The sequence below is a fragment of the Hippopotamus amphibius genome, chromosome 9, assembly GCF_030028045.1.
Source record: "Hippopotamus amphibius kiboko isolate mHipAmp2 chromosome 9, mHipAmp2.hap2, whole genome shotgun sequence".
NCBI classification, from domain to species: domain Eukaryota; kingdom Metazoa; phylum Chordata; class Mammalia; order Artiodactyla; family Hippopotamidae; genus Hippopotamus; species Hippopotamus amphibius.
In genome coordinates, this window is record NC_080194.1 from 37,115,134 (window position 1) to 37,250,203 (window position 135,070).

A 135,070-nucleotide genomic window follows, 5' to 3' on the forward strand; every position below is an offset into this window, starting at 1 on the left:
AATAACTTATCTCCATTTCATTAGGTCTTTTTTTTCTGAGGTTTTGTCTTGTTCTTCACTTGGAACATTTTCCTCTGTTTCTTCATTTTTCTTAACTCTGTATGGGCTTTTATACATTACATAAAACAGCCACCTCTCTCAGTCTTGCAGGAATGGCCTTGTATAGGAGATAAAACTTATTGTTCAATGCTGCCCTAGATCCTGGTTGTCTCTGAAACCCGTGTGATTGTCCAAGCAACCTATTTTATTGTTAGTGGCTCCCAGTAGTTGAAGGTATGCCAAGAGCCATCAGTGTCTCAAAGGGGAGGATCCCTATTAGCACCTAGATTCAGGTTAATTGGAAATCAGACCTGTAGGCAGCAACTTTTAAAGTATTCAAATACACCTCTTTCAGGAGAAGACTGGGAGATAAGCATTTCTACCTGCTCCCTCTGTATTGAGTTTTGGGGTGATAACCAGTTTAGCAGTGTTTTTGTTCAACTATCCCGTTGAACCCACAAATACAAGTCTCACTGGCCACCAGAGCCAGGCTATCAAGGGATGTATCTTCTGGGTGGCAGTCACCAATGTCAGTGTACCAGATGTGTATACATGTTCTTCTCTCAGAGACACTGATGGCCTGGGGGAGGGGCAGAGGGAGAAGGCAAAGATGACACCTGCTAGCTTCCCCAGTCTCTGGAGAGGATTATAGTTAGCCCTTCAACGTGTGTTTAATTAGAAGACTGTCCCCTAAGCCACAGCTATGAAAATGAGTTTATTGTTCTCTTTTCCAGAAGGACAGGGGTGCATTTCAGTCTGCTGTCTCTGTGCTGTGCCCTGGGGGCAGTAACCAGTTAAGAAAGGTTTCTCCATTTTTTTTACAGTCCTATGGGGCCCATGAACATAAGAGTTAGGGGCCACCAGAGCCAGCAACTCCAGGGGCATTCCCTGGGTGGCAGCAACAGCAACTGGGGCACCAGACATGCGCACAGACTCCTTTCCAGGAGAAACTAGCGATCTGGAGTGTGGTGGATGGAGAGTGTGAAGATGGTACCTGCCCTCCAAGGCCTCTGAAGAGGATCACTGTTGGCCCTTAAAAGTGTATTTAATTAGAAGCCTGCCCTTCAGGTCAGAGCTTTAACAGGCCTCTTTCACAGAAAGACGGAGTACCTTAGTCTGTTGACGCTCTGCTGTGCCCTGGGGTGTAGCTGGGTAAGAACTGTTTCTCATTTGTTATGGTCCTATGGGACCCATGAACCTAAGCCCCATGGCCACCAGGTAGTCCCGGGGCATCCCCTAGGCATCAGTCACAAAAACCAGAGCACTAGACGTGCACTCCTTTCTGGGCAGTACTGATGATCTGGAGTGCAGCAGAGGGAGAGCTCAAAGATAGTGCCTACCCTCTGAGGCCTCTGCAGAGGATTACAGTGGACCTTTACATGTGTGTTTAATAAGAAGCCTGCCCCTCAGGCTGCACCTGTGAATATAAGCTAACAATCCTCTTACAGGAAGACTGGGCAGTCCTTCTTAGTCTGTTGCCTTTCTGCTGTGCCTTGGGATGTAGCCAGTTAAGAACTCTTTCTCTGTTTATTACAGTCCTATGGGACCTTAGAGCAGAAGCCTTGCTGGCAACAAGAACCAGGTGACTAAGAGGTGTCCCCTGGGTGACACCCACAAAAATTGGTGTACCAGACAAGTACACAGGCTCCTTCTCCAAAGATACCTGTGAGCTGAAGTGAGGCAGAGGGAGAGGTCAAAAATGTTGCCTGCTGACCTCTGTCTTTGGAGAGTATTTCAGTAGATCCCTAGATATGTGTTAAATTAGATGCTTGCCCCACAAGCTGCTGCTTTAAGGTAAACAAATAGGCTTACTTCACAGAGAGTCTGGGTACTTTTCTGTCGCTGCCTTTGTGCTGGGCCCTGGGGCCCTGGGGTGGGTGAATCTGCATGAGCAGCCTTTTGTGAACTATTTCTCAGATGACTATAGCCTTGTGGATCTCATGACATAAACCCTGCTGGCTTTTGAAACTAGATGTTTTGGGGACTTGTCTCTCAGGTGCAGGTCTTAAAATTGGGGTTCAGGTATAGAGTTTAAACCCTTTGCTCCTCAGGGAGAAACTTGAGTTTGTTTCCTCCCAATTGTGGTCACAGTGCTGGGGTGGGGTCTATGGCAAGGTTGTATCTCAGCCTCTCCAAGTTTGTTTTTTCTTTCTTTTTTTCCACATGATCTCAATGTGCAGGGATCACTCATCTCATTTTTGGGATTCTTTCAGAGGAAATTGTTCCATATGTAGCTGGAGATTCAGTCATCTGTGGAAGGAGGTGAGTTTAGGATCCTCCCATGTTGCCACCTTGAACAAGAGCCCCCATGCTTCTCTTCCTTTAAATTCAGCTGGGGTATCACTCATGGTCATCTATCGAATAGCTGCATCTGCATTATTTTTTCCCTGAGCCATTTTGTCCAAATGAAAGGATCTTTCAGAGTATTTGCTATAGAAGTGTCAACTGAAAAGAAAATGCGTGACTTAAAATTTGAGAATTATGTTTTGCTCTGTACCTTACTGAGGACTATAGCCCAGGAGACAGCTTCACAGATAGCTCTGAGGAACTGCTGCAAAGAGGTAAGGGAGGAGCCAGGAAATATAGGAGGTTTTGTTGGGAAACAAACAAACAAACAAACCACCATGTAGTCCAAGATCAAAAGATTACTGCTAGAAATAGAGACACAAATGCAGAGAACAAACATATGGACACCAAGTGAACACCAAGTCGGGAAAGGGGGGGTGGGGTGGTTAGGGTGGGTTGAATTGAGAGATTGGGATTGCCATATATACATTACTAATAAGAAAAAAAATATCAAATTGTACACTTTAAATATATGCAGTTTATTGTATGTCAATTGTACCTCATTTAAAGTTCTTTAAAGAAAAGATCACTGCTAATCAAAAAAAAAAAAAAACCATTTCAAGTTAATGATTTTAGTGCGTTTCTATGTAAGGGAAGATGCAAGAGTCTGGGCTCATTGAAATCATTCCTTTGACATGCATCTTAACTATCTAAGGCCAGTATCTTCTTTTTCTCCATCCTGAATTCTCCTCACTAGCAGGGGTGGCTGCAGTGGCTGATGGCTTGATGGCAGGTAACATCTTTTGTTTACTGAAATGGCAGGCAACATTTTTTTGTCCATAGAAGTATCCCACATCTAGCTGTAAGTCAGGATAGTATAGATAGGATACGTTGTGATATACTTCATCCACTGAATCTCAGTGACTTCATCAACCTTAATTTATGTTTTACTTATGCTACATTTTCATTGTGGGTTTACTGCAATGTTGCTCCGTGTTTTCTTCACAGGAGGACCTAGGCAAATGGAATGTTCTCTTGTCTCATGGCTGAGGAAGAATACAGAGGTGGTAAACCACAAAATAACTGTTAAAAGTTTCAACTCTGAAAGGACACACACTTCTTGATCACATTCATGGACCAAAGGAAGCCACATGGCCAAAATATAGCAGGAAGAAATGTAAAATTCTTGCACAGGGGAGAGGTACAGCAAGTTGCGTGATCAAGTTGGACCCTAGCAGTGCAGGAATATATAAATGCTCTACAGAGAAAAGAACTGTAAATGTTAATGTAATATGTCCCACACTCTGTATTGTCTTCTGGAAAGTTAGAATTTCTTAATTTTAATGGGTATTTTTAAACAAATGTCCTGTTATTTAATATTCAGACAATACAGCCTATGTAGCTAAAATGACAGAAAAGTACATTCATGTGTAACAGATTATTGAGTTTGTTTCACTTTCCTTTGTTGATGTTACTGAAATTCATTAGTATGGTTTTACTGAAAGGTAGAAAATATTGTTAGAGTAATGAAGTATTTGTGCTACATCCGGTTGAAACTGGTAACTCTGACATCTTTCCCGTTTTTTTTTTTTTAACATTCCATCTATTTTCTCTAAAAATATATTTGATAAGCCAATATTTTCTTCCTTTTCTCCTGTAAACATTTCTTTTTTTTCAAATACTGATACTTTTCTAAAGTTTATTTCTAACATCTGGAGATTAATTTAATCTCAGTATTTTATTTTTGAAGCTATAACACTTTAAAATAACACATATGTGGCAAGTTACAAATTGTAACAGAAGTTGATTTTTATACTGACACAATTTCACAAAAATAAGTACTTACTTTCAGGTAATTAGGGAATCATTTTGTAGTATCTTTATGTCTACAAAATTTACCCTGTGGATTATTGATGGTAAATGAGTGGTGATAAATGAATGCCTATCATGATAAAAATACTTGTAGGTCAAAATTGGGAACTCAGCAATTCCATTCTTAAACAAAAGGAAAAAAATATGAACTATACCATGAAATGTTAAATTTGGCTAGTCAAATACTGCTAACAGAGATTTTGATTTTTTTATTTTAGTGTACTCACCTATCTCTACATAGGTCAGAAAAGAAGCACATTATATTCAAATGCTTTACATCTTACTGAATTTTTGTCTAGATATTACAACAATTGTTGAGAGAGGATTGATGGAAGCTCCTACTATGATTGTAGACTTGCCTATTTATCCTTTAAATTCTGTAGTTTTGGTTTCATGTATTTTGAAGTTCTGATATTAGAGGCATCCAAACTTAGAGTTCTTATGTCAATGTGATTAATGGATCTCTTTAGCATTAGAAAATTACTTTCTTTTTTTCTTTGGTATTACTTATTTTTCTGAAAATTCTTGATACAGTCTATTAACTCAACTGCTTTAATATTTTTTACAATTAGTATTTGCTTTTCATACCACTTTTCCATTCTTTTATTTTAGCTTACTTGTGTTTATATTTAGAAAGCATCTCTTGTTGACAGCCTATATTTGAGTCATGCTTTTTAATCCAGAGTGACAATTTCTGTCTCTTAGTAGGAATATTTAGTCTACTTCTATTAAATATTTGGTCTAAATATTGGGAATATTTAATTCCCAATTTTACTCTGCAAGTATTTTTATCATGATAAGCATCATCATGTAATACTATTGATTTATCGTCAGTAACTCACAAAGTAAATTTTGTAGACATAAAAATCACTATATAGTGATTCCCCAATCACATTCAACTGATTGCTTATTACTGTGAAAATTTATCAATATAAAAATTAACTACTGCTAAAATAGACTAAACTTACAATTAATTGTGATATGGTTGGGTGTGTGTCTGCCATCTTTTCCTTCCTTCTTTTGGATTGAGTATTTTTTCCTCTCTCGGTATTTCAACTTTGCCTATAAATTATTTGTTTCTTCATGTGTTTGATCTAGGGTTTACCATATGCATCCTTAACATGTAGCATTCTATCCTGAAGAAATATAACTGTTCAAGTATAATGCAACATTTTATAAAAGTGAACTTCATTTACCTCTCTTTCTTTTGTACTATTGCTGTCATACATTTTACTCATACATTTTCTATAAATTTTACAACACATCGTTATCATTTTGCAATAAAATTGTCTACTTTTACTGATTCTGTCCACTAAACACAACTAAAAACCCTGAATACTCTGTAATCTGGAGTAAAGAAGGCTAACTAGCTGGGAACATAGTGGACCAAGGAATGAAAAGGCAGTGGCTTCCCTGGATTTGTTTTTGGTTTCATATCCTAGGCCTGATATTGGAGAAGCCAGAAATCTGGACATCGAACAGTTACAAACAAAAAAGCCCCAACAAAAATATGCTCTCTCTGTAGCCAAATGACCAAGAAAGGGGGAAACCTAGCAAGACAGAAATGTCTTGGATAATAACCACTCTGCATCACCTAAACACAATAGGAAAAACTGTGGTCCTATTTCTACCCAGCGTAGTAAAGGCAGGGGAGCCTAGATTTCCATCCTCACCAGGCTGGGAAGGAGCCAGGAATTTCATCCCCACTGCCACCAGATGACAGTGGAGAGCCTTGACTTCCACACCCACTGAGCAGTAATAAGGTGCCCGTCTCTTTAATGCTAACGTTGTGTCATAAGATGCCTAGTGGAGAATCAGGACTGAGAAATCAGAATCAACAACAAAAAAAAAGCCTAGAACTAAAAGTAGACTCAGAAATATCACAGGATACAAAATAAACGTACATAAAAATCAAGTGTATTTCTTTGCAGTTGCAATAGACACTGAAATTAATAACACAGTATCTAAAAATGTTTAGGTGATATAAATCTAAAAACACAGCTAAAAGACTTGCGTGTTAAAAAATACACAATGCTGGGCGTGTTAAAAAATACACAATGCTGGTCTTCCTAGGTGGCTCAGTGGTTGAGAATCCATCTGCCAATGCAGGGGAAACAGGTTTGATCCCTGCTCCAGGAAGATCCCACATGCCGCAGAGCAACTAAGCCTGTGCACCACAACTGCTGAGCCTGTGCTTTAGAGCCCGTGAGCCACAACTACTGAGCCCATGTGCTGCAACTACTGAAGCCCATGCGCCTAGAGCCCGTGCTCCGCAACAAGATAAGCCACGGCAATGAGGAGCCCGCGCACCACAACGAAGAGTAGCCCCCGCTCACCGCAACTAAAAAGAAAGCCCGTGCACAGCAAAAAAAGACCAAACACAGCCAATAAAATAAATAAGTAAATAGATAATACACCATGCTGATGAAGGAAATGAATGAAGATCTAAATAAAAGGAGAAACGTACTGTGTTCGTGGAGTGGAATGTTAAATTAGTAATGATGTTAATTCTTCCCAAATTGATATACAAGTTTAATGCAGTTTATCTCAAAATCAGAGCAAGATTTTTTTGTCACATGAAAACTTCTACATAAATGTTTACAGCAGCTTTATTCATAATAGTATAAACTGGCAACAACTCAGATGCCCTTCAACTGGTGCATGTTTAAAGAAACCGAAGTACACCCAGCATGTAGCACTACTCAGCAATTCAAAAAAAATGAACTATTGATACACACAACAACCTGAATAAATCTCCAGAGAATTATGCTAAGGAAAAAAGCCCATTTCCAATGATTATATAATGTATGAATCCATTTATATAACATTTCTGAAATGACAAATTATAGAAATGGAAAACAGATGGTAGTTACCAGGGCTTAAGTTTGGAAAGGATATGGGCAGGAGAGAAATGGGTCTGCCTGTAAAAGGGCAACATAGGACTCTTGTGATGAAGATATTCTGTATCCTGCCTGTTGCCATGTGAAAACCATGTTTGTGATACTGGACTATAATTTTATAACATGTTACCATGTGGGAAACTGGGCAAAGGTTACATGGAATCTTTCTGTAGTATTTTTTATAACTATTTAATAGTTTTTAGTTTGATACATTTATTTTTCTTAAGTATAATCATATATGCAAATAATATTTTGCATCTACCTTTTAAATATTTATTATTCCTTTTTTTCATGTTGTATCTTAATGACAAAAATTGCCAAAGCAACATGAAATAATGGGAATAAAGAATATTTTTGCCATCTTCCGTTTTAATAAGAACATATCTAGTGGGACTTCCCTGGTGGTGCAGTGGTTAAGAATCCACCTGCCAATGCAGGGGACACAGGTTTGAGCCCTGGTCTGGGAAGATCCCACATGCCGCAGAGCAACTAAGCCGGTCCACCACAACTACTGAGCCTGTGCTCTAGAGCCCACTAGCCACAACTACTGAGCCAGTGTGTCATAACTACTGAAGCCTAGAGCCCGTGCTCCACAACAAGATAAGCCACTGCAATAAGAAGCCCATGCATTGCAACGAAGAGTAGCCCCTGCTCGCTGCAACTAGAAGAGGCCCCTGCACAGCAATGAAGACCGAACGCAGCCAAAAATAAATAAAATTTTAAAAATGTATATATATATATGAACCTTGGTGAGCTGAGCCATAAGGGAGCAAGATGCAAAAAATGCAAAAAAAAAAAAATCTAGTATTTTTTCACTTGGTACGTGCATTTGGTTATAAATAGGTATAGATTCCATAAGCCCTTAGCTGCAATTCAAAAATCCAAGCAGCTTTGGAAATTGAGCATTTTTTCCTAAGTTTTGGGTCTTAACACATTGGATGAAAGAGTCTGTTATGATCTTTATTTATTCTACATTGTATAGTCATATATTTTGCTGTAGAGATATTGATGCATCTGATTGTAGAACTCTCTGGAGGTGATAGGAAACATATGGTATAGGCAGCATATCACCTTTCTCAAACCTGAAAACATTTGTGTCCCATTTGTTTTGGATAAAGAAATTTACACCTGTATTTTTTTTTTATCTTAAGTATGTATCCCCTTTATCTACATGAGTGTTTCTCAAATGGATTTAATAGTCTATATATTGAATGAGTATGGCTTGTTTTATTTAGCCCACTGATGTAGTCTGTTCCAAAGGCAAACTGACATCAACCTCTAAATGTAAATGAGGTTTGCAAACGTTCCTCATTTAAACAATACTACCATATCAACCAAATCAGTGCTAATTCAAACAGCTGCTGGCTTGGATAGTTTTTCAACTAACAGCATAATATGGCAATAATATTTATGAACATACATATTTTCTTTTATTCAAAATAGTGTTTATGGGACTTCCCTGGTGGTCTAGCAGTTAAGACTTGGCGCTTCCAATGCAGGGGGCCTAGGTTTGATCCCTGGTCAGGGAACTAGATCCCACATGCCATAACTAAAGGTCCTGCATGTGGCAACAAAGATCCTGCATGCTGCAACTAAGACCAGACACAGCCAAATGAATAAAAATAAAAACAACAACAACAAAACCCAAAATAGGGTTTATTGCAATGTCTATGGCATATGGCTTTACTCAAAATTAGTTTTTTATTTTATTTGTAGATATTCTTTTATGTTCTGCTTCTCCTCACTGCTACATCATTTTCTTATGGTTACTTCCTCTTGACTTTCTCAGTATTTTTTCTGTTCCTGGAGAACTGAGTTTTGTTCTCATCATGGGATCAGTGAGGCTTACAGACAGCACGCTAATCCAGACAGTGATAACTGCTCAATCATACTTATTTTGTTCTGATTATTCAAACTTTGGGAACTGCTCCCTCCCAATTACTTATAAGAATCTCTTAAACTCAAAATGTCAAAGATCCTTCTCTTAATCTCCAGTGTTCCCACTAATAATTCCTCTCCAGTTTCAACAGACTCAGATTCAACAAATATTTCCTGAACACTAGCTAACATTTTTTGAGAAAAACTGTGTTCCAGGTGCTGGTCTAAGAAACTTCCACACATATATTTATTTAATCTTCATAATTCTGTGAGATGGATATTAGAATTATTCCCTTTTTACAGAGAAGAAAACAGAGGCACAGAAACATTAATTTTTCCAAGTTGCATAGTTGAACACAAGCAGTGTGATGGTGGAGCCCACCTTATTAACCTCTATTTACACTGCTTACTAGGGACTGAGATTGTGCCAAACCTTTTCACAAACTGTTTTATTTAATCCTCAAAACACCTGTAATATTTGTTATCATTTTATGGAAAATAAACTGATATATAACAAAATCCTTGATTAAACAGAATGTCAATTAGAAACATGGAACTAAACCCCAGAAACTTTCAATTCAGTGCTCCTTCTATGACATCATGGAATTAAGGGATATTGCCCATATGGGTTCAGGAGATAAAGGAGGAAACTCTACAGCATTATTGAGACCCTATCATGTTCTAAGCACTGTCTATATATCATCACATTTATTCCTCTCAACAACTTCATGAGGTATATTGTTCCCATTTTACAGGTTACAAATCTAAGGCTCAAAAAACTTAAGTAAATTGCCCAAGATTACATAATTGACCTAGGATATAAGCCCAGATTGGCCTGGCCTAAAGCCAAAGGCTTTCTTTTGAGCAGGAATGTGGCAGGATAGGAAGAATTGGAGAACTGGAGACTTCAAAGGAAGGAGAAGGCAAGGAGAGAAGCTACGAGGTTGTAGGGGATTGTGACACCCTCCGCTTCAGGTAAATTTTCTGATAAACTTCTTTTTGTTTTGTTTTGTTTTGTTTTTTTTATTATTTTTTTTGGGGGGGGTGATAAACTTCTATTTTCTATTTCCCAAACATACCTTTTCCTATCTTTTGCCCCAGTCTTTTTTTTTTTTTTTTCTTCCTCTTGTATCTCTACTGGTCTCTTGGGTTCTGGTTTTAGACTCATCCCAAAACATTAGAAGGAGGAGCGTAATATGGGGATTATAGGAGGGAGGTGCAAGATAAAAGAAACTTTCCTGGTGTGGCAGTGTTCTCTGCTCATGGGAGGAAGAGAAGGTGGAGTCTCTGCAGCATCTTTCTTTGTCCTGATGCTTCAACTTTCCTTCATATACACTCTCTAAGTCTTTTCGTCACCAGCTGGGCATCTTGGGAGGACTTTGAATCAAAAGCATCTGAATAAAGTAAGTGGATTCTGTTATCTGCTTCATTCCTCTTCAATGGTCAAGTCTCCCATGTTTTCTTTCTGTCCAACACATCCATCTTCCTAGTTCCCTCCACACCTAGTAAAACCCAAACGCTTATCAACAGTTCTCACATCCGGTCCATTCTGATACTTAGACCAATAGGATTTCTTTACCTTTTCCACTCATGCTTGTTTTTATGTTTACTCATACTCTGCATAGCCTCCCTACAGCTTTTATGACCTCCCATTCCGAATTCTTTCCTTTCTGTATTATACTTATCTTCACCTAATCTTCTCTCATTAGATCTCTTGTCTATATAGCACATTTGTTTTACCCAAATATCATCATTTTATCAACAGAAGGTCCAGTCTCTCTGCCCTTACTCTAACTCCCTTACATTTTATCTTGTCCCTGTGGATCTGCTGATTCTATCCTGTCCCTGTGGATCTGCTGATTCTTCTATATTTAATGTCTGTTTTCCTTACATATTATTCCAATTCTATCAAATTTTCTGGTACTTCATTTAAGTTTTCTACTCTTGGTCATTTCCACCCAACTCCTTTTTACATTTTGCTTTCTTTATATTTGATTCCTATCATTTGCAATTCCTCTTTTCTGCCCATATCATTCCTTTCTCCTTTTTCCCCTCCATCCATACATCCACACAACCATAATAATACCTTTACTATTAAGTTATTAAAGCAGACCCTGAAATAAGAACTATTGTCAAAAGAAGAGACAGAAATACCAGTAAATAATCTATATCTGTAGAAATATGGGTAGTTTTGGAAGGTGATAACCAAGAAATTGAAATGTGAAAGGTAAATAAATAATTCCTAGGAGCAATTTTGACAGAAAGAAGAGTGTGTGCAAATCATAGAGTTAGAGAATATCACAAAGTTCTACTTTTTCGCTCTTCCTTGAAGGAGGAAATTGTATCCCCAGCTGAACCCCAAAGTTCCTCCTTTCCGGGTGTAAATACAGGATGTATCTTACAGTCCTCCCTCCATGTTACCTGAATAGTTTTAGAAGCGCTGAGGTCCTGACTTTCTGATTCCATCTCTTACCATCTGTGTGAACTGGAACAAGTCATTTAACCTCTCTAGGCTTCAGTTCCCTTAGATGTTAATAACAGTACTTACTCTAGGGTTCTTCTGAAGATTAGGTGGATTAATATCTACAAATTTTTCAGAATAGTGCCTGTACTAATAACACACAGTAAATGCTCAGTTGAGTTATACGTTATTGTCAGTCCTTCATTATGTAACTTATTTCCTTAAAATAGAGCCATGATCCAGCTCATAGACAAACTCTCACTTCAGGATAGCCCAGACTCTTGATATTTTTGTTTTGATCTATGTTTTTCAGGAACCAACTGGTGCTTATCAATACATGCTTCTCCAAGGGCCAGAAAACACTCCTATCCTATCCCAGTACAAAGTAGTTTATTTTTGTCCACTTTTATCTTAGCTCATTTACCGATTACAGAAGAGAACAATGGCCTCAGCTCGGCGATGAATTACATGCACTACACACATCGCAGTCTACCAATATAAACCCAGCAAGAGGAAGGCTGAGTTCTTGCTGCTGCCTCTTGAAGACACGCTATTCTCCACTGAAGAGCAGTGGGTATGACTAACCCCATGGAGAGGAAGAACCAGAGTGGGAGAGTGAGTGAGTTTGTGTTGCTGGGCTTTCCAGCTCCTGCGCCACTGCGGGCACTATTATTTGCCCTTTCTCTGCTGGCCTATGTGTTGGTGCTGACTGAGAACATACTCATCATTATGGCAATCAAGAACCACCCCAGCCTCCACAAACCCATGTACTTCTTTCTGGCTAACATGTCCTTCCTGGAGATTTGGTATGTTACTGTCACTATTCCCAAGATGCTAGCTGGCTTCGTTGGCTCCAAACGAGGCCATGGACAGCTAATCTCCTTCGAGGGCTGCATGATGCAGCTCTACTTCTTCCTGGGCCTGGGCTGCACTGAGTGTGTCCTCCTCGCAGTTATGGCCTATGATCGCTATGTGGCCATCTGTCATCCTCTCCACTATCCTGTCATTGTCAGTGGCCGGCTGTGTGTGCAGCTAGTGGCTGGCTCCTGGGCTGGAGGTTTTGGCATCTCCATGGTCAAAGTTTTTCTCATTTCTCGCCTCTCTTACTGTGGCCCCAATATCATCAACCACTTTTTCTGTGATGTCTCCCCATTGCTCAACCTTTCATGCACTGACATGTCCACAGCAGAGCTTACAGACTTTGTCCTGGCCATTTTTATCCTGTTGGGGCCCCTCTCTGTCACTGGTGCCTCCTACATGGCCATCACCAGTGCTGTGATGCGCATTCCTTCAGCTGCTGGGCGTCATAAAGCCTTTTCTACCTGTGCCTCTCACCTCACTGTTGTGGTCATCTTCTACGCAGCCAGTATCTTTATCTATGCCCGCCCAAAGGCTCTCTCAGCTTTTGACACCAACAAGCTGGTGTCTGTACTCTACACTGTCATTGTACCACTGCTCAACCCCATCATTTACTGCTTGCGCAACCAAGAGGTAAAAAGAGCCTTACACAGTACTTTGCACCTGTACCAGGGCCATGATGATAAGCCTGGGAAAGCTAGCAGAGTCGGGTAGAAGGGAGGTGTTAAATCTTAGATAATGCTCTTCAACTTAGGATCTATGTCTTCTATGAAGTCCAGAGGCGCTCTTAGAGCCTAAATTAGGAACTAGAGTTTCAAAGGTACCACCAAAGAACTAGTTCAGGAGGAGGAAGAGGGGTGGATTACAAGCAAAAAATTGGATTTCTGCAAGACAAGGTCTTAACATAGAGGCTAGAAGTTGATGCCATGTTGTCTGCTCTATTGTAACATACGTAGAGCAGGTTCATGAATCTTGCCTTCTGGTGGGGTGGAAAGGCAAGACGATGAGCGCAAGACCTGGCTGAGCTCAAAGAGTTAAAGCAAAAAGAATGCAGAATTAGCATCTCTCTAAATGGCTCTTCTGGGTTTGTTACTGAGTTTTCGTTTTGAGGCAGAAGGTGTAGAAAAGGGCAGCAGAAGGAGGAAGTCATTCAAGAAAGCATAGGCTTCATTATGGAAAAGCATCAGGAGACTTCTGGCTGAGATCTCTTCTAGCCAGAGGACACCAATTGTAGCCTATGAGGTAGTGGGGCCCCAAGTGATCATCTAGTGTGAATTACAAGGCAAGGAGATAGGAAACTGAATTTTTGTGTTGACAACATATCACCTTCTGGACTACAGGGGTTTAGAGCTTCATTTCCTGGTTTACTGAGGTCAGTGCCCACAGTGAACTAGTGGCTGAATGCAGTTGTTTGTTTAATCTTCAGTCTCTCTCATTAGACTGTTAAGCTCCATGGAATCAGGGATCACATTTGTTTGTTCATCATTTTATTACCAAGGTCCAGAATAATATCTAGCACATGGTAGCTGTAAAGAAATGTAATAAAGGAATATAATTTGGGGCCATGTAGGCAAGGCATGTGTGTGTCACACCTGTAAGTAGGATTGGAAGGTTCAGGAAGTAAACCCCTCATACTTTGCTAGGGTTTGAGGAGGTATGAAAAGGCTCAGACTTGCTGGAAGAAAATTTGGCAATATGTATCACAGATGCTAAAAACATTGAAAACATTCTGATTAAGAAATATTTGTGTAGACAGACATTTGTATTTACTATAAGAAAAATATGGAAATATGCTAAAATTCCTCAGAGGACTGGTTAAATAATTTGTAGTTTATACATTAAATGGAATACCATGCAGACATGAAAATACCATGATCTAAATAGAGCTAATGACAGAAAAATATTCCTAATATAATAAATGAAAATATTAGGTTATGTAATAGTACCAAATACTATGCTGTACAAAATAGTATCAGTCTTACTTATTTGTTCATTCATTTAAATAAGACTAGAAGGAATTTTAATGAAATGTTAGCAGAAACTATGCAATGAACCCTTGCTCTTATACATTGCATTCTGTGGCAAAGGTATTATTACCAGCATATTTATTCAAATAAACATTTCTAAGCCAATAAAATATGCAACTTTATTCATCTCGACAGAGAGATGGTTAGAGGGTATGTCAGTATGATTTTTGGAAATTTAACTCTCTGCAATCACCCAAGGCACAGAACGACAGGCTACATGAAGCTTCTCTCTGCAGATGTGGGAGCCTTCTTTTGTTGCAGTTTATCTTCCTAGAGTTTTCTACAGCTTAATAAAGCATATGAAAAGCTATAATCTGCATAAAATATAGAATCACTGTGTTGTACACCTGAAGCATATAATATAAAAAATCAACTCTATTTCAATTTTAAAAAGTATATGAAAGTCTACCAGCAAGTTTATCAGGCATTATTAGCTAGTCCTACTTATTAAAATTTTCAATATAATATTCACATTTATTTGTGCCAAAACAGTTGCATAAACTTATAAGTGTTTTGCTATTATAATTTATAAATGACGGGATATACAGTTAATCAAAAATCTATCTTCCATCTTCCTCCACAGAATAAGTTTCTGAAAGGGGGCAGTGGTCTGGGATGGGAATGTCCTCCTCTGGGCACCAATAGTGTAGGTATTTTATGATCTTCCTTTTCAGTTAACTGCAGTTAGCAGGAAGTAAACATGTGATGTTGACTTCCTTTATTGTGCTTTTCTTTATTTTCCAAGCTTTTTCCAATAAAATGCATTATTTTTTTGAGTTTAAAAAACACCCCTAACTCTGACTTCAAAATTTGAAACCAGATGCTTCACATATAGGAAAAGTGATTAGCACAGTCTGCTGCACTTATTTATCTTTCAACAACAAAAATGAGAGGATGTTTGAGTCAGTGTGAACTCTGGTGGGATTGACACTTCTCTTGACTTGGACTGCATGTTCATAGTCATACTATCCTCATGGCTGATATTGAACTTGATATTCCAAACCTAAGATTTTCAAATGAATTATTAATTATCAGATTAAGTATTCCTCATCATCCATTGATACCATTATTTTGTCCATAAACCTAGATAGAGGACTTTTTTTATTGCTATTACGTTTGATCCTGTTTCTTTCAAATCATCTTTATAACGTGCCAATCTTTCAAAATATTGCATAAATAATGTGACTCTTTTGTAATTCCTTTTTGCCAGGGTAATGTCTGGGGGAAGTCTCCAGTCTCCTTCATCATTACAGGAAATAGGAGTACTGGATCCAGACAGGGTCTTTCAAATAGGAGAGAAACCCAGAGTGGCCAGAGGCAACTAACATCTACAGACAGAGCAAGTGAGGATCAATGTAGACAGCTTCTGTGCTCAAAAATATCTCCTGGTTCCCATCAATCTTGAGTAAACTCCAAGTTTCTTAGTCTGCCCTTCAAGTTTCTTCACAGTATAATCTCAGTTTCCCTTTTGGTTTTTATTATACTTTTTTGCCCATTACAACCTTGTGCAAATGACTTTTAGACTGTGATTAACATTTTTTTCCTTGAATTTAATATTCAATATCTTTTACTATTTCCTAAAATTTCATATTGCACAGAGTCAGAAAACATCCAAAAACCTTTCTGGAAAAAAGCATTTAAAAAAGGAATGTTCTTCTGTAGTACTAAAAGCCCTATTCTGCCTCATTAAAAACCTCTTACAGTTGTGAAATACAAGTAAAGACTAAGAAACTGTCAAATCTAGGGCACTAAGGGACAAGATACCTAAATGGAATGTTGTATCTTAGATTGGATTCTGGAATGTAAAAAGGATATGGAAAACCTGGTAAGACCTGAATAAAACCTGGAGTTTAGTTAACAAAAAATGTGCAAGTCTTGCCTTTTTAGTTTTGAAAGTGTACACATTAATGTCAGGTAATAATATTAGGAAAAACAAACTGGAGGAGGAAAATATGAGAACTCTCTTTAAAACTTTTCTGTAAATCCAATATTATTCCAAAATAAAAAGTTTATTTTAAAAAGAAAAATATTGTTGGTCTTTTTACACTAAGTAATTTAATAGAATTCAATTGATTTCAGTGACTTCATATTCACTTTTTCAAAATTTTCTGGATTTTTAATTCTCATGGAATTCATGCATTGATGTTTTAATTTAGCGGATTGATAAGGGAGAATTAAAATAAAGTAAAATTGACGCATAATCTTTACTTTATATATTTAGCAACTCTAACCAACAATACCAGCTCTTTTAGATGTTACCATTTGGTTCAGGCAAGCATGAGTGGACAGCTCCATGCATTGCAGAGAAGAGAGAGGGCTTATAGCACAGGAGTTTTCATTTTCTCCTAGAGTCATTCCTTAGGGGGCTATTACCTTCCCTGATTTTCATGTTCCATAGTCTCATTTCATGTAGACCAGTGGTCCAGGCTTTCCAGAATAGTGCCAACTCACTACATGCCTTTAGACAAAGAATATGAATGGATGGAGTATGGGAAGGACAAGGTCCATCCTTCTCCATCAAATTCTGGCCAGTTTTTTTAAAAAACAAAACAGATATATTTCTACTGGATTACCTGATACAGAAGGTAGTGTGGTATGAGTACATAACATAAATGATAAATAATACAAATATATTTTATTTGAGATAAACAAAAATGCTTCCTTTGCTCAATGGGTCATTTGGAAACAAACTCTTGTTTACTGTTTTTCTGAGCAAAAATGAAGCTAAACTACAAACACCCATCTCTTTTGATATGTATTTGGAGATATGTAGGAAGACACTACTACACTTGTTTTTTTTGAAAAACTTATCTCCCCTTAAAGCCTGGTCATGGAAGTGTAAACAATTTAAATGAATCCACCACTACTAGTTGTCACATCCTATTTATGTCACCAGTGTATTCTGAGATCACACACATACCTTCCAATATACCTAGGAAGTGTTGCTATATCACAGTTTCATTTAAGGTCTTCTCAGGCAGGACTAAAGAAGAGTAATTTAGAACAAGTTTTACATCCTATTTACAGCAAATCACTAGTATTCCCTAAATAACAGGTTACAATAGACAGAAACTGCCTGGAAGTTATACTCTAGGATTTTAGGAATTTACCTCTCTAGGATCTAAAATTTCTCTAGAAGTTCTCATTTTTTCAGGCCCCTGTTTCACTCCCTTCATCCACATTTGGCTACTCAAAGACACACAAGTGTATCTCCTGGGCCTTTGTTCTTGCAAAACTTTTAGCATCTCATCCTCGATTTTATGGTTACTGAGGCACAATTTTGAGCAGAGATTCTGTGGGCTCACCACTCTTTGTGGATAACTTGACAGACAGAAGGGACTGTCATTTCTTACTGTTCTTAGCACATAGTACATAACTCACAAATGCACATTAAATGACTGAGTGCTTCCTGGAGTCCAAGGCAGAGCACTCTAGTCACCTGTCTCACCTTCTGCTGTCATTACGTTGCATTCTTTCTTGTGCTGGTCTCTCTACACTGAAAGCCCTCTCACATCATTTCTTCTGATCAAATCATCGCTATGGTTCACATTGCAACGCAGGTAATATGTTACATTTGTATACTTATCACAAAACAGTTTTAGAACTGCTTTCATATACATATTACTTTTGAAACTAACATTAATAATCTGATGTGACAAGAGAGTTATTATTACCATGTTTTATTAGATAAAAAACTGAGGAATAAAGATAACTTTTGAAGGTTGAATGTCTTAAGAAGGATGGAACCTTGATTAAAAGGTTCTTCTGACCACTGGACAAAAATTATTTCCCATCACACTATTTTGACGTTACCTTCCTGCCATGAGCCTGGAATGACACCTCTTTGATGAAACCTTTTCTAGATTCCTATGTTTCTATCTCATTGGTGTTCCTAGAGCACTTTGTTTGTACCTCTCTTTTGGCCCATGTCACATGCTATGCTCATTCAGTATGTACTTCGAATTTTAATTAAAATACTAAAAGTTCCTAAGGGCAGAAACCATGATCTACATAGTTTTACTGCAAAGAATGTATAGCACAGTGCCCTGTACATAAAAAGAACTTAATAAAATCAGATGTGATTTTTTGTAATGAATGAACAAATGAATGTATTAATTACCTGATTAACTGACTTAGGGTTCTTATCCTGGTTTCTGAGTAATTTGGTGCTGCATTGCCTTGCATGTGGTAGTAAGAAAAAGGGCCACACCCTACCCACAGGTATAGTTAAACGTGTCCAGGTATAAAGAGGAACAGATAGGTGGATGGAGATTCAGCTTCCTTGTCCAGATTCCCTGGGCATAGTCTTGGCAGCACACAGAGTTTCCCTAGAGCCTGGAGAGACCGTGTGATGAACCCCGTGGGAAGAAAGGAGGGTGAGTGTTAAATATATTCTTCCTCAGTTCTAGTCTTCTGGTCTTAGTGCTGCAATACCAACCATGCAGTCTAAGCAGAGACCAGACGTGGATCTCTAGGGAGTACACAAATATGCAAACCAACCTGCTTTCCCATGATTAGTGCAAATGTCTGCAGAATTTTGAAGAGAGGCCAGGCGGACGCTGGTGAGTAGTTGAAGGTTCCAGGTGAGATTTGTTGATCCCTGAAGAAAGTTGAAGGAAGATGAGGAGTGGCTTGGGGAAATGGCTGCAGGCACCACTTTTAGATAGGAGGAAGGGTATATATTGTGGGGGACGACTGGGGAAATAAAGATCCAGTACATTTTTACCCAAGGTTGGAGAAATTTGGGCAGCTGTGAGATCTTTTGGGTGTTGCACCAGGGCACAAAAGATATGTTTCTTGTTCCAGAAGAAGTCCGTTGGTGTCTGTGCTTTCTCTTGAGAACAGGCACACAAAAGACTGAAAAAAGTTCTACAGTTTAATGAAAGGATTTCTTTCCTCAGGTACTATAGAGATCCTGGAGCTTGGTGCTGTTAGTTCTGAAAAAAAGGAAAATAGAATTCTGCATTTCTCTGTGATACAAAATGAAGCCTGCTGAGAGGTACATTTGTGGCAAAAATGTGGAGGGGAATATGAAGTAATAGGGGTGTGATTGAATATATGAAAGCAACATGTTAGAGAGGATAAGAAAGGAAGCATGAGTGATCTGCAACTCAGAGCTTTTCGAAGATGCTATAATCCTGTTCCCCAGGAAACTGGGGTTACCTCTTTCTTTCAGAATATAACATTAAAAGAGTGAGTAAGAAAGTGAGAATGTAATAAATAAAAAAAAACAACAACAACAACAACAAAAAAAGGAAGTGAGAATGAAAATTGCTGTGTGTTTAAACACAGACATATGAGTAACATGTATGAATCTAGTGTATTATCCGTACATTATCACATGTATTTTCACAACAAACCAGTAAGGTAGGTGTTATTAACATCATGCTATTTTATGCCAGTGGGCCTTGAAATAACTAACTGTTAAATATTCTGTTTAGGATGACACAACTGGTAGCCTTGTTCTGACTCTAAAGTTAGGGCTGGTAACTAGTATGCAAAGGTAAGTGTGTGGGAAATTGTGTGGCTGATAGTGAAAATGTGGACTGTTATACATGTCCTGAAGGAAAGGCTCTATATTCTCCCTCCTGGGACAAGAACATGGGAAAACTCACTCCTTTCTGCTACCAGATCGGGTTGCTTCTCCCGAAGAAAAGCATTAGGTCAAAAGCATTGAGGGACGAGGCTGGGAACTGCTTACTAATGAACTGTAATGCATCAGGGATGAAAGGTGTTGGTTGGAGGCCTGGGGGTGAGACATAACCCCTTTCCATCCAGCGAGCAGTGTGGAGCTCTGCTGATGTGTGCTGCTGTGGAAAGGAGGCAGTGGTGCCAATCACACGTATTGCAGCCCTTCATCTTTCTGTACATTGCCATGAACCGTGGCCAGAGGCTCTCTAGTCCAAAGGGATAGCAGGATGATCCTTGATTGGTCTCCCACCCTCTGTGTGTTAAGTGAACAGTACAGTGGACAAATTGTTGGCTAAAATAGTGAGCAATATTCTGAAGGTGGGACCTGAGCTCGATCTTTGTGGATGAGTGTGGTATTTAATGGAGATACACATTTATTTACACTTTTTTAAGAGATAAGCCTGTGGTAACCTCTCTCCTTAACCACATATTAAAACAATTGGGCTAGTTCACAAACAATTCTTCCTTCCAGCCTTGCAAGAGCGGCTATCCTTGTGCTGTATTCGTGTATACTGCTGCCTCCCTTTTCCTTACCCCTGTATGCAGAGCCTGCAACAATGGCTGATAGACAGAGACTCTGACCTACCAGGCAACCAGACACCAAGGATCATATCCAGTGTTCTCAGATTTGGTGGATATGTTTCCTATGAAAGCACCCTGAGTGTGCAAGCTGAGCGTATGTCCAAACATGTATAGGCTGATAGGTGCCTCCTGCCAGCAAAAGACCCTGAGATCACAATCCTCTGCCCCTGAACTATTTTCTGGGCAGCTCTAAGAGATTAATTCACTTGTTAACCCACATTCATTTAATATTTGTGCAGTCACTATCCTAGGCATTGGGTTCCCAGTTTTGAAGGACAGTCTTGTTTTCCAGGACTATTGAGATAATCAGCATATAACATTGTGTAAAATTAAGGTATATAATATGATGATTTAATACACATATATATGGTGAAATAATTACCACAATAAGGTTAGTTAACACCTCTATAACATCACATAATTTTGATTTCTTTGGATATGATGAGAACACTTAAGATCTATTCTTTTAGCAACTTTCAAGCATATAATTCAGTACTGATAACTATAGTCACCAGGCTGTACATTAGATCCCCAGAACTTATTCATCTTAGAACCAGAATGTTATACCCTTTGACTAATATCTCCCTGAGTTTTGAAAGATACAGTATAGAGGAGAGAATATCAATACATGAGAGGGTTGTGCACTGGGAAAAAAATGCTGTTGACGTATTTGACCCAGCTTTGCTGAGGTATCTCCTACATGGGATCTTAAATCTTGAATCAGCAGGTAAATTGGGGAATCGGCATAAAAGGAAGAGGGAAGAATGTGTGTAAAGTGCAAGAGCAATTCTAGTGGACTTGGGGAGCAGAACTGTTCTGAGTATTTCTCAAGCATGGAAACCATTTAGAGAGTCACAAGAGATAGGCTGGAGAAATAGGTAGGGATCGACATACGAAGAATTTTTATCTAAAAGCAATTGGAGGGCCATAAAGGAATTGTCCAAGAGTTGTTACCATTTTTTAATTTCCACAGACTCGACTCTGAAAAAACTGCAGTGGATCAAAGGACTACAGCCAATAAATCACCAGAATATTAAACTTTAGAAATTTTTCTGACACAATGTTATCCTCCAGATTTCCTTTCAGGCAGGAAAAAAATCTTTGTGCTGTGAGTTCCTAATCAAACAGAGATCTGAAACCAGCAAGGGAGAGACTATTGGTCCGTGTTCATGGACAAAGGAGTTAGGAATGACATGGAGACTGACATTCACCCATTTCATCAGCTGAGTGAGAGTTAGGAATGGGAGTGCACTTTGGTTCTGGGAGATTTGCATAAAAGACACACAAAAGTTTTTGATGGGAATGTGTGCTTCACGTTGGAAGATTTCTTCATACTAAGAGAAGATATTTTATGAGTCTCATTCTTGAGGAAGATTGATTTACTAACTTTTACTGGCCTCCTCTCCAACGCCATAGTCGTCTTCATAATTTGTGATGCTGTCATAGAAGACGTTCTACCTCTCAGTGCTCTTAGTCATGCTGGGGAGAAACATCACTCTGGTCAGCGAGTTCATCCTGGTGGGCTTCCCCACCGCCCCGTGGCTGCAGGTCCTGCTCTTCTTCCTCTTCCTGGTGGTCTACCTGCTGGTGGTGGTAGAGAATCTTGTCATCATGCTCACTGTCTGGGTCACTGGCTCCCTCCACAAGCCCATGTACTATTTCTTGAGTAGCTTGTCCTTCCTGGAGGTCTGGTATGTCTCTGTCACTGTCCCCAAGATGCTGGACGGGTTTCTCCTGCAGAGACGGCACATCTCCTTCACAGGCTGCATGACGCAGCTCTACTTCTTTATCTCGCTTGCCTGCACGGAGTGTGTGCTTCTGGCAGCCATGGCCTATGACCGCTATGTGGCCATCTGCCACCCTCTCAGATACCCGGTCATCATGACCACAGGTTACTGTCTGCAGCTGGTGGCTTTCTCCTATATGAGTGGTTTCATGATCACTGTTATCAAGGTCTACTTCATTTCATGTGTCACTTTCTGTGGCTCCAATGTCATGAACCACTTTTTCTGTGACATCTCACCAATCCTCAAACTGGCCTGCAAAGACATGTCCACAGCAGAGGTAGTGGACTTTGCTTTGGCTATTGTCATTCTTGTCTTCCCACTATTTACCACCATCCTCTCCTATGTCTACATTGTCTCCAGCGTTCTGCGTATACCTTCCACCCAGGGAAGGAAGAAGGCCTTCTCCACCTGTGCATCCCACCTCACTGTGGTCATAATTTATTACACAGCCATGATTTTCATGTATGCTCGGCCCAGAGCTATAGCCTCGTTTAACTCCAACAAACTAATCTCAGCTGTGTATGCAGTCCTCACGCCCATGTTAAATCCATTCATCTACTGCCTGAGGAACCAGGAAGTCAAGAATGCTATCAAAAAGACAGTGGGTGTTGGCCAGTGCCTCCTGCTCAGCTGAGGCCTGCTGCCTTGAGGAGAAGCCTGTCCCAGCAAGGATGTCATTCCCTGACACTTATAATGCTGTGTTTTTAGCTTGCTCTATAGATCTGAATTCTTTAAAAAATCACAGCAAGAGAAAAATTTTAAAAAGTCTTAAAAAATAAATAAAAAGGCTTAAAAGTAGAAAGTGCACATTTCATAAGTATATTTTGAACAATTAACTATTATTTTACATGCTGTAGACACTTAAATGATTAATCACAGTAAATATTTAATATATCAAATATAAGTAAATATGTTACATATTACAACAGTAAGTCCCTTCTGTAGTAACGAACTTTCAAGTTGCGAACTTTCAAAGATGCGAACGTGCGATCCATCAGTGTCAGGAGTGAGTGAAACTGCAGTTTGCCCTCTGTCTCCGACAGCTGATGATCCTTCAGCTCTACCATCTCCCACCTGCTCTCCCTCCTCCAGTCAGTAACTCTTCTTGACTGTTCACTCGATGCCAGCCCCTGAATGCCAGCTGTTGTACTGTATCAAAGGTACTGTATTGTAAGATTAAAAATGTTTTCTTCATTTTTTGTGTTTGTTTTTTATGTATTATTTGTGTGAAAAGTATTGTAAAGCTATCACAGTACAGTACTCTATAGCCGATCGTGTTAGTTGGGTACCTGGGCTAACTTTGTTGGACTTAATGAGCAAATTGGACTGATGAACATGCTCTCGGAACAGCTCGTTTGTATGTAAGAGACTTACTGTATATGTTTAACATGTATTTAATATAAGAAGTTGTCACCTTATGTCTCCTGTGCTCATAAATATCTACTGGTTCCCACCATCTTTGAATACACTAAAAGTTTCCTAACCTGCCTTTCAAGTTTCTTCACAGCATGGTCTCAATATTCCTTTTGGTCTTTATTTCACCTCTTACCCATGATGAACCTAGTTCAGTTGAATGTTAGGCTGTGATTAATAATCTTTTTAAAAAATTGAACATAATGGTCCAATATATTTAATTATGTGCTAACATTTCATATAAAACAAGTAAAAAAGCTATCCCCTCAAAATTTTCTGGATTAAAAAGCATTTTTAAAACAGTAATCTTTCTATGGCTCTGAAAACCCAATTCCCTGTCATTTAAAAAAAATGAATAATTATAAAGCACAAGTAAAGAATGAGAAACCGTCAGATCAGAAGGGACTAAGATGATAAGATAACTAAATAGAATGCAGTACTTCATAATGAATCCTGGAATAGGAAAAGGACAATCGGGGGAAAATGGTAAAAGTCTGAATTGAATCTGGAGTTGAGTTAATAGTAATGTAACAATTTTTGGTTTCTTAGTTTTGACAAATATGCATACGGTACTGTAAGATGATAATATTAAGGGAAACTGAAACTGGGTGAGGAGTATACAGAAACTCTACTATCTTTTCAATTTTTTTCTGTAAATCTAAAATTATTACAAGATAAAAAGTTTACTTAAAAGTGTATCATGCTATTTATTATTAGTCTTTTTATGCCAAATAATTTAATAAAAGTTTCACTGATTTTAGTGGCTTTCACACTAGTAAAGGTATGCTGTCTCTTGCTGTCTGGCTGCAGTATGTGGACAGCAAACAATTTATTGTTTTGTGAAAAATGAATTTTTACACAGATTTTTAGTTCTCTTGAAATTCATGCATTGATGCTGTTTTAAGCATTGATAACAGAGAGTTAAAATAAAGTACAATTGATACAGTTATTGCTTTATACATTTAGCAGCTCTGCCAGGTCTTTCAGATGCCACCTTTTGGTGCAGGCAAGCATGCATGGAAAGTCCCATGCATTGCAGAGAAGAGAGAGGGTTTATAGCACAAGTGTTCTTATTTTCTCTTAGAGACATTCCTTAGGGGACTATTACCTTCCTTGATTTTCATGTTGCATCGTCCCATTTCATGAAGACCAGTGGTCTCAGCCTCCCCAAATTAGTGTCAACGCACCATTTGCCTTTAGACAAGGAATATAGGTGGGTGGGGAAAATGTTACGTCCATTCTTTTCCATCAAGATCCAATTAGTCACACATTGACTGTAGATCCTCTTTAGGATCTAAGGTCTCTCTAGGATTTCTCATTCATTTTTAGGCACCTGTTTCACTCCCCTCATCCAGCTTTGGTTACTCACAGGAACACAAGTATGTCTCCTTGGCCTTCAGTCTTGCAAAACTTTTAGCACTTGAATCTTCTTTTCATGGTTACTGAGGCACAATTAAGAGCAGACTGATTGACCAGTAGTGTGTGGACAACTTGACAGAAGGGATTGTCATTGCACACTGTTCTTAGCACTTAGTGCACATTTCACAAACATTCTTTAAATTACCAAATGCTTCAAGGCATGGGTGTGACTTCTAGTAACTGTGGAGGCCTCATTACTCTGTTATCTCACCGTTTGCTGTCATTACTCTATATCCTTTCCTGTGCTTGTCTCTCTACACTAAAAGCCCTGTAACCCCATTTCCACTGATCAAATTGTGTCTGTGATACATATTCCAACATGAGTAATATTTTACATTTGTATAGTTATCACAAAGCAGAGCTTGAATTGCTTTTATACACATAACTTTTTATCCTAACATCAATGACAGGATATCGACAAGGAAATTATTGTTACCCTATTTTATGGCTAAATAAACCGAGGGATAAATACAATTTTCTAAAGTCAAATGTCTTAAAAATAGTGAAACCTCAATTTGGAACCAAGTCTTTTGACTGCAGAACCAAAATCATTTCCTTTCACACTACTTCTAAACTATCTTCCTGCCATGAGTCTGGAATGACACCTTTGTAATGAAACATTTTCTAGGTTCCTAAGTTAGAAAATGTTTCTCTCTCATTGGAGTTCCTAGAGCACTTTATGCCTCTCTTATAGCTCATGTTACATTCTACCCTCATTAGAATGTAATTCTTACTTTACTTACAACACCGTAGTTTCCTAGAGATAGAGACCATGACTTATGATTTTTTATTCCAAAGAATGTATAACGCAATGCCCTATACATGATAAGAACTCAATAAATGCATAAAACATATTTTATCTAAAGAATGAACAAGTGACTATCTCCATTGCCTTATTAAACCACTTAGATTTCTTATCCTGATTTCTGAGTATTTGGTGTTGCTTCACCTTGTGTACAGGAGTAAAAGGAATCAACCATACTATACAGATATAGATAGATGTGGTCTAGTTAAAACAGTAATTGATAAGTGGATGGAGATAGATCTTCCCTGTCCAGGTCCCCTGGATGTAGTTTGGCAGTACAGAAGTGTTTCCCTAGAGCCAGGACAGATTGAGTATAAGTGAGCCTCCTGGGAATAAGACCTGGGTAAAAGGTAGATGAGTGTTAAATATATTTTCCTGCCCCAGCTCAAGTCTTCTGGGCTTAGTGCTGCAATACCTACCAGGCAGTCTAAGCAGAGACCAGACATGGATCTTCAGGAAGTACACAAGTATGCAGGCCAGTCTGCTTTAGCATGATCAGTGCAAATGTCTGAAGGAGTTTCCACTATCAGGAGAAAACAAATGGATCAGGGTGAGCATCTACAGCTTCCAGGAGAGATTGGTTGACCCCTGAAGGAAGCTTCAAGGAAAATGAGGAGGGACTTGGGGAAATGGCAGCAGGCTCCATTCCTGAACAGCAGAAAGGGTGCTGGGGAAAATGACTAGAAAGGAAGATTAGATGACTAAAAAGGGCACACTTGCTCTTTACCCTAGGTTGGGGAAATCTGGGCAGGTGTGAGGTCTTTTGGGTGTTGGAACAGGATTTGCATCTTATTCCAGAAGTCTATTAGTGTCTGTATTGTTCTTGAGAACAAGGACAAGGACTGAAAAATGTGCTATAGCGCAACGGAAGCTTTTCTTTCCTTGGATACTACAGAGATCTCGAAGCTCAGTGTTCTTAGTTTTGAAAGCCAGGAGAATAGGATTTCTCTTTAACTCTTCACTCTTCAAAATAGAGTTTATTGGGAGGTACATTTATGGCAAAGAATGTGGAGGAAAATATGAAGTAGGAGCAGTACAGTATTTGAATATATGACAGTAATACATTAAAAAGAAAATAAGGAAGCTCTGGGTCATCTGTAACTCAGACCTTTTCAAAGATGCTATAGTCCTGTAATCAAAGAAATTCAAGTTAATTTATTCCACAGAATATAACGTGAAAATTGAGACAAGGACAGAGGATACATGATTGTGTTTATGATTATGCATGAGTTTTCACTCAATGTGAGCACACAGAATTGAGTAAATACATATAAATGTTGTATGACATAATATAATAGCAGATAATACCTGCAGTGAAAAACCAGGGGCCAAGTCTTATATTAAGTGCTGTACATGCAATATCCCACTTAATTCTCACGTTTCAATCCAGTAAACTGACATTGCTGTAATATTCTTTTTTTTTCTTTTTTTTCTGAGTATTTTATTTTATTTTATTTTTTAATTTTTTGGGGGTACACCAGGTTCAATCATCTGTTTTTATACACATATCCCCGTATTCCCTCCCTTCCTTGACTCCCCCTGTAATATTCTTAATTTAGAGGAGATGGTATGGAAGTACACATTTGATAAGTGATCGAAGTATAATACAGCTACTAGGTAATGAAACCAATATTAAAATCTTGCTCTGACTCTAAAATCAATGTTCTTAACTGGTATGTAAAGGTGAGTGTGTGGGAAATTGTATGGCTGATGATGAGAATGTGGAATGCTGCACACGTCCTGAGGAGTAGGAACCACTACATTGGCGCTACTTCGTATGGGGGTTATAACATAGTCTCTGCCTCCTAAAACGGATCCTTTTCCCCAGGAAAAACATTTGGTCAAAGGCACTGAGGAACTAGGCAAAGAACTCCTTACTAGTAAACTACCCCAGGGATGAACGAGGGGATATCAGGCTGAGCATAGGAGTCTCTTCCCACCCAGCAAGCACTGAGTTCTGCTGATGTGCGCTGCTATGGAAAGGAGGTGGTGGTACCAATAATGCGTATGTCAGCAGCCCAATCTTCAGTCTCTTGCCATGAGCCATGGCCAGAAGATATCTAGTCCTATGGAATATCAGGGCGAACCCTGATTGGCCTGTGACACTTCACTGACAAGTGAACAGCATGGTGGACAAAAAATTTGGCAGAAAGAGTGCGTTACGGTCTGAAGGCAGGACTGATTCAGGCTTTATGGAAGAGGGAGTCATTTAATAGGTATGCAGAGTCATTTATGTGTTTTCAAGAGATGACTCTTTCCTTACTATAGGTTAAAACAGTTGGACTAGCTCACAAATAGTTCTGCCTTCCAGTGTTACGAGACCCATATATCTATGTAGTGCATTCACACACCTTCCTGTCTCTCTTCCCACTCAGGGCCAGAACCTGAGATAATGGCTGATATTTAGAGAGCCTGACCTACCAAGTGAGCAGAGACTAAGTATCATATCCAGTATTCCTAGACCTGGTGGATATATTTGTTATAAAAGTACCCTGGGTGTGCAAAAAGTACCCAGGATGTGTCCAAAGCTCTGTAGCCTGATAGGTACCTCCTGTCAGCAAAGATCCTGCGGTCACATTCCTCTGCCCCTTATCTATTTCTTGCACGTCCCAAGGCTCCAAGAGATTCATTAATTCACCTTTTGATCCATATTTGTTTAATATTCATGTGTTTGCAAGTCACTGTCCTAGGCACTGGGGTCACAGTCATAAAGGACAGAGTCTTGAGTATTGGAAAATTGCAGTGTGGTGGAGAGAATTCTCAATGTGTGAGGGGTTTGTGCACTGGGAACAAATGTTAAGGCACTTGACCTAGATTTGGTGGGATGATCCTTAAATGGAATCTTGAATCAGCAGGTAAAGATTGGGGAATGGGATTAATAGGAAGAGGGAAGAGTGTATGCAAAGTGCCAGAACAATTACAGTGTGCTTGGGGAGAAGTACTTGAGTGTGTCTCAAACATGATATACCAGTATAAGAGGGTCACAACAGATGAGGCTGGAGAAATAGGCAGGGGTCAAATTATGAAGAGCCTTCTATGTGTAATAACAAAAACATTTCCATTTTTATCTAAAAGCAATTAGAGAGTCATTAAGGAGTTGTCCAAGAGTTATTATTGTTTTCTAATTTCCGCAAACTCTACTCTGAAGAAACTGTGGTGGATCAAAAGGCTATAGCCAATAGATCACCCCAACATTAAACTCTGAAATTTTTCCTGACATGATGTTATCCTACACATTTCCTTCCAGGCAGGAAAAATGTCTTTGTGCTATGAGTTCCTAGTTAAACAGAGATCTGAAACCAGCAAGGGAGAGACTATTGGTCCGTGTTCATGGACAAAGGAGTTAGGAATGGCATGGAGAGTGACATTCACCCATTTCATCAGCTGAGTGAGAGTTAGGAATGGGAGTGCACTTTGGTTCTGGGAGATTTGCATAAAAGACACACAAAAGTTTTTGATGGGAATGTGTGCTTCACGTTGGAAGATTTCTTCATACTAAGAGAAGATATTTTATGAGTCTCATTCTTGAGGAAGATTGATTTACTAACTTTTACTGGCCTCCTCTCCAACGCCATAGTCGTCTTCATAATTTGTGATGCTGTCATAGAAGACGTTCTACCTCTCAGTGCTCTTAGTCATGCTGGGGAGAAACATCACTCTGGTCAGCGAGTTCATCCTGGTGGGCTTCCCCACCGCCCCGTGGCTGCAGGTCCTGCTCTTCTTCCTCTTCCTGGTGGTCTACCTGCTGGTGGTGGTAGAGAATCTTGTCATCATGCTCACTGTCTGGGTCACTGGCTCCCTCCACAAGCCCATGTAGCTTTCTTGAGTAGCTTGTCCTTCCTGGAGGTCTGGTATGTCTCTGTCACTGTCCCCAAGATGCTGGACGGGTTTCTCCTGCAGAGACGGCACATCTCCTTCACAGGCTGCATGACGCAGCTCTACTTCTTTATCTCGCTTGCCTGCACGGAGTGTGTGCTTCTGGCAGCCATGGCCTATGACCACTATGTGGCCATCTGCCACCCTCTCAGATACCCGGTCATCATGACCACAGGTTACTGTCTGCAGCTGGTGGCTTTCTCCTATATGAGTGGTTTCATGATCACTGTGATCAAGGTCTACTTCATTTCATGTGTCACTTTCTGTGGCTCCAATGTCATGAACCACTTTTTCTGTGACATCTCACCAATCCTCAAACTGGCCTGCAAAGACATGTCCACAGCAGAGGTAGTGGACTTTGCTTTGGCTATTGTCATTCTTGTCTTCCCACTATTTACCACCATCCTCTCCTATGTCTACATTGTCTCCAGCGTTCTGCGTATACCTTCCACCCAGGGAAGGAAGAAGGCCTTCTCCACCTGTGCATCCCACCTCACTGTGGTCATAATTTATTACACAGCCATGATTTTCATGTATGCTCGGCCCAGAGCTATAGCCTCGTTTAACTCCAACAAACTAATCTCAGCTGTGTATGCAGTCCTCACGCCCATGTTAAATCCATTCATCTACTGCCTGAGGAACCAGGAAGTCAAGAATGCTATCAAAAAGACAGTGGGTGTTGGCCAGTGCCTCCTGCTCAGCTGAGGCCTGCTGCCTTGAGGAGAAGCCTGTCCCAGCAAGGATGTCATTCCCTGACACTTATAATGCTGTGTTTTTAGCTTGCTCTATAGATCTGAATTCTTTAAAAAATCACAGCAAGAGAAAAATTTTAAAAAGTCTTAAAAAATAAATAAAAAGGCTTAAAAGTAGAAAGTGCACATTTCATAAGTATATTTTGAACAATTAACTATTATTTTACATGCTGTAGACACTTAAATGATTAATCACAGTAAATATTTAATATATCAAATATAAGTAAATATGTTACATATTACAACAGTAAGTCCCTTCTGTAGTAACGAACTTTCAAGTTGCGAACTTTCAAAGATGCGAACGTGCGATCCATCAGTGTCAGGAGTGAGTGAAACTGCAGTTTGCCCTCTGTCTCCGACAGCTGATGATCCTTCAGCTCTACCATCTCCCACCTGCTCTCCCTCCTCCAGTCAGTAACTCTTCTTGACTGTTCACTCGATGCCAGCCCCTGAATGCCAGCTGTTGTACTGTATCAAAGGTACTGTATTGTAAGATTAAAAATGTTTTCTTCATTTTTTGTGTTTGTTTTTTATGTATTATTTGTGTGAAAAGTATTGTAAAGCTATCACAGTACAGTACTCTATAGCCGATCGTGTTAGTTGGGTACCTGGGCTAACTTTGTTGGACTTAATGAGCAAATTGGACTGATGAACATGCTCTCGGAACAGCTCGTTTGTATGTAAGAGACTTACTGTATATGTTTAACATGTATTTAATATAAGAAGTTGTCACCTTATGTCTCCTGTGCTCATAAATATCTACTGGTTCCCACCATCTTTGAATACACTAAAAGTTTCCTAACCTGCCTTTCAAGTTTCTTCACAGCATGGTCTCAATATTCCTTTTGGTCTTTATTTCACCTCTTACCCATGATGAACCTAGTTCAGTTGAATGTTAGGCTGTGATTAATAATCTTTTTAAAAAATTGAACATAATGGTCCAATATATTTAATTATGTGCTAACATTTCATATAAAACAAGTAAAAAAGCTATCCCCTCAAAATTTTCTGGATTAAAAAGCATTTTTAAAACAGTAATCTTTCTATGGCTCTGAAAACCCAATTCCCTGTCATTTAAAAAAAATGAATAATTATAAAGCACAAGTAAAGAATGAGAAACCGTCAGATCAGAAGGGACTAAGATGATAAGATAACTAAATAGAATGCAGTACTTCATAATGAATCCTGGAATAGGAAAAGGACAATCGGGGGAAAATGGTAAAAGTCTGAATTGAATCTGGAGTTGAGTTAATAGTAATGTAACAATTTTTGGTTTCTTAGTTTTGACAAATATGCATACGGTACTGTAAGATGATAATATTAAGGGAAACTGAAACTGGGTGAGGAGTATACAGAAACTCTACTATCTTTTCAATTTTTTTCTGTAAATCTAAAATTATTACAAGATAAAAAGTTTACTTAAAAGTGTATCATGCTATTTATTATTAGTCTTTTTATGCCAAATAATTTAATAAAAGTTTCACTGATTTTAGTGGCTTTCACACTAGTAAAGGTATGCTGTCTCTTGCTGTCTGGCTGCAGTATGTGGACAGCAAACAATTTATTGTTTTGTGAAAAATGAATTTTTACACAGATTTTTAGTTCTCTTGAAATTCATGCATTGATGCTGTTTTAAGCATTGATAACAGAGAGTTAAAATAAAGTACAATTGATACAGTTATTGCTTTATACATTTAGCAGCTCTGCCAGGTCTTTCAGATGCCACCTTTTGGTGCAGGCAAGCATGCATGGAAAGTCCCATGCATTGCAGAGAAGAGAGAGGGTTTATAGCACAAGTGTTCTTATTTTCTCTTAGAGACATTCCTTAGGGGACTATTACCTTCCTTGATTTTCATGTTGCATCGTCCCATTTCATGAAGACCAGTGGTCTCAGCCTCCCCAAATTAGTGTCAACGCACCATTTGCCTTTAGACAAGGAATATAGGTGGGTGGGGAAAATGTTACGTCCATTCTTTTCCATCAAGATCCAATTAGTCACACATTGACTGTAGATCCTCTTTAGGATCTAAGGTCTCTCTAGGATTTCTCATTCATTTTTAGGCACCTGTTTCACTCCCCTCATCCAGCTTTGGTTACTCACAGGAACACAAGTATGTCTCCTTGGCCTTCAGTCTTGCAAAACTTTTAGCACTTGAATCTTCTTTTCATGGTTACTGAGGCACAATTAAGAGCAGACTGATTGACCAGTAGTGTGTGGACAACTTGACAGAAGGGATTGTCATTGCACACTGTTCTTAGCACTTAGTGCACATTTCACAAACATTCTTTAAATTACCAAATGCTTCAAGGCATGGGTGTGACTTCTAGTAACTGTGGAGGCCTCATTACTCTGTTATCTCACCGTTTGCTGTCATTACTCTATATCCTTTCCTGTGCTTGTCTCTCTACACTAAAAGCCCTGTAACCCCATTTCCACTGATCAAATTGTGTCTGTGATACATATTCCAACATGAGTAATATTTTACATTTGTATAGTTATCACAAAGCAGAGCTTGAATTGCTTTTATACACATAACTTTTTATCCTAACATCAATGACAGGATATCGACAAGGAAATTATTGTTACCCTATTTTATGGCTAAATAAACCGAGGGATAAATACAATTTTCTAAAGTCAAATGTCTTAAAAATAGTGAAACCTCAATTTGGAACCAAGTCTTTTGACTGCAGAACCAAAATCATTTCCTTTCACACTACTTCTAAACTATCTTCCTGCCATGAGTCTGGAATGACACCTTTGTAATGAAACATTTTCTAGGTTCCTAAGTTAGAAAATGTTTCTCTCTCATTGGAGTTCCTAGAGCACTTTATGCCTCTCTTATAGCTCATGTTACATTCTACCCTCATTAGAATGTAATTCTTACTTTACTTACAACACCGTAGTTTCCTAGAGATAGAGACCATGACTTATGATTTTTTATTCCAAAGAATGTATAACGCAATGCCCTATACATGATAAGAACTCAATAAATGCATAAAACATATTTTATCTAAAGAATGAACAAGTGACTATCTCCATTGCCTTATTAAACCACTTAGATTTCTTATCCTGATTTCTGAGTATTTGGTGTTGCTTCACCTTGTGTACAGGAGTAAAAGGAATCAACCATACTATACAGATATAGATAGATGTGGTCTAGTTAAAACAGTAATTGATAAGTGGATGGAGATAGATCTTCCCTGTCCAGGTCCCCTGGATGTAGTTTGGCAGTACAGAAGTGTTTCCCTAGAGCCAGGACAGATTGAGTATAAGTGAGCCTCCTGGGAATAAGACCTGGGTAAAAGGTAGATGAGTGTTAAATATATTTTCCTGCCCCAGCTCAAGTCTTCTGGGCTTAGTGCTGCAATACCTACCAGGCAGTCTAAGCAGAGACCAGACATGGATCTTCAGGAAGTACACAAGTATGCAGGCCAGTCTGCTTTAGCATGATCAGTGCAAATGTCTGAAGGAGTTTCCACTATCAGGAGAAAACAAATGGATCAGGGTGAGCATCTACAGCTTCCAGGAGAGATTGGTTGACCCCTGAAGGAAGCTTCAAGGAAAATGAGGAGGGACTTGGGGAAATGGCAGCAGGCTCCATTCCTGAACAGCAGAAAGGGTGCTGGGGAAAATGACTAGAAAGGAAGATTAGATGACTAAAAAGGGCACACTTGCTCTTTACCCTAGGTTGGGGAAATCTGGGCAGGTGTGAGGTCTTTTGGGTGTTGGAACAGGATTTGCATCTTATTCCAGAAGTCTATTAGTGTCTGTATTGTTCTTGAGAACAAGGACAAGGACTGAAAAATGTGCTATAGCGCAACGGAAGCTTTTCTTTCCTTGGATACTACAGAGATCTCGAAGCTCAGTGTTCTTAGTTTTGAAAGCCAGGAGAATAGGATTTCTCTTTAACTCTTCACTCTTCAAAATAGAGTTTATTGGGAGGTACATTTATGGCAAAGAATGTGGAGGAAAATATGAAGTAGGAGCAGTACAGTATTTGAATATATGACAGTAATACATTAAAAAGAAAATAAGGAAGCTCTGGGTCATCTGTAACTCAGACCTTTTCAAAGATGCTATAGTCCTGTAATCAAAGAAATTCAAGTTAATTTATTCCACAGAATATAACGTGAAAATTGAGACAAGGACAGAGGATACATGATTGTGTTTATGATTATGCATGAGTTTTCACTCAATGTGAGCACACAGAATTGAGTAAATACATATAAATGTTGTATGACATAATATAATAGCAGATAATACCTGCAGTGAAAAACCAGGGGCCAAGTCTTATATTAAGTGCTGTACATGCAATATCCCACTTAATTCTCACGTTTCAATCCAGTAAACTGACATTGCTGTAATATTCTTTTTTTTTCTTTTTTTTCTGAGTATTTTATTTTATTTTATTTTTTAATTTTTTGGGGGTACACCAGGTTCAATCATCTGTTTTTATACACATATCCCCGTATTCCCTCCCTTCCTTGACTCCCCCTGTAATATTCTTAATTTAGAGGAGATGGTATGGAAGTACACATTTGATAAGTGATCGAAGTATAATACAGCTACTAGGTAATGAAACCAATATTAAAATCTTGCTCTGACTCTAAAATCAATGTTCTTAACTGGTATGTAAAGGTGAGTGTGTGGGAAATTGTATGGCTGATGATGAGAATGTGGAATGCTGCACACGTCCTGAGGAGTAGGAACCACTACATTGGCGCTACTTCGTATGGGGGTTATAACATAGTCTCTGCCTCCTAAAACGGATCCTTTTCCCCAGGAAAAACATTTGGTCAAAGGCACTGAGGAACTAGGCAAAGAACTCCTTACTAGTAAACTACCCCAGGGATGAACGAGGGGATATCAGGCTGAGCATAGGAGTCTCTTCCCACCCAGCAAGCACTGAGTTCTGCTGATGTGCGCTGCTATGGAAAGGAGGTGGTGGTACCAATAATGCGTATGTCAGCAGCCCAATCTTCAGTCTCTTGCCATGAGCCATGGCCAGAAGATATCTAGTCCTATGGAATATCAGGGCGAACCCTGATTGGCCTGTGACACTTCACTGACAAGTGAACAGCATGGTGGACAAAAAATTTGGCAGAAAGAGTGCGTTACGGTCTGAAGGCAGGACTGATTCAGGCTTTATGGAAGAGGGAGTCATTTAATAGGTATGCAGAGTCATTTATGTGTTTTCAAGAGATGACTCTTTCCTTACTATAGGTTAAAACAGTTGGACTAGCTCACAAATAGTTCTGCCTTCCAGTGTTACGAGACCCATATATCTATGTAGTGCATTCACACACCTTCCTGTCTCTCTTCCCACTCAGGGCCAGAACCTGAGATAATGGCTGATATTTAGAGAGCCTGACCTACCAAGTGAGCAGAGACTAAGTATCATATCCAGTATTCCTAGACCTGGTGGATATATTTGTTATAAAAGTACCCTGGGTGTGCAAAAAGTACCCAGGATGTGTCCAAAGCTCTGTAGCCTGATAGGTACCTCCTGTCAGCAAAGATCCTGCGGTCACATTCCTCTGCCCCTTATCTATTTCTTGCACGTCCCAAGGCTCCAAGAGATTCATTAATTCACCTTTTGATCCATATTTGTTTAATATTCATGTGTTTGCAAGTCACTGTCCTAGGCACTGGGGTCACAGTCATAAAGGACAGAGTCTTGAGTATTGGAAAATTGCAGTGTGGTGGAGAGAATTCTCAATGTGTGAGGGGTTTGTGCACTGGGAACAAATGTTAAGGCACTTGACCTAGATTTGGTGGGATGATCCTTAAATGGAATCTTGAATCAGCAGGTAAAGATTGGGGAATGGGATTAATAGGAAGAGGGAAGAGTGTATGCAAAGTGCCAGAACAATTACAGTGTGCTTGGGGAGAAGTACTTGAGTGTGCCTCAAACATGATATACCAGTATAAGAGGGTCACAACAGATGAGGCTGGAGAAATAGGCAGGGGTCAAATTATGAAGAGCCTTCTATGTGTAATAACAAAAACATTTCCATTTTTATCTAAAAGCAATTAGAGAGTCATTAAGGAGTTGTCCAAGAGTTATTATTGTTTTCTAATTTCCGCAAACTCTACTCTGAAGAAACTGTGGTGGATCAAAAGGCTATAGCCAATAGATCACCCCAACATTAAACTCTGAAATTTTTCCTGACATGATGTTATCCTACACATTTCCTTCCAGGCAGGAAAAATGTCTTTGTGCTATGAGTTCCTAGTTAAACAGAGATCTGAAACCAGCAAGGGAGAGACTATTGGTCCGTGTTCATGGACAAAGGAGTTAGGAATGGCATGGAGAGTGACATTCACCCATTTCATCAGCTGAGTGAGAGTTAGGAATGGGAGTGCACTTTGGTTCTGGGAGATTTGCATAAAAGACACACAAAAGTTTTTGATGGGAATGTGTGCTTCACGTTGGAAGATTTCTTCATACTAAGAGAAGATATTTTATGAGTCTCATTCTTGAGGAAGATTGATTTACTAACTTTTACTGGCCTCCTCTCCAACGCCATAGTCGTCTTCATAATTTGTGATGCTGTCATAGAAGACGTTCTACCTCTCAGTGCTCTTAGTCATGCTGGGGAGAAACATCACTCTGGTCAGCGAGTTCATCCTGGTGGGCTTCCCCACCGCCCCGTGGCTGCAGGTCCTGCTCTTCTTCCTCTTCCTGGTGGTCTACCTGCTGGTGGTGGTAGAGAATCTTGTCATCATGCTCACTGTCTGGGTCACTGGCTCCCTCCACAAGCCCATGTACTATTTCTTGAGTAGCTTGTCCTTCCTGGAGGTCTGGTATGTCTCTGTCACTGTCCCCAAGATGCTGGACGGGTTTCTCCTGCAGAGACGGCACATCTCCTTCACAGGCTGCATGACGCAGCTCTACTTCTTTATCTTGCTTGCCTGCACGGAGTGTGTGCTTCTGGCAGCCATGGCCTATGACCGCTATGTGGCCATCTGCCACCCTCTCAGATACCCGGTCATCATGACCACAGGTTACTGTCTGCAGCTGGTGGCTTTCTCTTATATGAGTGGTTTCATGATCACTGTGATCAAGGTCTACTTCATTTCATGTGTCACTTTCTGTGGCTCCAATGTCATGAACCACTTTTTCTGTGACATCTCACCAATCCTCAAACTGGCCTGCAAAGACATGTCCACAGCAGAGGTAGTGGACTTTGCTTTGGCTATTGTCATTCTTGTCTTCCCTCTTACCACTACCATCCTCTCCTATGTCTACATTGTCTCCAGCGTTCTGCGTATACCTTCCACCCAGGGAAGGAAGAAGGCCTTCTCCACCTGTGCATCCCACCTCACTGTGGTCATAATTTATTACACAGCCATGATTTTCATGTATGCTGGGCCCAGAGCTATAGCCTCGTTTAACTCCAACAAACTAATCTCGGCTGTGTATGCAGTCCTCACGCCCATGTTAAATCCATTCATCTACTGCCTGAGGAACCAGGAAGTCAAGAATGCTATCAAAAAGACAATAGGTGTTGGCCAGTGCCTCCTGCTCAGCTGAGGCCTGCTGCCTTGAGGAGGAGCCTGTCCTGGCAAGGATGTCATTCCCTGACACTTACCATGGTTGTACACATATGCTTGCTATATAGATCTAGATTCTTAAAGTAATCACAGCATTTGAAAAGATAAAAAATTAAAAATTGAAAGAGTAAATATTATGTATTGCTTTAGTCTTTAAGTATATTTAATATGCACTGTATATAATATAAGACATTCCTTGAAATGAGAGATAATCTTCAATGTTAACATATGCAAAATGGTGTTATTAACACTTTACGCATGATAAACTATTTTATTTCATAGTACCTCTATGAGTTAGTTGTGATTAGGTAGTTGATTTTAAGGATCAGATAACTGAAGCACACACAGAGAGATTTAAAGAAGTTATCCAAGATTGTACGCTTAATAAATAGCAAAACTGTTATTTGAACCCAGAGAGTCTAGCTTTATAATGTACTGCTTAGGTTGTATCTAAGAGTCTGTGATAGTAGCTCTAAGAAAGAGTTTTGTTAGCAAGCACTGATGTCTGGAACAAGTAATTCAGTACATAAGATACATACATAAGATACATGTAGATGTGGTGATAGGTGGTAGTGATGGTGGTGATAGTGTTGTTTGTGATTATATTGGGTTAGTGATGATCCGCTACCATTGATAATAATAGTGTTGAGCATTTCTCAGTTCTCTCCCAAATTTAGCTTCCTCCAAGGACTATAAGAGCTCATTTCTTATTAAAGGAGTGGGATCAGTAGCTTCATAAGCAATGAAAGAAGCAGTATTACTCATCAGCTTTTGCAGTTGACACATGACTGTTATAAACAAACCAATGCACTATCATTACATCCATATATGCCCAAGCTGAAACCCTCAAATATCAATAAAATAGGCATCTTATGCACAAATTAGGTGAAAAACAAATGCAATTTTCTAAAACAAATGCACGTGTTAGATATCATCAGGGGACCTGCTGACTAGAAAAGAAAACATAGAACACCAAGGAGAATTCTACAAAATTGATCAGACTGAGACTAAAATATGAAAGAGATAATCAGAAAGAGCTACCTTGACTCTACATCTTGTCCATTCAAAGTTAGAGTCTAAAATTGGTCTCCTAGTTTTGACCTAAGCCACTTCAACATATTATTCAACATTTCTGTACTAATCTTTCTTATCTATTGCTTTTGTTATGCTACTCTACTACTTAAGAATTCTCAATTTGAATTAAATAGGACCTACTCATTCCACTTATTACTTTAGAATCATTCTAGTATTCATGAAGCTCAATAATATCTGATCTTTTCCCCACCCAACCTTATTTCTTACTGATCCCCAATATGAAACATCCATTCTATCAGTCCCTGCAATGTACTCCATAATTACAATAAACTGTACCAATTCTTCTCTTTCTTAACTTCATTCATTCATTCAGTATTTCTTGTGTCCTTATTTCTTGCCAAGCTCTGTGATAGCCTATAATGGTCAACAACTACAAAAATAGACACAGATTCTTCTTTCAAATAGCTGAGAGATGAGTGGGGAAGATAAAGGCACAAGTGGCTGCAGTGTTAATGTGTGATGATGTGAGTACAGGGTACTTCGGAAACAAATGATAGGTAGACCTAGGATGATCAGAGAAAAGGTTCCAGCGGAAGTAGCATTTAGACTTAACACCTGAAGGAATTAGGTAGATGAAAAATGGTGGAAAGTAGTAAAGATTAGGGGTTCCAAAGATGGAAAAGGCCAAGAGTCAAGAGAGATAACAACACACTCAAAAACTTGAAAGATGACTAACACAAAGCGACATAATGAAGAAAGGGGTCACAGGAGGAAGTAGATTCATGTTTACCAACCCAAATCTTACCAATTTGTGAATTTCCTCTTACTACTTAGGTTTGTGGATGTACAAGATATGCTACAGAGGCATTTTTAGTTTCTGCAAACACTATATCTTCAGCCTGTTGCACTTCTACCAGGTGAATGGCATTCACTGACAGAGTGAAGTAGGAACAAGATTAGTTGACTTTCAATATTCAGCCTCGACCAGAGCACCTTTTCATTATGAATTACAGACAGCAGTTTGTGTTTGACTCGGTAGAATGTGAGTTCCTCTAGGGCAGAAACTAACCTTATTCGTCCTTGACTCTGCAATATCAGCCACAGTTCCTGACACTGTAGTCACTTGTGTTCATTACTGTTTGTTTTCCACCCCCCAGGATTAAGCTAGTTTACTGCACAGAACCTCCCCTTCACTTTTCCCCTTTTAGGTTACATTTCTTCTCTTATCAGAATAAATCAGACTATAATAAGATCTGTAGAAGAATTTCCCCAACATGTTTTCCTAGGTGTTTCTATTTCACTCACTCAGATTTGTTATCTTCTAACAAATAGCATAATCAGGCTTTTAAAACATCCTCACTGGCAAGTGGGTAAGTGGGAAAATATTGGGAAAGTAGATGATCTTGTGAAGCAAATCATCTACTTTCCCTTAGCTTGAGACTCCTGCATTACCAGTTGTTAGCTTTGTGGTTTTCATAGTTATTAGAATTTCGGTTTCTCTGCACTTCAGTGTCCTCATTTGTGAAAAGTGGATCATAATATCTACCTTAAAAAGTTGACATGAAGATTAAATGAAAATGAATATATGTGAAGGCATCTGGCAAAGCATTTGACACATACTATTCTAAATTATCCAACAAAATACAAGGATCAATATTGCTCATAATACCTTTAAAACTCAACTGGAGCCCCAAGTCTTCTGTGACACTTTTTCTGTTTCTTCCAACTTCCAGCTCGTGTTGATTTGGCCCCACACCTATTAGGAAGAAATGATCTCTAGCTGTACGTAACTTCTGTTCAGAGTGATGATATCTTGGTTATGACATTCTTTAGACTCTGCTTTAAACTGATAATGATTCAAATACACATCTTATTTCTGATACTAGACTGTAATTTTCTTTATGACTCACAATTACTAAAAATTATTATTAGGTATTCAGTGGTCAATAAATACTTGAGGAATAAATCTCTGTCTGAATAAATGTCATACTTTCAATTGATAGCCACAGTGCCCATAATTTCCACATTTTCTGGCATTGTTCAATTTTTAAACATTCTATTCTGTTCAAGCCCTCTAATTTTTAGACTGAAGCAAACATCATGGATTATTTCATACCCATTTCAACATTTTCTAACATGCTAAGGCTGGAAAGCTTAAAATTACAGCCTTAGGTTTTCGTTCCTGTATAGGTTCCTGTATGATGCACTTATGTGCGCTTTGGTCCATGCATAAATCACATGCAGAGGGACGCAGAGTGTGGGACGTTCATTTAGCTGCTGTCGATTATGACCAAAGTTCTGGAACCAACATATTCTGGTCCATCAGCCCTGGAGAGGGAGCAGCAGCAACAGCAACAGCAACAGCTTTCTCTATTGTGGCTGAGAAAAAGGGGTTCTGGAGGCTGAAAGTTATTCCTGGGGTTCAGCCTAAACCCCCTTACTCCAGCTCTCTCAATGACTTTACAAGAACCAGATTCTCTTTCTGCTTAAATTAGCTAAGGTGAATTCTAATTATCTGTAACACAACATTGACTGATACAATCACCCCCTGGGGAAATTTTTATTTATTGTGAACCTTGATTTTTCTTGTTTGGAAGCTGGGAATATTAATAACATTTTATAGTTATTGGAAGGGTTAAATTAGATAACACATATGCGAAGTCTTTAGAACATAGCAGGCACATAACATTAATGTTTGTCCCAATTTTCTACAAAGAGTTGCTCTTGCCCTTTTGTATTCACAGGTGTCCTTACAACCCTACAGATGGCAGTCCTTTCATTTTAAAAATAAGGACCACTTTATTCATTTGCTTGACTGGGGTGTTTTGGGTTAAAGGAATTAAATTTCAAATAATTCAAAAATTTTGGGCTTGAGAGATTGAATGGATAATTTTACTAGTCCCAAAAGGATCTGGAATTATCGTAGAATTCCAGTGTTTCAGCTCTTGATAATCAAATTAACTAAGTCAGTAAATCTTATGAATATTGAGAAGCAGAATTCTTTCTAAGCATACAAGTAAGAGTATCATGTAAACCCCTATATTAAATGAATGATGCAAATATAATAATAAGTATTTTGCTGTTGAATTTTATACTTATTTCACCTAAGTTTATTTTTATTAAAGGGTATTAACTGAATGAGTAAATTGATACACTATAGCTCACCGTTTTTACAAAAACAAATTCAAAAATAAAAAATTTCTTTTTGTTCTTGCTTATGAATTTTACTGCAGAAAGTATGTTCACATTAATCCTTAAAAATGGCACCAAAACTCTACCTATCAGTATACTTATGCTTGTTAATATTATCTCTAATAGAGAAGTATTTAACAGGGAATTGAGGAAATCTTTACATACTGGACAGTAACCTTCATCTGCTGCCACCACACAGGCTGTTTTCAAAGAGAGGAATATACAGAGGGGGTGTTGCAGGCAAAGACACATTCTGTCACACATTAGATCTGTGTCCTCAGTCTTGTCATTGGCCTGGACCAGATCTGAGACATAAGTTTATTTCTTGTTCCACTGGTCTAACTCCAGACTTTGAAAAGTCTGAGCAGTCTCCTTGTACTTTCCCCCAGAGCCACCATCTCATCATGGCCCGCAAGATCTTATCACTGTAATGGTAACAGAGACATGGAAAGAGGAAATTAAATTAAATTAGAGGAAAGAGAAAGTTTCAGTCTAAGGTTTAGAGCAGAGATGCCATCAGTTGCCTGTTCCTTGTGCCCTTGGCCTTATCTCCTGCCCTCCTTTGCTTTGGATCCTTGCTTTTTGTTTTTTCTTCTTGATCTTTAAGAATGGATATTTCTCCTTCTACATCTATTCCTCAGATTATTCTCAATAACTATTCACATGAGACATGAAAGAGAATGAAATAAAACTATCCAAAAGAAAGAGCCATCTGCAAACAGTGACAGTTTTACTTCTTTTCCAATTTGGAGTCCTTTATTTTTTCTTCTCTGATTGCTGTGGCTAAAACTTCCAAAACTATGTTGAATAATAGTGGTGAGGGTGTGCACCCTTGTCTTGTTCCTGATCTTAGAGGAAATGCTTTCAATTTTTCACCATTGAGGTCCATGCTGGCTGTGGGTTTGTCATACAAGGCCTTTATTATGTTGAGATAGGTTCCCTCTATGCCCACTTTCTAGAAAGTTTTTATCATAAATGGGTGTTGAATTTTGTCAAAAGTTTTTTCTGCATCTATTGAGATGATCATATGGTTTTTATCCTTTAATTTGTTAATATGGTGTATCACATTGATTGATTTGCATATATTGAGGAATTCTTGACTTAATGAAACTTAAAAGTTTTTTGCATAGCAAAGGAAACCATAAATATGATAAAAAGGCAACCCTTGGAATGGGAGAAAATATTTGCAAATGAAGCAACTGGCAAAGGATTAATTTCCAAAATATACAAGCAGCTCATGCAGCTCAGTATCAAAAAATAAATAACCCAATCCAAAAATGGGCAGAATACCTAAATAGATATTTCTCCAAAGAAGACATGCAGATACCAACAAACACATGAAAAGATGCTCAACATCACTAATCATTAGAGAAATGCAAGTCAAAGCCACAATGAGGTATCACCTCATACCAGTCAGAATGGCCATCATCAAAAAATCTAGGAACAATAAGTGCTGGAGTGGGTATGGAGAAAAGGAAACTCCTGAACTGTTGGTGGGAATGTAAGTTGGTACAGCCACTATGGAAAAAAGTATGGAGATTCCTTAAAAAACTAAAAGTAGAACTATCATATGGCCCAGCAATCCCACTCCTGGGCACATACCTTGAGAAAACCATAATTCAAAAAGGTACATGCACCCCCAACGTTCATTGCAGCACTACTTACAATAGCCAGGACATGGAAACAACCTAAATGTCCATCGACAGATGAATGGATAAAGAAGATGTGGCACATATATACAATGGAATATTATTCAGCCATTAAAAGGAATGAAATTGAGTTATTTGCAGTGAAGTGGATGGACCTAGAGTCTGTCATTCAGAGTGGAATAAGTCAGAAAGAGAAAAATAAATACCATATGCTAACACATATATATGGAATCTAAAAAAATGGTACTGATGAACTCAGTGGCAGGGGAAGAATAAAGACACAGATGTAGAGAACAGACTTGAGGACACGGGAAGAGGTGGGAAGGGGAAGCTGGGACAAAGTGAGAGAGTAGCATTGACATTTATACACTACCAAATGTAAAATAGATGGCTAGTGGGAAGCAACTGCAAAGCACAGCGAGCTCAACTCAATGATTGGTGATGACCTAGAGGGATTGGATAGGGAGAGTGGGAGGGAGGTACAAGACGGGGGGGGATATGGGGATATATGTATAAACATAGCTAATTCACTTCATTGTACAGCAGAAACTAGCACAACAGTGTAAAGCAATTATACTCCAATAAAGATCTGGCGAAAAAAAATAAAGTCTGATCCAAGCTTAAAAAAAATGTATTGTGCAACATTGAAAATATAGCTAACATCTGGTAATAACTAAATGGAGTGTAATCTTTAAAATTGCATAAAAACTTAAAAATTTTTAAATAAAATAAGAGTAAATTGAAAAAAAGGCAAGACAAAAGAAGTTTCATTAAAAGATAAAAGAGCCAATATTGGCTATTTCTAAATTTGCTTTACCTACCAAAGCTTGATTCCCTAGCCCAGTGCGCAACTGTTTATCTATAATGCTTAGGAGTACTAGCCTCTTGAGTGTGGAGACAAAATTTTCAAAGTGGAGAGAAAGTTGTCCTTCTCTCTAAAGCTTAGTATGTACTATTAACACTGTTAAATCCTCTTTTGTGTATTTTGATCATTTCACCAGCACCCCCTCTGAATAATGTTTAATACCTTAAATAGGTCATGAGTCAGAGTTACTTCCCAGACAACAAGAGAGTGGAAGAAAATCAAGGTTTAGGACTAGGAATAGGATCAATTACCAGACTAATTTGCCATAAAGCCATTGCTATTCTGTTTCTCCAACAGATAATCTTTTGGCATCTGCTCTGTTTGTTGATCCTGGGAGATCACTAGGGAAATTTCTCTAACTCTTCATTATTATTACTCTTGAAAATCCTATAGCATTTGTGAACAAGATCCCCAAGGGTGCGTCCTTTATAGTTGTCTCTACTGAGCAGTAGGCTCATTGCATCCTGGAATTGTCCAGCTCTAGGTTCTGCCTGAGTGAGGTATGTGGGAGGAAATCAACATACAAAGCCAGCTCAAGTTCAGTGACAGAGAAATAGAACAAGAGCAAGAAGAGAGGAATGGAAAGAGATACACATTGAATACATACAGAAAAAAAAGAACATATAAAGCAGAAAGAAATCTCTTCCACCTTGGGCTCTTATCATCCAACAGGGGCATCTAACAGACCCAGAAGTAACTTTTGAATTTTGGATTTAAAAGTCTTACCACAAATATGAATTAAGTTGATGGTGCCTTTTCTTTGAATCAACAGAAGAATAATTTTTCATTTCCCTGTAATCTGGACCCTAGAATCTTTCCCAGGTAAGGAGAAATACAAAGTCATGGAACTCTTGAGTTTCACAGAGAAGCAATTTTCAAGGATTTAGATCAGGTAATTCTAAAGCCTCTCATTTTTTCCTTTCCCTTCCCCACTTTTCCTTTCTGTTCGCTATTTTCAAGTCCTTTCAGGTGAAAAGGCAAAGACTCACAGGGGTGGCATAGGCTATATTCTCCAAATACCTCTCCACTGGTCAGACTACTGGACGACTAAACCGAGATACCCAAGCCGGACTCACCCAAATGACCTACTTCACTTGAACTCCTAAAGAGAAATAACACAATGCACTGTGGTGAGACTTTTGATCTTAATAAAACATCACAAAGTATTTGCTTATTTAGTGCCAACCATGCATCAGGAACTGAGCTAAACTAAACACTAAAAAGAAGAACAAGCTGAAAATCGGATAAAATTGGTATTTTCAAGGTGTTCATAAATCTAGTAGTGGTGACTGGTAAGCAAAATGATACATGATATCATGATAAGATGGTCTTAGGTCCAAAATGGTACAAAACCAGACAGCTGGGGTGATGGGCAGGAGGTGGTGATAGCAAGGGATGATTTGAAAGAGAGGATGAATCTGAGAAGGCATTTGCCAGGTGGCAAGCGTTAGAAAGAATTTCAGATAGAAGACAGAGTATGTGCAACCGCATAGAGGAGGATGTTTCACTGAAAAACGTCAAATTCTTCAGTGTGTCTTGAGCTTGCGTTGAATAGCTAAGAAAGAAAGAAGATAAAGATATGAGGAATGTGGGTGTCAGATCCTGAGGGACCTGCTATGCAATATTAGGAGTTCAGATGTGCAGTATAGTCACTGAAAGGTTTGGACTGGAAAGTCACATGTTCACATTTATATTTTAGTAAGATCACTCAGTCTGAAGACAGGAATACTATTTAGTATCTATATGTGTCTTAAATGGACAACAGACCTTTTGCCAGCCTCTAAGTGGGTCCCAGCCCCTGCCAGTGCATGCCCACTCTATCTCTTCAGAGCCTTGAATCTTTGATTTTCCTTTCCATCAACCTTCCACCTGAATTGCACAAACACCTCCCTTTACTTGCACTATTCTTCTAGTTCTCATCTAACTTCCTCTTCTTCTTGAGAAAACCTATTTCCCACCTGTAGTATCTTCCAAGTAATACACACTAATCTATTTTGATTCAGCAGGTGAACCCTTCCTCTGATTAAGCCAACACTCCTTTTCTAATTAAGACAGAGTTAGGAAATGGTGACTGGGTGAAATAGACCAGGTCAGTAGCTGGTCAGAGGTCAATATACAGTAGGGGGATGTCACACAGATTTAGATACATATAAGGCTCAGTGAGGGGTGGAGGGAAAAGCATCATGAGTACTAGGAGGTCTTGAATGTTATACAGACTTTGGAGGCATGTTGCTCATGAAAAACAACTAGACAAGCCAGGTTTTTGAACTTTAGACTGATCACAAAGGCTCAGATGGGGTCTAAAGGCTAAATTCAGAAGCGAGGTGTCTGTGCAGGAAAGACTTGAATGAAAAGCAAACTGGTTTCAGTATGAGGTCCAAGACTAGGGATCAGGAGAGTGGACAAGGTGGTACAGAAAGAGGGAAAGAACAGACTAGGGATACACAATATTTGGGGCATTAATTGGGTGTGTGGCAGTGGGAAGAGAGGTGAGAAGCAATGATTAAAGAAGGAAGAGTGCTGCATAGTAGAAAGAGTATAGAGTTTGGAGATCGACAGTGTTAGGTTATAATTCCATCTCTACCACTTTTTACTTGCATGAATTTAGGTAAATTATTTACCCTGTTATCTATAATGTGGGATCAATAATATCTACTTTATTAGGTTGTTGTGAGCATTAAGTGAGATAAAGCATAGGAAAGACCTATACTTTAATCAAATTCTGCTGTATAATAGACACCTGGTAAACAATGACTATTTTTATTATTGGACAGATTATACAGGTAAAGGCAGAGATGAGGAGTGAAGATGATTGAGGCCAAGTAGGAACTGGGAGAGCATTCAGCAGGGAGAAATTATAGGACAGTAGTCCCATGTGAGACTCATATGTACACAGAATGGTGGGGTGAATGCAGAGACCTAGGTCATGCCTGAGGCAATTCCGTACTATCAACTCATTTAAAGTTTCAAGAATAAAATGTGGATCTTAAAAATCAAGAGAGTTCATGGACCTAGAGATTATCATGCTAAGTGAAGTAAGCCAGACAAAGACAAATACGATATAGCTTATATGCAAAATCTATAAAAAGAATGATACAAATGAACTTATATACAAAACAGAAATAGACCCACAGAGGGCTTCCCTGGCAGTCCAGTGATTGAGAGTCAGCATTTCTGTTGCAGGGGGCGAGTGTTCCATCCCTTAGGAAACTAGGAACCCACATTCCACAGGGCATGACCAAAAAAAAAAAGGAAGAAAGAAATACCCATAGATAAAGAAAACAAATTTATGGTTACCAAAGGGAGAAGGGAAGGGAGGGATTAATTAGGAGGCTGGGATTAACATATACACACTACTATATATAAAATAGATAAATTGCAAGGATTTATTGTATAGCACAGGGAACTGTACTCAATATTTTGTAATAACCTGTAAGGGAAAAGAATATGAAAAAATAGATACATATGTATATATAACTGAATCACTTTGTTGTACACCTGAAACTAATACTACATTGAAAATCAACTATGCTTCAATAAAAAGATAAAGATTTTCTATCTTAAAAAAAAAGGGGGGAGTTCAGGCTAACGTTAGAGCATGTGTAAACGGAACTCATTTTGCTTTCCTCATTTGGTCAGTGTGACAAGAGGTACTCAGATGTTGCAGGACTCAGTGTGTTAGAAATGAGAATTAGTAAAAAGTTATAGGAACAAGTGAGAGGACTAACTGTATATAACCTCATCCTCCTTCCCTGATTGATCCATTTCTCTCCTCCATGCTACCAATGCTTTCTAATCAAAATGCAGATCATTCCCATCACTTTTTAATGCTTTACTCTGTGCCTTTGCATTTGCTGTTTTCTCCCCTTGGTATTTCTCCTTCCCTTCAAAACTCTACAGTGCTTCATTTTGGTTCAAATGGAATCTTCTTAGTGAAGTCTTTCTGGGTTCCTCTAACGAAGAATTATTCTACCCTGGATTCCCAATATGAATATTCAGTATTCTATCGCAATGCTTATTGCATTATTTTCTAATTTTCTGTTTCCTTCTCTGTCTCCTTTACTAGACAGTTTCAATGTCTCTTTGTCCTGGTATTTTCAGTGCCTGGAACAAAGTTGGCTCATAGTAGGGTTAAAGTTGTGGGAACTAGGGTGAGGAGAAGCGTCAAGGAGTGAGAAACTAAAGCTAAAATTTTTAAGATGGGAAAGACCTGGGTATTACCAGAGAGGTAGTAACCATAGAAAGTCAAAGGTAAGGAAAGAGAGGGGTTAATGGATGGTACAGTGTTCTGAAGCAGATACAAAAACATGACCAGTAAGGAAAGATTATTTTTAGGAAGAGAGATAATTGGTTGGCCATCTTTAAAAGTTATCAGAAATGATTCAGATAATAAGAACCTGCCAGAAGAATTCTTAAAACATCAATATGATCAGGTCACTCAGCTGCTCAGAACTTTACAAAGTGGCGCTGATCCACTCAGAGTAAATGCCAACATGATTACAACTGCTTAAAAAGCCCATGGTGATCTGCCTATCATCACCGGTCCTTACTTCTCTGATTTCATTTCTCCCACTCACTCTACTCCAACCACACTGGATATATTCACTTTTTCTGGAAAGCTCTTCCATCAGACAGTCAGATGGCTGTCATCTTATTCATGACTCTGCTTAATGATGCTTGCCCTGACCATCCTGTGTAAAATATGAAGCTGCCACAACTCCACACACTCTTAGTTTCACTTACCTTGCTCTGCTTTCTCCACAGAATGTATCAATTCCTACACTGATATCCTTATTGTATTTATTCAAAGTCTTGAGAAGGACTGTATTTACTGTCTGTATCTTTCCACAAGAAGGTAACTTCTTAAGATTAGGGTTTTTGGCCTGTTTTTGTTTTTTGTTTTTTTTTTTTCTGTTTTGTTCAGTGAATTATTTCAAGCATCTAGAGTAGTGCCTGTCACATAGTAGTTGCTCAGTGAATATCTGTAAAAAGAATTTAATATACAAAAAGAGATGGGATTTCTGATAAATTAGTTCCTGAAAAATGGGGTGTAGAGCAGATGGAGGGACTGGTCTTTGATAAGAAGTAAGGAGGCAATGAACAGAGATGTCAGAGGTTAGCATAAAGATTTGGCAGTGGGAAGCTGAATATATATGCATCTGATAGCCTCATTTATCTTTATAAAATAAGAAGTGAAATTGTCTGCTGGGAGCTGGAGGAGGGAGTGGGATGGCAGATTAGATATCAAGTCTATGGGAAGTGTGGAGAGTGAATTGATTTAAAACATAATGTAGAATACCAGCCATTGTTTGTGGCCTAGTTGCACTCCATGAGTATAAATTTATGATGGTATTATCTGTCCTCTTTTGTGATGTTTCCCCAGTAGAGCTCACCTGCACAGGTGCAGATAAAGTCCTGTTGCTTCTTTGAAGGTCACCTCTGAAGGCAGTATTAAGACCTTCCTCCCATTGGCTACCTGAGTATATATCTTTCTTGTGGCTGTAACACATTGGACTGTAATGGCTTGTTGACTTGTTTTATCTCCTCAAGACTTTGAATGGGGAAATTTGACTTTTTCATCTTTGTACTTTCAAAATGCAATGTGGATTTTTCATCTAGCAGAACTGAAAACCACAGCCACAGAAAGATAGAGAAAATGAAAAAGCAGAGGACTTTGTACCAGATGAAGGGACAGGATAAAGCCCCAGAAAAACAACTAAATGAAGAGAAGATAGGCACCCTTCCAGAAAAAAAATTCAGAATAATGATAGTGAAGATTATCCAGGACTTTGAAAAAAGACTGCATGCAAAGATCAAAAAGTTTACCAAAGACCTTTAAGAATGAAAGAGCAAACAAACAGAGATATGCAACACAATAACTGAAATGAAAAATACACTAGAAGGAACCAATAGCAGATTAACTGAGGCAGAAGGGCGAATAAGTGACCCAGAAGACAGAATGATGATAATCACTGATGCAGAAAAGAATAAAGAAAAAAGAATGAAAAGAACTGAAGACAGTCTAAGAGACCTCTGGGACAAGGTTAAATGCACCAACGTTCACATTATAGTGGTCCCAGAAGGAGAAGAGAGAGAGAAAGGACCTGAGAAAATATTGGAAGAGATTCTAGTTGAAAACTTCCCTAACATGGGAAAGGAAATAGCTACCCAAGTCCAGGAAGCACAGAGAGTCCCAGGCAGGACAAACCCAAGGAGAAACACAGCCAAGACATATAGTAGTCAAATTGACAAAAATTAAAGACAGAGAAATGTTATTAAAAGCAACAGCGGAAAAACAACAAATAACATACAAGGGAACTCCCATCAGGTTAACAGCTGATTTCTCAGCAGACACTCTGCAAGCCAGAAGGGAGTGGCATGATATACTTCAAGTGATGAAAGGGAAGAAGCTACAACCAAGAATACTCTACCCAGCAAGCATCTCATTCAGATTCGATGGAGACATCAAAAACTTTACAGACAAGCAACAGCTAAGAGAATTCAGCACCACCAAACCAGCCCTACAACAAATGCTAAGGGAACTTCTCTAGGCGGGAAACATAAGAGAAGAGAAGGACCTACAGAAACAAAAGAAAACAATTGAGAAAATGGTTATAGGAACATACATATAGATAATTACCTTGAATGTGGATGGACTAGGTGCACCAACCAGAAGACACAGACTGGCTTAAGGGATGCAAAAACAAGACCCATGTATATGCTATCTACAGGAGACCCACTTCAGACCTAGACACACATATGGACTGAAAGTGAGGGGCTGGAAAAAGATATTCCATGCAAATGAAAATCAGAGGAAAGCTGGAGTAGCAATACTCATATCAGATCAGATAGGCTTTAAAGTGAAAAATGTTACAAGAGACAAGAAAGGACATTACATAAAGATCAAGGGATCCTTCCAAGAAGAGGAGGTAACAATTATAAATATATATGCACCTAGTATAGGAGCGCCTCAGTGCATGAGGCAAATGCTAACAACTGTGAAGGAGGAAATGCAGGGCAGAAAGAGAGACACAGATGTAGAGAACGGACATGTGGACACCAAGTGGGGAAAGTGGGTAGGGTTGGGGGGGAATGAATTGGGAGATTGGGATACCAAATTGTACACTCTAAATATATGCTGTTTTTTATCTGTTAACTGTATCTCAATAAAAGTTCTTAAAAAAAAAAATGCAATGTGGTGCCAGGCCTCCAATGAGTGTGCAGATCTTTATCTTAAATACCAACGGTTATATAAATTGTCTGCATCCATAATTTGTTGAATTTTTTAGTATTATAACCTTTTTTTTCATTCTTAAGGGAATTAAAGTTTGGTAAATTGAGGTTTGCTTCAGATTATAAAATTAGTAAGGCATAAATCATGGACTATAATTCAGATCTTCCAATTATTTGTCCCACTGGTCTGAAGTTTCCTTAAAGCTGTAGTACATTCTGAATATTGGGCTTTCTTTTGTCCATGTTGTGTTTCTCGTTGTATTACTCTTCTGTTTTCTATGATTCCTGAATATCAGACACAAATGAGTGTGCATTCACATGTAAAAGTTCCTTCACAACCTTGCTCTGCAATTGATAGGATTTAGGCTGTGTGTTTCCATACTGCATCACACCTCTTATGCAAAAATGACCTCTCTGAGAGAGCTGTTAAAATTAATTAAAGGAAACTGCTTTTTAATGGATAAAGAAGTCAAATTTGAGCTCTATTTCACTGTGGTGATTTTTCCAACACATATAACCAACTACTTTATTGGAGATCTGGGGGTTTTAGGCCACAAAGTACCTATAAATCAGAAATAACTACTAACCATTTAGGAAATTTCACATCTTCTTCTTCTTTCCAGTTTCCTGAATTTTATCTTTTCCTTTCTAGTCAACTCTATTGTTCTCCTTGAAAAGTATATTTCTCTTTTTACACTAATTTTATTGATAATCTCAAGCCAACTTTTATCCCTACTTTTCTTTTTCTTCTATCTCCACTTATGAAGAAAGCGTTTAAATTTCAGATCTCTTCTCAGATTATATATTGTGTCCTGGGAAGCCCAGGACCCTTCTGAATTGTCGAGTCTCCTGACCCTCCACTCCCAAGGCAGTTTCTTAAATGCAATTTGTCCTCAAGCAGTGCCTATAATAAGGAGGAGTTTCAGAGTCAGGAAGTAGATAGAATTAATCAGGTAACACTTCTTCCAGCAGTATAAAATATTTGAGCCAGTCTTTGCAGAAGATATAGATGAATTGTACAGATTTGTGATCAACTGTGAACTATTTTATAAATATATTACTAGTATATGTATATACATGATATATATATAAATAAAACTATTATATATGTAAGTATTTGATATATAATTATTATCATTACTGTTATTAGGGGCCATCTAAAAAAATTAAAATGTATTTAAGTATTGTAAGAGAGTAGACATTTATGCATTCAATTTTTTAAGCCGTATCGCTAAAAATAGGCAGTGAATTATTAAGCACTTTTGCCAGTGTCTTCAAAAGACACACAACATAGCTGAAGAGTAGACCAGAGTAAGCAATTCTTCTGGCCAGGAGGGTTTTTTCTAGTTGATATTCTGCTTTTATTTTCTTCAGATTTTAAACTTTCCCACTTCCTGGACTACCCTTGGCACTTTCTCCAATCTTGACGGTCTCCTGCCTTATAGCTGCCCCTGAAATCTGTGAGTATGCTGATAAGGAAAGGATTTACTCCGAGGACTACCTGAAGACCTTTTCTGACCCAAATCCAAAGGCCTGAACCCTGAATCTGACCTCATAATTCTGCTTTGAGATTCTTAGCTTTGTGTCTGTGTTTGATTTGTTTTCAGGTCCTGTTCTGATGCCTGACTTTCTGGAGAGGACATTGTGGCCTCTAGTGACTCCCAAATAATACCCTAGGACCAGATTATGGCGCTAGTATTAAGTTTAGTATAGCCTGAAGTCTCCCTTGCTGCTAATGTGAATTTCACCCTTCAATTTGGTGCTACTATCATTTAAATCCCTTGTCTTTTGGTGTCCTAATCATGTGGAAGGAAAATATCACCCATATTAGTGAATTCATCCTGGTGGGCTTCCCTACTTCCCCTTGGCTGCAAGTTCTGCTTTTCCTCCTCTTCCTCATCACCTATCTATTTGTGCTATTGGAGAATTTAGCCATCATCCTCACTGTATGGGTCACTGGATCCCTGCACAAGCCCATGTACTATTTTCTGGGCACCATGTCCTTTCTGGAGACCTGGTATATATCTGTCACAGTCCCCAAGATGCTGGCTGGATTCCTCCTTCGTCCCAATACCATCTCCTTCCTGGGATGCATGACACAGCTCTATTTCTTCATTTCGCTTGCCTGTACTGAGTGTGTGCTCTTGGCTGCCATGGCCTATGACCGTTATGTGGCTATATGTTGGCCTCTTCACTATCCAGTCATGATGACCACAGGATTTTGTGTTCATCTGACTATCCTTTCCTGGGTGAGTGGCTTCACCATCTCCATGGCAAAGGTCTATTTCATCTCCCAAGTTGCCTTCTGTGGCAATAATATCTTGAACCATTTTTTCTGTGATGTTTCCCCCATCCTCAAACTGGCCTGCATGGACTCATCAATGGCTGAAATGGTGGACTTTGTGCTAGCCATCGTCATCCTTGTGGTTCCTCTCTCAGCCACTGGCATTTCTTATGCCTTCATTGTCTCTGCCATCCTGCACATTCCCTCAGCTGCTGGGCAGCGGAAGGCCTTCTCCACCTGTGCCTCTCACTTTACAGTGGTGGTCATCTTCTACACAGCTGTGATCTTCATGTATGTCCGACCTCAGGCCATTGCTTCATTTGATTCTAACAAATTGATCTCAGTCATATATGCAGTCTTTACTCCCATGCTCAACCCTATCATCTACTGCCTAAGGAACAGGGAGGTCAAAGATGCTTTCAGAAACACTGTGGCAAGTGGCCAAGCCCTTTTCTTGAGAGATTCTCTTTCCTGAAGAAACTCAGATATTCCTTCTTTTTTCATCATTTGCAATTATAAAGATATGACTTAGTATGATAATTAAGGAATAACAGGCTGGATATCAAAGAAAATCCCCTTTTCTTTCAGGTATTAATTGTTTCCTTTTATAAGACAATAAGTAAAATAATCAGAACTCGAAGAGACATACATTAGTAAAATGGTTATAAAATAATTTTATTTTTCATGAAGATATTCAGAAATAATCAGTGATTATACAACTAGTTTTTAAGAGATTTTTCCATTTTGATTTTGTTTTGTTTTAAAAGCCCTTTCTATCTTAGGAGGAGTAAGCAAAGAGAAGTTCTGCTGTAATCAATTTCATGACCTGTTTATTGCTTCCTAAGGGGTTAGGGCACTGGTTCCATTGATAAAATTGATCTTAATGATATCTTATTTTAATTACTTTTTAAATTTTTTGAAAATATGAGAGACAAATACCTTTCAGGCTCCAATAGAAATACTGTGAGATAGCATGCAAAACTTGCCATGGCAGAGAGAAAACAAGATTTTATATATATATACATATATACATACACATTTATATATATACACATATATATACATATACATATAAAATATCTTGACCCATTTTATAATGTAAATCATTTTATAACATAAAACATATAATAATGTAATATAATATATAATTTTATAATGTAAAATATATATAATGTAGATTCTCCAACAAATAGCATATATCTATAAAATACATAATTTAATGCTTTAGTTCTTTTCCTTTACTGGCATTTCTACATATATAATTTTGGGGGTATTATAATTGAGGGCTAGACTCTAAGGAAAACTAGCGTCAATTCATTAAAGGCTCCTTGTTTTCAGGTAGAGGAAGCATTGGCATTGACAAGAGGCAACAAAATACTTTTGCTTAGATGGTGCTTGGCCTAAATGTGTAAGATTTCCCCAGGTTTCCCAGAACATCCCTCTTCTCATTTGTTTTTCTTTTAATTTTGTAATGGTGGATGCAGTATGCTAAGAAGTAGTATTATGCTTTGATTCAGCTGTTGTAAAGTGACAGAAGAGAGAAGGATTCTCTCTGCCTCAGCAATAACATTGGATGAGGGAATTAATGTAATATGGTCTGCCAAGAGTTTAAGGATGGCAGACATGCTATTTTACCCTAATATCTTGGAAATCACATTTCGTAAGTTTTAATTGAGTTATTTATTTATATACTATATTTGCTTTGTTTTTGCTTTATTTACATTATAACTACATGGTCTTCCTATTTTTTTTCTTTAAATCACATATGAAGTTTATTAATTTTTAAATATTTCTTTTTTCATTCTCATAGTTCATAAAATTTATTTTAATTTCTTTACTAGCCTCACAAACCAATGTATTTATTGTCACTAGAGCTGCTTTTTTATCTTCAAACATTTTCCAAGCATATCAAACTCACCTGTGTCTACATCGTTTGATATAAGCACTTTGGGAATCTGTATATGAAGTTATCTCTAAAACATTTCTAAACCACAAAATATTAAAACTAATGCTTTGCCATTTATCCTGTAAGTAGATATTCATGACGGTCTTCCAATTTTGTATTAAGTTTTTATATGAGATCAGATGAGATTGTTTTAATTTAGTTTTATATGGATTATACATTTTACAAACTGTGGTAGTTTTCAATTTACCTAAATCTGTTATATTCTCCTGGCCCTCATTACTTTTAGCCTAACCACTGTATAATTCCTAATAATATGTACCACTTTTCTTTAGTCATAAAGTAGTGTTATGGGCCATGGCCCTCACATAAGCACTAAAAACAATATAAGATACTTTATCTTGACTCATATAATTTCTTACCCCAATGTTAGACTTTTCTAATCTTTTTGTCAAAAGATGACAGTGTTATGCTGGATGTATTTCTGCTTAAAAACCTTTATTAATCACTATTGGACAATTAATTCTATTTTTAAATCCGACAAGGTTCATTTTTATTCTAAAAATGCTTTTTTTTAGACTCCACATATAAGCAATATTATAGGATATTTGTCTTTCTCTGTCATACTTACTTCACTCAGCATGACAATCTCTAGGTCCATCCATGTTGCAGCAAATGGCATTATTTCGTCCTTTTTATGGCTGAGTAATATTTCACTGTATATATGTACACATCTTCTTTATCTATTCCTCTGTTGATGGACATTTAGGTTGTTTCCATGTCCTGGCTATTGTAAATAGTGTTGCACTGAACATTGGGGTGTATGTATCTTTTCAAATTACAGTTTTCTCCGGATATATGCCCAAGAGTGGGATTGCTGGGTCACATGGTAGCTCTATTTTTAGTTTTTTAAGAAACCTCCATACTGTTCTCCACAGTGGCTGTGCCAGTTTACATTCCCACCAACAGTGTAGGAGAGCTCCCTTTTCTGCACACCCTCTCCAGCATTTACTGTTTGTAGATTTTTGATGATGACTCTTCTGACTGGTGTGAGGTGATATCTCATTGTAGTTTTGATTTGCATTTCTCTAATAAGTGAACTTATCTACAAAACAGAAATAGAGTTACAGATGTAGAAACTAAACTTATGGTTACTGGGGGGTAAGAGGGAGAGGGATATATTGGAAATTTGGGATTGACACATACACACTACAATATATAAAATAGATAACTAATAAGGACATACTGTACAGCACAGGGAACTCTAATTCAGTACTCTGTAATGGCCATTATGGGAAAAATAACCTAAAAAAGAGTGGATATATGTATACATATAACAGATTCACTTTGCTGTACACCTGAAACTAACACAGCATTGTAAATCAACTATATCCCAATAAAATTTTTTTAAAAATACTTTTTAATTTTAGTTAAGCAGCTGCAGGTTATTTATTATTATAACCTAGCTATTATCTATATTTATTACATACCTTTTCTGGTTTAGACCCCCTGATTTAAAATTTTTCTACTTAGCCATTAGGTCATTTGTTATACAAATCCTCTGTGTCCTTAGTTATCTTCTATTTTACTTGATGAATTGGATCTCCAAAGGAGTTATCTTATTGTCTATACAACAGTGCATTTTTCTCTCTCCTTTTATTATATTTTGCTTTTAATATTTCTTTTACTTAGTTTTATTTACAGAAACTAAAAAAACATTGTAAAGCTATTATGCTCCAATAAAGATGTAAAAAAAGAAAAATAAAAAGAATGAAGACATCTGGGCATTTGGTACTCTTTTGGGAGTCTTATTAACATCAAAAATAAACTTGTCTTTCAATTTTCAAAAAAATAAAAATAAAAATAAAAAATGATACAAATGAACTTGGTTGAAAGGCAGCCGTCACTGGATCAAGAGATACAAATGAAGAATGTGCTCCCCAGCTCAGAAAGCCTGGAGCAGGAATTCCACGATGGGAATTCTATTTCCTACCCAACACAATCTTCTAGCTCCCAACACCCTGGCGATGGACAGGGGGATGACAGAGGAAGAGAGACAGGTGAAAATCCAGGGAACCAAATCAGGAGACAGCTTACTGCTGCAGCCTTCTAACACCATCAGTTACTACAAATGGAAACAAGTACACTACTTGGTGACTCAAATATCACTATTTCTATATTTTATATTTAGACAAAACAGGTAAACTTCACCTTTTCAAATGCTATACCCTTTATCTTTCCAAACTCTAACTTGGTTGAAAGGCAGCTGTCAATGGATCAATGTTTGAAAATTTGTTTCCTTCTCAGAGATGTTCTGGAGTTTATCAATTGTGAAGGAAAAAACAGAGTACAATATCTATTCACTCAAAACCATATTTTAGACAAATGTTTTCTGCTTTAGCCAAAATCCATACTGACAGTAAAAGTTGGCTTATTTCTAGGAATTAGGAATTGAAACAGAAAATCTGCAATGATTAATAAAGAAGCAGCCAAGGAAGAAATGTGAACATTGTGCAAAACTGTTTTTAAATCTATGGGTTTTTTCTCCATTAAATGATTTAAATGACTGAGACAACAGGCATTACTTGTAAAGACATGATATGGTTTCACTTCAGGGAAATGAGAAGCAGGGCAACACCTAGTCTGGTCCAACACCATGCATCCACCCAGCACAGGGGACAACAAAGACATATTCACAAATTGGAGCAAAATTAAGCACAAGATAGTGAAGAAAAGCCTGAAAGGCACAGAACAAGTTATGTGGTCTTTTCCTTCTGAAGGGTCATAGACGTTCAAACTACAATTACAAGGAAAGGGATCCTGTCTGTTGAGCTTTGATCTTCAGGATTACAACCTGGTTTGAGTGTAGACTAAGATATAGACCATAAAATGAGGAATATATCTGCATTAACCCATACAGTATTGAACCAGAGGTTCAATAATGAAGATAAATATGTCTGGCTGAAAAATCCTCATTCTTTTCTCACCATGATGATGCTACACCAAAGGAGAGGGTAACAAAAAAACAAAGCTTAACTGTTTGGTGGGGGCCTGTGCTAGGCCCGTTCTATTTGTTTCCTTTAGTGAGACCACTACACGGTATTCTCCCCTGTACAGCTGCAGAAACTTCAGTTTAGAGAAGCACAGAGAGAAAAATCATCAATTCATTCAGAAATTGTCTCCTGACCACATATTATAATCCAAGAGTTCTGCCAACTGCAAGTAGAATAAAATTGAATACAAGAGCATCACACCCTTAGTGAGGGTAACAAAGCAAAGACAGACAAACAAAAATTACTAAAAAATTCATACAGCCCCTTACAAAGTTATCAAAAAGATGAGGTAAGATCTTTGGCAAGACCTTACGTAGTTCCCTACAAGTGGATCTTTGGCTAGAAGAAGATACTAAAAACTTCTGATACTAAATTCAGAATTCATAAGAGAATGTGACAAAATAATTATAAAGATCACCTGAAAGAATGATTTTATAAGAAGATCCATTAAATAACAATTAAAAGATTCATAATGATGAGGAAATTGCTCACATTTTATGCTATATTACGCTTATTTGTAGAGCACCAGCGACTAAAAGGATGTGCTATTAAGCAAAAATTAAAAGATCAAAGAATTAAATGAAAAATACCAAAAACAGAAATTTGATACAAGAAAAAGGTAGCATTTCATGGAAGTACAGAAAGGAGGGGTGTTCAACAAATATAGTTGGGAAAAATGGTATATTATTTAGAAAAATATTTGGTAGATAATTACACATACTTTATATACCATAAAAATCCAAATTTACAAAAATCCCATAGACGTGACAAATGCTTTGAGTAACTTATGCTATTTCAGTGAGAAAGACCTTGTAATAAAACCAAAATCAGACAATATTAAGGAAAATATTGACAGATCTGATTTCATGTAAATTTAAAACTTTTGTATAGCAAAAAATAAGCAAAATAAAAACATTTAAAGATATCACAGAAGAGAAAAAAATATCTGCAATACATAATAAAGACAAAATTTGCCATCCTTAATACGTAGTTTATTTAAAAATGTATAAGTAAACATGAAAAAAATACGCACATCAGAAAGAAAATGGGTAGAATATTAAAATGCATATCCAAACAACTGTAATAAAAATATGAATAATATATAAATAAATATTAGATATCATTAATATCCAAATAAGTTTAAACAGAAACAAAATTAAAACAAAGTTAACAAAGGTTAAAATCAATACATGTGTCATTGCTAACAAGCATGCATGGAAATGGAAAGGTCTATATACTGCTGATAGAAATATAAAGTAGTACATTGGAGGACAATTTCATAATGTGCATAAAAAGCCTTCAAAAAGGACATGACCTAACAATTTTACTTCTAGAAATTTACTCTAAGTAAATATATAAACATATACAAGCTAATGATGGAAAAGCACTTGTCATAGAATTGCATGTAAAAACAAAATGTGAAAACCATTTAAAAGGTTTTAAAGGTTTTAATTTGCTAAGGTTGCTAAGAAGAAAAGTGGTCTATCTCTTCAGTAGAATTTAATACGGAAATTAAGAAAAATGAGACAACTCCTTGTACATCTACATAGAAAAAGATGAAAACATTATAAAAGTATGAAAATATGAAAACAATAAACTAAGTTACAAATAGAAGTATATAATATGACTCAATTTTGGTAAAACAAACTATTACTATTTTATGTAAACCCACCTAACATTGTTCACAATAGAGTAGCACCTGTCAAGGGCCACTAGCAAGTCTCTTACAGACATGCAACGACTCGAAAATTACTGAAGACTACAAGTCTATTCTCTGAAAAACTACATCCTATAGAGACACAGCCAGCTCAGGTATTGCTGTGGACCAGAACAGACATGAACCTACCCGCCTTTTCCTGCACCTTGCTCTTTGAAACTCAATAAAAGACTCAAACCCCCACCCTTCAGTGGTAATGCTGCTCTATGTGTCTGGCCCCTTTCCTCTCTTGGAAAGTGAATAAAAACTCTCTTTTCCCCTCTTGCTATTATTCCTGTGAATTCTTTTACAACCTGTGTTGGCTCCCCTAACATTTTATATGTTCAAAAATCATTGAGCCATATTCTCTTTTCTAGCTAGTATTCTAAAAGGTAGTGATTGAAGAGTTAAAACAAAGGAAGAGATAAAGTGCATATTTTTATAAAACTTACATTCTAGTGGAAAGAAACAATAAATAAACAAGCTAATAAATAGTATGTTAGATGATGGCAAGTGTTAAGAAGAAAAAAATATAACAAAATAGAGGTTAATGAGTGCTGGGATAAAGGATTGCTATTTAATATAGGGTCATCAGGAAAGACTTTGCCAGGTACAGTCAAATATGAGCAGAATTCTGGAGAAAGAGAAGGTATGGTTGGGAAAAAAATTTTTTCAAACAGAACAAGAGCAAAGGCCCCAAGAAGGAAGCATGCCTGAGGTGACTGAGGACCAACAAGGGAGCCAGTGTAGCTGTAGCACAAAAAAAAAAAAGGAGAAAGTGGTCAGAGAGGAAATTGATATAAGGCCTTGTGGGACATTATAAGAATTGTTACTTTTACTAAGAGTTGAGATGGGAAGCTCTTGGAGATTTCAAAGCAGAGGAGTGACAACTTAAATTCAATTTAAAAGGGTCACTCTCCATAATGCGTGGAGCATAGACTGAGAAAGGATGGGGTAGACTACAACGACAATGACAATACAAGGGAATGAGTTAGAAGACTATTGCAACAATCCAGGGAAGAGATGATAGCAGCTTGTATTAGGATGGCGGTTAGTGCTACACATGGACTGTGGCCTGATTCAGGCTATATTTTGATGGTAGAACCAATAAGACTTACTTCAATTGGATGTGTAAACAAGATGTCTGGGATAACCAGTTTGAGAGTTCAAAAATGTTCCCTTAAGATGGTATCCCAAATTGCATCAACTCTGTCTCTATTTGACCAAACTAACAAAAATCCTGGATCTGCTTCCCCCTCAAATATGACCCCAAATCTTAGGGGTACCTTTAGTAATTAGTAATCTCTTCTAATGCACTCAGTATTCACTAGTGGTACCATAGTGCAGCTGAATCCCTTTCAGAGCCAGCGAAGTCCACAACTGCTCCCATATTACTGGCAGCTCTTCCCTAAGCCCATCCTTACCACTTCCATGGTGGCCACTCTTCTGATTAAGCTTCTAACTTGATTGTCCTTTGTACTCTACCTGGCCATTTTGAAAATCCCTCAGGTTCTTCTGAAATAGGGGCCATCCTATATTCCCATCCACTACAAATTCTCTACATTTACTCTTCTAGATTCATATGGGTGGATATTTATCCTGGATTCTAGAGTATTCAATATCATCAATTATAAAAAAAAAAAAGTCATAATGTCTAGAAAGGTATAGGAGGCCCTCCTCTTGGCTTGGTGATGGAAACTTCCTTGAATTCCATTTTCTGTTTTGCATAATCAGTTTGAATATCCCAATCTGTGGCTGAGATGGAGTTTACACTGGAGGGTCCTTTAAGCAGGACTTGAATGGGAAGAAGAGATGGAAAGAATTAATTTTTGAGCCACTACTTCAGGTTAAGCCATGGAATTGTATCCTTTCAACAATACAATGAAAAGTAGTAAGACGAAATATTGCTGAACTAAACTTGAGTCCACTAGCACATGTACAGTAAAGCCAATGTACTGACACCAGGTTGTGGGGAAGGAACATGCTGCATTTATTGCAAGGCTGCAAAAGAAGTATGGACAGCTACTGCTCAAACGGTCCAAATTCCCCAATGGATGTTAGGAAAGGGCTTTTTTTTAAAGGCAGGGTGAGGGAGAGAATCACAGGGTGCATGATCAGCTTGCACACAATTCCTAGGTTGGTTGACAGTGAGGTCACAGGGTGGTGTCACAGGGGTTAATGTCATCAATCTTCAGTCTCCAGTCAGTCTGGGGGCCATGTGCTCACACTCATCATGCAGTTAACTTCTTACATCTGGTGGGGGTGTTTACAGTGTATTCAAAACAACTCACGAAGTTGCACCAGACACTGTTATCTGTGTACTTCTGGAAGGAACTAGAGATTCTGTGACTATGCTATATGGCAGATCTAGTGTTTAAATTGTTATCAGTTTTCCTGGCCCAGCTGCTATTTTTTGTTACTACCAGTTCACATTCTTTCAATCATTAATTCCTGAACAAGCCTTTTGCAGCTCAGGGGAGGCCTGCGAGATTAAAGCTTTTCTACAAACAAGAGACAGGTGGGACACATGGAACAGCAGGCAGTTCTGCCCTAGGAAGGCCCCATAGGGTCCTACTTGGTTACAGAATTGAAAGATTAAATGAGTGGCCCAAGGCTGCATAGTTAGAAAGTAGTGGACTTCCTAGGTGGTGTAGTGGTTGGGAGTCTGCCTACCAATGCAGGGGACATGGGTTCAAGCACTGTTCTGGGAGGATTCTACATGCCGCGGAGCAACTAAGCCTGTGCACCACAACTGTTAAGCCCATGTGCCTCAACTATTGAAGCCCACATGCCTAGAGCCTGTGCTCCACAATACAAGCCACTACGATGAGCCCTCGCACCACAATGAAGAGTAGCCCCTGATCTCAGCAACTAGAGAGGGCCCGTGCCCAGCAACTAAGATCCAGCACAGCCAATAAATAAAATAAATAAATTTATTAAAAAAAAGAAAAAAGAAAGTAGTGACAATGGGTTTGAGTTCACTCTCCATGTAAGTACATGACTTTAGGAAGACTAATGTCAATAGCTATCCCTTAATTGGACAAATCAGCCCAAATTTGCATATCCTTGTCATCTACAATGATAATGCCACCTGGTTATTTGCTCAGAAATTCATGTTTTCTGAAGTGAGTAGGATAGAGGTATGATCAGACAACAGAAGCAGGAAAATCTCAGGGTTCACAGGAGAAAAGGAGGATGTTTTTCTTTCTACCTCATCTGGCAAGCAAAGCCCTACTGCACAATGCCCTGAGAGACAGGGAGAGAAGTCCACTGAAGGCAGGATCTGATGCCTCTGGCTCTTTCCCTGTATGATATTGTGATTTATAATAAGAAATATATACTTGAATTTTGTCCCTGTTCCTGACACAGGGCTCTTTAAACTCTTATAAATTCCTAAGTTATAAGAGCAGTAGAAGCATCCTTTGTTCTAATGAGGCAACTCTGAGTGGACTCCTGGATTGGGGGGTGGGGATGGTCACCAGGAAGACAAAACCATGATTAGAAGTTTCATATTTTCAGGTCTCCACACCCTATTCTCCAGAGAGGGGAGAGGGGTTGGAAATGAAATTAATAATAGATAAATTTTATATGAGAAAGCCTCCATAAAATCCTAATAGCACAGGGTTTGGAGAATTTTCAGTTTGGTGAACACATCCACATACCAAGAGGCTGCTGCACCCCAACTCAACAGGGACAGAATCTCCTGCACTCAGCACCCACCCAGATCACAAGCTATGTGTCTCTTCATCTGGCTGTTTATCTGTATCCTTTACCACATTCTTTTTTTTTTATATAAATTTATTTATTTGTTGGCTGTGTTGGGTCTCTGCTGCTGCGCGCGGGCTTTCTCTAGTTGCGGTGAGCAGTGGCTACACTTCGTTGTGGTGTGCGGGATCCTCATTGCCGTGGCTTCTCTTGTTGCAGAGCACGGGCTGTAGTCATGTAGCCTTCAGTAGTTGTGGCACATGGGCTCAATAGTTGTGGCTCACGGGCTCTAGAGTGCAGGCTCAATAGTTGTGGTGCACAGGTTTAGTTGCTCCACAGCATGTGGGATCTTCCTGAAGCAGGGATTGAACCCGTGTCCCCTGCATTGGCAGGTGGATTCTTAACCACTGCGCCACCTAGGAAGCCCCCGACATTCTTTTCTAAACTAGCAAGCATAAATGTTTCCTGAGTTCTATGAGCCCTCTAGCATGTACATCAAACTTGAAGAGGCACTCTAGGGAACTTCTTTTTTTTTTTTTTTTTTTTGGCTATTTCAAGCACCTTTTTTTTTTTTTTTTAGCTCTTTATTGGAATATAATTGCTTTACACTCTTGTACCAGTTTTTGAGGTACACCAAAGTGAATCATTTGAATTTATACATATATCCCCATATTCCTTCCTTCCCGTGACTCCCTCCCACCCTCTCTGTCCAGGCCCTCTAAAGCATCACCCATTATGGAGTTGATCTCCCCTTGTTATACAACAACTTCCCACTTGCTATTTTACATTTGGTAGTGTATCTATGTCGATGCTACTCTCTCACTTCATCTCAGCTTCCCCTTCGCCCTCCACCTCCACCCACCAGCCCTGTGTCCTCAAGTACATTCTCTACATCTGCATCTCCACTCTTGCCATGTCACTGGGTTCATCAGTACCATTTCTTCAGATTCCATATATATGCGTTAGCGTACGGTATTTGTTTTTCTCTTTGTGGCTTACTTCGCTCTGTATGACAATCTCTAGGTTTATCCACCTCATTACATATAGTTCAATTTTGTTGCTTTTTATGGGCGAGTAATATTCCATTGTATATATGTGCCACATCTTCTTTATCCATTCATCTGTTGATGGGCATTTACGTTGCTTCCATGTCCTAGCTATTGTAAATAGTGCTGCAATGAATATTATGGTACATGTTTCTTTTTGGATTATGGATATCTCTGGGTATATGCCCAGCAGTGGGATTGCTGGGTCATATGGTAGTTCTATTTTTAGTTTTTTAAGGAACATCCAAAGTGTTTTCCATAGTGGCTGTACCAGCTTACATTCATTCCCACCAAAAGTGCAGGAGGGTTCCTTTTTCTCTACACTCTCTCCAACATTTATTGTTTCTAGATTTTTTGATGATGGCCATTCTGACCAGTGTGAGGTGATACCTCATTGTGGCTTTGATGTGCATTTCTCTGATGATTAGTGATGATGAGCAGCTTTTCATGTGTTTGTTGGCCATCTGTATGTCTTCTTTGCAGAAATGTCTATTTAGGTCTTCCGCCTATTTGTGGATTGGGTTATTTGCTTTTTTGGTATTAAGCTGCATGAGCTGCTTGTATATTTCGGAGATTAATCCTTTGTCCATTGCTTCATTGGGAAGTATTTTCTCCCATTCTGAGGGTTGTCTTCTTGTCTTGTTTATGGTTTCTTTCGCTGTGCAAAAGCTTTTAAGTTTCATGAGGTCCCATTTTTTTTTCCATTTTTTTATTCTTGATTTTATTTCTGTTATTCTAGGAGGTGGATCAAAAAGGATCTTGCTTTGATGTATGTCATAGGCTGTTCTGCCTGTGTTTTCCTCTAGGAGTTTTATACTATCTGGCCTTACATTTAGGTCTTTAATCCATTTTGAGTTTATTTTTGTGTATGGTATGGTGTTAGGAAGTGTTCTAATTTCATTCTTTTACATGTAGCTGTCCAATTTTTCCAGCACCACTTATTGAAGAGGCTCTCTTTTTTCCATTGTATATTCTTGCCTCCTTTGTCAAAGATAAGGTGCCCATATGTGCTTGGGTTTACTTTTGGGTTCTCTATTCTGTTCCGTTGATCTACCTTTCTATTTTTGTGCCAGTACCATAATGTCTTGATCACTGTGGCCTTGTAGTATAGTTTGAAGTCAGGAAGTCTAAGTCCACCAACTCCGTCTTTCCTTCTCAAGATTGCTTTGGCTATTCAAGGTCTTTTGCATTTCCATACAAATGGTAAGATTTCTTGTTCTAGTTCTGTGAAAAATGCCGTTGGTAATTTGATAGGGATTGCATTGAATCTGTAAATTGCTTTGGGTAGGTTAGTCATTTTAATAATGTTGATTCTTCCAATCCAGGAACATGGTATGTCTCTCCATCTGTTTGTATCATCTTTGACTTCTTTCATCAGTGTCTTATAATTTTCTGCATACAGGTCTTTTGCCTCCTTAGGCAGGTTTGCTCCAAGGTATTTTATTCTTTTTGTTGCAATGGTGAATGGGAGTGTTTCCTTAATTTCTCTTTCTGCTCTTTCATTGTTAGTGTATAGGAATGCAAGAGATTTCTCTGCATTAATTTTATATCCTGCTACTTTACTAAATTCATCGATTAGTGCTAGCAGTTTTCTGGTAGAGTCTTTAGGGTTTTCTATGTATAATATCATGTCATCTGCAAAGAGTCACAGTTTTACTTCTTTTCCAATTTGGATTCCTTTTATTTCATTTTCTTCTCTGATTTCTGTGGCTAACAATTCCAAAACTATGTTCAATAATAATGGTGAGAGTGGGCACCCTTTTCCTGTTCCTGTTTTTAGAGGGAATGCTTTCAGTTTTTCACCATTTAGAATGATGTTGGCTTTTGGTTTCTCATATATGGCTTTTATTATGTTGTGGTAGTTTCCTTTTATGCCCATTTTCTAGAGAGTTTTGATCATAAATGGATGTTGAATTTTGTCAAAAGCTTTTTCACATCTATTGAGATGATCATATTTTTTTATCCTTCACGTTGTTAATATGATGTATCACATTGATTGATTTGCATATATTGAAGAATCCTTGCATCCCAGGGAGAAACCCCACTTGATCATGGTGTACAATCTTTTTAATGTGCTGTTGGATTCTGTTAGCTAGTATTTTGTTGAGAATTTTTGCATCTATATTCATCAGTGATATAGGCCTGTAATTTTCTTTTTTTGTCACATCATTGCCTGGTTTGGATTCAGGGTGATGGTGGCCTTGTAGAATGAGTTTGGGTGTGTTCCTCCTTCTACTATATTTTGGAAGAGTTTGAGAAGGATAGGTGTCACCTCTTCTCTAAATGTTTGATAGAATGCACCCGTGAATCCACCTGGCCCTGGGCTTTTGTGTGTTGGGAGATTTTTAATCACAGTCTCAATTTCAGTGCTTGTGATTGGTCTGTTCATATTTTCTATTTCTACCTGGTTCAGTCTTGGAAGATTATACTTTTTAAGAATTTATCTGTTTCTTCCAGGTTATCCAATTTATTGGCATATAGTTGCTTGTAGTAGTCTCTCCTGATGTTTTGTATTTCTCTGATCTCAGCTATTACTTCTCCTTTTTCATTTCTGATTCTGTTGAATTGCTTCTTCTGCCCTTTTTTCATGATAAGTTTGGCTAATGGTTTATCAATTTTTTTTTTATCTTCTCAAAGAACCAGCTTTTAGTTTCATTGACCTTTGCTATTGTTTCCTTCATTTCTTTTTCATTTATTTCTGATCTGAGCTTTATGATTTCTTTCCTTCTGCTCACTTTGGGGTTTCTTTGTTCTTCTTTCTCTAATTGTTTTAGGTTTAAGGTTAGGTTGTTTATTCAATAATTTTCTTGTTTCTTAAGGTAGGACTGTATTCCTATAAACTTCCCTCTTAGAACTGCTTTTGCTGCATCCCATAGGTTTTGGGTTGTTGTGTGTTCATTGTCATTTGTTTCTAGGTTTTTTTAAATATCCTCTTTGATTTCTTTGGTGACTTCTTGGTTGTTTAATAACCTATCGTGTAGTTTCCATATGTTTGTGTTTTTACAGTTTTTTTTTCCTGTAATTGATATCTAGTCTCAGGGTGTTGTGGTCAGAGAAAATGCTTGATATGGTTTCAATTTTTTTGAATTTACAGAAGCTTGATTTGTGACCCAAGATGTGATCTAACCTGGAGAATGTTCCATGTGCACTTGAGAAGAAAGTGTATTCTGTAGTTTATGGATGGAATGTTCTATAAATATCAATTAATTCAAGCTGGTCTAATGTGTCATTTAAAGCTTGTGTGTCCTTATTTATTTTCAGTTTGGATGATCTGTCCATTGATGTAAGTGCGGTGTTAAAGTCTCCTACTACTATTGTGTTACTGTCGATGTCCCCTTTCATGGCTGTTAGCATTTGCCTTATGTATTGAGATGCTCCTATGTTGGGTGCATAGATATTTACAACTGTGATATGTTCTTCTTGGATAGATTCCTTGATCATTATGCAGTGTCCTTCCTTGTCTCTTGTAATGGTCTTTACTTTAAAGTCTGATTTGTCTGATATGAGTATTGCTACTCCAGCTTTCTTTTGACTTCCATTTGCATGGAATATCTTTTTCCATCCCCTTACTTTCAGTCTATATATGTTCCTTGGTCTGAAGTGGGTTTCTTGTAGACAGTACATGTAAGGGTCTTGTTTTTGTATCCATTCAGCCAGTCTGTGTCTTTTGGTTGGAGCATTTAATCCATTTACATTTAAGGTGATTATGGACATGTACACTCCTATTACCATTTTCTTAATTGTTTGGGGTTTGTTTTTGTAGGTATTTTCATTCTCTTTTGTTTCCTGCTTAGAAAACTTCCTTTAGTAATTGCTGTAAGGCTGGTTTGGTGGTGCTGAATTCTCTTAACTTTTGCTTGTCTGTAAAGCTTTTGATTTCTCCATCAAATCTAAATCAGATTCTTGCTGGGTAGAGTATTCTTGGCTGTAGATTTTTCTCTTTCAGGACTTTCAGTATGTCCTGCCATTCTCTTCTGGCCTGCAGAGTTTCAGCAGAAAGATCAGATGTTATCCTTATGGGTTTTCCCGTATATGTTATTTGCTGCTTTTAATATTTTTTCTTTATGTTTAATTGTCATTAGTTTGATTAACATGTGCCTGGGTGTGTTTCTCCTTGGGTTTATTCTGTATGGGACTCTCTGCGCTTCTTGGACTTGATTATGTCCTTTCCCATGTTGGGGAAGTTTTCCACTATAACATGTTCAAATATTTTCTCAGACCCTTTCTTTTGTTCTTCTTCTTCTGGGATGCCTATGATTTGAATGTTGGTGCACTTAATGTTGTCACCAAGGTCTCTGAGACTGTCTTCCATTCTTTTTATTCTTTTTTCTCTCTCCTGCTCTGTGGCAGTTATTCCCCCAGTTCTATCTTCCAATTCACTTATTCATTCTTCTGCCTCAGTTATTCTGCTGTTTATACCATCTAGAGTATTTTTAATTTTGGTTATTTTGTTGTCCATTACTGTTTATTTGCTCTTTAATTCTTCTGAGTCCTTATTAACTGTTTCTTGTATTTTGTGTATTATTGAGATTTTGGATCATCTTTATTATCATTACTCTGAAATCTTTTTCAGGCAATTTTCCTTTTTCCTTATTTATTTGGTGTTATGTATTTTTACCTTGTTCCTTCATCTGTGATATATATTTTTGTCATCTCATTTTCCCCCCACTTTGGATGGGTGGGATTGTCTTCCTGTCCCACTGGGTGTTTGGCCTCAGGTTTCAAGCACTGGAGTTTGTAGGCTGTTGAGTATAGCTGGGTCTTGGTGTTGAAGTGAGAACCTCTGGGAGACCTCACTCTGTTGAATATTCCCTGAGATCTGGGTTTCCCTGTTAGTCCAATGTTTTAGACTCAGAGCTTCCACCTCAGGAGCTCAGGTCTAACCCTGGGCTTGTGAATCAAGATCCCACAAGCCATGTGGAGCAGGAAAACAAAACAACTAAAATAAAAAGAAAAGATGGAGCAACAACTGGAAGGTAAAACAACTGCAATAGCCAAAGTGAGGAGATGTAAAGAAAAAAAAAAGAAAAGAAATAGAAAAAAATTTTAAAAAGTCAGAAAAGGCATTGGCTGTGGGGGTGAGGCATGGACAAGTAGGGGTGGGGTTAGGAAATGGGCAGGGCCTACACTTAGAAAAGGCCCTGGGGGTGGTGAGGAATGGGGCTTAGGCCCAATGAGGCAGAGGGGCCCAGGGATGCCTCTGGTCCTGGGGACAAAGGACCAGGTCGAGGTACCCAGCAGGCTCCCCTGGCCCGAGCTGGTGGGAAAAATGCTAGGCACCTCCCCTAGTCCTCCAATTTCAGAGGGTCGCTCCCTCTCTTCTTCCTCACCCCAGCCCTCTTATTTCCCTAGGACCCTCACAGCTGGAGGGGGCACTAGAAGACAGGAGACCAGACTCTGACGCCCAACAGGCTTCCCAGGACCAACTGGGCTAGGGTAACACCTGCAGCACTTCCCCAGATCTCCCAGTCTTGTAGGGTCCCTGTCTGCCTCTCCTCCTCTCCCCCATCCCCCCACTCTCCTAGGTCCCAAACAGCTGAATGGGGCCCCGGGGTGTGAAAGACCAGGTCTGTAAGCCTAGCAGGCTTCCCAGGGCTAGTGGGCAGGGGAAATACCTTCCCTGCCTCCCTTGATCCTCCAACCCCAGAAGGCCCCCTCCCCTGCCTGCCTCTCCTATTCTCCCCTGCTTTCCTTCTTCACCTCTAGGAGCAGTGAGACCCAGAGGGGCCCCTGGAGGACTGAATACAGGCCTGAGGGTGCAACAGGCCTCACAGTGCCAAGTGGGTAGGGAGATTTCCCGCAACGTCCCCCTGATCCTTCGGATCTGCAAGGCCCCCCTCAACCAGTCTGCCTCTCTTCCTCTTCCCCTCTCCTCCCTCCCTCCCATGCCTGTAGGACCCACTCAGCCGGAGAGGGCCCCAGAGACCGAGGGACCAGACTCGGGAGCCCAGCAGGTCGACTGGGCCCAAGTGAGCAGGGGAAAGGTCCTCCGCACCTCCCCTTGTCCTCTACTCCTGGAATGTCCCACCACTGGTCTGCCTCTCTTCCTCTTCCCCTGCCATGCTCCAATGTCCCTGGAACCGACACGTCTGGGAGCAGACCCTGGAGAGTTGGAGACCAGGCCCGAGAGCCCAGCAGGCTTCCTGGGCCAGTGAGCAGCGGAAACGTCTTTCGCTCCTCTCCTGATCCTCTGATCCCTGAGTGTCCCGCCCCCCTTCCGCCTCTCTTCTTTTCTCCCACCGCTTCCCTCCTGTACTTCTAGGACCAACGGCCCTGAGGGGCCTTGGAAGGTGGAGGACCCGCCTCTTCCATTCTTCTCACCTGAAGAGATCCCTTTCCGCCCCCACTGCCTGCCTCTCTACTTCCCCCGGTCCCCCCACCCCATGCACCCAGGAACCTCATGCGGGAGGGGGGCCCGGAGAGTGAAGGACCAGGCCCGGGAGCCCAGTCGGCCTCCCTGGCCAAGAGGGCAGGCAAAACACCCTCTCGTCTCCCCGTCCCCCCATCTCAAAGCCCCCACCCCCACCAGTCTGCCTCTCTACCTCCTCGCCCCTCCTCCCTCCTTCCCACACCCCCCAGGACCCAGGCAGCCCAGAGGGGGCCTTGGAGGGTGGAGGTCCCCGCTGGGGAGGCCAGCAGGCCCCCAAGTCAGGGAGCTCAGCAGGCCTCCTGCCCTCCTGGGTGGGAGAAACCCAGTTGTGGTTTCGGATCTCTCCAGCCCGCCGCGGTCTCTCCAGGCAGGAACCTCCCCCTTCATCCAGCCACCTGACCTGGGGTGCCGGTCCAGTCCGGCTTCTCCTTCCCCACCCCCCTGACTTCCTCCAGGTCCTACCGGGTTGCTCTGGGGTTCCTGCAGTCTCCTTCAGCCTCAGGTCCCATGCTGGCCTCCGGCAACTATTCTATTTGTGGGGAGACGCGATCTCCACGTCTTCCCACGCTGCCATCTTGACTCCGTCCCCTAAGCACCTTTGGGAACTTCTGATCTGTAGACAAGTCAGACAGAAGTTGAGGGTAACCTGGGGACCTATTACTTGCAAATGGCATCTGAAGCATGGGACTGAGCCCTTAAATTGTGGAATCCGACAGTATATCCAGGAAGATACACAGTGTCAGAATCAAGTTAAATTACAGGACAACCAGCTGGTATTGCAGAATTGCTTGCTGTGCGGAAAGCCCTCCATGCACCTGGCACTGAAAAAAGAGGAAAACTGGGTTTTTACTAAAACACCTTGGTTATCTGACTTTCCTTCCTCTCTTTTGATAGAATTCAGTGAAGTTTGCCCCACGATGTGCCACTCTGGCATGCAGATTATTTTGTGTTGAAGACAAGCAAGGCCCAAAAGACTCAGGAAAAACATTTGAACTTCCCTCTAACTGCCTGAGGGAATTCAATATAGACAGCCTTTCCCATGAGGGAGATATCACTATAGATAACTACATAACACTGTAAATAACGATAGTATATCATGAACTAGGTGTGCTAGACAGGGAGGAAATTAGCCCAGCAAACATTTAACATACATTAAATCCCTACATTTCCCTGTGAATCACCTTTCTTCCCTTTGAAGTCCCAGACCCTTCCTCCTTCTTCTTAGTCCAGTAAGATATATAAATGTATCTCATCTTGCCTTACTCTCTTTTGAATTTCTCATGCTTATGGTAATCCTCCATATCTATGTATTAAATTTGATTTTCTACTGTTTATCTTATGTCATTTTAATTATTTGACTAGCCAAAAGAAGGAAGAGGGGAAGAGGAAAATACCACCTCTCCTTTTTTTGTTCGCAAGTCTCACCCACCACATTTCAAAAGAGGCTAACAGAGCCCCTTAAAAGACATATTCTCCTAGCCAAAGATGAGCCAACTAGAAGCAAAGGATCAGGGAAAAAGGCCAGGCAGGAGAGACCCAGTGATCTCAGCTGCCCTTCCCTTTGTAATCAAAGGATTAGAGATGGATTGGCCCACTCCTCAGAATTTTTAGACAAAGCTGAAAGTAGGGATGAAATTAGGGGGAAGCAAGTGAAGGACCTAGACTACAAATTTAAACACTCCCTCACTCTCAAGTTCCCTTGAGCCCTAGGCTCCTCTCTTGCCTCACCCTAGTTGCAGCCCTGGATGGAACCCTGCCTGGATGGGTCACTGGCTCTCTCTAGTACCACTGGGGAGGTCTGGGTGAATTCCTTTTCCCTCAGCGTATTCAGAAGAAGGCTAGAATTTTTCAAAGAGAACTGAAGTTAAAAACTGGCAGTAAAAAAAGAAACAAAAAAGCCTGGAGAAAACATCTTACAAAGAACATTCACTAATCATTTAAGCAAAGTTTGGGTTAAAAACAAACATTTCTTGGGATTGAGACAAAACTGAAAAAATGAAACCAAAAGTCTATTCTCTGTATTGGGGGTTGACCTGGAGTAACAGGGGGTGACTGTGTGGTGAAATGATCTTGTTTGTGAATCTGATTTAGATTCTGCAGGATTGCTTTAGCTCCTTCATTAATTTATACATTGACTGAAATGTTACCATATACAGAAAATGTGCTCACCCTGTGAGAGAATCACAGACTTTATCATCTGTAGACGCAGAGCATAGCAATAGAGAAGACACAGGCACTTATATAAGCCCCAGCACAAGAGTGCAAAAAATGCACTTATATAGAAATACTCAGGGGTTCAAATTAAACACCGGAGGGAGCACGGCAGCTGAAGACACTCCACTTGATGTGTCTTGTTCTGATAGATTTAATCTTCAAACAAATTATGTGCTGGGGAAAAAAGAATTCATATTTGAATATCTGCTTCAGGCCAAGCCCTGGGTGAGATTAACCTACCTCATTTTAACCGCATCAATGTTACGTGAGTGGATAGTGCTACTGGCACAAATTCATTCCACCACCCGGCTGCTTCTCATTACTTAGGCTGCTCTTCCCACACTCAAGACAGAAGTAAATACAGCTAGTTACCATTGGATCCCAGCCTTAAACTAAAGACTGACATTTAAACGCGTGCTTACTAGAAAACACCTATGCTCCTATTCTAAAAGTAGGAGAAGGGAAGTCTTATTGGAAGGACACCATGCCAGCCCCCCTCATACCTTCCTTGTGCCTCATGGCAACTCACTGAAATAGCTATTAATATCCTCACATGTAACAGGAAAGAAGCTCAGACAGATATGGGAATTTCCTTATTCAAACATCACACATTGTGCTCACCTGTATGTTTCATGCACCACGTCTGGGACATACAGATGAATAAGCCAGATCCCCCGCAACGGGGAGGAACACAGGGAGGTGGGATGTGTGGGGTTTGGGGGATGGGAGAAATCAGATAGACAAGCAACAGCTACAGTGCAGCACAATGTGATAGGAGCATCGTAAGAGCGGAATGAGTCCTCTGAGAGCACAGCAGAGAAGAGTTCAGTTTAGGTCCATGCAGTGGAGATGTGCAGGTGTCCTGGGAGTGGGAATGGGAAATATGAAACAATGTGGGTAGAATTTTTAGAGGATCTGAGAAAAATGAGTATGAGGTTCACTTCCAAGAAGATGTGTGTAGCCATATAAAGCTTGAAATAGAAGAACACTGGAGCAGAAGGTACTGATCTAAAGCAAAATGATAATGAATTAGATCATGGAGTAAGATAAGAATCAATGAAACAAAAGGCTTCACATGGGATGTAGGTGTGAGGGAAAACAGTCAGATTTTTAACATTACTAAAAGGCTCTAATATAAAATACAGTGAACAGGAAAATTCTCTTTCTCACCATAAACACACAACATGCTTTTAAGAATTTAGCTCATGTTAGTGTTGAATCAGCTAATACAATGTTGGAAACTTGGTTAATTTCCAAATCAACCACAAAAAAGATGAACATACAAACAAACAAAAAAAACCAGTTAATTCCTACAAGATCTTTTATAGGAAATAAAACCTAACAAGGTTCTTTAGCACTGAGAGCTTGCTTCTTCTTTGTCCTTGGGTGACTTGAGTACTGGAACAGGAAAGCAGTTAAAGCAGTTTTCCTAAGGAAGACACTCTAATGTGCCCCCACCTCTTCTCCTAAATTGTCTCCTTATCCTGTTTCACCCACGTTCTTTATCTGGTGCTCACCCCACCCTACCACTGATACACACACGTGCACGCACACGCACACGCATACACACACACCTTTAGTCTTCCATTTGCAGTGATTTTAACACCCAGGAATCATAACATAAACAAATAAAGCAAATATGAATAAGTAAATAAATAAGCAGGATTCCTTTAAATCAGCTGATTTCTTTTAAAGGGAAAAAAAAAACCAAACAAAAGTGAAACCAGTTTTTCACTTCCTGCTTGGAGGAGAAAACAAGGCCCTTTTACCACAGAGGAAGCTGAAGTCTAGGCTGGAGATTTCAGTCAGCAAACGACCAGACTTGGGGAAGGAACCTGCTCTACCTTCTCTCTGACATCTCTGGAACAACCTGAAGACAAGAGGTAGGTGAAAGAAAAGGAGAGAAATGCGATAGACAAAGAGATACAGTGACACACTCAGGGGCTAAAATAAAAACAAAAAATGATTGAAAAAGGCATGGGGACAGTCAGAGACATAGGAAGATTCAGGCATACTAAGATCACTAGTGTGAATCTGGCTTCCTCATTGTTTCAATAAAGAGCTCCACATCCAGGGGAAATGGAGTCCATTATCGAAACAACTTGGTAATTTCTATTGTCAACTAAGCATGAATCTGGATTTAGGTAAAAAGAGACTATTAGAAAGGGTTATTGCAGTAAGGGGAAAGACACTATTATAATAGAGAAAACAATCTAAACAGAGAGCTGCAAGCATCACAAAGTCCAGGCAGAAAAATATTTTCTTTTGCAGGGGAGGGTCAACAGGCTCGAAAGAACACAGTATAGAGGGAGTGGGATAATCAGGGAATATTTTATTCCTGGGAGGGATGATTATGGAGAGGCTGTATGCTGGGTCAGGAGGGTGGGTCAAAGTTAAGGGGACTGAAAAGGAGAGAGTTTTGACTAATGTTTATTTTCAAACACTGTCCAGTTTATCCGGGGGACAAACAGCTCAATGAATCCTTTATGAAGCAAAGAATGGAATTTAAGGGGTCTGTGTCTGCTGCTATATTTTATTTATTTATTTACTTATTTTTATCTCTTTGGTCAGGGTATTTATTTATTTATTTATTGGCTGTGTTGGGTCTTTTTTGCTGCATGTGGGCTTTCTCTATTTGCTGAGAGCAGGGGATACTCTTGTGTGTGGTGCATGGGCGACTCATTGTGGTGGCTTCTCTTGCTGCAGAGCACTGGCTCTAGGCACACGGGCTTCAGTAGTTGTGGCACCTGGGCTCAATGCTTGTGGCTTGCGGGCTCTGGAGCACAGGCTCAGTAGTTGCAGTGCATGGGGTTAGTAGGTCCACAGCATGTGGGATCGTCCAGGACCAGGGCTCGAACCTGTGTTCCCTGCATTGGCAGGCAGATTCTTAACCACCGCTCCACCAGGGAAGCCCTGCTGCTATATTTAAAATAGGTAACCAACAAAGACCTACTGTATAGCAATAAATGAAAAAATAATGTTTATTTTAAAAAGGGACAGTCTCTGGCCTCTTTATAAGTAATAAAGGGACACACAGATGAGTCTTATCTAAGTCATATGGGAAAAGGTAGCTCTTTGCAGTAAACTAATTCTCAGAACACAAAAGGGTGCTGCATTTCTTTAACCATCACTACTTTCCAGGAGTAAAGGACTCAGGAAAAGTTTAACTTTGTTATTATGATTCATACAAGTAACAGGTGCTATGGTAAACACACAGAAGAGATGTTCTAACTCCACCTGGAAGAATAAAGGAAGGCTTCACAAACATGGAGAAACCTGAATTGGGTTAGCAGTTTAGTGTCCTGGAAAGTGCTCATGTAATATAATATTTTAGGGAAGGAAACAATTTCCCTTCTAGATTTTTTGGCTGATCTAATAATTGGATTGATATAAAACAGCTTAACAGGAGAAAATTAAGTTTAATTACATACTTACAGGATCCCCACCAAGACGTGAAGATTCAAAGGCAGTCTGGAAATTGAGGCTTATATACCATCCCGAGCTAAGGAGAAGGAAATAGGGGTCTGGGGCTTCAAAGGGGAGGAAGACAATTCACAAGAAGATGGAAAGAGCAAAGGACTGGTAAACAAATGTTTGCCATGCCACGCAGGTACATCTTTCTGATATAAAAAGTTGTCTCTGGAAATAGCTCTCTCTGGTACAGGCCCTCTATATAATTTTTAGGCAGTTCAAGGAGAGGTAAAAACCTTTTCCTGAGTCTGCTGGGTCTTAATTGCCTTCAGCTCAAAACAATCCACATGGCAAAGTGGCAGAGTTGGAGGTGGCATATTCTGCTCCCCTACAACATACAGGGTTAAGAAGGCTATGAGGTTGAGGAAAGATGACAGAGCACAGTTTCTAAGGGAAGAAAGTGAACTAGAAGTTAGGAAAAGGAAAAAGAGTGGTTATAAAAAGAATTGGGTTGGGACTTCCCTGGGGGTCCCAGTGGTTAAGACTTCACCTTCCAATGCAGGGAGTGTGGGTTCTATCCCTGGTCGGGGAGCAAAGATCCCACATACATCACAGCCAAAAAACCAAAACATAGAATAGAAGCAATATTGTAACAAATTCAATAAAGACCTTGTAAGATTTGGGTTGATTGTTGCCAGATTGTGAGGGGTCTTGAATGCCAGGGCCAAGTCATTTGATTGTTATCAGAAACCAATGAAGAGTTTTCAAGTTTTGTAAACAAGCAAATGATTTATTTATGAGTTTCAGGATGCAGTGTGAAAGATGGACCACACAAGGATGGAGATAACAGATTCAAGAGCTTCTCATACAGAGAAGTCAAATAAATAGGGCAAACTAATGTCCAGCATCTAGCAGGTAACTAACAGGGACCACAGTTTAGGGGAAGAGTAGGAGAAATGGGCTTCCAAGAAATAAAAGGTGCCCACATCACCATCTCCCTATCAGAATGGAATGGATATCCCCAAATGGCTAGAGTTAGGAATTCAGGATGAGTTTCTAACTGGATAAGCTGTTCGATACCCAGTTAATCCAACAAGTACAAAAAGGGGCTAAAGGAATAATAAAATCTATAATAGGAGGCAGAGACTAAGAGGCAAGCTAAAATTTTATTATGTTTTTTCTTTTTTATTGAATTTATAATTCACATATATGAATTTAAGTTGCACAATGTGATTCCATATGTGTATATATTGCAAAATGATGACCACAATAAGTCTAGTGACATCCATCACCACACAGTAATAGTGTATTTTTCCTTATGATGAAAAATTTTAAGGTCTTCCTCTTAGCAACTTTCAAATACGTGATACAGTATTATCAATTATAGTCATCTTGCTGCACATTACATTCCCAGACTCATTCATTTTATAACTGAAGGTTTCAGCATTTTTACCACCTTCACCTATTTTACTCTCCCTCTCCCCCCACCTCGGGCAACCACCAATCTGTTCTCTGTATCATGTAGTTTGTTTTTTGTTTTGTTTTGCTTTTGTTTCCATATACAAGTGAGATCATAGGGTAGTTATCTTTGTCTGATTTATTTTACTTAACGTAATGACCACAAGGTCCAACCATGTTGTCACAAATGGCAGAATTTCCTCTTTTTTTTTTTTAGTGCTGAATAAAATTCCATTAGAAATGGACATTTTCTTCATCCATTCATCCAGCAATGGACACTTACGTGCTTTCCAACTTCGGTTACTGTAAACAATGCTGGAATGAACTTGGTGGGGGAAAGGGAGGATTTTTTAACGTTAGCATTTTCTTTACCTTTAGTTAAATACCCAGAGGTGGCCTTGGTGGATCCTTATATTTGATAGAAACTGGAAAAGGCTGGACACTGCATAAAGAGCCTAAAGCAGCTCACAATTAGCAGCAGAGTCTAGGAACACATATTTTCTAACTACATGATCGAAAGCAGCCTCAACTTACTCTCCATCCCATTATCTGCTTGTTTCTTTCCTAGCACTTAATCTGAAATTATTTTGCTTATGCAAATACTTACAAGTTTATGGTTTACTTTCGTCCACTAGAGGTAAACACTGTAAAGGCAGGGATCTAACCTGTCTCATTCATCACTCAACATACACGACCTAAATCATTTCCCAGTATGCTGAAGACCCTCAATAAATATGTGTGAAATAAATGCTGAAGATTTAAAGATCTTTGCCAAACTTCCAATGCATGCTAGTTGTATGATCTAGTTCACTCAAAGACACATTATCATGATGGGTACAAGAGAGGAGAGACTCGTGGAGCCAGGTCCATGTAATAATAAATGTTTGCTGAATGAAAAAAAAAAAAAAGAGAGGAGAGACGGTCAACAAAGAGGAGCTCCCTAGATTCTTCTATTATTTCTCTGATATCAGTCTGCTTTCAATTTAACTGTAAATAACCTGGATTGTTCATTTTTTCAATATTCAAACTCTTTATTCTAAAAATAGGAGAATATTTCCATGATATATCAGAGTTGTTGTTTTTGTTGTCATTAATTCTGTACGCCATTTGATGTATATTTTCATCATGCAGAATCAGGCCATACTGCAGCTTTGGGAAATGCTCTTCTATTGTTCCTTTCATGATTTTTCTCCAACATCCTTTCTGATCTCTCCTTCTGAAAACCATTTCAGACTCAGTCACATGCTGGCAGCATTTCGGGATCCAGCCTACCTGTCTCCTTAAAGAGCCTTATAGCTCTTCCTAGCCCTTTCGATTTCTTTATCCTTTGAAGTTAAATTCTTAAACATCCCTCAGCTGAACATTCTAGCATAGTAGTGGAATCTTCGTGTGTATTCCTTCAAATATTGAGACAGAAAGAATACTTCAGTTGGAAACCAAGAAGTAAAAAGTCTCAAATGAGATATCTTCATGTTGAAGACAACAGGAATGGCAAATTTTTACCCTCCCATCTTCTCTCCACTAAAAATGTCTCCTTAAAATAGGGTTTTTTTCAAGACATAATTGAATACTGGGCAGCATTTATAAAATGCTAGTTGGGGTGTTTATAAAAACCGTAGTCCCTGAGCAATAAGCTAGACATCCCATGTCAGAGTTTCTGTGAGTGGGGCTGGGAACCCACATTTTTAAGGTGTCCTCGGGTTAAACTAACCACCTGAGACTGGTAACAAATACTTTGAAAGATTAACGCATATTTTAAACTTTAAGTTGGTTTAAAACCAAGTCCAGTTCAATCAGTCAGAGGAGTGAGGACACTACAATCCTTAACACTGCCATTAATTTGCTGCAATTTCTGCCTTTTTCAAATAGATTCCTGCCTTCTTTAAATCTATCTCTATAGTTTGGCACTCAAATAGACCAAAATTGCATGAGAAGCTAGGTGGAAAAATCATTATCAAAATGTTTCCAGCAGAACAAAGCATGGCAGATACTCTACGTCTAGCCCACAAGTGCGTCACTGTAGGCAACAGGAAAGTAGACAAGAACTAAAGGACATCTTTTCTCCTCCTCATCCTTTTTCCTACTACCCATATTGCTACTTCTCTTTCATTGACACAACACCAGTATCAGCTCTGAGGCATTCAAAGCTACAAAGCATGGCTCGTTGACTTTAAACACTATCAGAACAAGTGCCTTATACACAGCACTCAGATATACACACTATTCTATATGTATTTTTCTTAGAGAATAAGTCAGTGAAAGACAAAACATGGTCTTGAACAAGGATGTAATTCTGTGACTAGGAATAGATCCTTGCTGGAACTGACAAAGTTAACTTTTTGTGTGACTTCAAAGGATTTCATCCCAAACACTCTAGTTGGGGGTGGGAAAGAGGGATACTCCTGGTATACACCTTCACTGTAAAACTGATTTACTCCTGAGGAAAATACTAGTGTGTTCTGGACCTACCTACAGCTAGTAAAGGCCATTGCATTAATCTGTAGCAGAGATCATTTTATTAGGTTACATAAATACCAGGGACTCAGTCTTTAGCAAGGACCAAATATGTGGGTTGAGTTGCACATTATACTTTCTCTAGTCAATATAAAATCTTACTTTTACCATTCTGCTTTGTAAGCAAAGGCCGTATCCACTGGGTATAAACCAAGGTTCCCAAATCACTGGCAGATCATCTCCTAATGTGAGGATATGTCCATGGTCTGCCAGCTCCCTTCAGGGAAGCTCATCTTACAGAATGTCTTCTGACACATTCAACTCCTACTCAATGCCCAGCAGACTTACTCATGCAGAGTAAAGAGTGAGAATAGCCTGACAGTGTAACACAACACGCAAGACTCGTCAGCTCCCAGAGTCAGGACAATATTTGTCCAAATCTGAACCAGACTGTCCAGTGGAGACAGTCACTGAGGAGCCTAGCCCCCTCCCTATGTGCCTGTGTCTGTGCCCTTGAAATGACACCTATGAGAATTCTAGCTCAATAGGCTTAGTACTAAGTCTTAGAAAGAAAAGGCAGCTGCAGCTACTGTCCTATCTTTTTGGTTCCTTCCTAATCTATTTGGAGGTCAATAGCTATGGGATTTCAAAGGGTGAAGAGGCCTTCTTTGGGTTACAGTCTCCCATATCTCCTAAAGGAAAGTGTCTCCCTGTTTTGAGACAACAAGCAAATAACAGGATTGCTAAAGCATTAGCAGAAAAGAGACAGAGCATCTCCCTTAACTTTCAGGCTATACAAAAATGATGAAAGTTATTTTCCATGTTGCAGTAATTTCCATGGCTAATATTTCTCACTATCTCTTGGCAGAAGCACCAGGAGAAGAAAGCCACCTCTGAAAGTTACCCTTCAGGATCAGCGTTCCTGACTGCAGCTGTGGTATGTAGTAAAAAAAGAAAGGGAAAAAAGCAAGGCCTTAATTTAGACCCTTCGGTCTTGTTTAATCCCTTCATTCTCCAATGTATGTAAGCTTCCCAATCTTTATTGGACTTGATATGTTGTCATCAAGCCCTATATTTATGTTCCCTGGAGTGGTGGGTCTGCCCTTCTACTTTCAGTCTTCATGGCCTCCTGGAGATTGGAGCCTGCTCCTCTACCTTAGTGAGCTTTTTGTTTTCCTACATGTCCATTGCTGGTTCTTTGGGGTCCTTTGGTCCTTGGGCCTTATTCATCCCATTCAAGCAGCCCTTGTCTCTTTTCATGATGTTTTCCCCATTACATTTGCCACTTTGCTGGTTACTGCAGTTCATAGGCTAATCTTAACTAGATATCATCTCTGAAAATTTGCCTCTACCACCTGCAATAGCTGTAGGCACCAAATCCTACAAATCTGAATTCTACCAAATGAATTCCATGTACAGAATAGCTCAGCTACAATCCTGAGTCACCTAAACTCCAAGTCCCTTTGGCCAACTAAAAGGATGTCTTGAAGGTTATATGTATCTCCAGATAAAAACCGTCCTCCTTGGTTTGATGACATACACTCCCTGGGCTATGCTTCTCCTTTAATTCCATTCTACACTCTGCCTTGATGCACTGAAAATTTCCCTGGAACCTAATCTGCATGTGTATTCCTTCTAAGTTCCCTGGTATAGCGCCTCAAGTCCCCACTAACAGCTCCTCTCTCCAGATTTTCCTAAACTGTGAGGCATGCTCCTGTCAGGGGCAGAGAGAATCAGATTCTCCCTTGGCTTAGTGGTGGCAGCCTCCTTTATGTCCTCCTCCCTTTGGTGGGATTTACCTCATTGAGTCCCACAGTGCTCTGGGCACTGAGATTGTGCTTCTAACAGGGACTTTAGAAAAATTAAAAAATAGAAGTTAGCATTTATGGAGCCCTTAGTATAGGTAAAACATTGGGCTGAGCACTTGCCACAGTTTGTCACTTGGCACACAGATGAGGGTAGCTCCATTATTCAAAGCCTGTACAATGCCCTCCCCTTGCTTCTGGCCAATAGGATGTGGCATAGATGAAGGAATTTTTCTAATGAAATTAAGGTCCCAAATCAGTTGATTTTGCATTACCAAAAGGAAGATAATCCTGAGTAGGCCCGACTTAATCTGGCAAAAGGCCTTAAAGGGAGACTCAGCCTTTCTTTAGAGATGATTTTCCCTCCTGCTGGCTTAAAGAAGTAAGCTACTGGGAGAGAAAAAGGTGGCAGTGAAGTAGAGGGACGTGGAATGCATCCCTCTCCACAGATGCATTGGGAATGCACCAAAAGACGCAATAATTCCCACAGAGAACCAACTGAACACCAGCAGACGACCTCGGACACCAGAAAGGACCGCAAGGAGCCCGACATAACAGGTAGGGAGGCATCTACGACGGCTCAAAGAGGGTGAAGCGGCGGAGCTGTGGCAGACGGGAGGGAGTGAGAAACATACGGAGGGTCCGCACCTCAGCTCAGCGTTCCCGGACTGAGATGTCGATCCGTGGCTGAACAGAGGCTCCGGGAGTGGGAGCGTGGGAACCGGAGAGCTGCTTCAGGGTGAGAAATATTGTTGCCAGTAAGGTGACGGACCGAGAGGACAGGAGGGAAGAGGTCCCCCGCGAGGAGTGCCTGCCCCAGAGAGCTGCCCGGCCATGATGGAGGCTGGAGGCTGCAGGCTCACGAGCCGGGGGGGAAGGAGCCGCGCGCATAGCCTCTCTCTCTCTTTCGGCTCCTGCAGCTGGCAGTGGAGAGACGCCCTGTGGGCTACCTAACACGTTCAGGGAGAACAAGTACCCTCAGGCACTCTGGCGGGGCTAGATTAAAACCCCTTGGAATGCTGGCAGCAGGGAGACTGCCGAGAAAAAAAAAAACCCAGAGAGAGGGCCAACTCTGAGACTTTCTGTTTACACCTGAGCCACTGGCGTCCCTCTGCAACGGGCACCTCCAAGCCGGACTGAAACAACAGTACACCACTGCTCACTCACTCCCAGGGAAAGGAGCCACTATTGTACCCTCTCCCTCCCCACACACCGATGCTTACAGACCAACAATAAAGGAACCTCTGCTGGTCACAGAATAATGCAAAAAAACCCAAGGCGAGTAGAAGGGCACTTACAGCTGAGACTCTAAGGAAACAGAAATATTAGTATCAATCCTATTGAGCTGGTCCATTCTGGGATCAGTTCTGGATTTTTTTTTCCTTTATTAATTATGATCTTAGTCCTAAGGGATCTACAAGTTTTATAACATAATTTTTTGAATTCCATTTTTTATTCTATTTTTTTTTTTTTTTGCCTTTTTATATGCTTCTATTTCTAGCTAAGTTTTTGGTGGTACGGACAATATATCTCTCATACTTTCCTTTCATCCCTATCTTTTATACATTTCTATTCCTTTTTATTTACATATTTCCAATCACACTACGCTCTTCTGTTCCCCTTTCTTCCATCCATTTTTAGTTTATTTTATCTTAACATACTTATAAGCAACACTATTGATCTGCTCAGACTCCTTGCTCTATTCTCCAGATAACGCACCACCTTTGTTGAAGGAATCGGTAGAGGTAGGCAGGACGCCGAGGCTTGTAATACAGGAAGCAATGTTTATTGTACCGGTACAGGCCCAGTGGACTCACATCCAAAGACTGAGCCCCGAAACAAAGAAAAGTTTCCCCTTTTATAAACCAGTTCCTGCGCTTTTTGGGAGCCTATAGCTATGTTTATCTAGGCAGGGGCAAGGTACAGAGGCCAGAGTGCAGAAGTTAGGTTTTTCCTTATCTCCTTGACTCAGATGTCTGGGCTGTTTATGGCAGGATCTCTGTAAAAGAGGCCATAAGTTATTTATTCCCTGAGGCTTGCATTCTCTTCTGTTTGCCTCTTCCTTCCCTGCTTTTATTATTAACCTGCCTCCCTTGGTATTTAATATGAGGTTTTTGTCTTTATCTTAGTTCTTAGTACAATTGTCTAATTTCATTCTGAGAATCTCCATTCTGTCTGGTGGTACTCGAGCTCTTTTTTATATTTGATCCTAGCTTGCAAAATCTCCCTGGATTAGTGTTTGTATGTGTAAGGTGTTATTTGTTTGTTTGTTTGTTTTTGCTTTTGTTTCTGATTTGCTCTGCTTCGGTTGTCAATTTCTGTTGGGTTTCTCTTTGAATATCTGATAGCATACTGGGGTTCTTCTGTCAGGTCTTTCCAGAGCCTTATGTCCTAATGGATTCAGTAATTGTGTGTCTTATACATGTATGTGTTTCCTAGACTCAGTAATGATTTAACCCAACACTCGGACATTAGTCTGAGGCTTGGACAGTCTTCTATAAACACCTGTATCGCTGGGACAAGCAACCCCAAAAGTTTGGGCAACCCATGAGGAAACAAAGAAACACCATGCAGGCAAAGGAGCAGGAAAAAAAACCCACAAGACCAAATAAATGAGGAGGAAATAGGAAAAATGCCTGAAAAAGAATTCAGAGTAATGATAGTAAAAATGATACAAAATCTCGATAACAAAATAGAGAAAGTACAAGAAACAGTTCATAAGAACTCAGAAAAACAAACAGCAATGGAAAACAAAATAACTGAAATTAAAAATACTCTAGATGCTATTGTTGAAGGAATCGGTAGAGGTAGGCAGGACGCCGAGGCTTGTAATACAGGAAGCAATGTTTATTGTACCGGTACAGGCCCAGTGGACTCACATCCAAAGATTGAGCCCCGAAACAATGAAAAGTTTCCCCTTTTATAAACCAGTTCCCGTGCTTTTATGGGAGCCTATAGCTATGTTTATCTAGGCAGGGGCAAGGTACAGAGGCCAGAGTGCAGAAGTTAGGTTTTTCCTTATCTCCTTGATGCAGATGTCTGCGCTGTTTATGGCAGGATCTTTGTAAAAGAGGCCATAAGTTACTTATTCCCTGAGGCTTGCATTCTCTTCTGTTTGCCTCTTCCTTCCCTGCTTTTGTTATTAACCTGCTTCACTATAACCAGCAGAATCACTGAGGCAGAGGAATGAATAAGTGATTTGGAAGATAGAATGGGGGAAATAACTGCCACAGAGCAGGAAAAAGAAAAAAGAATAAAAAGAATAGAAGACAGTCTCAGAGACCTCAGTGATAACATTAAGCATACAAACATTCGAATTATAGGCATCCCAGAAGAAGAAGAACAAAAGAAAGGGTCTGAGAAAATATTTGAAGAGGTTGTAGTGGAAAACTTCCCCAACTTGGGAAAGGAAATAATTAACCAAGTCCAAGAAGCAGAGAGAGTCCCATACAGAATAAACCCAAGGAGAAATACACCAAGACACATATTAATCAAACTAATGACAATTAAACACAAAGAAAAACTATTAAAAGCAGCAAGAGAAAAGCAACAAATAGCATATAAGGGAAAACCCATAAGGATAACAGCTGACCTTTCTACAGAAACTGCAGGCCAGAAGGGAATGGCAGGATATACTGAAAGTTCTGAAAGAGAGAAACCTACAGCCAAGAATACTCTACCCAGCAAGAATCTCATTCAGATTTGAGGGAGAAATCAAAAGCTTTCCAGACAAGCAAAAGTGAAGAGAATTCAGCACCACCAAACCAGCCTTACAACAAGTGCTAAAGGAACTTCTCTAAGTAGGAAACAGAAGAAAAGGAAAAGACCTACAAATACAAACCCAAAACAATTAAGAAAATGGTAATTGGAACACACATGTCAATAGTCACCTTAAATGTAAATGGATTAAATACTCCAACCAAAAGATACAGACTGGCTGACTGGATACAAAAACAAGACCCTTCTATATGCTGCCTACAAGAAACCCACTTCAGACCAAGGGATACGTATAGACTGAAAGTAAAGGGATGGAAAAAGATATTCCATGCAAATGGAAGTCAAAAGAAAGCTGGAGTAGCAATACTCATATCAGACAAATTAGACTTGAAAGTAAAGACTATTACAAGAGACAAGGAAGGACACTACTTAATGATCAAGGGATCCATCCAAGAAGAACATATAGCAGTTGTAAATATCTATGCCCCCAACATAGGAGCACCTCAATACATAAGGCAAATGCTAACAGCTATAAAAGGGGACATCGACAGCAACACAATAATAGTGGGAGACTTGAACACCCCACTTACATCAATGGACAGATCATCCAAACAGAAAATTAATAAAGACACACAAGCTTTAAATGACACATTAGACCATCTCGACTTCATTGATATTTATAGGACATTCCATCCAAAAACGACAGAATACACTTTCTTCTCAAGTGCACATGAAACATTTTCCAGGATAGATCACATCTTGGGTCACAAATCAAACCTCAGCAAATTCAAGAAAATTGAAATCATATCAAGCATCTTCTCAGACCACAATGCCATGAGACTAGATATCAATTACAGGGAAAAAACTGCAAAAAATACAAACACATGGAGGCTAAACAATTCACTCTTAAACAACCAAGGAATCACTAAAGAAATCAAAGAGGAAATCAAGAAATATCTAGAAACAAATGACAACGAAAACACAACAACCCAAAACCTATGGGACGCAGCAAAAGCAGTTCTAAGAGGGAAGTTTATAGCAATACAGTCCTACCTTAAGAAACAAGAAAATGATCGAATAAACAACCTAACCTTACACCTAAAACAATTAGTAAAAGAAGAACAAAGAAACCCCAAAGTGAGCAGAAGGAAAGAAATCATAAAGATCAGAGCAGAAATAAACAAAAAAGAAAGGAAGGAAGCAATAGCAAAAATTAATAAAAGTAAAAGCTGGTTCTTTGAGAAGGTTAACAAAATTGATAAACCATTAGCCAGACTCATGAAGAAAAAAAGGGAGAAGATGCAAATCAACAGAATTAGAAATGAAAAAGGAGAAGTAACAACGAACACCTCAGAAATACAAAAGATCATGAGAGACTACTACAAGCAAGTATATGCCAAAAAACTGGATAACCTGGAGTAAATGGATAAATTCTTAGAAAAATACAATTTTCCAAGACTGAACCAAGAAGAAATAGAAACCATGAACAGACCAATCACAAGTACGGAAATTGAGGCAGTGATTAAAAATCTCCCAACACACAAAAGCCCAGGACCACATGGGTTCACTGGCGAATTCTATCAAACGTTTAGAGAAGAGCTAACACCTATCCTTCTCAAACTCTTCCAAAATATTGCAGAAGGCGGAACACTCCCAAACTCATTCTACGAGGCCACCATCACCCTGAAACCAAAACCAGGCAAAGATGTCACAAAAAAAGAAAACTACAGACCAATATCACTGATGAATATAGATGCAAAAATCCTCAACAAAATACTAGCTAACAGACTCCAACAGCACATTGAAAAGATTATACACCATGATCAAGTGGGGTTTATCCCTGGAATGCAAGGATTCTTCAATATATGCAAATCAATCAACGTGATACATCATATCAACAACTTGAAGGATAAAAACCATATGATCATCTCAATAGATGCAGAAAAAGCTTTTGACAAAGTTCAACATCCATTTATGATCAAAACTCTCTAGAAAATGGGCATAGAAGGAAATTACCTCAACATAATAAAAGCCATATATGACAAACCAAAAGCCAACATCGTTCTCAATGGGGAAAAACTGGAAGAATTCCCTCTAAGAACAGGAACAAGACAAGGGTGTCCACTCTCACCATTATTATTCAACATAGTTTTGGAAGTTTTAGCCACAGCCATCAGAGAAGAAAAAGAAATCAAAGGAATCCAAATTGGAAAAGAAGAAGTAAAATTGTCCCTCTTTGCAGATGACATGATATTATACATAGAAAACCCTAAAGACTCTACCAGAAAACTGCTAGCACTCATTGATGAGTTTAGTAAAGTAGCAGGATATAAAATTAATGCACAGAAATCTCTTGCATTCCTATACACTAACAATGGAAGAACAGAAAGAGAAATTAAGGAAACTCTCCCATTCACCATTGCAACAAAAAGAATAAAATACCTAGGAATAAACCTGCCTAAGGAGGCAAAAGATCAGTACGCAGAAAACTTTAAGACGCTGATGAAAGAAATCAAAGACGACACAAACAGATGGAGGGACATACCATGTTCCTGGATTGGAAGAATCAACATCATGAAAATGACTGTACTACCCAAAGCAATTTACAGATTCAATGCAATCCCGATCAAATTACCAATGGCATTTTTCACAGAACTAGAGCAAGAAATCTTACGATTTGTATGGAAACGCAAAAGACCCCGAATAGCCAAAGCAGTCTTGAGAAGGAAAAATGGAGTTGGTGGAATCAGGCTTCCTGACTTCAAACTATACTACAAGGCCATAGTCATCAAGACAGTATGGTACTGGCACAAAAATAGAAAGGAAGATCAATGGAATAGAATAGAGAACTCAGAAGTAAGCCCAAACTCATATGGGCACCTTATCTTTGACAAAGGAGGCACAAATATACAATGGAAAAAAGACAGCCTCTTCAATAAGTGGTGCTGGGAAAATTGGACAGCAACATGTAAAAGAATGAAATTAGAACACTTCCTAACACCATACACAAAAATAAACTCCAAATGGATTAAAGACCTACATGTAAGGCCAGACACTATCAAACTCCTAGAGGAAAACATAGGCAGAGCACTCTATGACATCCATCAAAGCAAGATCCTTTTTGATCCACCTCCTAGAATAACAGAAATAAAATCAAGAATAAACAAATGGGACCTCATGAAACTTAAAAGCTTTTGCACAGCGAAAGAAACCACAAACAAGACTAGAAGGCAACCCTCAAATGGGAGAAACTAGTTGCCTATGAAACAACAAACAAAGGATTAACCTCCAAAATATACAAGCAGCTCCTGCAGCTTAATACCAAAAATGCAAAAAACCCAATCCACAAATGGGCGGAAGACCTAAATAGACATTTCTCCAAAGAAGACATACAGATGGCCAACAAACACATGAAAAGATGCTCAACATCACTAATCATCAGAGAAATGCACGTCAAACCCACAATGAGGTATCACCTCACACCGATCAGAATGGCCATCATCACAAAATCTGGAAACAACAAATGTTGGAGAGGGTGTGGAGAAAAGGGAACTCTCCTGCACTGTTGGTGGGAATGTAAGTTGGTACAGCCACTATGTAAGACAATTGGGAGGTTCCTTAAAAAACTACAAATAGAACTACCATATGATCCAGTAATCCCACTACTGGGCATCTACCCAAAGAAAACCATAATCCCAAAAGAAACATGTACCATGATGTTTACTGCAGCACTATTTACAATAGCCAGGATGTGGAAGCAACCGAAATGCCCATCAACAAATGAATGTATACAGAAGATGTGGCATATATATACAATGGAATATTACTCAGCTATAAAAAGGGATGAGATGGAGCTATATGTAATGAGGTGGATAGACCTACAGTCTGTCATACAGAGTGAAGTAAGTCAGAAAGAGAAAGACAAATATTGTATGCTAACTCACATATATGGAATCTAAAAATGGTACTGATGAACTCAGTGACAAGACAAGAACAAGGACGCAGATGCAGAGAATGGACTGGAAAACTTGAGGTTTGGGGGGAGCGGGGGGTGAAGGGGAAGCTGAGACAAAGTGAGAGAGTAGCATAGACATATATATACTACCAACTGTAAAATAGATAGCCAGTGGGAAGTTGCTGTATAACAAAAGGAGTTTAACTTGAGGATGGTTGATGCCTTAGAGGACTGGGACAGGGAGGGTGGGGGGGAGTCGAGGGAGGGAGGGAATATGGGGATATGTGTATAAAAACAGATGATTGAACTTGGTGTACCCCCCAAAAAATAATTAAAAAAAAGAAAAGAAAAGAAAAAAGAAGTAAGCTACCATGGTGAGGGAGGGCCTAAGGAAAAGATAATGTGGCAAGGAACTGTGGACAGTCCTGAAATCGCAAGGCAATGAATTCTGTCAACATGTATAAGCTGAAAGCATCTTTTTTCCAGTTGAGACTCTAGATGAAAATACAGCTCAGTCAACACCTGGAGTGCTGCCTTGTGAGACTTTGAGCAGAGGATCCAGCTAAGATTCCTTACACCATCCCATACTCCTGACAGAAACTGTGATATAATACATGTGTTTTTTAAGATATTAAGTTTGTGGTAATCTATTATAAGACAAGATAAAAATAATACAGATTTTGGTGCCTAGAAGTGGTACCTAAAAACTTGGGAATAGCTTTAGAATCAGGCAAGTGAGCAGAGCGAGAAAAACTCTAGAGACCATGAAAGAGAAAGCCTACATGCTTTCAACAGACTGTTAGTAGAAATCTAGACTTCAGGTATCCTACAGTGAGGGCTCAGAAGAAATTGAGGAACATGTTATTAGAGACAGAAGAGGATTCTTTTTATGTAGTGGTACATAGCTTAGCAAAATTATGTCCTGGAGTTATGTACAAGGAAATACTTAAAAGCTGGTTTTATACTTAGGGAGACTTCCAAGTAAGGTGTTAACAGTGCCTCCTGATTTCTTCTTGCTGCTTATGATAAAATGGGAGAGAAGGAATAGAAATTGGGGAAAGAACTGTTAAACAAAGTGGAACCAAGCCCCTATAATTTTGGAATTTCTCAGCCTCTGCAAAAGGCAAAACCCATAAGAATTAAGAGATTGTCTTGAATCACTCTTGAGTTTGATTATACAACCTTTTCCTAAAACCTCAGAAAGATTAAAAGATAAAGGAGTCAGGCAATAAAATGGCCCTTTCAAGAGGATAAGGGTTTGTCTCACAGATATCAACCAAACTAGAAGTCTTCTGGGAAGCTTAAGGGCACTGTTCCCAACCATCTCAGCGGGAAGCCAAGGCTTAAAAGGGTTGTCTGGAAAAGATCTATAGGTGTGGCTTTTGTCTGGAGTGAACCCCATTGAAATCTACAGAGAATCCACAAAGTTCTTGAGAAAATTTGTTCAGCAGAAACACTGCTGGTTGTTGTTGGATGGAGTGTCTGTTTATGTCTGTCAGATCTGGCTGGTTTAGAGTATTGTTCAGCTCCCCTGTTTTCTTACTGACCTTCTATATAGTTGTTGTATCCATTAATGAAAGTACAGCATTGAAATCTCCAACTATTATTTTACAACTGTCTATTTCTGTCCTCAATTTTTGTTTCCTATGTTTTGGAGTTCTGCGTTAAGTTCATAGGTTTATAAGTTTTATATGGTCTTAATGGCTTGACACTTTTATCAATATTTAGTGTTCTTCCTTGTCTCTTGTAACAATTTTTGACTTAAAGTCTATTTTGTCTGATCTTAGCATACATACCTCAGTTCTCTTTTAGTAACTATTTGCCTGGAATGCCCTTTTCCATCCTTTGACTTTTGACCTATTTGTCTTGGATATAAAATGAGTCTCTTCTAGACAGTATATAACAGTATTTTCTCTTTCAATCCAATATGAGAATATTTACCTTTTAATAGAATAGTTTAACCCATTTACTATAATTACTAATAAAGAAACACTTATTTCTGCCATTCTCCTTTGTCTTTGATATGTTTCATATCTTTTTTGTTCCTCAATGTCTCCATTAACTGCTTTCTTTTCTGTTTGATTTTCCTTTGGTGTGTATGATTTTGATTCCTAATTTCCTTTTCTGTATATTTTTAAAAAGTTATTTTAGCATTGGTTGTTCTGGAGCTTACCTTAGCCTCTCAAATCTGTAACAACCTATGTTGAATTAATATCACATTAGCTTCCATAGGTATATAAAAATTCTGATCCTACTCTGCTCCATCCCTCCCCCCCTTTATGTTGTTGTGTCACAAGTTACATCTTTCTACTCTGTGTGCCCACTGAACATAAATTTATCATTATTATTTTATGCATGTGTCTTTTCGATCAAATTGGGAAAGAAAAAGGAGTCACAAATGAAAAAATACAGTAATACTGGCTTATTTATTTCCTTACCTGTGTTATTTCTTCATGTGGCTTCAAGTTACTGCCAAGTAGTGTCCTTTCATTTCCACCTGAGGGACTCCCTTTAGCATTTATTCTAGGACATATTTACTAGTGATGAACTCCCTCAGCATTTGCTTATCTGGGAATGTCTTAATTCCTCCTTTCTTTTTCAATAATGGTTTTGCCAGATATAGGATTATGGGTGTTCTCTTTCTTTAGGTGCTTTAAATATGTCATCCCACTGCCTCCTGGCCTCCATGGTTTCTGCTAAGAAATTCAGTCTTTTGCTTACTGAGTCTCCCTTGTATATGACAGTCACTCCTCTTTCGCTGTTTTTAAGATATTCTCTTTGTCTCTGGCTTTTAAAAGTTTTATTAGAATGTGTCTCAGTGTGGATCTCTTGTGTTTTTCCTTCCTAAAGTTCACTGAGCTTCTTGAATGTATAGATCGTGTATTCAATCAAAGTATGACTTTTTCGCCATAGTTTCTTCAAAATTCTTTTGCATCCCTTTCTCTCTCTTGTCTCCTTATGCAACTTCCATTGTCTGTATGTTGTATGATTGATGGTGTCCCACAAGTCTCATGGGCTCTCTTCATTTTTCTTCATTCCTTTGTCTTTAGGTCCCTCAGACTAAAGTTTCAATGACCTATTTTCAAGTTCTCTGATTTTTAATTCTGTCTGCTCTAATCTGATATTGAAATTCTTAATGGATTCTTCATTTCCGTTATTATAAGTTTTAGCCCCAGAATTTGTTTGGTCCCTTTTTATAATTTGTGTCTCTTTAGAGATATACACTATTTGGGGGACATCATTCCCCTGGTGTTCTTCAATCTTTGTCCATGATTTCCTTTAGCATTTTGAGCACCTTTAAGCCAGCTGAATTAAAGGCCTTGCTGAGTAAGTGCTATGACTTGATTCCTCATGATAGTTTCTATCCATTTTTCTGTGAATGGATCATATTTTCTTGTCTCTTCGCATGTTTTTTTAAAAATTTTTTTGTGGAAAACTGAACATTTTGAATTTTACTGTAAGGTAAGTCTTGAAATCGTAATTTTTCTTGTGTTCAGAGTTTGTTTTGGTTGGTTCCTGTGGGTTTTGGTTATATGTTTAGTACTTTTCTACTTTATTCTGCAAAGATATTTGTGGTGTGTGCTCTCTGAAATGTGTTCTTCAGCTATTGTAAGTTTATGTGTTGACTGAGATTTTTTGCCTGGAGACAAAACGAAACAAACAAACAAACAAATAACAAAAAACACCTCTCTCTGCCTACTGGCTCAGTGTCTAGCATCCCTTCAGTGCTTAACCAGGCCCTTTACAACTCTGCCTTAGCCTTCACTTTCTGCTTCTCCTGAACCCAAGGATCAGTTAGAGGTATACATCCTACACACAGGGAACTTTTTACTGTTGCACTTGCACACAAAATCTCTCTTCCCAGTCTTTCCTACCAAGTTTCAGCATGTCTGTTATTTGTCTCAACCGTAACATCTTCCCCCAGACAGTAGGGGTTTTCCATTTACCTTTCTTGTTTGCAAGGAATGCCCTCCACTTGGCTGCTTGTCTGCCCTGAAGAAGCTCTGTGCTAACACTGCCTTTCTTCAGTCCTTCAGATAGCCCCCAGAGGGCTCCAAACAGACAAACACAATTCTTTGAGATCAAGGTCTGCTCTTCTCCCTTTCAAAGCAGGCACCAGGGTCTCACAATGGGAATGTGGGCTGATATCACTGAGACTCTATCAAGCAGGGGAGGAAGGTGTCCCAAAGGCAAGTAAAAATGCCCCAACACTCCCATACCATTTTTAAGTTGCCCTTTTCTTGATCAGCACACTTTTGTTTACTATAAACCTTTGATTATTTTCCAGATTTCCAACAAAATTGATTCTGATGTTTTTTCTCTGCTTCTTTATTATTTCAGTAGAAGGATGGGACCTTGGGTCAACTTACCCCTTGCTATTTGCAGATGTGCTCCCATATAATTTATTTTTCATAATGACTGTGCTTAATAACTGCCTTACGAAATTCCTGAACTTTTAACAATTGGTGAAATATAGTCCCTGAAGGCGTAACAGAGATTTACAAAGATCTCTGAGAAAGCAGTGTGAGGGTATCTATAGGAAAGATGCCCCAACCCAGTCAAGAACTGAAGGCCTATGATTGAGATTTTATTCCTCCATAAAAATGCCCTTCGATTCTCTTCTACCCCTTTTTGTCAACTAGTCTTCTCCCCTACACCTAAGCAATTTCTGATCTCAGTAGAGCCTCTCACAAAAGAAGGACCCTTACCCACTCTCTCAGTTGTCAGAGCTCCTGAAGATTTTAGGCTCCAATTGGCAGGCAAAGTATTAATAATAAAAGGATGAAGTGTCAAGTAATATTCTAAACCAAGCCTTTGTAGAGGAAAATGCATGAACCAAAATTTCATAGAGTCTATAATAATTTTTCACATGCATAATTATCATTATAATTAGGGTCATAGTATTTAAAAACAGAACTGACCAGGCAGAAATGTTTATTTCAAGGAACTTAAAGAAACTTAGAGAGATAAAATTAAAATTCTTATGCAAGAATGAAGTCGACAGGACCCATAATACACAGCAACATTTCCTCATGTGGAAACATTTTCTGTCCATGGCAAGGCACTGCTGACTTAAAAAGAAAAGAAAAACCATTGTTTCTGGGAAATGAGAGAGAGACAGAGAAATAAAACTGAAAGCCTTTCACAGCAGTGGGCAGAGGGAAGGAGGGCTGACCCTGACAGCTGGGTAATGAACAGGGCTTATATCTGTGATGCCCCACCCAGGGGCGTGCGCGCGCGCGCGCACACACACACACACACACAGACACACACACACACACACACACACACAGGACAACCCACCTTATAATCATCAGTAGTCCTCTCCTTATGATAATTTTTAACTTAGGAGTCATCATTAAACACATAATTCAAGATCCTTGAGCCTTACTTAGCAAGACAATAACAAGTGTTAAAACACAGTAAAACCAGTTTTTTTTTTAACCTCCTTATCTTATTTTTAAATTAGGCCCTCTGCCACACAGCCAAAGCCTAAACTAAAAGCTGTGAGTCATACCTCCAAGAGACTCAGGGAAAGAACCCACTCTATACTCACATATCTCTGGAGCAACTTCAAAACAGGAGCTTGGCTTAAAGATAGAAGTTGGTGAGAAAGAAAGGAAATGGAAGAGAAAAGGGTATAAGAGCTGACACAGAGACTGAAAAAGAAACAGTGATGAAAAAGTCAAAAGGAGAAGAGACTAAAAACAGAGACACAGGATAGAGTATAAGACTTGTTAAGAACAATATATGAATTTGACATGGTCACTGATCCATAATAGCTACAAGTATACAGATAATTAAGAAGCAGTTGGAAAATCTATATAAGGTCTATAAGTACAAGGTACTATTGATAGCACAGAAAAGAGAGCTATTTACTCAACCTGAAGATTAATGAAAGGCTTCACAAATAAGGAGAAACTTAAACTAGGGCAGAAGGACTATAGAGCCCCCAGCAGAAAAGGTGGGGGGGAATAGAGTCAAGAATGCCATGAGAATGAAAGAAGATGGCAGAGTGTGGTTTCTAAGGGAGAGAGTGAGGTAAGTATTAGGAAAAGGAAAAGGAGTGGTTGTGAAAGGTATTCTGGAGTATGATTCTTGTTAAATTATAAGGGCCTAGAGACTGTCATACAGAGCGAAGTAAGCCAGAAAGAGAAAAACAAATACCATATGCTAACTCATATATATGGAATCTAAAAAACTGGTACTGATGAACCCAGTGACCAGGCAAGAATAAAGATGCAGATGTAGAGAACGGACTTGAGGACGCAGGGTTGGGGGGGAGGGGGCTAAGGGGAAGCTGGGATGAAGTGAGAGAATAGCACTGACATATATACACTATCAAATGTAAAATAGATAGCTAGTGGGAAGTTGCTGCATAACATAGGGAGATAAACTCTAAGACCAGGATAGGGAGGGTGGGAGGGAGTCACGGGAGGGAGGGGATATGGGGATATATGTATCAATACAGCTGATTCACTTTGGTGTACCTCAAAAACTGGCATAAGAGTGTAAGGCAACTATATTCCAATAAAGAGCTTTTTAAAAAAATTATAAGGGCCTTGAATGATAGGGTAAGTCATTTTAATTTTATCACAAGGCAATGTAGAATTTTCAGTTTTCTAAACAAAGCAATACAGATTTAAATTTGGATGTCAAAATGATGATTCTGGATGCAGTGTGGAAAAGGAATTACAAGAGAGAGAAAAAATTATTGAATACACCAGTGCAAAGATGAAGACCCAGTGGCAGTGTGTACATGGAATAGGTGATAGACTCATGAGCAAATTGATACAGGTGGATATACAGGATAATCTGAGTCCAATATACAGTAGATGCCCGACAAGAAATGAGAAGTTATAGATGAAAAACTATGAAATAGGGGGTCCAAAAAACAAATGTGCCCATATCACTCCCCACCTATTACAACTGGGGGATATATGCAGTCTAAAGGGGAATTTGGGCAGGAGCCAGAATTGGAAATGAGTCTCTAACGAGAATGAGACATATTCCTACCCACAGAAGTTAATCCAACATCACCAAACACCAACACCAAGTACAAAGTGAAAGAAGCGGATCACAGATAGAAAGTGGGTACCCAAAACCAAGCTCTAAGAGAAGCTAGAAAAGTTAGAAACAAATGGGGAATGCCTCAAAAGATTCCCATGATTAGCACCAGAAATACATTTCATGACACCAATGTCATCCTCTCAAAGAGGCTTAATCTAAAGTGGCCACATTCCCTCTCAAGTAGCTCTCCATCACATCCCTACTTCCTTCGTAGCATGAATCACAAATTATTTTGTGTATTTCTTTATGTGTGAATTGTCTGTCTCCCCACCTGTGTGAGCAAGGACCTCTCTGTCTTCTTCAACAAGCAATCCATAGCGCCTAGAACACTACTTGGCAAAAGGCCAGTATTGGTAAACACCGTGAAAGAAAAGTTGGGGCATCCTTGGTTTATTTTTGCTAACTCTGGTCTCTGATCTTTACCATATCAGACTAGCTTAGATAAACACAAGAAAGAAGGTCTTAACAATCGTTGGTCTTAACAATCAGTAACATGAAGACAGAGTACCAAAAATGTGTTGTTTAACTTAGTAACTAGAGCTTCAAGGACAGGACTGTGGAAAGCCCTTTTAGAGAAGATGGAAATAGCAGTCATATGGCACAATGTAAACTTATGAAGAAATAGGACAGTGAATGTTCATTAGTTTATTTGGCCATCATATAGTCATATTTACCGACATAATGTTTATAGAGTTTGGAACTATTATAGTGAAGGGAATAAAGAGATTGAGAGCTTAGGGAGGAGAAAAACTCCAGCCTTCCTTTATTTAGCATGGGAATTCCTGAGCATGTCTGGGGGCTGGTGTGAAATAACCAGGGGAACAAGAGAGATGCAAGGTATGAAAGAAAGGATAAGTGAGAGAGCAAGGCTCAAAAAAACGTGGATGGATCTTATGCGTTCTCTAGAGAATCAAGAAGTAAAGTCACCTAATGGGGATTAGAGAAGCTCTGTTTCTCCCTCTTCCTAGACTACTCTGATGATTTTCCTTCCACCTAGACTGATGCAGAACCTTCTCTGACCATGTCTTATTCATGCCTATAACCCCATTTTCGCACATAGTCTATGATATACACATGGGTTTGAACTGGGTGGAAAAACTTTAGAATATGATGTCTGATTGTAGTGAGCTAGAGAGAGACAGAAGTCAAAGATGACTATTTGAAACCTGAGACACTGGAAAAGGTAGACTAGGATAAGTTTGATGGGAAAACAAAAGGAGGAAGAGGTTAGGAAATCAGGTGATGAGTGCAATCTGGGACATCCTGTTTTGATCCACCTTCATGGGGAGCTCTGGCTGGTGAAGACTTCATCTCTGTCTTAGGCTGATCCCTAGATTGGCTCTCCAAATGCATATCTTCATGCCTTCCCTCCAGGTATTCAACTTTCTTCTCCTCTCCCAGCTATCCACCAACAATCCCCAAACACATGCCTGTCTCCTGCCCAGGTGAGCAGTTCGTTTGTGTCCAGCCTAAAGGTTTTCTACAGGTCATTAGAGACACAATGAAAACATGTTGTGAGCAGTGTTCTACATGTGGACATTAGGTTGGGTTGTAGTGTTCTTTGTATTTACTGATTTTCTCTTGGTTTGTTTTATCGGGTACCAAAAAACATACTAAATACTAAGCCTTTCCTAATGTAGTTGTGGATTATCAATTTTACCAAGTAATTCTGTAAACTTTGCTTTATTTTTATTAAAGTTATTTTTAGAGCAGTTTTAGGTTTACACAAAAATGAACATAAGATAGAGAGGTTTCCCATATACCTCTTGCCCCCACATACGTGTTATCTCATCTGCATTATCATCACCCCCCGACAAAGTGGCACATTTGTTACAGTGAAGAATCCACATCGAAAAATCAATATGACCCGGAGTACACAGTTTACACTGGGACTCACTCTTGGTCTTGCACATTCTATGGGTTTTGAAAAATGTCTAATGAAGTGTAACGAACCTTTAAATATACAGAATAGATTCACTGCCGTAAAATCCTCTGGGCTCCTCCTACTCATTCTATCCTTGTAACCACTCATCATCCTGCTGTCACCATAATTTTGTTTTTTCCAGCATGTCTTACAATTGGAATCATACAGTATGTAGCCTTTTGATCTTGCTTTTTACACTTAGTAATATACATTTAAATTTCCTCCATGTCGTCTCATTTCTTTTCATTTAGTTTCATTTCATTCTTTTCATTTTTTTTAGAACTGAATAATATTGCATTGTCTTGATGTATCACAGTTTATCCATTCACCTACTGAAGGATATCATGGTTGTCTCTAAGTTTTTGAAATTATAAATAAAGCTTCTATAGACATCTGTGTGCTAGTTTCAGTATAATTTAGGTATAAAAACCAAGGAACATGGCTGCTAATCATATGGAAAAGAATATTTAATTTTTTAAGAACGAACCAAAATATCTTTCAAAGTAGCTATTCCATTTGCATTCCCAGAAACAATGTATAACAGTTCCTTTCATGCCACATTCTTGCCAGCAATTGGTGTTGCCAGTGATCTGGATTTTGGCCATTCTAACAGGTATATAGGCATATCTCATTTTACTGCACTTCGCAGATACCAAGTCTTTTTACAAATTGAAGTTTTGTGGCAACCCTGCATCAAACAAGTCTATTGGCACCATTTTTTTTTCTCTCCACAATCCGTGGCAGCCACTGAATTTTTACAGTCTCCATAGTTTTGGCTTCCACTATTTCATATAGTTGGAATCATAAAAGTATGCAGCATTATTAGACTGGTTTCTTTCCCATAGCAATGTGATTTAAGGGTCTTCTATGTTTTTTTATAGCTTTATAGCTCAATACATTTCTTGCTAAATAATAATAATAATCCATTGTATGGATGTACCACAGTGTGTTAATCCATTCACCTATGGAAGGACCTCTTGTTTGCATCCAAGATGCAAACATGAATAAAGCTTCTATAGACATCATTGGGAAGTTTTGTGTGGATATAAGTTCTCAACTCATTTGAGTAAATACCAAGTAGCCTGGTTGCCGGATCATATGATAACCGTATAGGGTTTGGTTTGGTTTGTTGTGGTTTGGTAAGAAACTGCCAACTGGTCTTCCAAAATGACTGTAACATTTTGCATTCCATCAGCAACATATGAGAGCTCTTATTTCTCCACATCCTCATCAGCATTTGGTGGCGTCAGTGGCTTTGCATTTTAGTCATCTAGTTGGTGTGTGGTGGTATCTTGTTGTTTTAATTTGCAATTCCCTAATGACAAAGATGGTGAGCATTTTTTCATATGTTTATTTGCCATTTGTATATGTTTTTGGTAATATATCTGTTCAGAAATGTTGCACCACTTTTAATTGGGTTGCTTGTTTTCTTATTGTTGCGTTTTAAGGATTCATTGTACATTTGGGATACCAGCCTTTTGTTAGATATGTATTTTGCAAAGACTTGCTCCCAGGCTTTGGTTTATCTTTCCTTTTCTTTTTTTTTTTTTAACAGTATCTTTCATAAAACAGAAGTTTTTAAAAAGAATAGAATCCACTTATCAACTTATTCTTTCACAGATCCTGCTTTTGATTTTGTGTATTGTCAATCCCAAGGTCACCTGCATTTTCTCCTATGTTATCTTCTAGGAGTTTCATAGTTTCGCATTTTATATTTAGGTCGATGATCCATTTTGAGTTAATTTTGTGAGGAGTGTATACCTTGACACCTTTCTCAAGATCAACTGATTATATTTGTGTGGGTCTATTTCTGGATCTTCTAGCCTGTTCATCAATTCTATTTGCCACTTCTTTTGCCAATAGCATACTGTTTTCATTACTTCATAGCTTCACAGTGAATCTGGAAATCTGGCAGTGTCAGTACTCTGACTTTGTCCTTCCCCCAATGTTGTGTTGGCAATTCTGGGTCTTTTGCCTTCCTTATAAACTTCAGAATCAAGCTGTTGATATCCACGCAATAACATGCTTGGGTTTGGCTGAGATTGCATTGTCTCTATAGATCAAGTTGGGAAGGACTGCTGTCTTTAAACACGAAATCTCTCTCCATTTATGCAGATATTCTTCAATTTCTTTCATCAGAGTTTTGTAGTTTTCCTTATAGAGATTTTGCACATATTTTCTTAGGTTTATACCTAAGTATTTCTTTTTTGAGGGTGCTAAATTAAATGTTGTTGTGTTTTTAATCTCAAATCCCAATTGTTTATTGCTGGTATATAAAAAAACTATAATTTTTGTATGTTAACCCTTATCAAATTTTTCATGTGCAGAATGTATTATTTTTATTTTTTATTTTTATTTTTTCTTTTAAAAATACTTGAGATATAATTGACATAAAATAAACTGAATGTATTTAAATTATACAATTTGATATTTTTTCTTATTAGTCATCTATTTCATATGTATTAATGTATATATGGCAATCTCAATCTCCCAGTTCATTCCCCCACAACCCCACTCCGGCTTTCCCCTCTTGATTTCCATATGTTTGTTCTCTACATCTGTGTCTCAATCTCTGCCTTGCAAATTGGTTGATCTATACCATTTTGTAGATTCCACACATATGTGTTAATATACGATATTTGTTTTTCACTTTCTAACTTCACTCTGTATGACAGTCTCTAGGTCCATCCATGTCTCTACAATGACCCAATTTCATTCCTTTTTATGGCTGAGTAATAGTCCATTATATATATGTACCATATCTTTATCCATTCGTCTGTTGATGGACATTTAGGTTGCTTCCATGTCCTGGCTATTGTAAATGGTGGTGCAATGAACATTGGGGTGCATGTATCTTTTTTGAATTATGGTTTTCTCTGGGTATATGCCCAGTAGTGGGATCGCTGGGTCATATGGTAATTTGAACTATCAGTTTTGTTGGTATTTACAAAGTATTAAATTATGGTTTTATTGATTTTCTCTATTGATTTCCTATTTTCCACTTTAGTGGTTTCTTCTTTAGTTTTCATTATTTCTTTTATCTTGCTTATTTGATTTAATTGCTCTTCATTTCCTAAGGTGAAAAGTTAGATTATTGATTTTAGATAATTATTCTTTTCTTTTTTTTTTATTTAATTAATTAATTTATTTTGCTGCATCTGGTATTAGTTGAGGCATATGGGATCTTCATTGCGACACATGGGATCTTCATTGCGGCACATGGGATCTTCATTGCGGCATGCAGGATCTTTCGTTGCAGTGTGCAGGCTTCTCTCTAGTTCTGGCATGTGGGCTCCAGAGCACACGGCCTCAGTAGTTTTGTCGCAGTTGCCCCACTGCATGTGGGATCTTAGTTCCCCGACCAGGTATCAAACCCACGTTGCCTGCATTGCAGGATGGATTCTTAACCACTGGACCACCAAGGAAGTCCCTGTTCTTTTCTTATATATGCATTCAATGTACATTTTCCTCCAAGCATTGCTTTCACAGTAGCCCACAAATTTTTATGTTATATAATCGACTTTTTATTATTTCATTTTTCCTGTTACTTTGACAGTTATACATACTTTACTCTTCTATTTCACATTATACTAGAAATTGTAACATATTTTGCTCAACAAAGGGTAGCAAACTCAATAGAATCGTTGATCCTCCTCTCAAATACACAAGGAACTAATGGTCCTTTAAATCCATTTGGCCACACACTCCAGCCTGAATGCAATTGTTATCACATATTTTAAACCTCATTGTTTTACACATTTACTTAGGCTTTTCCATATATTTATTCCTTTGTTGCTTATCATATCTTTCTGCATCTCTGACCGTTCATTTGTGACATTTTCCGTCTCCTGAGAAAACATGCCCTAGTAGTTCCTTCAATGTGCATTTCCAAGTAGCAAATTCTGTCAATGTGTTGTTTTCAATTTTATTTCTCTTCCACCATAATTCTTTAAGGATATGTAGCTCTGTATAGAATCCTAGTTTGCCAGCCATTGTCTTTCAATAGATTTAACACTCCATTCCACTGGCTTCTGGCTTCCATCAATGCTGTTAAGATATCAGCCCTCTCTCTCATTATTAGTTGTTTGAAGATAACATCTGTTTCTCTCTAAATACCTTGTTTTGGCTGTTTTGTTTTCTTTTCTGCAGTTTCACTATGATATGTCTGATTGTGAATTTCTTTTCTTTATTTTCCTTGGTGTGTGGCAAGGTCATAAATGTTGTCTTTAATTTGTAATGAAAATGTTTCAGTTGATTCCAATTTATTTACCTCTTCCATTCCATGTTACTTCATTATCTAGTAAATTCCTTGAGGTTTCCAAGACTTTGTCTCACAAATTTATCTAGATATTTGAGATGTCTTCAGTTGGAAAAATTGTTCTGAATTGCTGACTCTACCAGTCAATCTAGATTCAAATCTTAGTGACATTGGGGAAGATGGAAAGCACAAAATAAAAAAGACTGTAAGATGAGATGACAATTAGAGTAATCCAATAAAGATAAGATGAAGGCACAATCTAAGCTGGTAATGGATAAAGAAGATGTGGCACATATATACAATGGAATATTACTCAGCCATAAGAAGGAATGAAATTGAGTTATTTGTAGTGAGATGGATGGACCTAGAGTCTGTCATACAGAGTGAAGTAAGCCAGAAAGAGAAAAACAAATACCGTATGCTAATGCACATATATGGAATCTAAAAAAATGGTACTGATGAACCCGGTGGCAGGGCAAGAATAAAGTTGCAGGTGTGGAGAATGAATTTGAGGAAATGGTGTTGGGGGTGGGGGGCAAAGGGGAAGCTGGGATGAAATGACAGAGTAGCATTGACATATATACACTACCAAATGTAAAATAGATAGCTAGTGGGAAGCTACTGCATAACACAGGGAGATCAACTCAATGATTAGTGATGACTTAGAGGGTTGGGACAGGGAGGGTGGGAAGGAGTTGCGGGAGGGAGAGGATATGGGGATGTGTGTGTGGATACAGCTGATTCACTTTGTGGTACAGCAGAAACTGGCACAACAGTGTAAAACAATTATACTCTGATATAGAGCTTAAAAGAAAAGTAAGACTGTTGAGAAATTGAAATGGATAAATTGAAAGGACATGGTGGACTACATTCATGTTAGGAGGAAGAAGGATGAGTATGACACTCATTGACCTGGGAGTATGATAATGACATTCAGTAGGTCAGGAATTCCAAGAAGAGGGGAAACTTGAAGAATGTGTGAAGTTGAGATGTGAAATCTCATCTCATCTGCTGCCTGAAGATATGTCCCAAAGACAGTGCGGGCGGGGGGGGGGAAACGTAACATTGATGAAACACTGAATACAAGAGCATTTGGTTCTACATACACACGTGAAGATGTCATCAGTAGATAAAGAGATCTTCATAATACATACACAGTTCATAATATAAAAGTTATAAATAATACAAAGATATTAACTGGTGTCAGATAAAGAGAAAGAAGTGAGTGACAAGTCTAAACTGGGTAAGAAGTGCATTTTCTATAATTATTTATTCATTTCTTTATTTATTGAGATATAATCAACACATAACATTGCATAAGTCTAAGGTATACAATGTGCTGATTTGATACATTTATATATTGCAATATTGACAACGGAGAGTTAGCTGACACCTCTATCATATCACATTATCATTTCTTTATTGTGGTGGGAACAATTAAGATATAGTCTCTTGACAGCTTTGAAGTTTATAATACAGTATGTTGTTTATAATCACTGTGCTGAGCATGAGATGTCTAGGACTTATTTATCTAGTAGTTGCACTTTTCTTCTCTTAAATAACAGCTCTCTAATTCCTACACTTTCCAACCCCTGGTAACCACCATCCTTCTGTTTTTACAACTTTGGCTTTTTCAGATTCTACATATGTAACATCATACAGGATTTGTCTTTCTCTGTCTGACTTACCTCACTTAGCATAATGCACTCAAGTTTCATCTCTTTTGTCACACACAAATGGCAGGATTTCCTTCTTTCTCATGACTGAATAGTATTCCATTGTGTGTGTGTGTGTGTGTGTGTGTGTGTGTGTGCGCGCGCGCGCACATGTGAATGTATCACATTTCCTTCATCTGTTAAGCCATGGACTGACACTTGGCCTGTTTTCATATCTTGGCTATTGTGAATAATGCTGCCGTAAGCAAGGGAGTGCATATATCTCTTCAATATCCTGTCTTCATTTCCTTGCATACATACCCAGAAGTGGAATTGCTGGATAATATAGTGGTCCTATTTTTCAGGAACCTCCACAATTATTTCCATAGTGGCTGAACCAACTTAAATTCCCAGCAATAGTACACAAGTGTTCTCTTTCTCCACATCCTCTCCAGCATTTATAGTTTGTACATTATTTGATGATGGCCATTCTGACTGGTGTTAGATGATACCTCAATATGGTTTTGATTTGCATTTCTCTAACAATTAGCAAAGTTTAGCTTCTTTTCATGTGCCTGTTGGCCATCTGTGTGTCTTCTTTGGAGAAATGTCTGTTTACTCTTCTGCCCATTTTTTGCTAATCTCATTCTTTTAATGTAGCTGTCCAGTTTTCCCAGAAACACTTATTGGAGTGACTGTCTTCTCTGCATTGTGTTCTTACCTCTTTTGTCATAGATTAATTGACCGTAGTGTTGTAGTTTTATTCTGGGCTCTCTATTCTGTTCCACTGATCTATTTGTCTGCTTTTATGCCAGTATCATGCTCTTTTGATTACTGTAGCTTTGTAGTATAACCTGAATCAGGAACATGATACATTTAGCTTTTTTTGTTTTCCTCAAGACTACTTTGGCAATTGGGTCTTTTGTGGTTCCAAATAAATTTTAGGATTAATTGTTCTACTTTTGTGAAAAGTGCCATGGGTATTTTGATAGTGATTGCATTAAATCTATAGATTACTTTGGATAATATGGACATTTTAACAACATTAATTCTTCTAATCCAGGAACACAGATATCCTTCCATTTCTTTGTAGCACTTCCAAATTCCTTCATCAGTGTTTATAATTTTCAGAGTTTAGATCTTCCACATTCTTGGTTAAGTTTAGTCCCAGGTATTTTATTCTTTTTAATGTGATTATGTATGGGATTGTTTCCTCAATTTCCTTTTCTGATAGTTCATTGTTAGTGTATAGAAAAGCAACAGATTTCTGCAAATTAATCACAGAGTTCTATACACTAACATACCACAGGCTAACTCAGTTTCTTTTCTTCCCACAGCCATGGACGTAGCAGAGTCTACCCCCAATGAGCCCCTGCTCACAGGCAAAAGTGGGCAAGATCTCCAGGAGATGCTGAGAGAAGTAGGATTGGAAGTTGGGCAGGAACACCTGGGTGTGACCTCTGCCCAGGCCTTAAAATACCTAGAAAAAAAGACCTCCAGAAGCTGAAATCCCAGGCACAACATCCCTGGGAGAAACGAGCCCTGAAGAACCTGCTTAACCTGTCACACTCAAATACTCTTTCAAAGCTACAGGAGTCTCCAGTGGAAACAATGAAGAAAAGGCAGAAGCAGGCAGGACAGTCACTGCAGGAACTAAGAAAGATGCTGTCAGAAGGGAGGCAGTGACAGGAAGAGGCAGTGAGAGAAAAGGAAGCAGAGCTGAGGCAGGCAATGGAGATCCCCAAAGAGTTCTGGCCACCTCCCAAAAAGTCCCTAAGAGAAGTCTTGGAAAACATGCAGAGACAGCTCAACCTCATGGAGGGGACACTGTCTCACAAGACAAACCTCCCAGATAGAGAGCTACTGAGACATGCATCTGGAGGACTAGCCCTACAGGGAATTTATAAAACCAGTAACTGTAGCGGTCTGATAGAGAAGAAAGAGGAGCTACTCAGTGTCCCCAAGGAGTTCTCACTCTGTGGCCCTGAGCAGGGTACACGAATGGAAACAAAGCAATTTACATCTTCTCAAGAAGAATCCATATTCACCCAGACAGTAGAGAAGCTGGGCTTCAGTGTATCTGCCTCAGCAATGGGTAGAGGTTGGGGAGTTAGCCTGGAAGCTGCTATGAATCAGAGCAAGCATTCAGAATCCAAGGAAACCCAAGAGTCATGTTCTAAGCACACTTACTTCTGTTCAACCAAGTTCAGCTACATCCCACTGGCCTCCTGCCACTTTCCCATTGACCAGCTCCAGCTCTCCAAGGCTGCTGTCCAGGAATTGAAATGCATTGAAGACCTTTTGGGTCAGCCAGAAGACCCAGACAAATGTCCCTTGCTGAGGCATAGGGCTGAAGCCTTCTTCAACAGGTTTGGCTCTCATGCTAACCAGGGTCCTCTGCACCTGGGAGGAATCTACTGGTGGAAAGCTATTTCAGAGGGTTTCCAAAGTGAGCAACTTGCAGAAGTGAAACAGCAGTCAGCAGAGGCCCTGGATATTTACATAAGGGGCAGCTACAGTGGCTTTGGAGTGCAAGTTGCTGCAGGTGTGGATGTGTCAGATGCTCATTCAGAAACAGCCTCTCCAAACACAAACTTCCAAAATCTTCAAACCAAAGTCCAATTATCCGTGGCCCAGACAGGTGGCCCACCAGAAGCAAATGGCCTTCTAGAGTGGAAAGCTGGCCTAGTTGCCAATAATCAAACCTGGTGTGTCATTGACCGCGGAGTTCAGCTGGTGCCTATTTGGGACATCATACTCTCCAACCACAAAAGCAATTTTAAGGATCCTTTTCAGGTAGCTAACTGCCTAAAAGAGAGCTATATTGCACTGACTGGACTCACTGCCCAGATCCAGGAGGGTGAAGAATTACTGACTGTTGAGAAGGAGGCTAGGATTTTCCTAGAGGATGTGAAATCCTGGGAGGTATCTGATCCTGAAGAGCAGCTTCAAAAGCTGAGAAATTTCATGCAAAGATTGAGTCAAAAAACTGAAAGTTATAACACTTGGATTAATATATGCCTCAAAGATTGGGGTCTGCAGAATTTTCTGGTAAACACTGTCAACTTTTGCAAAAAGTCTTCCATTTATGAAACTAAATTTATTAAATCTCAGTTGTGCTTCCTTTTGGATCCTCACATCTACGAAGTAACAAACTTTCCTCAAGCTCATTCCATTAAGCAGTGGATATTTCAGTCAGAACAACAGGAAGGAGATGTAAATATCACCCAGTTTTCTGAATTAATTAAAATCTTTAAAAAAGCCAAGAATGACCTTATAGAAGAGACGGGCATATCTGCGTCCCCAGAGTCTGTGGAAGAAACTCAAAGTAAGGCCACTAATGAGGTCAGCTTCTCTCTTGGCTGCTTCCTGAAATACCTCCAAGAAACAGGGCAGCCCGACACATATGTCTTGCTACTTTCCATTGCAGCTGGTGCAGGATATCATGTGGTAAAGCATACATTTCAATACCTCCTGGGGTGTGATGAGTTAGATTTCCTTCTGGATAAAATGCAAACTGCCCAAGATAAATACCAAGAGCTCAAAAATATTTGTGACTACAGGGCTCAGGCGTTCCTGGTGCTCACAGGTCTGACAGCTACAGTTGGCATCAAAGCTGTTTCTCCAGAAGAGAAAACAGAACACTTGGCATTAATAAGACACCACATGGGACAATCTTTATCTAAAGAAGTTGTACATATCCTCACCAAAGTGGGAGCAGATCATGATTGGGAAAACCTAGAAAAAGACTTGAGATTGCTCATTGATGGGGATTATGAGGCCACCATCTCTTCATTGCAAATGGAGGAGGTGAGAAAACAATTGAAAAGTCTTTTCCATGGAAAGAAAGAACCCCATGAACCACATAAAAATGAAGATAACAAATGGGAGGTGACAGAAAATGGAGCCTTCCTAGAATTACTCCAGCGTCTAGGCCTGGAACATTACTACCCAAAGAAGATGAGCAGAGCTAACTTCCATCTAATCTACAAGACGTCTGTGTACAACACCCAGTCCTGCTCTGAAAGAGAGCTTCCCTTCTATTTCCTGCAGAAGCTACTAATGCTGGATTATGGGCTGAGATACCTGATCATCAAAGATAATGAAAACACAGAGAAGCAAGTCTATCCAAGCTCCTCAAATCAAGAAAAAGAGGCTTTTGATCCATATGAAGATCTATTTGAAGACAGTAATAGCCCCACTAGTCCTTCAGCAGCCACTAATGCCAGGCCCTACATTCACCCTATGGATATTCAGATGGCAATTCTTCACTGTGCAGATGATTTTGCCAGGCAATATATTTGGCCAAACTTGCCATTTGTCAGTTTGCCCTCCCCCTTCTCATACCTAATCCTTGCAATGCTCAGATTGAATTCTCTCTCTGGTCTCTCAGGCAAATTAGAAGGAGCTGGCAGCAAGCTGGAAAATCAGCAAAAGAGGAGAAGGACAATTACAAGAATCAGCAGATGTGTCGTGTCTCTACACCCATTGTGTCCTTTATCAGAGTTGGAAATGGCTTCTCTGCCTCCAAATCTCAGATCATGAACTCTCTTCTCAGTAACCGGAAACACAATGTCTTTTTTCACCGACATTGCAAAGGGAGCAGCAGAGACTGTCTCTTGATGGGAGGAGTGGTGGAAGTTGCCTGGTTCTGTCCTGTGGGGGAAGATGAGGACAGATTTGATAAGTGTCTGACCTTCACCAATCTTCATGGAGATGCAAGGGAACATGAGAAGCAACTCGTCTTTTTGCAAGAGGTCTCTTCTCTCATTGTGGTCCTCATGTCAACTTCTGATGACAATAAAGAAAACCGCAAAATTGTCCATGACCTGTGTCAGTCATCCGAACCTTTGATCTGTTTGCTTGATGATAAAGAAAAAACCATGACCAGGAATTCTGGCCCAAGAGTGAGAATTGGGATCAGGAGCAGAAATGAGGCAGAATTAGTAGAGGAGCTCACAACTGTAATCAGACGTTTGCTACAGCTCTCTGACGCTGCACTCAGCTTGGAGAACTGTGCCCAAGTAGCTCGCAGGCAAGGATTGTTTATTGATGAAGACCAGAGAGATTGCAAGGAAGCCAAAGAAAAGGCAGAGATTCTAATGGTCCTACTGCGAGAAATGAAAATATCTCAGATAAAGGAAAAATTACTACCCCTTCAGGGAAAACTGTGGCAACATTGGTGTAAAAAGGACAAAGAACTCTATCATCTGAGAGAAAAAGGGAATCGGAGCATTGAGCAATACAAGAGTGAGACTGAGACAGAGAAACTAATAATACGATGTCAACAGTTGAGAAAAGCCTTTCCTCTCAATGATTTAATGCGTTCTGTCCTTGAAATTCTCCAAAATCCCTCAGAAACTCACACCAAACTCTACTTCTTGCAATGGCTGAGTGCGTTTTTAGATGACCTGACTGCAGGACACTTGGAAAAACTAAATGAGGAGAAAAAGGCATTGTGGGCACTGGCCCACAAAGAAAAGCAAGAGGCACCAAAGAGCAGCTCCCTGAAAGGCTGGCAAAATGAGATAGAAGCTGTCTCCAGAGAGATTAGCGACTGTACCTTGGGAATTGAGCAACTTCTCAGAGAAGTTGGCCAGATCTGTGAAGCTCTGGAAGAAGCTTCCTCCATGCAAGATAACCTATATCTCTCCCTTCCCCACATTGCTGCAGAGCTGATGCTATCTGGAGTTCCCATTGAGCTGATGGATGGGGATGCTTCATATGTGCCCCTGAGGTGGGTGGCAGCTGTTTTTGACAAGGTTGCTGAGAAACTTGGAAACAAACGGCTCTTTGTTCTCTCTGTCCTTGGCCTGCAGAGCTCAGGGAAGTCCACCCTGCTGAATGCCCTTTTTGGGCTGCAGTTCACTGTCAGTGCTGGGAGGTGTACCCGGGGGGCCTACATGCAGCTTCTGAAAGTGGACGAGACATTCACAGAGGAACTTGGCTTTGACTTTGTGCTTGTTGTGGACACAGAAGGACTACGGGCCCCAGAACTCAGCAACAAGTCCCAGATTCATGACAATGAGTTGGCAACCTTTGTCATCAGACTTGGAAACTTGACTCTGATCAATATTTTTGGGGAAAATCCATCAGAAATGCAAGATATTCTACAAATCGTTGTCCAAGCTTTTCTGAGGATGAAGCAAGTAAAAATTTCTCCTAGTTGCCTCTTTGTCCATCAGAATGTGGGGGAAGTTACAGTGAAAGACCAAACCATGGAAGGAAGACGGCGGCTAGAGCAGAGACTGGATGAAATGGCAGCAACAGCAGCTGAAGAAGAGCAGTGCTCAGATATAACCCGCTTTAGTGATGTCATTAACTTTGATGTCAATACCCACGTCTACTACTTTGCGCAGCTCTGGGATGGCAATCCTCCAATGGCCCCTCCCAATCCTCGCTACAGCCACAATGTCCAGGAACTGAAAAGCAGAATTCTTGTCACTGCCCAACAGGAATCTAGGGGAAGCATCATGAAGATATCAGATGTAAAATTCCGAGTTCAAGATGTGTGGAGAGCCCTACTGAATGAAAACTTTATTTTCAGTTTCAGGAACACCCGCGAGGTCATGGCCATGAGCAAGCTGGAAACCATGTATAACTACTGGACATGGGAGCTGAGGAGTCATGTGCTGAGCTTACAGGACCAGCTGATGAACCAGATTCAGAATGGAAAAATCCAGATACTCAAAACAAACACACTTGAGGCTCCAGTTACAGAGAAATATGAAGCCATCAAGCAAGAACTTGAAAAATATTTTAATGAAGACCCAGATAGTGACGTGCTGGTACAGTGGAAAGGAAATTTTGAAAATAAGCTAAGAATCCTGAAGGACGCACTAATTTTAGATAGTCAAAGAAAAGCCAAAGAACTTATTCATTTAAAAAAAAATCAAGAAAAACTGGATAACAAAAAGTCAGGCTATGAAAAGGAATTATTGGAAAAAAGCCGGAAATTGGCTTTAACTCTAAAGGGCACCAAGTTGAGTGAGGAAGAGCTACGGGAAAAATTCAACCCACTTTGGAAAAAATGGGTCTATGATGTGGCCTCAAATCACCCTCCACTCCCAGAGCCTGCAATTGAAGGGGACTCTGAAAACACCCTTTTGGAGTACTTCAAAAAGGAGAAAGACATGGCAAGCATACTGGAGAAAAATTCTGGAGAAAACTTTGAAATTAACTACGATGAACATATCAAGATGAACAAGAAATGGAAATGGATAACTATGGCATTAGAGGCCCAGGATAAAGTGTCCATAAATATGACTACTGACCACGTTATTTCAAAATTTAATGAAACTATTAACGATATTTGCAGGCAAAAACATGATTACAATCCAAGTTATTTCCATAAAATCCTGACAATAATAGATGAGGAAGTGAAATCTGCACCCACTCAGCAAAGATACACATTTACAAGAAAATATGAAATAGACTTATCATTGTGTTTATTCCGAAGAGCATCAGTGAAGTTTAAGGAGATGCACAAGGCCTTCAAGAGAGCCAATGATCCTGTAAACTATCTGGAAGGCAAGAAAGATGACTTCTTCATGAGTTTTAAGATCGCTTGTCAAGGAGCAACCTCAATTAAAACATTTGTTGATTTTCTGTGGCACAAACTCACCCCTGCCATCTCCAACACTGTAAGGAAAAACATGACCCGCAAAATTGCTGGGGACATGAGAGCCACCTGCCTAGCATTCAGTGGAAACAGGGCTAACCTGGAGAAACACATCCTCATCTCTCTGGCAGAAGAGGAAAATTTTGATAATTACTGGCAGTACCTTCATAATCCAGAACTGTTTTTTAAGAATTACATTGCAAATCATATTATAAGATATTGTTCTGATGAAAGAAATAAGAAAATGAAGAATTTTTTAAAAATAGATTTAGATGACATCAAGAATGCCATCCTCTCAGCTATTCATGCATCCACAGAAATAGCTAAAGATAAAAGCAGCACTGTGTCTGAGTGGTTAGATTTGTTCTGTGATCACCTGGGGAATAACTTGATCTTTCCACGAAAAGACTTGATAAGCATTGAACATCAGGAGATACGAGATATTGAGTTTCTCAAAGAAGCCATGAGTAAAGCGTTGGATGCTGAAATGGAGAGAGTAGAACTGAACTGTTTGTGTATGCTTGTAGAAGAAATGGTTCCTGAAATCCAGAAAATGCTCTCTGAACATCTCTGTGGCTGCTGGAAACAGTGTCCCTTCTGTAGAGCAATTTGTACAAACACAATCCCTACCCATGATGGAGACCACAGTGTTCCCTTCCACCGTCCACAGGCTGTCAATGGAATATGGTGGTACAAAACAGACCACTTTGTCATTGATTGCTGTACTAGTTTGGTAGCAAGTGATTGTCTTTTGGTTTTGAGAGATGACTGGAAAATCCCATATAAGAACTATCGACAGGCAGGAGGGAAATATGCCATGTGGAGTATCACCCCAGACACATCCACCCAGCCATACTGGAAATGGTTTGTGTGTCACTTCAGATCAAAGCTGGAAGAAAAATATCACCAAAGATTTATAGGCAAAGGTGAGATTCCTCATGCGTGGTACAAAATCAGAAAACAGGATGTGCTTGATGACTTGAAAAAAAATTAATACTCAAACACCAGAAAAGAGCCCCAGTATCTGAATGAAGAAGACACATTACCTGAACAAGCCTAAAATATCACCCACTCAAAATAGAAACCTTCTTTATATTGATTTATTCAAGTGAAACATCTAAAACTAAATCAATGAACAGTAAGAGTTGAAGATTTCTTGAAAAAGAACTTCATTTTTCTTTGCCTTAATTCCTTCTCCTTCAAAAAAGATAACTAAAATATATGAGTACTGATAAAATCAAATAAAATCCATTTTAAATACCAACTGCATATTTTATACTATTATTCTGAATGTTGTTCTTTTATTTTTAAATACATAATGTTATATAAAGTCTCAAGAAAGTCACTTTCAGAGGAAAGTTAAAATCATTGCAGACTGCTACAAATTCTATAGAATAACTATACGAATAGTTAACAGTTACAGTTATTGACTAGAAGTTACAAATTCTTTTCATTTCTAAGGTTATATTTTTACCCTCTAAAATTGTGAGGAAGGGTTATTACTGCTAGAATGCAAAAATATTCATGGAAAATTCATGATTCCCAATTCACAAATATAGTGCTATTTATGGATAGTCTGTTACAGGAATGAAAAAAATTAAAAAAGCAGAAACTTGGCCCAGATAGAGCCTGCATCAATTCAGGAAGTATTATTCAACAAATATGGAAAATAGAAGTTAAATAACTTTTATTCAACCATCACCCTCTTCTTCCCGGGCAACTTGGCACATGTCTGGACATGTTGTTTTTAAAAAAAGAAAAGAAAAAATTCACAGGAGCTTAGGTATTCAAGGCCTGGAGCTATGTACAAGTCTGAGAAGGACTGGTTTATGGAACAAGATTTATGACCAGGTACAAAGGGCCATTTTAATCAAGGCTGCGGACAAGGTCAAATTTGATTAAGTCATGGTCATTTACTCATTGATGATTAAAAAAACTATTCTTTCAAGATTAAAATATCAAAAATATATACTTTTGTGTGGTGATATTTCAATAAGAAATGCTTTTTGAGTATTAAAATATAAGACAATGTTTATCTCCAAATCAGGCACCCACCTGACTTTTCATACTATTGGATCCATAGAGTCATGATCAGAAATAGAAATGAAGAATATGCTGAAGCCAATCAGGGACCTGCGAGGGGAAGGAAACCTCCAGTCTGCACACCTATGCCTTCTGAAACAATGACTTATGCTAGGTTCTCCAAGCTGATGATCTGAAGGAATTCTGATGCAAAGAAAAAATTTTTTCATGCCTGACATAAGGCCACCCACTGGCTTCCATTGAAGGGTACACTCTCTATCTCTCCATAGCTAGTGACAACAGGCAGTGCAAAGAAGAGCAGTCAAAGCATTTGGATCTTCGGAGCTGGGAGACGAGTGTTCACTCTGCTATCTTTGTGTCCCAGGGGCTTCAAGCATACTCTCAGTTTCAGGTCAAATGAGCACGTCTCCAGAAGAAATCCTGGAACAGAAAAATTAGATGGGAAACAGATGTTCTTGAATAGTAGGGTTTTCCTTTTGTTCTTTAAAAAATAGTCTCACTGAGAGTTGGAAGAACCTCCTAATAGGATAAAGTTGAAATAGTGATGAAAACAGATAAAAAGAGCACTTGTCTCTGATATCACTGCATTTTTGATATCTGTGGAATGTTAACATTTGCTGAATGCTTTTCATATTTGTTTAATAAATCCATTAAAAAATTTAGCTGTGTTACAAGAAAAGATGCTCAACATCACTAATCATCAGAGAAATGCAAGTCAAAGCCACAATGAGGTATCACCTCACACCAATCAGAATGGCCATCATCACAAAATCTGGAAACAACAAATGTTGGAAAGGCTGTGGAGAAAAGGGAACTCTCCTGCACTGTTGGTGGGAATGTAAGTTGGTACAGCCACTATGGAAAACAATTGGGAGGTTCCTTAAAAAACTACAAATAGAACTACCATATGATCCAGTAATCCCACTACTGGGCATATACCCAAAGAAAACCATAATCCCAAAAGAAACTTGCACCATAATGTTTATTGCAGCACTATTTACAATAGCCAGGACATGGAAGCAACTGAAATGCCCATCAACAAATGAATGGATAAAGAAGAGGTGGCATATATATACAATGGAATATTAATCAGCTATAAAAGGGGATGAGATGGAGCTATATGTCATGAGGTGGATAGACCTAGAGTCTGTCATACAGAGTGAAGTAAGTCAGAAAGAGAAGGACAAATATTGTATGCTAACTCACATATACGGAATCTAAAAATGGTACTGATGAACTCAGTGACTAGAAGTAGGATGCAGATACAGAGAATGGACTGGAGAACTTGAGGTTTGGGAGGGGGCGGGGGGTGAAGGGGAAGCTGAGACGAGGCGAGAGAGTAGCACAGACATGTATATACTACCAACTGTAAAATAGATAGCCAGTGGGAAGTTGTTGTATAACAAAGGGAGTCCAACTCGAGGATGGAAGATGCCTTAGAGGACTGGGGCGGGGAGGGTGGGGGGGACTCGCAGGGGGGGAGTCAAGGAAGGGAGGGAATATGGGGATATGTGTATAAAAACAGATGATTGAACTTGGTGTACCCCCCCAAAAATAATAAATAAGTTAAAAAAAAAAAAAACTACAAATAGAACTACCATATGATCCAGTAATCCCACTACTGGGCATATACCCAAAGAAAACCATAATCCCAAAAGAAACATGTACCATCATGTTTATTGCAGCACTATTTACAATAGCCAGCACATGGAAGCAACCGAAATGCCCATCAACAAATGAATGAATAAAGAAGATGTGGCATATATATACAATGGAATATTACTCAGCTATAAAAAGGGATGAGATGGAGTTATATGTAATGAGGTGGATAGACCTAGAGTCTGTCATACATAGTGAAGTAAGTCAGAAAGAGAAGGACAAATATTGTATGCTAACTCACATATACGGAATCTAAAAATGGTACTGATGAACTCAGTGACAAGAACAAGGACGCAGAGAATGGACTGGAGAACTCGAGATTTGGGGGGGGCGGGGGGTGAAGGGGAAGCTGAGAGGAAGCGAGAGAGTAGCACAGACATGTATATACTACCAACTGTAAAATAGATAGCCAGTGGGAAGTTGTTGTATAACAAAGGGTGTTCAACTCAAGGGTGGAAGATGCCTTAGAGGACTGGGACGGGGAGGGTGGGGGGGACTCGAGGGAGGGAGGGAATATGGGGATATGTGTATAAAAACAGATGATTGAACTTGGTGTACCCCCCAAAAAATAATAAATAAATAAATAAAATCAAAAAAAATTTAGCTGTGTTATAGACTAACTTTGATTTTCAAGCCAAAATTGTTGTGTATAAACAAATAAAATTTTTGATAAATTCCTCAGGCATTTAAGTAGAGTGATTATTCAATGAAATTCAGAGGCTGTGTCAAGAATCCCCGCAAAATGGCTAGATATAACTTGGGAATGAGAGAAGAGGGCTATTCAGGAATGTGGTTTTCTGTGATAGTAGTGGTGAGTAAAGTGCCATCCAGGTGGGGTGAAGTTTAAAGAGTCATTGGGTTGAGGTCATTGAAGGAGATCTTAGGAACAGTGAAGTAGGGTGAATGGAGTCAGTAGGGATGAGAATCATATGGCCATCAAAAGTGGGAGAGGCTGGGCCCAGTACAGGTCACAGGTTTAGAGATGGCCAGAGTTGTAAGGCCAATAGAGGTAAGGTTCGCATGGTCAGTTGAACACGTCTCTCAGAGTCACTGAAAATGGTTATCATGGAAACACTGGAATTTGGGATCACCACATCAGTAGACTTTGGGGATTTCCAGAGTAAATTAAGCAAGACAGGACAAGGCCTGCAGGGATGGGGCTAGGAGGGTGATGGATTCTAAGATAAGATCAAATAACATGAATAACATGTAAGTTGCTTAAATGCAGTTGGAAATTTGCACCAAGAAGATTTTCACTTAGGTCTCTCTCCCTGTCTTTCTCTCAGAGAGAGAATATAAATACGGGAAAGTCAGTTGAATGAGGTGTGTTATGGATGAAATATTTCTGTCATCCCTAAATTCATATGTTGAAGCCCTAATTCCCAGTGTGATTTTAGAGGGGGCCTTGGGAGATAATTAGGATGAGACGAGCTCATGAGGGAAGGGTCCTCACAATAGGATTAATGCCCTTATAAGAACAGACATCAGAGATATCTCTCTCCCACTCCAGGAGCCTGAATCAAGGAAAGATCATATAAGCACATTGCAATAAGGCAAGCCCGGAAGAGAGCTCTCATCAGGAACCAAATCAGTCAGCATTTTGATCCTAGATGCTCAAGAACTGGAAGAAATAAATCTCTGTTTTCTAAGATACCCAGTCTAAGGGGTTTTGTTATGGCAGCCCAAGTTGGCTAAGATGAGGTGTGTTTAAAAATTGACCCCTTAAGGTTTGGGATGTTTTTCCCTTAGACTATGGAAAAAGATATGTGAAACATACAACTTTTATTTCTTTTTCTCCTTCCTTCAAATTTGTAATTCTGTTTAATCATCCTCTCTAGTCAATCTAACCCTTCAGTATGGTTTAGAAAAGCCATTTAGCCCTTTCCAGTAGTGCTGTGACACATGGATAGACAAAACAGTGAAGGAAAGTGTGAGCTCTACCACTAATAGTCTCATGATAATGACTATACTGATATCTTTGCAATAGTCGTGCCTGTGACATCTTGGACAGTTCATTTAACCTCTCTGTGTTCACGTGCCCTGTCTGTAAAAGAGTACATTTCTCAGTCTGCTGTTGGGAACAATAAATGCATTCCTACTTAATTCCTACTTAATTTAATTCCTACTTCAATAAAAGCATTTAAGGCAGAAACATACACAGAGTACTTTATAAGTTATTATTATGTTACACTGCTACTCCTAAGGTCCATTGCATTTGAGTAACATTTTATTAGGAACACATTGATAGGTTGAGACAATCTCCTCGGATGTTCATCAGCAGGAGTATTCCAGTAGGACCCCTTGGGAAATCACAGTTGAGAACACAGTCAGTTCTCAATAAATGTGATTATAACTTATAGCTCAAAACGCATCTCAATATACTGATGAACTACAGTACTTTATCTGTAGTTACAACTATTTCAAACACTAATCAATGAGTCAAAGAGTTAGACAAGTCATTATCACAATTCTGTCACAGCATAGATGGTAATAAGTCTTAGGTTCCACAAAAGGCCAGAGACATGGATGCACATGCAAGTGATTTATAAGAAGAGCTATCCTAGTAAAAAAAGAATAACGGGAAGCGAGAAGGGGAATGTAGCTTAAGGTGAGGGAATAAATTAGCAGGTATGCAAGTGTTGAGAGGTAGAAAATGCCATCTTTCAATTCTAGTTACAAACAGAAACACGAAAATTAGTTCAGTTTTCAATAGGACATCCACCATTGAGTAGCTGTGTAAACTGAATGACTTTCTCAACCTGTCTCTGCTTCATTTTCATTCATAAAATGGGTCAGCTCATAGAGGTGTAAGGATTACTTCAGACATGCCTGACACAGAGTATGTGTTCCAAAAATGTTAGGTGTCAGTAGTAGTAGCAGCAGTATAGTAGTAGTAGTAGTAGTAGTAGTAGTAGTAGTAGTAGTAGCAGCAGCAGCAGCAGAAAAAGCAGCAAAAGTCATGTTCGTGGAAGAAATTACTGCAGTTACTAAAGGTATTATCATTGCCATTATAATGAAATGTGTTCATGCCTGCACCCCATTCTCAACTGTAGGTTCCTGAAAAAGAGAGTGCATATCTTGTTCATCTCCATATTCTCCACATGCAGAATGGTATTTACCCCAGCGTAAGTGGTGGATCATAGCTGTTAAATACAATTGAGGACAAGCTCGCCAAATATTGGAGCTGGAGGTGGAGCCAGTCCAAAGGAAAAGACAGAAATCAAAGATGATACTGATATTTCAAACAGGGATAATGCAGCTGACATCAGCTAAATAAAGGTCACCAATGACCTCCACTTTGCTAAATCATTTTTTTATTCACAGTCATCTACATGACCTGCCAGCATCATTTTGTCACTTTCATCTCCCTGAAACACTTTCTTTAGTTGGATTTGGGAATATTGCCCTCTTGTTTCTCTCCTCCTATGTCACTCTTCTTTACTGGTTCTTCCTCTTCTAGCAGTCTCTCAATGCTAATATACCCCAAGGGCTCAATCTTTGGTCTTCCTTCTATATCTAGACTCTCTCTCTCTCTATTAAGGGGTCATCAGTCCCTAATGCATTAAATACCACCTACACATTGATGACTCCTAATACATTTGTCTCCCCACACCTCTCAGCAAATGTCAAACACCTGCCTACTCACCATCTCCATTTGGATGTCTCAAAGACATCTCAAGCTTAACATGCCCCAAACTGAATTTGAAATATCCCCTCACCCAAACTCTGCTCTTACCTATAGTGTTCCTCTTCTCAGGTAAAGCATAATCCATCATTTCAATCCCCTGGGCCAAAAAATACTCTAACTCATCCATAATTCTTCTCACCCACTCATTCACTGATAAATCCTGTGAAATCTATCATCAATATATATATAAAATCCAACCATTCACCACCACTCCATTGCAGGCACTGAGGCTCAATAGATTCCTAACAGATCGCCATAACCGCATCCAACATAGCAGTCAGAAAGCTTTTTTAAAATGTAAGCTAGATCATTTCAATCCTTTGTGTTAAACCCTGAAATCTCCATTTTTCATTCAGTGTGAAAGTTATGTCAGTTGTCATCAAGGCCCTATGTGATGTGATGTGATGTGATGTGACATGATGTGACGTGATGTGGCCCTGTATTACCGTTCTGATCTATTATACTTCTATCCCCCTTAGTCACTCACTCCGACCATTCTCAAAACCACTGACTCAAAAGGTGATGAGTCCCCAGGATTACAAACCCTACAGCACTGTGGCAAATATACACTGTAATTGTCCCTACAAGGACCTACAGAAGTTTATTCAGATAAATATACACTAGTGAAATGGGAGTACCCAGACATTTTGAGAAGTATTGGACACAAGGTCTGAGTTGACACTGACATCTAGAGGAACAATATATCATTATTCATAATTGGGAACTAGGTAAAAAATGGGGTCTTTCCAGGCTAAAGTCAAGCTTACATTCAGTTGACTGGGTCATCAGACCCACAGAGTCGTCTGTTCCCAGTCCCTGAATGTATAATCAAGGAACAACAAACTTGGCAGTTGGACTAACCCCTGTATTCGGTCCTTGTCCTATGAGGTGAGTGCTTTAATAATGAGGAAGGCTAAGCAGAAGCCTTCAAAATTGCCTTCTACACTGGCAAGTTAATAAATCTTAAAAAAATCACAACACACGGGATAGCAAAGATTAGTACCACCAGGAAAGATTCAAAGCAGTGGTTGGCTTTTCATATCTCCATTTAATTCACCAGTCTGGCTCTGATAGGAACAGATGGACCCTAAAAATTTCTTGCAAATTGCTGCTAGTTCAACCAATGGTAGCCCCTACTGCAGGTTCTGCACTGGCCAAGGTAATATTGCTAGAGCTAAGGTCTAAGATACATAGTATTTGACACTGATTTGGCAAATGCACTCTCTTTTTTAAAAAAGTTTTTTATTGGGGTAGAGTTGTTTTACAATGTTGTGTTAGTTTCTACTGTACGGTGAAGTGGGTCAGCAATATGTGTACATATATGTCCTCTTTTATGGATTTTCTTCCCATTTAGGTCACCTCAGAGTACTAAGTACAATTCCCTGTGTTATACAGCAGATTCTCATTAATTGTCTACTTTATACGTTTAATGTATATATGTCAATATAAATCTCCCAATTCATCCAGCCCTCTTTCCCCCGCCCCCCCTTGGTGTCTGTATGATTCAGTCTCTATGTCTGTTTCGCTCTTTCTGCCTTGTAAACAGGCTCATCTGTACCATTTTTCTAGATTCCATTATATTCTCTAGGTCCATCCATGTTGGTGCAAATGGCAATATTTCATTCTTTTTTTTATAGCTGAGTAATATTCCAGGCAGAGAAAGACAAATACTATATGATATCACTTATATGTGGCATCTGAAAAATAATACAGAAGAATCTATATAGAAAATAGAAACTGACTCACAGACATAGAAAACAAACTATGGTTGCCAAAAAGGAAAAGGGGGGAGGACAATTTAGGAGTATTAGGATTATCAGATACAAAAAGTTATACATAAAATAGATAAGCAACAAGTATTTACTGTATAGCACAGGGAATTGTATACCAAATATCTTGTAATAACCTGCAAAGAAATGCCAAATCACTACTATACTTGAAACTAACACAATACTGTAAATCATCTATACTTCAATAAAAAAGTGAACTTAAAAAAGAAAGATTAAATTTTCTTTACAATATAATGACAGGTTGAAAATATAACATGGCAAACAGATTTGTATAAAGAAAAGCAACGGGGATGTAGTAGAGATAACTTGAAAGAATAAATTAATCCCATTCCTCTGGTTAGTTGTAAGCACATATGGAATCACAAGGAGATATCATAAACCAGAATAAATAATGATTTGACTGAAAAAGAGATAAAAAATTATCAAGGAAAAAAGATAAGTAAAGAAAAAATTTATCACATATTTATAATGGAAAGAATGAAACTTGGATTCAACAGAAAACCTGCAATGGGAAATATGACTTGATTGATAATTTTTTTAAATTACATCGAGCAATAAATGAATAATTATATTACTGCCAGAATAAAAAAGAAAAGAAAGAGGGATGGGAAAATTTAGTAACATGGATAATATATGACTACAACATTTTTCATTTAAAAATAAACATCAATGAGAAAATAAAACATTTAGTAATTTCAACCTAGCATGTTTCAGAAAAATAGGGATCTGTCCTTGTTTGGCATATGGTTCAAATATTTGACATTTACAGATGTTATCTTAAACCTATTATTTTCTTATTTTCTAAGGCCAGTTCACATTTTTAAAACGTTGCTATAACATCCTCAAATTAACAATATTTTTAAAACTAGCTAAAGAGAGAAATAATAAGGAAGGATGTAAATTTCTATTTTCTAAGGATTTAAACTAAAGCATGGACGGACATCTGTCTGCATGTATTTTACATTCTTGTTTCTGCTCCCAAGAAGAGAGACTTGATTCCTTCTCACACTCAGAACGTACAGAAATTTTTTTGGTGTTTAGAGAAAGACTAGGAATTAAAGGATATTTGAGAATTCAACCTATAATGACAAAAATCCCCAAAACTACAAATGACCCCATGGCATCTCATTGTGTAAAGATAATAGAGTAAGCTGTGCCCAAAGAGAACCCTGTGGATGTCCAACTGGTGTAATCTCTCAGGACCACATCTGTTAAGATACTCTCAGAGAAAGATTTAATTCAGTGTTGGCGTTTAAAAAGTAAGTGTTTAATTCACCCAAGAAAACAGCCCAAGATTGAAAGACAGTCTGTGGAAAAGTGCATTTTATGCCCAGTTGCTAGGAAAGAGGACTGAGAATCACTGGGATCTAATACTGTTGCAGAAATTGGTCCATTGAGAAACCAAGCACCACACTCGGAGGATTAGAGAACTCAGGTTTATTAAGCTGGCGGCCCCAGACCAGCTAATGCTCCAAAGTTCTGGGCCCTGAACTCAGGGTGAGCTTTACTTTTATAGTGCACATGTTTACAGAGCATGGAAGTTTCCAAGCAGAAGCTTACAAGAGCAGGTGCAGAATATTCCATTTTTAGCAAAACGTCTTAAAGTTACATTGGATAGCTAGATCATTCTGTTTGTTTTTCTTGGCGCAGCAAGCATATTTCACAAAAGCAAAACAAGCATGGAGTTATTTTTAGCTGAGTGCAAGTTTCTAATTTTCCTCTCCAATACCAAACTCTGGATCTGCAGCTTGGATCTCTGGATCTCACTCAGCTGGACTCACTGGCAGCTCCACTCACCTGTAGTTCCCCATCTCTAGGACAAACTCATCCCTGGTCTCCAGGTAAGAAGGTTAAGATGCTGAAGGCATCAAGTCTCTGCAGAACCAGATATCTTGAGTCTATCCTGGAAGAAGGCTGTGTCTTGATTTTTACAATCTATAGTCTATTTGGGAGAAGAGATTTTTCTTTTTCTCTCTTCTTGAATTCTCTGCAACTCTCAATCTTAGAAATCCTGCTACTGGGCACTCATTGAGGGGATCAGTTTCTGTGCTGAAAGGCACAAGAAACCAAAAGATCCATTGTCTCTCAAATTAGCTACCTCTTTTCAACTACCAGAATCTTCCTGTACTCTGACCTTTCATCCCTGTTACATAGATGTTCTCTTCCTCTTTCACTTTTCCCACACTCTCTGGGTGATACCCACTGGACTCACAGGAGAACACTTAGGACACAAGACAAAGTTTCTTGCAACTTATTACCCATTGTCTGGGAGGTGGGAAGGGGCAGAGCTCAGTAGTGCTAGTGTTGGGTGTGTGGGCACTTCCTGCTCCAGCACCTAGTATTCAGGGTGCTGTCACATTGCATGTACCCTCTCAGGGGTAGGAATGAGGAAGAGAACAGGACTGCATATTGAGAGTCTGTTCCTATTTCTACTGGAAGAGGAACAAGTACCACTGATGCCCTCTCACTTATACCAGTAGACCATGTGGTCACACCTTGTGTTACCCTGCTGCTTGATCATGGGCTTTCCTCATTCCAAGAATATCACAAAGCTGGACCAACATCAGCTGTGCTTTCCAAATTTCAGACTATGCTTTAAATAGGGTAGTTAGACTATGAGTGTTTGAGTTCAGATATGTGACAGTCCCTCTGTGTATGAGAGGAATCTGTTCATTTCTGGACACATTCAATTATTCATCCATTAATTCAGTTAATTAGTGGATAGTTCTTTAAAATTACTATATCCTGGGAGGTACAGACATATGGATGAGATGGGGTTACTACCCTGAATAAATGTAGAACCGTGTCAGGAAGACAGGTTTGTAAACAAATAATCATATATTACTTATTAAGTATCTTTAAAAAACATGTTAAAGATATGTTAAAGCATGTTTAACTGTGTACATGTGAAATATACACAGTTCATTGCATGTAAATTTATCACATTGAAGCAATGAATAAATGCACTTATCAAAATAAATGAAAATTGGGGCAAAATGGATTATTCTGTTTATGATCTTAAGAACTTTTTACTTAAAGCAGTATCCTTTTTAAAGATTTTGGTAATGATCATCTCTGAGGAACCCAGTATACACTTATAATTCTACACAAACAGACACACACGCACACACACACACACACATTGAAATAACTGTTTCTTGGAAGCTGTACTTATATGATTACAAGAGATGGTATTTTCTTTTCTATTTTGGTTTTAATATATACTGGAGGCAATCCATTAAATCTATTCATTACACACTAATGTGTTATAAATCACATTTTCAAAAGAACTGACTTAAGCAAGTCATTATTGGGCTATTGATGTCATAGACTCTTTTTTACTGGTCCTAGTGTATTATTTTTACACTATATCTAAGGGAAAAAATACTTCTCATTTACTTTTAACAATTGTTCCTTGCCCTTCAAAGGCCTTGGTTCTTCCTCTGCATTCAAGTGGATCCAGTTTCAGATTCAATCTGGGTGGAAATTCATGAATAGAAACTTCATTGTCACCCAGTGATCTTGAAATCAAGTTATACTTGTCAGCTCATGAGCAGGAGGTCCGGCCACAACTGATCAGACCACACTTGTCCTACACTGCCAGCTAGATGTGGGATCCTATGTGTGAAAACCCACCCTTGTATGTTTACAGTCTTTGACTTCCCTCTACTTCAAGATGGTCCTGCCAGTTGGGCTGACTTTCTGCTCTGACATCTCATTTATTCTAAAGGACACTTGTAGGACTAGTACTTCAACCCTTCTCAGAAATATCAGACTCCGGCCCTGATTCCCAGTCATTTGCCCATGACCTTGTTACCTTCCCTAACTCTTTCAATCTCCTTCCCTAGGAGCTTGGATTTAGCAGGTTATTCCGAGCTTCTTCCTGAGGTAGAGCAATGTATAGACTTTGAGTAGTGTTTCCTGCCTGGCTGCAGAGCATTGGACCAGTGTCTGATGCACCTCTCCAACTGATTGGATATTCCAACACAACTGCAGCATGAATGGACTCAAACACTGTTATGCCAGATAAGACATTGCAACTCTGCAGGCAGCTGTTGTGGCTGCATTTGGTCTCCACAAAAGGCCCTCCCTACTTCTGGAGTGTGTGGTGCTGCCTAAGTCTGGCCTGGCTTCCACTGTCTTGGCTCTGTGACGATGAGGTCCAAGCATGCCTTACTCTTGAGAACTGCCATCGAGCCTTGATTCTCTGATCAAGTGAAGAACTTAGGATACAGTCAGGATGGTGGATTATAACATTATCTAAAATGGTCTCCTAAAGATTACTTCCTACCTGGAAGGTTGATAAGGCATCGCTTGGAAACACAGAGGAAAAGTTAATTATTGGTTCTGCTCCCTGAAGAAATATAAGTGAAAGTCTGTGGATTGAAAACTAGAAAAAAGAAAAACCTAACTCTCTACTAAAGGCAGAAATCTCTACATGCTTTCAAATCCACACTATGTTAGTTTCTTCTTTCTTTGGTTCAGATAAATAACATGTAATTTCCTATAGAACATTTCTTTACATTAACCACACAGCTGCTGATTCATGGCTCTGTGGTTGATAGCACCCTGCCAGCAAGGATCACCAAAAAGGCAGATTTCTGGTTTTGCTGTACATCAAATTAGATGGCTTCAGTAGGAATGCAGAGATGAAAATTTTAGAAAATCAAGTGTCTTGTTTGTTTGCAAGAATATGTTTTTTCTTCCAATGAGATCTTCACTTTCAGGATTTGGTGCTACATCATAATCAGCGTTAGATTGCTTTATTCATGCTGATATATAAACAGCAATAAACATCAATGGGCACAGAAAACCAAACCTACCTGACCGGATTCACCTTGCTGGGCCCTTCTTTAGATCAGCAGACCCAGAACATGCTGTTTGTGGTATTTCTCATCATCTACTTGCTGACTGTGTTTGGGAATCTGCTCTTGGTAGGGCTAATTCACATTGACTCTCAACTTCATACACCAATGTATTTCTTCCTTAAAAACCTGTCATTTAGTGATCTCTGCTTCTCCACAGTGATCATTTCTCAGATGCTATTCCATTTGCTGGTAAAAAGAAAAACCATTTCCTTTGTTAGATGCTCAGTTCAGATGATCATCTTCCTACTAGTAGGGTGTACGGAGAGTTCCCTCTTGGCAGTGATGTCCTTTGATGGCTCGTGGCTGTCTGCAAGCCGCTTCACTATTACACCCTCATGACCCAGAGGATTTGTGTCCAGCTGGTATCAGGGTCCTGGGCCTATGGAGCATCTGTGTCTCTTGTAGACTCCACATTTACTTTATGTCTCCTGTACCAGGATGAGAATGTAATTAATCCTTATTTTTGTGAGCCTCCTGCTCTCCTGAAGCTGGCTTCAGCAGATGCATACAGCACAGAAATGGTCATCTTTGCAATGGGTGTGTTAATTCTCCTGGGTCCTGCTTCCCTCATCCTGTTCTCCTACTGGAATATTATCTCCACTGTGGTGTAGATGAAGTCCGGGGAGGGGAAGCTGAAAGTCTTTTCTACCTGCGGTTCTCATCTCACTGCTGCTGTCTTAATTTGTGGGCCAACAATTTTTACCTACATGCGGCCAAATTCCAAGAAAATAAATAAAGCGTGGTTTCTGTGTTCTATTCAATCCTAACATCCATGATGAACCCATTTATTTACAGCTTGAGGAACAAGAATGTAAAGGAGGCATTTAGGAAAATATTTGGAAGATAGAGCTCTCAGAGATACAATCTTTATATTAATATAAAATCAGGGAAATAAAAATCTTCCAAATTGGTTCAATACCTTTAATATCTTCCTCTCCCACCTCAGTCTGAGACATCAGTTTAAGGGACATCATGATACATGTGCATCTCTAGAAGTGCTTTCAGGTTTATCTAATCCTGTCTTGCTTAAGCTTAATCTGTGGGATTGCAGTTTTCTTGCCTTAGAACAACATTTTGGCCAATAGAGTCCTCATTTACACTGTATTATTGTTTCACCAATCCACTCTCAACCAGGGACTCTGTCTTTTGGCTCTAATCTCCACAATCTTTTACCAGACTTATCCCAGGCCAACACTATCTATAGACATCTGCAGATCTTGGAATCCTACCTGATGTCAATATGCCAGATTGCACAATTTCCCTTGAGAAAATGTCAGTGACATTAATCAAGAAATTCTGGCACTGGAACATTTTTTTTCTTTGTGCTATAGAGATCTAAAGTACTACTATAGCCAAATCAATACCACATGAGGAAGCCATTGTCCTAGACAAAGAGATGTGAAATGTCATAGTCCAGCAAACATCTTCCGTATATCACACACTGCTTCCCTCCAAGGAAAATTGCTGGATAAAGGCAACTAGAATGGAGGAGAATCCTGCCTACATCAGAACTCTCAGGTCTTGTGACACCAATATACCACAGTTGCACCCCCTCAGACATACTCTCCCCTCTTATGCAGGTTTGATTCTGCCAGTACCCAACAAGTTCTCTTTTTTGAGACGTGAAAGAGAATGGCTGACATAGGAGAAGCAATCCTAGAAGGTAGAGTTGCTCAGTAGGATGATATGGTCCCTTCAGTCTTTTCTAACTATTGTGATAACCCTGTGTTAGAACAGGAGCACCGCTGGTGACATACCTGTACCAGTGTTCAGCCTGGTACACTGCCCCACCCTTAGATGAAAATCCACTGTCCTCCCCTCCCCCACCCTCCACTAAAGGTCTAACAGCAGGTATTAAGTGAAACTGACCCAACACTTCATTGGTACGTGGGAACACTACCAATTCCCATCCCTGGACTGTTTATAGGGCCTGTGAGCTATGAAAGCGTAGCTGGGGACCACCACAGTCCTGCCCATTTCCCCTCAGGTTGTCCATTTCTCCTGGCAGAAGTCCCCTGACAATAAACATCTTCCAATACTTTGTCCTCCATTTGCCAAACTTACATATACCTCCTGACTCATCCCACCCACCTGCTAGGGAGCCGTTTGCAGGAATTCTTGTCCTATGAAGAAGAGTGCTGCTAACTATAGGCAAAGCCTCTCACAAAATGAGAAGAGTATGGGAGCACTTTATCTTTCTTTGGAAGCAATTTCCACTTGAAATTCTGCTCTTACTTCATGACTATCTTTTAAGACTGTCAAAGTGATTGTGGATGAAGGATGGTATGAACCAGAGATAAAGAGAAGCCCTGATGAAAGTCTAACTTGCCACAGTGACTTCTGGCTGCCCCAGTTTCCATGTCCATTGCTTGTCCTAGGTATCCAATGCAGTTTATTCTATGTGATGATGCTCTTGCTGAATTGATTGCATGGTGTGTGGAATGATTCTACATTGGACAATAAATGCAATTCTACATTCACTATGTAATTGTGATATGTATTGTCTTCAGATTATGTGGACTAGAATGATCCTTTACAAAGAAATAGGCCTTTGGTGAAATTGGCGTCCTCTCTGATGAAAGGATTGGATTCCTTTCATCAGATAATGAACTTATCTCTAAATGTTGGTCAATGCAGGGAAGTGGACCTGAAGATCTACAAAATGCAGGTCTAGGAGCCCGAAGACTCATAATATGTTTAAAAAGGTGAGTTAATATATGTGTAATATTGACATTTATAAAGTATAAAGCAATAGTTTAGTAAACGGTGAAAGATTTATGTGATCTGAAGAGAAACTGGAGTATAAGCAGCATTTTAGGGTCAACAGATGATTTGTTTTACAACATAAGGTCTGGCCTACAAAATGTGGCATGTGAGAAAAAATCAAAACTGAGATGTACTGGCTTGCAGTTCTTGCAGCATAGCTCATTTAAATCATTTTATTTTAATGTTTATCTTTCACAGATCTTGCTCGATCAGTCATTTAAGTGTGTAAGCCCACTTCCCTGCTAACTTCCTTACTGCCAGAAACGATGTGGTACTCTTCAGCACTCAATACTCTGCCCTTCACTCTTTCAAAGTGAATCAGGACTCCCCAAATATTGGGTAACACCAAATTTTAGGACAGGGAAAACTCAAAACATATGACTCTTTTGGAAAACTACTGTGACAATCCAGGATTCTGGGGTCATCTGCATATTGTTCTCCTGTGACAGGTATGTTGTGGGGGAAAGGGGAGAGGGAGCGACAGTGGCAGCCTAGCTATGAAAACTATGGTTACCGCTTGTTAGAAAAAGTTGAGACTGTGAAACATGTTTGCGATGAGGATAATTCTACAAAAAAATATCAACATGAGGCATGTTGCAGAGAAATGTCATGCACAAATGAATTTATAAAGTTGCTTATTCTAAAGATCATAGAAAACATCACAACTATTACTTTTTTGTGCTTTTGCTGAATGGCAGATAGTGACTGTATTTGCTTTTTAGAATTGTTTTTAATTATAATAATAATTTTCACAGAAAAGTTAGCACATATGGAAAAGTTCAAATAAAAAATAAAAACCACGCATAATTTCATCACCTAACTTAACTATATTTACTCTGGTACATTTTTCAGTTTTTTCCTTTTCTCTCTCTCTCTCTCTGTATTTTTTATTTTTATTTTTTAGTCTTCAAATCATACGTTTTCCATTATTCCACAACGTCTTTTAAATGGCTGCATAGTTGCTCACTGTGGTATATTATAATGTATTTAACCAAACTTTATTTTTAGACACTTAGTACTATATTTAAATATATGAAATTTGGACTTCCAGAAAATCAAGATTTTATAAAATGATAGTCGTCAGTTTTAAAGTCACTTTACTGAGGTATGAGTGACATACAAAGGTTTGTAGATATTTAACGTATAAGACTTGATGAGTCTGGAGATAAGCATGTGTCCATGAAACCATCACCACAATCTATGTCATAAACAGAAATTATCACATCCAAAAGTTTCCTCCCACCCTTTTTATTTATGATCTTTGAATTTGTTCTTGCCTCTTGCTGCTGAATGGATGTTGCAATAGCAGGAACATTAGTCTTGTTGTCCGTCTCCATCAGAGCTCTTGGGTGACCAGGAGCTTTGTTAATGAGCAGTCATATTTGAACGGAACATTTTTTCTGAGCACTAGTTCTCAACAAGGCAACAAGGGGCTTTAAATATTCAGTAAACCATGCTGTAAACACAAGTGCTGTCATCAGGCTTTGTAGTTTCATTTGTAGAGCACAGGTAGAGTAGGTTTAACATAATTCTGAAAGGCTGTAGGATTTTTGGAATGGCAAATGAGCTTTTCAATTTAAAGTCATCCATTGCATTAGCCCATCTCAAAAGAGTCAGCCTGTTTTTGAAATTCTAAGTCAGGCACTCACTTCTCTCTAGCTATGAAAGACCTATATCTTCTTCCAATACAAGGCTGTTTCATCTATGTTGAAAATCTGCTGTTTATTGTGTTGCAGAAATCAATCCCATGAGAAACCAAGCACCACATTCGCAGGGTTGGAGAACTCAGGTTTTATTGAGCCAGCGGACCCAGACGAGCTAACGCTCCAAAAATTCTGGGCACCATTCTAGGTGAATTCTCTCCTTATATAGGTTAAAACACATAGCTACAATTAGCATTAATTGATTGACTACAGTTGGATTAATTGATTGGCTACACAATTTCCATGAGTTACAGGTGATTACAGAGCATGGGAGTTACTAGGGGTTACATGCAAAGGGTTTTCAAACAAAGGCGAGCAGGCATAAAGCTATGAACTCCAAATTTTTCCTCATCAATTATAGACACCTTCATTAGCTATCTTAGCTAGATCTTCTGTATAACTTGCTGAAGTCTCTACGTTAGCACCTGCTGTTTCACCTTGTACTTTTACATTATGGAGATGGCTTCTTTCCTTAAATGTCATCAACCAACCTCTGTTAGGCTCAGACTTTTCTTCTGCAGCCTCCTCATCTCTCTAGTCTTCATAGAATTGAAGAGAGTGAGGACCTTGCTTTGGTCTGATCTTCTACCCAAACCATTAAACTTTCTCCATATCTGTAATAAGGCTCTTTCACTTTCTTATCATTCTTGTGTTCACTGGAATAGCTCTTTAAATGTTTTTCAAGAACTTTTCCTTTGTGTTTACAACTTGACTAACTGTTTGGCATAAGACGCCTAGCTTTCCATCTATCTAGGCTTTTGACATACATTTCTTATTAAACTAATTCATTTTTAGGTTTTGAGTTAAAGTGAGAGATGCTGACTCTTCCTTTCACTTGAACATATAGAAGCCATCATAGCGTTACTAATTGGCCTGAATTCAATATTGTTGTGTCTCAGAGAACAGGGAAGCCCAAGAGGGAGAGAAGTAGGGGAACTGTCAGTCAGTCAAGAAGTCAGGATGTTAAAAGATGGCGGCAAAGTAGAGGGACGTGGAGTGCATCCTTCTTCACAGACGCATTGGGAATGCACGGAAGGACGCAGTAATTCCCACAGAGAACCAACTGAACACCAGCAGATGGCCTCGGACACCAGAAAGGACTACGGGGAGCCCAACATAGCCAGTAGGGAGGCATCTACGATGGCTCAAAGAGGGTGAAGCGGCGGAGCTGTGGCAGACGGGAGGGAGTGAGAAACATACGGAGGGTCCGCAGCGCAGCTCAGCGTTCCTGGACCGAGCCGCCGATCTGCGGCTGAATGGAGGATCTGGGAGAAGGAGCGTGGGAACCGGAGAGCTGGTTCAGGGTGAGAAACATTGTTGCTGGTAGGGTGACAGACCGAGAGGACAGGAGGGAGGAGGTCCGCGGAGAGGAGCGCCCGTCCCTGAGAGCTGCCTGGCCATGATGGCAGCTGGTGGCTGCAGGCTCACAGGTGGGGGGGGAGGAGCCGGGCACATAGCCTCTCTTTCTCTTTCAGCGCCTCTGCAACAGACAGTGGAGAGACGCCCGTGGGCCACCTAAGGCGCTCAGGGATAACAAGCACCCTCAGCCACTCGGGCGGGGCTAGATTAAAACCCCTTGCAACGCCAGCAGCAGGAAGGCTGCCGAGAGAAAAAAAAAAAAAACAACAACAACAGCAACAAAAAAAAACCCCCGAGAGAGGACCAACTCTAAGACTTTCTGTTTGAGCCTGAGCCACCAGCGTCCCTCTGCAACAGGCACCTCCAAGCCCGACTGAAACAGCACTGCGCCACTACTCACTCACTCCCAGGAGAAGGAGCCACTATTGTACCCTCTCCCTCCCCACACACCGATGCTTACAGACCAACAATAAAGGAACCTCTGCTGGTCACAGAATAATGCAAAAAAACCCAAGGCAAGCAGAAGGACACTTACAGCTGAGATGCTAAGGAAACAGAAATAGTAGTATCAATACCTATTGAACTGGTCCATTCTGGGATCAGTTCTGGATTTTTTTTTCTTTTCTCTCTCTCTCTTTTTTTTTTTTTTTCTTTATTAAATATGATCTTAGCCCTAAGGGATCTACAAGTTTTATAACATAATTTTTTAAAGATTTTTTTATTCTTTCTTTTTTTTTCCTTTTTATATACTTCTATATCTAGCTAAGTTTTTGGTAGTACGGACAATATATCTCTCATACTTTCCTTTCATCCCTATCTTTTATACATTTCTATTCCTTTCTTTTTATTTGCATATTCCCAACCACAATACGCTCTTCTGTTCCCCTTTCTTCCAGCCTTTTTAAGTTTATTTTATCTTAACATACTTATAAGCAATACTATCGGTCTGCTCAGACTCCTTGCTCTATTCTCCAGATGACGCACTGCCTTAATATTTAATATTAGGCTTTTATCTTTATCTTAGTTCTTAGTACAGTTGTCTAACTACATTCTGAGAATCTCCATTCTCTCTCGTGGTACTCTGGATCTTTTCTATATTTGATCCTAGCTTACAAAATCTCCCTGGATTAATGTTTGTATGTGTAAGGTGTTATTTGTTTGTTTGTTTGCTTTTGCTTTTGTCTCTGATTTGTTCTGTTTCAGTTGTCAATTTCTGTTGGGTTTCTCTTAGAATATCTGATAGCACACTGGGGTTCTGTCAGGTCTTTCTAGAGCCTTATGTCCTAATGGATTCAGTAATTGTGTGTCTTATATATGTATATGTTTCCTAGACTTAATATTTGTTTAATCCAATACAGGGACATTAGTCTGAGGCTTGGGCAGTCTTCTATAAACACCTCTATCGCCAGGACAAGC

General features: G+C 39.1%; 4 protein-coding genes and 3 pseudogenes across 5 annotated transcripts; all 7 read left to right on the forward strand.

Moving 5' to 3' along the window:
- The first annotated feature begins 12,012 nt into the window (after positions 1 to 12,012).
- On the forward strand, positions 12,013 to 13,008 carry LOC130861777 (olfactory receptor 226). Its single transcript, XM_057750950.1, has one exon. It carries the CDS (start codon positions 12,013 to 12,015, stop codon positions 13,006 to 13,008), a length of 996 nt encoding a protein of 331 aa, XP_057606933.1.
- A 9,062-nt stretch (positions 13,009 to 22,070) lies between these two features.
- On the forward strand, positions 22,071 to 23,015 carry LOC130829112 (olfactory receptor 6-like). The gene has a single exon (XM_057695313.1). It carries the CDS (start codon positions 22,071 to 22,073, stop codon positions 23,013 to 23,015), a length of 945 nt encoding a protein of 314 aa, XP_057551296.1.
- A 6,640-nt stretch (positions 23,016 to 29,655) lies between these two features.
- LOC130829144 (olfactory receptor 6-like) lies at positions 29,656 to 30,599 on the forward strand (annotated as a pseudogene).
- Positions 30,600 to 37,239: 6,640 nt separating this feature from the next.
- LOC130829155 (olfactory receptor 6-like) lies at positions 37,240 to 38,184 on the forward strand. Its single transcript, XM_057695390.1, has one exon. It carries the CDS (start codon positions 37,240 to 37,242, stop codon positions 38,182 to 38,184), a length of 945 nt encoding a protein of 314 aa, XP_057551373.1.
- A 15,796-nt stretch (positions 38,185 to 53,980) lies between these two features.
- Positions 53,981 to 54,937, forward strand: LOC130829128 (olfactory receptor 6). Its single transcript, XM_057695346.1, has one exon. The coding sequence runs from the start codon at positions 53,981 to 53,983 to the stop codon at positions 54,935 to 54,937; it is 957 nt and encodes a 318-aa protein (XP_057551329.1).
- Positions 54,938 to 76,207: 21,270 nt separating this feature from the next.
- LOC130829493 (interferon-induced very large GTPase 1-like) lies at positions 76,208 to 114,978 on the forward strand (annotated as a pseudogene). The gene is made up of 3 exons (XR_009047541.1): positions 76,208 to 76,332; positions 82,641 to 82,709; positions 107,495 to 114,978. The product of XR_009047541.1 is annotated as an interferon-induced very large GTPase 1-like (transcript).
- A 12,779-nt stretch (positions 114,979 to 127,757) lies between these two features.
- LOC130828995 (olfactory receptor 2D3-like) lies at positions 127,758 to 128,673 on the forward strand (annotated as a pseudogene).
- Positions 128,674 to 135,070: the final 6,397 nt, after the last annotated feature.

Bases quoted from the DNA above. Each gene is read 5' to 3' on its own strand.
- LOC130861777 (XM_057750950.1), top strand. From the start codon at position 12,013: ATGACTAACCCCATGGAGAGGAAGAACCAGAGTGGGAGAGTGAGTGAG.
- LOC130829112 (XM_057695313.1), top strand. From the start codon at position 22,071: ATGCTGGGGAGAAACATCACTCTGGTCAGCGAGTTCATCCTGGTGGGC.
- LOC130829155 (XM_057695390.1), top strand. From the start codon at position 37,240: ATGCTGGGGAGAAACATCACTCTGGTCAGCGAGTTCATCCTGGTGGGC.
- LOC130829128 (XM_057695346.1), top strand. From the start codon at position 53,981: ATGTGGAAGGAAAATATCACCCATATTAGTGAATTCATCCTGGTGGGC.